We start from the raw sequence: 144,179 nt of genomic DNA on the forward strand, positions 1-144,179 counted from the left end.
GTAAAAGGATAGTCAAAAAGGGATGGGGCATTTAAATATGAAGTGGACCAGCCACATAAATACTGTGGCAACAAGAGTAGGTCAGAGACTTGATATTCTGCAGCGAGTGTCTCACCTCCTGACTCCCCAAAGCCTTTCCATCATCTACAAGGCACAAGTAAGGAGTGTGATGGAATACTCTCCACTTGCCTGGATGAGTGCAGCTCCAACACTCAAGAAGCTCGATACCATCCAGGACAAAGCAGCCCGCTTGTTGGCACCACCTTAAACATTCACTCCCTCCACCACCGGTGTACTATGGGTGCAGTGTATACCACCTACAAGATGCACTGCAGCAACTTGCCAAAGCTTCTTCGGCAGCACCTCCCAAATCCGCGACCTCTTTCACCTAGAAGGACAAGGGTAGCAGGCGCATGGGAACACCACCACCTCCAAGTTCCCCTCCAAGTCACACACTATCCTGACTTAGAAGGATATCGCCGATCCTTCCTCGTCGCTGGGTCAAAATCCTGGAACTCCCTACCTAACAGCACTATGGGAGAACCTTCACCACACGGACTGCTGCGGTTCAAGAAGGCGGCTCACCACCACCTTCTCAAGGGCAATTAGGGATGGGCAATAAACGCTGGCCTTGCCAGCGATGCCCACATCCCATAAACGAATAAAAAAAAAACTTGGACTTGAGAATGAGGGAATCATGGAGATGCTGAATAAGTACTTTACATCAATTTTAGAGAGCAAAGTAAAAATAGGATGGTAGGAGTACCTAGTGAGGATGTGGAAGAGAGACTGCTGGAGATAAGAGTTCAAAAGAACTCAGTAATAAAAAAGTTAATGGGACTAAAAATGTAAATGTCAGCAGGCCCAGATGGTATGCAATCTAGAAACTGTGCTAAACGATTAGCGGTTGAAAAATGTTACACCCCTGTCCAAGAAAGGGAAGAGGGATAAACCAGGAAATTATAGGCCATTAGTCTTAGTTTGGTTGTGTGCAAACTTCTATATTCCATAATATGGGATGAAATTAGTGAATCCTTAGAAAGGCATGGGCTAAGCAGAAACAGTCAGCATGGATTTGCAAAAGGCAAGTTGTGCTTGACTAATTTAATTGAATTTTTTGGAGAAAGGCAAAGAGTGTATTGATAAAATATGATGGATGTTGTACATTTGCATTTTCAGAAAATGTTTGATAAGATAGCACATTATGAAAATGAAGGCACGTGGTGTTAAAGGGAATGTAGCCACATGGATAGAGGGATGCCTAGGGGACAAAGACAAAGAGTAGGGGTAAATGGGTGTTTTTTGGATTGGTGGGATGTGGATAGTAGTGTGCCCCAGGGACTTGTACTGGGGCCTCTCTTCTTTTCATTCATATAAATGATTTGTACATAGGCACAAGAGGAACAATATTAAAATTTGCTGATAATACAAAAATGAAGGGTTATGGCTAACTGTGAAGAAGAATGCAAGAGAGTTCAGAAAGACATATTTGCAAAATACTGCGGATGCTGGAAATCTGAAATTTCCGTTCAGTCCGTACGGGTGACCCTGAGCTTCCGGTCGCCTGTCACTTTAATTCACCGCTTCACTCCCACTCTGATCTCTCTGTCCTCGGGCTATTGCATTGTTCCAATGAAGCTCAACGTAAGCTCGAGGAACAGCACCTCATCTTTCGATTGGGCACTTTGCAGCCTGCCGGACTCAACACTGAGTTCAACAATTTCAGATAATTATCCCTGCCCCCATTTTTCATGCAGTATGATTTTTGCCATTCCCATTTGCAACATTTTATCTTTCCTGCCTCTTACAAAAGTACAGGATGTTCTTTCTATTTCTTCCTCCCCTCCTAACCACCCACCCCCCACTGTCTCTGCACCTGCTTAATATCTGTTACATCTCCAGCTTTTTCCAGTTCTGATGAAGGGTCCCAGACCTGAAATGTTAACTCTGTTTCTCTCTCCACGGATGCTGCCTGGCCTGCTGAGTATTTCCAGCATTTTCTGTTGTTATTTCAGAAAGACATAGATTGGTGGAGTGGGCAGACAAGTGGCAGATGCAGTTCAATGCAGCAGTATATTTTGGGGGGAAAAGAATAATGAAAGGAAGTATATACTAAAGGGTAAGACTTTGAATAGAATGGAAGAACAGAGAGATCTAATGGTGCAGATGTATAGATGTTTAAAGGTGGAAAAAATCAAATGGGATGCTGGATTTCACACATTGATCTTAAAAACAGGGAAATTATATTCAATTTGTTTTGAGACATTATTTGACAGTTAGGGTATTGCATGCAGTTCTGGCCATTCCATTATAAGAAAGATATTAGAGCCAGGGAAAGGGCACAGTGAAGATTGATTAGAATGATATCAAGAATGAGAGGTTATAATTATGAAGAAAGGATTGATAATGATTAAAGGTTTTTTCCAATGGAAAAGAGTAACTAAGAGGGGTGAAAGGTTTGAATGAAATTGTTTCCACTAGTTGACGAATCAGTAGCAAATCGACATGGGCTGACAATTTTCACGAAAAGAATGAAGGGGATGTTGTAAAAAAAAATTCACACGGGTTATTAGAACATGGAATGCTTTATCACACGGCTATTGAGACAGAGGCTATGATCTCATTTAAAAAGGAATTGGAAAGTACTTGAAAAGGAATAAGATAAAAGGATACAACAAAGAGGTAGGGAAATGTGATTAAAGTAGACAGCTCCAACTGAAAAGCTAGCATCAGGGATGGATGAATGGCATGTTTCTATGCTGTAAATTCTATGATAGTGACATGATTGCCCTGAATCTAGCTTGTAGTGGTTGCAATACATCAATGGCTTACAATCTACATATGGCAAAATGCCGTGCAGCTGACAGAGATACCATTTTACAGCGATACAACCATAGATTGTGATATCTAAACCCTATGATAATCATGCAGCCTTTGGTCCCAAAATAATAATTGTGAACTATAGTATAATCATGATAGTTGAACAGAAAAGGATATAGAGATGACTATAACAAGGTTTTTTTCATTTAAAGAAAGAAAATATATTACCAGGAAAGTTTAACAGAATTAATAACACTAAGAATTAATAATACAACTTGATAACTTTTTAAAACATAATTATAGTAACAATTTATATTGCATATTCCTACTAGCAGTTAACCACTGGAACCAGTTTTATCTACATTTACAGGCAATGGCAGTTTATCTAACCACAAACTACAATTTGCATATCAGAGGAGAAGGCTTACAAAATGTCAGAGATAACACCTGGGCTATTTCATCATATTACATGAAGATATTATAACGTCTAGAAGGACTTGGCAGATCATTTATCTGCAATAAAATCAACTTAATTTATTCATAGGGACCACCTGCCTATGAGATTAATTTCTAAGTAGTGTCTTTGGTGATTAATACACAGAAACACATTTACACCAGATTCTTGTCTCTTTGGATATTGCACTAATTGACTGTTTTTTATTTACTGGCATAATCTGTTGTTAACAGTCACTTTGTGATTTCTGCTACATGATAACGTGTTTGCCAAGTCAAATAACGTGGCCTAGTAACAATCAACTGACTCCATTACCACATTCAAATTCATTAACATTTATAACTGACGCTGCTGTATAAGAAATTAGATAGAGGGAAGTGGCAATGAATAATGATATTGAATATCATTTTACAGTAGTTTGTTTGTTTTAGTTCAATTATTCTGTTTGAAAATCATTATATTCATTTCTATATATTTATTAACAGCATGTTCTTGATAAACCGGGTTCATGCATTTATGACACTATGCATCACAATCTGTTGTTCCAGATCATGTGATGTGAAATTCTTTGAAAAGATCATACCAGGGATTTGTGGGGGAAACTAGACAAATATAGTGATGGAATATAATGGGCCGGATTTAGCTGTAGCAGGGTATCTAATGATGTCAGTCATTAGTTAGACTTGCTCTTGCGCATTTAGGTTTTTAAATTTTTTGCATGGCAGGTTGCCGAAAGTATGAACTGATAATATTGCAGGAGGGAAACGGGGCATCTCGGGCTTGAGTGAACAGGGCAAGCAACTGTGTATCTCATTACCAATCAGATTGAAGAATTGAAAAATAAACAGTGCAAGGACTGAGAAGGAAGTGTGAATTAGAGTGGGTGAATTCAATGTCAAAGCTGGTACACAAAGAGAAGTAAAGAGAAGGAAAGGAAGATTGGATTGAGAGAGAAAAAAAGAGACAGAAAGGAATAGTAAAAAAAATGTAATTTAAAATCTCCAACAACAATTAATACCAGAAGGAATGAGACGCCACACCTGGAATAGTTAATTTACAGTGCCAGAGAGGTTGACTGGTAATTAATCATGTCGTTAAAAGGGTACTTACACTTGAAATAACTAGACTTAACTTTCTGTGGTGAGTTTAGTTCGTATCTACCGCGCAAATACACCAACTTCATGCCATTCAATGCATTTCAATGGTGAGTTAGACAGCGAGATGCCGTTTTCGCAAAGCTAACAGTGGAACTGCGCAACTCAGATAGCATTTAACCGCACATCTACCCCTTGCCTGAAATTGCTATACCATTTGCGCATAAATAACGGCGAGCGCCATTAGCCTCACTGTTATTCTGACAGCAAATTCTAACCCAATTATAATGCTTCCCTTCATTCTCATCTATTTAGCAGTGTTGTAATGTTATGGCCAAGTTTGAAAAATATATTATGGAATTTTTGTTTGATTATCTTTGTGGATCAGGGAGAGCTTATGCAGCACATTCCCTCATGAGATTAAATAAGTAGTGTGGAGACCATGATAGGGTAGATTATAAAAGACAAAATACGGCAAATCTTGGAAATCGAAAATAAAAACAGAAAATGCTAGAAGCACTCAGCAGGTGAGGCAGCATCTGTGGAGACAGGAAGGTAGAGTTAACGTTTCAGGTTGATGAAATTTCTGCGAGAGGTCATCAACGTGAAATTTTAACCCTACCTGCCTCTCTCCACAGATGCTGCCTGATCTGCTGAGTTTTTCCAGCATTTTCTGTTTTTATTATAAGGAAGATTAAACAAAGTTTGGTGGACTCAAACAGTTTGATTTCATATTTAGACAGCACAGAACTCTGCTCAATTTTTGTGCTACCTGCATCATTGATGTATGTTAAAATAACATTTCAAAGTAGTTGGTTCAGTAATTTGAATTTTGGTACTTCACTTCTAAGAAATGGGTTCAAATACAGCTGATGGATTGAAATTCTCCTGTTTTTGATGGCTGTAGAAGTACTGCATGAAATAGTTTCAACCCAGGTCACAGTGGGTATGAGTCTACACTAATATGCTGCCCATAATTTGGCAGTAAATTGGAAGTCCAGCTCAGAGAAGTCACAAGGATAGCTAGGATGATATGGGCAATTAGGGATGGGCAATAAATGCTGGCCTTGCCAGCGACACCCACATCCCATCAATGAATAAAAAAATACATTAAAAAAAAATGAGAAAGGAAAAATCACACTAGTACATTTGTGGGTGTTCTTCTCAGGTTGAGTTTGAAACCCAATGCTGGGCCAGAGTACAAAGAGTTTTACTCTATATCTAATCCATGTTATTTCCTAACTTGGGAGAGTTTGACGTGGGGGCTGAGTATGTAAAATATAAAAGTGTTCCATTCCTGATTGTGATAAGCAGAAAATTCATTGCTCCCTTCAAAAATCTCTCAGTTCCATCTAGTTAAACATTGCAGGACTGATTTTAGTCTCTGGTGTCTCATGCAGAGTTGGTCAGGATGCCTAAAAAGCAAACCACATAAATGCTAATAGCATTGTTCCAAAGACCTGTTCAATAATCTTATCAGGTACGCCAAGGTAGGAAACCCCACCTTTATTGAGCTACAAAGGACGTGACCTGTATCCTTGCCTCCACATAATCTAACAGTATCTTGAAGTCTTCTAACTTTGCTGCACTTTCCTTTTGCATTAAAGGATCTTCTCCTGACACTGCTGACCCTTCTGACAATTTAACAGCATTATACTTATTCCTGTAATCATATAATCTGTGGGCAACAGGCAGACACGTGGAGATGGTTAAGCATCCCCTTACCAAAGTCAATAATTCAATTTCTTGCAGGAGGAGACTGCTCATGATAAGGGGCAGACAAGTTGCACAGGAGGAGGACCCTCAACCTCCATCCTTTGACAGAGAGCTTTTGGAAGCAGCAGGAAATGGGGAAGCAGAAGGCCTAGTCCCAATTGATAGATTGTGCACAACTATTCTTGTTCTTTCTTTACTTAGTCATTCATTCAGTGCATCATTCATCAAACCAGAAAATTAAGATCAATTCCTTCTCAGTCATTGTGTGGAAAGAAAAGTTGCCATAAAACCTCTAGCCTAATTATTTCTCTAGGTATGTCACATGAATCGGCATGTCATTCATTTTAACCCTGTCAAGCACCAGCTATTCACCCCGCTAAAGCTAAACAATGAGTTTGATGGGAATGCACTAAGCACAAGTGAGTAGAAGTAGGCAATAGTGGCACAGAAAAAAAAGGAGCCAGCTGGCTGGAGGAGTGCCTCAGGTCCATTCTCTGTAAAGAGGATATGGATGCAAACCTCAAGAGTCAAGCTTTTGAACATGAAAGATTGCTGCAAGCATTGGAGAGTTTGCCTATGAACTTTCAGCAGATGGCAGATAGTGGGGGTGGGGCGATGTGGTTCCACAATTCGAGTATACGGGGTTCTGATGCACAGGATGGTAGTCCATCATTGAGTATACGGGAACTCCAGGGCCATTTGCAGCAGAGTCTCCCATTACAGAGCATTTAATGCCAGTCTTAACATCGCTCAGGAATTCTTATACTGTTGCCATGCAAACCTTGGGCTCTGCTGTCTCCTCCTCCTTTGATAGGTTAAGAGATTGTATTGATAGGGGCTTCAGAAATCTCAATGCGCTCATTGGGTCTGCTCACATGCAGATCAGTGATCATGCTAAGACAACAGCAAGGGGAGAGAATGGGCATGGATGATGCCGCTGTCTCTCTGGATGACAACATCTCTATATTCTTCTGCTTCCCCCCTCATTCAATGACTACACATGCCAGAAAATGTATAGTGCTAGGTTGGCTCCTGCCTGCAGTTGGATTGCCTCCTCTTTTAACTTAATGAAATATTTAGTTTTGTTTTTTGTTTACAGTATCTCATCTCTTCCAATATGCATATACATGTTTTAGCCCTTATTGCTACCCCTCCACTATGGTTCATTCTTAACAAGTAGAATGAGATGTAATCAACTCCAGTCGTCCCCACAGATGCCAGCAATGATGCTTAAAAAAATTGATTGATATAACACCAATATTGTATCAAGTGATTAGGAGCCCAGCATTTTACTGCTGGAAATACTTGATGATCCCAGAATAGTTTTTAGTTTTCTTTATAGAAAATCATTCTGAAAATAATGTTCAATTGTCATGATGCACTACTAACTTACATGTGTCTTTTATAAATACAGTGTAGCAGATAATTAGGATTTGATGATACAGTGATAAAGCGTCAGTAGATTATGTTATCTAAAGCTTTTTTTCCTCTGAATAATAATTGTGAACTGTGATAAAATCATGATAGATGATCAGGAAAGGACTTAAGACTTGCCATAACTAATCATTCGCCACAAAGACAAATAAGGTTATATTTTGAGGGGAAAGGTGTGAATGAATGATATTCAGCAATATCATGATTAACAATATGACTTGGTAACTTATATAATGATTATATCCAAATTTGATATTGTGACACTCTATTAGCAGTTAACCACAGTGCCCAGACCTTTATCAGAATTTAGAAGCAGTTATTTCTTATCTAACCACGAAACATTTTGCATATCAAATGATAACGTTTATGAAATATCAATGATATCTTTTGATCCAAACACCAGGGACTATGTCATCATCCTTGGTAGAGCTCTTATAATGTTTACCAGCACTATGCAAATTACTTATAAACAATAAAATGAATTCCTAGGCCTAATGTTTGTTTGTATGAATCAGTCTTGTGTGTTAGATTTGTTATCAAGTTTATTGCATTTGTGGAAGACACCTTGTCATCTAGTATATTGTTTTTTATATTTACCACATAACCTGGCTTTAACGGTCATCTTGCGATTTCTGTAATCAGATAACATTTTTGTCGTAATATGTGTTATTACACTAATCAACCAATCCCATTTCCACATTTAAAGACACAAACTTTGGCAAATGAAACTTACAAGAAATGACTCAGTAACTTGGAAATTTTACATTATTAAGGTATTTGTTAATTTTAGATGTGTTTAATCATAAATTTAAAATTAAATAATTTGTGACAAAGGTGGCACAGCACAGAACTTACAACTAAGAAGGTTCTAATACACCCAGTGTCCAAGTTTAATTTGGTCATTCTGGTCCTACGTATCACAAACTTTAAAGCTCCCAAGTCCTTGCTGGTTAACCAATTTGAGACAGGGTGGCAGTGGAGATGCTAAAATATGCTTTAACAACCGCAAGCTAGGAATGGGGAATAATTGTCCATGTACCCTCTTCTTAACCACCTTAGTTTCCAGCAACACCAACTGGAAGTGTGTATGTGTATTTATATGTTTGGTAAGTGCCCCATAGTCAAACTGCTGACATTCAGAGGGCTGGATTTTAACTCAGGTGCGGGCTGTTGTCGTGTTATCCGAATTTTGTGTTTCCCACACGAATCTAAATGGATGTGGGAGATTGATGCAATTTTAACTCAATTGGCCAATTGATTTCCAACGTGTGGGAAGCCTTTGCAAATGGGTTTTTCATGACTGAAAATCCCCTCCGATGACGTCATCATTGCTGCTGCATTTAAGGTCCACAGCAAGCCTTGCTTCTTCTGCAGGCTTCCAAGCCTTCTCCATTTGGTGTCAGAGGGACCTGCAGGAAAGATGACAAGCAGGAGGGCAAGATCAGCTCCTCGCTTTGACGAGGTGGCACTGCAAGCATTAGTCGATGGGGCTAGGGTCAACGGGGAGGTGCTGTTCCCTTCATCAGGGAGGAAGAGGCCTCCCACTCAGATCAAGGCAGTGTGGATGCAGGTGGCTGAGGAGGTCAACTCCTTGGGAGTCACCTGCAGAACCTGGATACAGTGCAGGAAAAGATTTCATGACCTTCAGTGCACTGGAAAAGTGAGTATGAATTTCCCATCACCCTCAATCTGATCCCCATTGCCTTTCCTCACCAGCACTCAGCTTTAGCAATCTCTTCCTCCACATCGACATCCATGCACCCTTACCCATTCCCTCTCTCTCTAGGCTCACATTCACAGAACTATGCCACCATGCAGCCCTCACGCTCTCTATCACTCTGATGCTTTGAACACAACTGACAACACACAGGGAGGGCCCTTGGTCTTGCAACCTCACTCCATCTTTGTCTCCTTCTAAGTATCTATGCTATGCAATCTCTACACTCACTCCTTTATTCTCACTCAACCTCCACTTGTCTCCCTCATTGCAGGAAAAGAGAGCTCACAAAAGAGGGCGAGCCAGGACAGGAGGAGGGACAGCCTCATTAGCCCACCTGACCCCCTGGGAGGAGGCCGTCCTGGAAATCATGGGCATTGAGGATGATTCGTGCGTGGGGGACGGACAGACGGGTGCAACACAGCAAGCTGGTGGCAGAAAAGTTTTCCATCTCTCTCTTTGACATTGCATGAATCGCTGATAATGATTGTGAAGCTGTAACAGATGGACTTATGAGTATCTGCAAAAAGCTATGTGCATGTAGCCTTTGCATCACATCTCTGACTCTTTCCTTTACTCCCCCACAGGACCATCACAAGCATCCGTCCCCCCTAGCCAGGAAGAAGCTGAGCAGCCAGACTCCTCAGAGGAAGGTGCAACCTCTGAGGGCGCAGCGTCACCAGAATTCAGCGCACCCAGCACTAGCGCAGACACTCACACCTCGGTGGGACCTTCGGGACATAGAGTAGTGTTGTCACCTGATGTATCATAGCTCATAAGTGAGCATCAGCAGATTGTGAAGACAGGGACAGCAGTGGAGAGTCCTAGTCGGAGGGCGCAGGACTCTGCCAGCTCGGCTCAGCAGCATGTCGACCCTCTGCCTCTGGGTCCGTCCATAAGATCAGAGGTGATGGAACTCCAGGCACAGATGCAGGAGTCTCTGGCAGGTTTTGTCTCTAGGGTCGCTGTGTGTGTGGAGCGAATGGAGGAGTCCATAGCGAATATGAGCAGAGCCTTTGTGGAGTCATTGGCGCATGAACGCATCACCACGGAAAGGATTGCTACCTCCGTGGTAAGGCTGGCTACCGTACAGGAGAGGATGGCTACGGTAGAGGAGAGGAGGGCTACGGCCATGGAGGAGCTTAGTCGTCAGAGTATGGAAAACATAGTCATTGTTCAGAATCTATTGAGGAGCGATGGGCATCTATTGAACAGAGAAACCAGACCTTCATGGAAGTCCTTCTGATTAGGACTGCCATTGCAGATATGGGTCCCCATGCCCCCCCTGATGTGCAGCAAGGTGCTCTCCAGCCACTTGCAGGCACTGAGGGGGACCTGACCCATGAGAGGGAGGTTGGTGGCATACCTCAAGGAAGTGTGGGCTCCTCTCCAAGCGCTCACACTTCCATGCCACTGCAGAGCCCTCGGTCAGAGCCCCACCAGAGTCCACACCCAAGTGAGATAGACGTCTCAACCCCTGCACAGCCGCAGGAGCAGCAGACTGTTGACGAGCCCTCACAGGCTCGCAACCCCAGAGGACGCCCGCCAAAGGTGTCGAGACAGGAGCAGCAAGAAAGTGAGCAAGGGGCCTCCACATCTGCTGAAGCCACAGGGGAAGCACTACGTAGGAGCAGGCGTAAGAGGAAGATAAAGCCCAAGTAGTCACAAGGGTAGTCACTTGGGTGGAATTTTGTGTTTAGTGTAAAAATGCCATCACATCGTAATTGTACAAAAAAATTCTGATGGCAAATGTTGCAGTTGTGGCGTCTGTCATTTTACTATTGGGACTTCCACATTGAGGCCTTAGGAATACTTGCAACTGTCAGTATGGTGGTCGGAGTGCTAGGAATCCTCTGGTACTTGGCCATTGTCAATGCTCTGGTAAGAAGCTGCGAGGCAAAAGTGTTTGATTGACTAGGCTAAGCAAATCTTGCCAGGATGAGTGCATTCCTTGCATCCCGGGCAGCAATGTTCTCACGTAATGCTGCTGCTGGTTGATGGGCCTCTGCAGGATGTTCGTTTTAGCCCCCCTCCTCCTCCTCCTCCTCCTCATCTGAGGAGGATATGTGAGGAGCCACTTAGTCCTCAGGAATCTGCAAGCCACGATGCTGTGCCATGTTGTGAAGTGCACAGCAAACCACGACGATTCTGGAGACCCTGGCTGCTGAGTGCTGCAGGGCTCCACCTGATCTATCCAGGCATCTGAAGCGCATCTTCAGCAAACCGATGGTTTGCTCGGTTATGGCTCTGGTGGACATGTGGCTGGAGTTGTAGCTCTCCTCAGCTTCGTTGGATGGTCTCCTCAATGGCGTCATCAGCCATGTCCTCAGGGGATAGCCCTTGTCTCCAAGTAGTTATCCGTTAAGTTGGTCTGGCAGACTGAATAGTGGAGGCACACTGGACTGGCGCAGTATGAAGGAGTCATGGCAACTGCCAGGGTACATGGCACAAACATGCAAAATTTCCTTCTTGTGGTCACACACCAGCTGAACGTTAAGGGAGTGGAAGCCCTTGCGGTTGACAAAAATACCTGGATTGCGATGGGGTGCCGTAAGGGCCACATGTGTGCAGTCAACGACGCCCTGCCAGATGAGCTAATGCAACCACTCGCGCCGTGACACTTGCTCGATCCTTGGTGAAATGGATGTGATTGTGCGCGAGGGCAAAGAGGGCATCGGTTACCTGCGTGATACAAGTGTGTGCGGCCGCCTGGGAGATGCCACTGATCCTTGGAATGAGCCTGAGGCAAAAAAGTTGAGTGCAGTGGTGACTTTGACGGCCACTGGTAATGCTTGTCCCCCTGGTCCTCTGGGCAGCAGGTCTTGCTGTAGCATTGTGCAGATGTCAGTCACTACCTCTCGCGAAAGTCAGAGCCGCCTTTGGCACTGCTGCTCAGACATGTTGAGATAGGTGACCCTGCGTCTGTAGGCCCTGTTTGGGGGGTATCTCCTGCGCCGACGGGCTTCCAGGCGCTGGCCCCTTCTGGCCTGTGCAGCCTCAGGTGGGTGAGCAGCAGCCTGGCGCTCCTGCTGCTGCTGCTGTTGTTCCTGGTTCTGCTGGTGCCGCGGCTGGTGCTCGAGCTCCTCTAATGCCCAGATGGAAGGAAATAAATGGCTCCCATGCTTCTGGTATATGCCTCCGTTGAGGAAGCGCTGAGTGAAGGTGGCGAGAGGCGTTTCCCAGGAGGCCACACTGGAGATGGGTGTGAGGCTCCAACCTTCCACAGGTGTGGTTAAGCCTTCTAAAAGTTGCCCCAGGACTGAGACCACTATGTCCTGCCACCTGCAAATGATGGCTGATCAAATCTCTTTAATGGTTCACCTGCAGTTGATAGTCAGCAATCCAATAGTGCTCCCGCCAGGTTTCACATTTGAGTTTCCCACCATGCGTGTTTTACGTGGGAAAAGGGTTACATTTGCAAGGGCCTGTTAAAATAGGATTATAGAGGCCATTTAGTGGTTATTAAGGGCCTTAAAGACCAGTCCTGCCTGTTGGATGCGGGACGTAGTCGGGACCATCAGACATGCCTGAGTTAAAATTGCTCGGAGTTGGGAACCAGGCTGGGGGGGGGGTCCCGCCCGCCAGATTTTGCAATTTTAACCCCCCGCACGCCTCCAAGCCCGACTCCACGGCTCAATGAAAACGAGCCCTCAGTGTCTATGCTCACATTTGAAGAACAGTTACTTGAATTAGGAACCAGAGGATTGTCACCAGCCATAGAACTGTATAAAGGCATAGGCCACTGACTTCAGAAGAGTTGTAAATGGAGAAAATTGGAGATAAAATGATTGCTATTGCCTAATACTAAGGACACCTTTGGGGTTTTAGGAAATATCTTTCTCTCTCTCTTAAAGTAACTGGAGGCCTACCTTTCCAGAGCGGTTGCTCCTTCCTTGCATAAATACTTATTATTTGCTTAATCTAAGAAATAAATCTAAATCACTCTAAAAACTCAAAATACATTCAAAAAGTAGAATATTTTAAAAACAGCCACAACTTACTCAAGAGAATGCTTAAACTAATACGTAAAGAAAAGAACAGTTGAATTTATATACCAGCTTATCACATCTCTCAGAAACATCTGAAAATGCTTCACATAGAAGGAATTACTTTGAAATGCAGTAACTGTTTCTAAATAGGCAAATATGGCAGCCATTTTGCACACTAAAAGATTCCACAAGTAGCAATGCGATGAATGATTAGTTAACCTGTTTTTGGTGGTGTTGGCTGAGGGAGGTAATGTTGGCCAAGACATGAAGGGAACTCCTTGCTGTTTTTCAAATAATGCTGAGATCTTGAACATCTACGTGAATCGCTGAAACAGTAAACATGGCCCTGAAATGATGGCACCAATGACTATGCAGTACTCCCTCAATGCGAGACTGGAGGGGCAGCCTAGATTAAGTGCTCAAGTCATGGAGTGGGCTGAAACCCACAGATTTCTGATTTAGAGACAAGAGTGCTACCAGTTCAACTAAGTTGGCAAAATGCATTCCTATCTTAAATGAAATATTTTGAGGCCTTTTCTGTTCGTTCATTATAGACAGCTGGATTCTACATTGTAAGCCAGGTCCCACAAAGACAAAAGCACTTCCCTTCTTCTAATCAACTGCAATAACTTCCAGAATGATTTGGTCTCTACCTGTGTCACGGAGGTCATGAATTAATACTCTGACTTCTACAGCAAATAGATCTTCCTTTTCCCCATCCCAAAAATGTATAAATATTAATTTTGCATGTTTTTATATTATATAAATATCCACCTAAGTTCTACAAATGTTATTTCCATTTGTGAATTTATCACTCTTCAGTTGTACAGTTAGCTTCACTCTTGGATACAAAGACCATAAACCACAATAATAGCAACTTGCTTTCATACAGCATTCTTAATGTATAAAAATGTCGCAAGGTGCTTCAGAGGGGTAAACAGACAAAAATGAACGCCAAGCCAAAGAAGGAGATATTAGGACGGGTGACTGATAGCTTGATCAAAGAAGTGAATTTTAAGCAGGGGTTTAAAGAAGTAGAGGGAGGTGGAGGGGCGGATAGGTTTAGGGAGGAAATTGCAGAGCGTAGTGCCTAGACATAGGAACAGTGGTAGACCATTCAGCCCCTCAAGCCTATTCCTCCATTCTATTAGATCATAGCTGATCTGTACCTCAACTCCATTTACTCACCGTTGCTCCGTATCGCTTGATACCCTTACTTAACAAAGATCTATCAATCTCAGTCTTGAAATTTCAATTGACCCAGCATCTACAGTCATTTGAGGGAGTGAGTTCCACATTGCCACTACCTTTTGTGTGAAAAAGTGCTTCCTGATTTCACTCCTGAATGGCCTAGCTCTAATTATAATTTTTTCCCCCCATGTTCTGGATTCCCCCACCAGAGGAAATAGTTTCATAGAATGATATAGCACAGGAGGCCGCCATTTGGCCCATTGTGCCTGTACCAGCTCTTTGAAAGAGCTATCCAATTATTCCCACTCCCCTGCCATTTCCCCATAGCCCTGCTGCAATTTTTTACCCTTCAAGTATTTAGCCAATTCCTTTTTGAATGTTATTATTAAATCTGCTTCCACCACCCTTTCAGGCAGTGCATTCAGATCAACTTGTTGCGTAAAAAAAATTCTCCTCATCTCGCCTCTGGTTCCTTTACCGATTACCTTGAATCTATGTCCTCTAGTTACTGACCCTTCTACTATTGGAAACAGTTTGTCCTTATTTACTCTATCAAAACCCCACACGATTTTGAACACCTCTATTAAATCTCCCCTTAACTTTCTCTGCTCTAAGGAGAACAACCCCAGCTTCTCTAGTCTCTCCACGTAACTGAAGTCTCGCATCTGTGGTACCATTCTAGTAAATCTCCTCTGCACCCTCTCTAAGGCTTTGATATCCTTCCTAAAGTGTGGTGCCCAGAATTGGACACAATAGTCCAGCTGGGGCCCAACCAGTGATTTATAAAGTTTAGCATAACTTCCTTGCTTTTGTATTCTATGCCTCTGTTTATAAATCCAAGGATCCCAAATGCTTTTTTAATAGTCTTTTCAACTTGTCCTGCCACCTTCAAAGATTTGTGTATGTACACCCGCAGGTCTCTCTGTTCCTGCACCACCTTTAAAATTGTACCATTTATTTTATATTGCCTCTTCCCATTCTTCCTATCAAAATGCATCACTTCTCTAACGTTAAATTTTATCTGCCTGTGCCTGTCCATTTCACCAGTCTGTCTATGTCCTCCTGAAGTCTGTCACTATCCTCCTCACTGTTTCCGAGTTTTGTGTCACCTGCAAACTTTGAAATTATGGGGGCGATTTTCCCAGCCCTGAAGAGGCGGGTTTGGAGGCGGGATAGTTGCCAAAAATCACAAAAAGTGAGGGCGGGTTCGGAACCCGCCTCCGCGCAATTTTACCGGAGGCAGGTTTCATGGGTGTGATTCGGTCCCACTTCCATCAGTTGGGAGAGGTAGTTAAGACCCTTAAATAGTCGTTAAGGGCCTCTATAATCCTATTTTGACAGCCCTTTGTTATTTTGCCACATTTTGTGCATGTTGCACGACCCTCCTAAACCACGCCAGCTAATCCTGGCGGGTTGACGAGTGGGTGGCCTCCTCACAGCTGCAGCTCCACCATTAAAACGGAGCTTTCATCAGGGAGCAGTTGCAGGTGTCAGAACTTTTGTTCCACAGGTCTTTCAGCACTTTTAGCAGGCCTACAGAAGTCTGAGGTGCTGCAGCTTCTATCTCTCAACTGTGGGACTTCCTTGGAAGACCCTCTCCCCGCTTAGACTGAGCGCTTCCCCAACGGAGGTATCTGCCAGCAGAATGGGAACCATTTATTTCCTTTCATCATGGATTCGGATGAGGAGCAGCCACAGCAGCAGCAGAACCAGGCAGCTCAGCAGCAAAAGCGCCAACCTCCTGCTTACCCACCTGATGCTGCACAGGGCAGAAGGCTTCAACGCATGGAAGCACGTCACCGCAGGAGATACCCACCTCTCAGGGTTTATAGACAAGAGGATGAGCTACCTCAACATGACTGAGCAGCAGTGCCAAAGGAGGCTGAGACTTTCGCGAGAGGTTGTCGGAGACATCTGCGCACTGCTGCACCAACACCTGGAGCCCAGAGGAGCAGGTGGACACCCCTTACCAGTGGCTGTCAAAGTCACCACCGCACTCAACTTTTTTGCCTCAGGCTCCTTCCAGGGATCATCAGCAGACATCAGCTGCATCTCCCAGTCGGCCGCCCACAGTTGCATCATGCAGGTTACTGATGCCCTTTTCACAAAGGCGCACAATTACATCCACTTCTCAAGGGATCAAGCAAGTATAACCGCACGTTCAGTTGGCTTTGCAAATATGGCAGGCTTGCCAATGGTGCAGGGCGCCATAGATTGCACACATGTGGCCCTTAGGGCACCTCATCACAACCCAACTATCTTTGTCAACCGCAAGGGCTTCCAGTCCTTCAACGTACAGCTGGTGTGTAACCACAAGAAGGAGATTTTGCATGTTTGCGCCAAGTTCTGTGGTAGTTGCCATTACTCGTTCATCCTGCGGATCTCTAGTGTTCCTCCGCTCTTCAATCTGCCACCCAACTTAACGGATGGCTCCTTGGTGACAAGGGCTACCCCCTGAAGAAGTGGCTAATGACGCCGGTCAGGAGGCCAGCTAACGAGGCTGAGGAGCGCTACAACGCCAGCCACATTTCGACCAGGTCCATCATCGAGCAAACCATTGGCTTGCTGAAGATGCGATTCCGATGCCTTGACAGATCAGGTGGAGTCCTGCAGTATTCAGCAGCCAGGGTCTCCAGAATGGTCCTGGTCTGCTGTGCACTGCACAACATGGCACAGCGCCGTGGCTTGCAGCTTCCTGATGAGCAAGTGGCTCAGTTCATAGCCTCCTCAGATGAGGAAGAGGAGGAGGAGGAGGAGGAGGAGGAGGTGGACCGAGTGGCAGCATATCTACCAGCGGCAGCACGTGAGCACATGGCTGCCCGTGATGCAAGGGATGCACTCATCCTGGTCAGATTTGCATAGGTTGCCCATTGTGCCACATGTGCTTGGCTCCTTCTTAACACATGATAGACAATGGACATGACTCTCTGGCCTCCTTTCACTCCGACCACCAACCTGACCATGCAAGTGTCGCGGATCCCGCAATGTGGAGATGCCTAAGCCGAAATAACAGATGTCATCACGCCAACAGTTTGCCATCACCTAATTTTTAAACATTCACACAGGGATGGCATTTCATCGATAAACAGAAACAATCACCCAATCTGCACACAGATCTGGAGTTTATATCCCTTGCCAGCTGGGCCCACACTGCCTTGGTTTCTTTGGGAGGCCTCTTCCTTCCAGATGAGGGGAAGAGCACCTCCCTGCGAGCTCTCGCCCCCTCAACCAGCACACCCAGCGCCACATCCGAGAACCTCGGGGAGGCCCTTGCCTTGGAGCTGGCCATTCTTCAAGGAGATAAAAGTTTGGAGGTGGTGCACCATCGATCAAAAACCAGTGGAATGAGCCAAGGCAGCAAGCAGCCCTTAAATGAAGCTGGATAAGTGACGTCAGCAGAGGCGAATTTCAGTTCCAAAAGACTAATTGGCCCAGGGGAACCCACACCTCTGAAATTAACTGGCCAATTAGGGGAAAATCACAAATTTTTCCCACCTGACAGTGGAGGCAGGTTTGGAACTCACCCAAACCGAAACCCGCCTCCAATGGGAAAATCGCGCCCTATGTCTTGTATACCCAAGTCCAGATCATTAATATATACCAAAAAGAACAGTGGTCCTAATACTGACCCCTGGGGGACACCACTGTATGCTTCCCTCCAGTCTGAAAAACACCCGTTCATTACTACACTCTGCTTTCTGTTCCTTAGCCAATTTCATATCCATGCTGCCACTGCCCCTTTAATCCCATGGGCTTCAATTTTGCTAATATGTGTATTATGTGATACTTTATCAAATGCCCTTTGAAAGTCCATATCCACAACATCAACCGCACTACCTTCATCAATCCTCTCTGTTACTTCATCAAAGAACTCTGTATCTACCCTATCAAATCCTTTTATTATTTTTAACACCTCGATTAGATCACATCTCAACCTTCTAAATTCAAGTGAATACAAACCAATTTTATGCAACCTGTCCTCATTATTTACTGCTTTAAGCTATGGTATCATTATGGTGATCCTGTGCTGTACCTGCTCCAAGGCCAATATATTGTTCTTGAGGTTGGGAGCCCAAAACTGAGCACTAAGCTCTGAACAACTGAAGCATCACTTCCTCACTTATGTATTGCAATCCACTTATGATAAAGGCCGGGGATCTGTACTGGGGTCTCATCTTTTCACCATTTATATCAATGACTGGATTAAGGAATAGAATTGCATATCCAACTTTGCAGATGACACTATTAACAGACACAGCCGAATGGCCTACTCCTGCTCCTATTTCTTATGTTCTTATTTCTTCTGTATAGATGGAAGCAGGAAGTTACAAAGGGACAGAGACAAGCTAAGTGATTGGGCAAAACTACGGCAGATAGAGTTCAATGTGGGGAAGTGTGAGGTCATCCACTTTCTATCAGCCTTTTCTGATTATTTTTTGTGCCTGTGCACTAGCTTTTAATGATTTGTGTACATGGACACCCAAATCCCTTTGCTCCTCCACAGTTTCTAGTCTCTCACCATTAAGTAAATATTCCAATTTGTCTTTCTCAAACCCAAAGTAAATGACTTCACGCTTCCCCACATTGAACTCCATCTACCATAGGATATAAAAAGAGATAAATTAAATAATAGTGATTAGAGGCTGCCTTACCCAAGATTCACAAGCTTGGACCTTTTAGGAGGAGTAGATTGTTTTTCTTGGTGGCTTGTATGTCTACATACATATATAGAAACTATATTAAAAATCAGATGTTTGTGTGTGCTTACTGTCAACTTTTTCCATTATAAATTTCAATATCTGCATTAATAATGGAAACTTCCAATGCGCACTTGTCATGCTGTAATTACACCCTCTCCCTCTTCTCGAAGTGTAGCAGCACCACCATTGACAGGAGCTTATATTTACAGTGTGAGAGTTTACATTAGCAGCTTCCAATATAAATGTGGAAATAGCAATTTATCATGCAAATACAAAATTAAGGACAAAATGTACAAATTACGGCTGCACATCCTGGTCCAAATCTCCCCGGGCCTATAACCCCGCTTCACCTGAAGAATACACTGGGTCTTGTGTATGTATCTATATATAGTAACTCAGAGTTTATATGGAAAGTCTTTTAAACCACAATTTGTTAAGATAACTATCCAGGAGTAATTGGAGATAATGTGCTTAAAATGCAAATGAAGATTGCAACATGTCAGCACCTGAGCAAACACTATAATAACTCTGCTGAACAAATACTAGAACTCTTTTTAAAAGCAAAGTGATGTTATACATTGCTGAATCGTAACTATGCAACACTATGCTAATATAAAAAGTTCCACTTTGGCTATCTACGGAAATTAGTCCCTGTAATACTGTATTTTAATTATAGCTAACTATTAAGAAAGTCTGTGTTATTGTCACATGTCAAAATGTTACTTTAATATTTGATTTAATCGAACTTAATAGGCAATTCTATCTTCAAAGGGAAAAGCATCATTAAAGCAGAACTGCGTCTACAGTTCTTTTCTGAGTGTGTTGGAAGAGCTCTATAATGAAAGTCTATGTTATGTATATTACACAAGGGAGATCTCAATAATCCAAAAGACATTGTTGATTTTGAGTTTATTGGATTGTTTGTCTCATTAAACTACAGAAGAGTGTTTCAACTGAAGGAAAAGTGGTCATTGCAGATTGATGCTTAAATGAACTACATTTATATTATGCTGTGTTTTAGTATTGCATAGTTACTATTGATTTTTGTGTAAATAAATACTACAGTGATTTTGGCCTGTAATAGTTGGTCCAGAGTGTGATTTTTCTGCAATCGAATTGATAGGCGATGTGATTTGGACCTTTGTAAATTTCAATGCAGAGTGTTATTGAAAATAGGGTAATTGTAAACCCTAAACTATGCAACCTAAATTGTGCACTTCAACATTACAAGGGGTGTGCTTCACTTGTGGGATGTTTGTACAACTGTTGAAAGACAAACAATATTTTAAAAGTCTGAACTATAGCAGAAGGGAAGAACGAGGGACACAACTTCCGGAATTCCATGACCTGTGAAAGAATGACATAGAATAGAGGATAGTAGTAGTGTGATGGTGGTATAATCTTGAGTTCAACTCAGTGAAGATCCTTTCTATAACTTTCCTTCAGACTACCATAATGTTAAGTAAGAGTCAACAATTATCGGACATAAAATTAGGCCACACTTTATTTTTTTTACCCCCTTTCAATAGTCTCTCCTCTCTTGAAGGTACTAATTCATGTTGTGGTGTGGTTGTCAAGTGTTGGCTACCCTCCAGTACTTCTCCAAATTGACCATTCTTGAAGTGTGAAGCTAGACAGTGAGTTTTAGAGGCATTACAGCTGAGGTTGTGTCCTCATCTAATGTCCACACATGTGCAACTCACAGTACATCACTAGATAGCACTGATTACTACCCCCAACACCCTCCTTTAACCCAGGTGCACTGAGGTCATTTGTAGCATCTCAGTTGCTGTCCTGGCTGAGATTAAATGTAGTCTACTTATCAATTCAAAGTCGCTTAATTTGAACTTTATAATAATTCAATGTTTTAAGCACTTAATACCCACTTGCTGTGTTATTTACGTTGCTTAATATGAATTGTTGGATAATTTATCGTTTAATGCAAAAAATGACTTTGAATTATCATGAGTAGACTTCACTTAGCACAGACCAGGTTTGGGGTAGATGGATGCCTGTGATTCCCCGCAGAGTGAATTCCTATTCTCAGTCAGGAACAGATACCACAGGGAGGGAGAAATAAAAGCAGAAGGCAACTCACTCTGGGTCACTTTCTTGCAACTTCTACTAGGTAGTTCTATAGGGGCATTTGTTGAAGACTGGGAGCAATTTGGCAGCCTGCTCTCTTGAGACCTAAAGAGGGAAGGTGGAAACAATACAAAAAGCACTTTAACAAAAAAGAAATGTTAATGAACATTTAGTCATTGAGTGAATATTATATTTGGCTTCTGCCTCACCTTATTTTTTTCCTCTTTAATTCCTGTCCTGCACCTTTATCTAGGAAGACAGAACCATCTTGGTCATTCAATAATTCTGTCTATCAGTCACAAAGGGATATATCTTAGCACAATGCAGTGTCTTTCACTTATTCAGATTACAGTGCTCTGCTGCTGCGCAGGGTGCCACCTAGTGACCTAGCTAAGAATTATTGACATTTTCCCAACAGGGGCCAGTCATTAGAATGAAGCTTGTGACTCTCTGGCTGCCAGTTCTATAGCCTTAAACATTGACATAGAAAGAGTTAATCTAATGATTATTTCCTTGATGTTCCAACATTTAAAAGAAAGACTTGCATTTAGCTTAATACTTCAAGTTATTAACTTTCTGTTGATAACTACATTGCTTCAGGAAAGGTAGAAACAACAACAACTTGTATTCGAAAGTAAGGATCTGGTAATTATTGATAATTCTTTCAGTTAATTCTTCTACAATTTTACAGTACCAATGAAATTGTAGGTTTTATTCTGCCATAATATGTCTGATGCAAAGTTGACAGTTAATGATTATTTTGCAGAACATGAGACAATGTTTTAGCTTTTTTTCCTCCTCCAATATTTTTCCCTCCTCTCCTGAAGGTGCTGACTGATCCTGGGGTATGGTTCTATTGGTGTTGATTGCCTTCTGATACTTCATCCAAGTGCCCATTCTTCATGTGAAACCTGACAGTGGGTTTTGGCAAGGTATTTGATTGTGGGAAGAGTCACAGTTGAGATGCGAAAGGGTTTAAACAGACTTATACGTTAGCAATGCAGGGTTTATGGGAAATAAATAACTCAATTGTCCCTCAAAGTGTTCCCAGAGACTTAAACCCTATAATCAAGGCTGACACATCTGGCAAAGTACTGAGGGAGTGCTGCACAGTTGAAGATGCTGTCCTTCAGATGAGATGTTAATCCAAGGCCCTGCCTGCCTCTCAGGTGGACGTGAAAGAGGGCTTTGTGGGAAGGCTCAGTTCTTTGAAAAGGCTAGAATGCCCAAAACATTATATGCTGTTTATGCTGCTATTTGGACTGCTGGAAAGTTGATTCTATTTGCTATAGTGGGAGACTTTTCTGTGCTGTGCTTTTTTTCATCTGCACTTTTTGTTTTTTTTAACCCTAACAAACTTTATGTGTGAATTGGGAGTATGGTGTCATTTTGCACTTGGTGACATAATTGCATAGAGTATTGATAAACTTTAAAAGTGTATTGCTACTATTTTAAATGAGACAATTATACTCCTTTAATATATTATCTTCTCATGTTACACACATTTATGGAAGGCTAGAGTTGAGAAAAATGGGGTTGAAATGTTTGTAACAAAGATTTGTCATGTTGATTCATACTTAATATGCTCAGTGTTCCTCAGTAGTTGATTTTCTATAAACTACTATTTTCAATGGGTAGCTTATTTATAAACTGTCAGGTTCATTCATATTTCATGTGCATGGATCAAAAATTATCGACTAACTCCTTGGAGAAACAGATAACTTTTGACACTTTAGATTGATCATTGCTTTTAAATGAGATAGCACAACCATACTACTGAGGAAGAAAGCATTTAGCTTTTCCTGATGACTTAGTTGCCGAGTATAGATTAGTTCAGTTTAGGTTTGATTTCCAATCTGTGCTGAGTTAACTGATCTCACATAAGGTGCCAGTGCGGCTCAAAATTGACTTTACTGGTCCTGGGCTAGTCCCCATTGTTTTTGATCCTGAATGCTCTCTAATGACCGCCTCCCTAGGAAAGTGTGTGTTTGGGGGTGCCAGCTGAGGACAAAATCGGGTTCAGCTGTAATTCCTCCACGCTCCAACACGCAATGGGTGGAAATAAGTCTTTGTAGCGTGAAAACGGGCGATAGCGAATCGGCAGCCCATTTTGCACTGTACCCGAAAATCAGACATGCTGGAAAATGGGCTGCCGATTCGCTATCGCCTGCTTCCACACTACTGGCAAATACCAATTTTATTCCCAATGTCTTGCTCCATATATGAAGAATGACCATTTGGGCAGAGTACTAGATGGTGCCTATAGAACTGTTCACTGCTCCAGCAAGAATCAGCACCTTCAGTAGAAGGGGAAATGGCCAAAAAAGAGAAATTGTAAGCTTAAAATGTGACAATTACTATTTTTTTCTGGAGTAAAAACAGAAAATGCTAGAAATATGTAATCGTTGGGCATCCAAAAAGAGAAGACATGTTATTTGTCTTCCTTTCCTTGTTCTGATAAAGAAACTCTACTTGAAACATTAACTTGTCTTTTATGTTGACAGACATGCTGTGTATTCCCTACACTTCTGTTTTAATTTTATATTTTCACCAGTTGCAGTTTTTTTTTCTTATTTCTTTTTCTGGTGTGTATAATTTGTGTTGTTTACGGCATCCAGGGTTATGTGGTACAGGCAATCATTTCAAGAAGCAGAATATAATTATATACCTTTCCCCATGAGATTTTAAAAATTCCCTGCCACTCAGCCATTTATAAAAATCAGTTAACATTTATCTCTACCAAGGATGTGAAATGTTGTCTTACAACGGCTAACGGCTTTTTTCCGCCTCAGGGACAGTCGAACACCTGAATGCCAATCAATATGAAAAGTTGCGGAATCTCTCTACCTCTCCTCCCACCCCTTCCAGTTGTTTAGACTCTTAAGTAGTTTCTGAGTCTCTCTACCAGTCAGTCACCCCCGCCCGTTGATTATTGCTCCTTATCAACAGCACCCCCTCGCAAACTCCGCCTGACGGAGCGAAAGCAAGGACACTTACTAGCGGCCAGAGAGAGAGAGGGCTAGGGACTGAGGAAGCCATGAAGTTGCAGGCGGTGATGGAAAACCTGCAGAGGCAGCAGCGTGCGCGGCTTGAGCTCGAGGCCCGGCAGCAGCAGATGGAGCAGCACGAGCAGCAGCAGCAGCATCACCCCCAACAGCAGCAGTCATCGCGCGCGCGGCTCCAGCTCCAGGCCAGGCAACAGCAGCAAATTCAAATGGAGCCGCGCGAGCCCCGAAGGCCAACGGCCGAGGCTTCCAACGACAACAAGGTCCTCCTCGCAAATACGCAGCAGCAGATCGCTGCACAACAAACCGCAGCACTGGCCGCCATGAGAGCAGCGGCGGCGGCCGCCGGGGCTGACGCTTCGGCCCAGCGTGGCGACGAAGAGGAACTGGGCATGGAACGAGGCGACAGCCCCAGGCTTTCCGAGAGCAGTGAGGCCCTGTCCGGGGGAGAAGAGATGGAGGGGGGAGAGGAGGAGGAGGAGACGGTGGCGGAGCAGCGTTATGCAGACCCTCTAGGGTCCGAGGAAGACATGGCTGCCGAGGAAGAGGAGGAGGGAGAAGAGGAGGAATTCGAGGACGAGATGGCCGAGGAAGGGAGCAGCGGAGTAAAGGAGGAGCGGGGGATGCACCACTGCAGTGAGGTGCATCGCCCGCCCGGGCAGCGGCGCCCTGTGACCGGGCTCCCCTACCAGCCACACCCGCAGATGCAGCAAGTCCAGGATCAGGCCGAGTGGACGTACGAGGAGCAGTTTAAACAGGTGTTTACAAGATTAATAAAATATGCATATATTTTAAAAATTGTGTTTTCATAGGTTGCATCATGCCGATTAAAGTATTAATTGTACGTGTGTATTTATAAAGCGAATGCAATGAATGTCATCACTTTGATTATTAAAACTAGATTTTTGCATTGATAAAATGATCTAAAGATTGGTTTAATTTTGAATGTAACCATATAAATATTTGTGGATCTTTAAACGTTGAGAGCGGGGGGAAGGGAGACGAGAAAGGAGGAGTTGGTAATTGACGTACGTCCCCAGATCCCGTGTATGTTAAGCCTGTGCAATAAATACATACACGTCTACATCCAGTATGTAATCCCTAGATGCCATTAGTTAATATGCTGGATGGTAAATGCTTTCTTCCCCTCCTTTGTGTGAAAGATATTCGGTACAAATAATCATAGAATAATACAGCGCAGAAGGAGGCCATTGGTCCCATCAAGTCAGTGCCGGCTCTTTTTTGAAGAACAATTCTAGTCGTCAAGTATTTATCCAATTCCTTTTGAATCGCAATCCACCACCCTATCAGGCAGTGCATTCCAAATCCTAACCACTCATTGCGTAAAAAAGTTTTTCCTCATGTCGCCTCTGGTTCTTTTGCCAATCACCTTAAATCTGTGCCCTCTGGTTATCGACCCTTCAGACACTGGAAACGGTTTCTCTTTATTTACTCTAAAATCTTCATGATTTTAAACACCTCTATAAAATCTCCATTTGACCTTCTCTGCTCTAAGGAGAACAACCCCAGCTTCTCCAGTCTATCCACATAACTAATCCATCATCCCTGGAACCATTCTAGTAAACCTTCTATACTCTCTCCAAAGCCTTCACATCCTTCCTAAAGTGTGGTGCCTAGAATTGGACACACTACTCTAGTGCAATAAATATAAATGCACAATAAATCAGCACAAAGGATTTGATTTGCAGAATCTTGTGATAAATAATATTTGTTCTGAGTTGCTGAGGTGAAAGTTGATATCTTTCCATATAATTCTGTTTTTAATGCTTGTCAGACAGGTGTTTAATATGGGAGAAAATTATGTTTTTGTGAAAATTAGCAGATACTCGCACATAATTACCACCACTCTTTAAAAATGTTTCCCTGTGTTTTTCCCAGTTTTACAAACTGAAGATTTATTTCTAAGTTCCAATGTCTTGGTTATGTAACTTAGGTGATTTAATTAATATATTCCACTTTTGATTTGCCAAACCTGCAGTTATCCTCTTAACTAAACCAAAACAAATCTTAATGAGCTGTAACTCTAACTGAGAAGTGCTTGTATATTGGTCAGTTTTGTCCTGGTTAAAAACCCATTTATTTTTAATATGAGAGTTGGGAAAATTGTACCACTTAGGTAATTAAAAACATATTGAAACATAATGTAATTTTAGCCTCTGCATACTGTGGGAAATTTCAAAAGCAGTAGGTTTTTGGCAAAAGATTAAAAATTTAGTTTTCCAGGCTTTTTTGGAAACGGTCCAAACCATTTAGTGGTTTATATATTTGGCAGCATTTAAGCAAACGTTACAGAATAAATTTGTTACGGTTTAGGAGATTATGTTAATAGCTGCAACAAGAATGTAAATACAGGGTGGACCCTTGCCAAATATTCAAGACTGTTTGCACTGTTCTATAGCTAAAGTCATAAACCCAATGTAGCTGAACCTTTTAAGCTGAAAGATCTCTGAGTGATTCTGGTATGGTTTCAACAAGAGCTTCCTGTGGATTTTAAGTTAAAGTGTTATGTTTTCTATGTGTAATTCTGGGTAAACCTTGCTAACTTAGGCAGTTAGCAGATTTGTACTGTGGTGTATCTTATGGCATGTTTTGTAATGTATACTTTTTCATATAATTACTGTGATAATTAGGAATGGAGATTAGAATCTTGGTCAAAAGTACTGATAGGTTGAGATTTAAAAAAAATCATAATTCATACATTTATTGGCAAAATAAATTCTAATACATTAAAATAATTGAAGTAGTGATTCAAACTTGAAATCTTAACATTATCACCAGGAATTTAAACTTTTGATTACATTTACCCACTCACCAATTTGTTTCTAGTTATTTCAGTCTTGTGTCAGGACAGTGTAAATGAAGATCAACAGGAGTATCCAGTTAAATTGTGATAATGTCAATATGGCAGTATTGGGGAATGTTTGTGTGTTTTTCCCTTCCTAACTAATTTTCAGGCAGGCTTAGCAATTTGTTGCCTGTCACTCCATTATTTAAGACCGGAGGGAGGAAGAAACCAGGAAACTACAGACCTGTCTGTTTACCGTCAGTTGTAGGGAAATTACTTGAATCTATCATCAGGGACTGAGCATTTGAACAAGTATGAGCTGATCAAAGAGAATCAGCATGGATTTGTAACAGGTAGGTCAGATCTGACTAATCTAATTGAATTTTTTGAGGAGGTCACTAACAAAGTGGACGGGGGAGTGTCTATGGATGTTGTCTGTGGACTTCCAGAAGACATTTGATAAGGTTCCATACTACAGATTAGAATCATAGAAATTAACGGCACAGAAGGAGGCCATTCGACCCATTGTGTCTGTGCCAGCCAAAAAAGAGCTATCCAGCCTAATCCCACTTTCCAGCTCTTGGTCCATAGTAGGTTACGGCACTTCAAGTGTATATCCAAGTACTTTTTAAATGCAATGAGCATTTCTGCCTCTACCACCCTTTCAATAAGTGAGTTCCAGACCCCCCACCACCCTCTGGGTGAAAAAAGTTCTCCTTATAGCCCCTCTAATCCTTCTACCAATTACTTTAAATCTATGCCCCCTGGTTATTGACCTCTCTGCTAGGGGAAATAGGTCCTTCCTATTCACTCTATCGAGGCCCCTCATAATTTTATACACCTCAATCAAGTCTCCTGTCAGCCTCCTCTGTTCCAAAGAAAATAACCCCAGCTTATCCAATCTTTCCTCATAGCTAAAATTCTCCAGTCCTGGCAACATCCTTGTAAATCTCCTCTGTACCCTCATGAGTGTAATCACATCTTTCCTGTAATGTAGTGACCAGAACTGTACGCAGTACTCTAGCTGTGGCCTAACTAGTGTTTTATACAGTTCAAGCATAACCTCCCTGCTCTTGTATTCTATGTCTCGGCTAATAAAAGAAAATATCCTGTAAGCCTTCTTAACCACCTTATCGACCTGACCTGTTACCTTCAGAGATCTGTGGACATACACTCCAAAATCCCTCTGTTCCTTTACACTTTTCAGTATCCTACCATTTATTGTGTATTGCCTTGCCTTGTTAGCCCTCCCCAAATGCATTACCTCACACTTCTCCAGATTGAATTCCATTTTCCATTTTTCTGCCCACCTGACCAGTCCATTGATATCTTCCTGCAGTCTACAGCTTTCTTCCTCACTATCAACCACGGCCAATTTTTGTATCATCTGCAAACTTCTTAATCGTGCCCCCTACATTGAAGTCTAAATCATTGATGTATACCACAAAAAGCAAGGGACCTCGTACTAAGCCCTGCAGAACCCCATTGGAAACAGCCTTCCAGTCACAAAAACATCTGTCGACCATTACCCTTTGCTTCCTGTCACTGAGCCAATTTTGGATCCAACTTGCCACTTTCCCTTGGATCCCATGGGCTTTTACTTTTCTGACCAGTCTGCCAACGTGGGACCTTGTCAAAAGCCTTGCTAAAATCCATGTAGACTACATCAAACGCTCTACCCTCATCAACCTTCCTTGTTACCTCATCAAAATTCAGTCAAGTTAGTCAGACACTACCTTCCCTTAACAAATCCATGCTGACTGTCCTTGATTAATCCGTGCCTTTCTAAATAATGATTAATACTGTCCCTCAGAATTTTTTCCAACAATTTGCCCACCATCGAGGTCAAGCTGACTGACCTGCAATTATTCGGTCTATCCCTTTTTAAAGATTATTAGCAAAAATAAGAGTGCATGGAATTAGAGGTAAGGTTAATTTCTAAGTGCTGAGAGACTAGAAACTGTGAAGGAGCAAATTGATTTGGATGTCCAAATATGCAAATCAACTAAAAGCTAGTGCACAGGTATAAAAAGTTATCAAAAATGCTAATTGAATGTTGGCCTTTATATCCGAGAGTTGGAATACAAAGGTGAGGAAATTATGCTTGAGTTGTACAGAGCCTTGGTCAGTCCCCATCTGGAGTATTGAGTTCAGTTCTGGACACTGGACTGTCCGGGAAGGATATATTGGCCTTCAAGGGGATGCAGCACAGATTTACCAAAATAATTTCAAGACTTAAAGGGTTACGTTATGAGGACAGGCTACTTAAACTTGTGTTATATTCCTTTTAGTTTAGAAGGTTGAGGGTTGATCTGATTGAGGCGTTAAAAATAATGAAAGGATCTGATAGAGTAGATACAAAGCAGCTATTTCCTCTGGTGGGGGAATCCAGAACAAGGGGGCACAATCAAAATTAGAAATAGTCCATTGAGGCGTGACATCACCTTTTCACACACGGTAGTAGAAATGTGGAATTTTCTCCTCCAAAAGGCTATGGATGCTGGATCAATTTAAACTTTAAAGACTGAGATCGAAGATTTTTATTAGATAAAGGTATCAAGGGATATGGATCAAAGGTGGGTAAATGGATTTGAGGTACGGATCAGCCATGATCTAATTAAATGGCGGAACAGACCCGAGGGGCTAAATGGCCTACTCCTGTTCGTATATTCCTTGAGATTGGCTGGCCTGATTTTAAAATAGACTTAAGAGCACATCTATAAGAAAAATAAAACAGTAATTTGGACAGTTTTCAGGTAAATAACTTTTTAAAGTTAGATATAAGGCAGTGTGGGATGTTGTTGATGCTCTGTGGCCACTGTTCACAGTATCACGTATTTAAGAGTGAGGATGGCCATTCAGCCCATCTTAATTAATTAATTAATCCAGAAAGACATTACAGTTCCCCCGTTACCACATCTAATTGTTTCTTAATTGATTCCAGGGCTTTTGCTTCCACTACTTTATTTAGCGTCTGTTCAAAATGTTGATCATGCTTTGTGTGAAGAATGTCTTAATATTAGTCCTAGATTTACTTATTGATAGTTTGAACCTATGTCCACTTGTCCTACTCTCAATTTAATTTGTAGTATTTTGCTTTAACTTTTCCATTCCTTTAACTATCTTATACACCTCTAAAGTCACCTCTCTGGTGACTATTTTCCAGGCTGGAAAGCCCAAGTCTCTCCAGTTTTTCCTCCTAGCTCAAACCCCTGACACTAGGGATTATCTCTTCTCTACACTGCCTCTATTTCTTGAATGACTCCCTTGTTTCTCAGTGATCAGAGCTGGACACAATACTCAAGGTGTGATCTGACCAGTTTGATCATAACTTCCTCTGACTTGTATTCTATTGTTATAACTATGTAGCTCCGATTCTATTAGCTTTGCAGATTATCCATAGTTATTTCAGCACTATTTATGAGTTGCTATTTTCCTTCCTATGCGTAGTTCTTTACATTTGTTTTCATTACATTTAATTTGCATTGTTCTACCCACTCACATTTTGTTTTAACTTATTTCATTGATTCCATTACCCCTCCTATTTGGTGTCATTTGCAAATTTGACCACTTTACATTGAGTTTCTGAGTCCAAGTCAACAATGTAAATTAAAAATAGTAATGGTCCCAACACAGCCCTGGCGCATCCTGCTCAGTACTCTCACTCCCAGTTCACCATTCCTTCTCTTTGCAAGTTTGTTTGTGAGCACCCTATTCCTAAGAAAGATGATCCTCTTACACTTCCAACTACTGTCCTATTGGATTTACATCAATATTTCCTAAAGTTATGGAAGATGGGAACTCTCAAATTATTCATTGCTTTGAAAGTTATGGCTTAACTTATGATTGCCAGTATGGTTTGGGGTATAGTTGTTCCACTGGCGATCTTATTATCTATGTTACTATGCTCTTGACTATTTCAGGGCATTATCTCCAATCACCGTGGATATTTTCAAAAAATCTCTGACAGAGTATGGCACTGTGTATTTCTAAACAAATTGCCATTGTTAACTAGTTGACTTAAGACAATATGTTCACAAGCAAAGTTCCATTTATTCAAAGTATGATACCTTAAACAAAGTAAAGTACTTACAACCAAGCAAGCTTAGTCAGGGAAACAATATCTTTTGTTGCAATTCTTCCCGGGTTGAATCCAAATTCCCATTACAATACGCTGATTGTTGCGTACAAGTTTCTTATGACAATGCCCTTTTATGGCATGACAATGCCCTTTTATGGCATGTCCAGCATGACCACATCATGCCTGGTGCACATGTAACTTTAAATTTTTTTGCTACAATGTTCCTATTGAAATGGTTGAAGCTGACTCAACCTTCAATCATCCAGTTATCCACTATTCAACTTGCTAAAATAAGAAAGTTCTTATCTTTCCTTTTCTGAGGTCGCCAGACCATTCTTTAATTACGAGGTTAGTAACATGCAGTACCATATATTGATGTTTTCAAAGTTCAAAGAATAAAGTGGAATTTGCCGTTCCAGGTTGATAATTAGAATCATAGAATAGAATGGTTACAGGACAGAAGGCGGCTTTTTGGCCCGTTGAGCCCGTGCCAGTTTCAGCTAGTCCCACGCCCTCTCCCTGTAGCCCTACAATTTTTTTTTTCCTTTAGGTATTTATCCAGTTCCCTTCTGAGAGCCACGATTGAATCTGCCTCCACCACCCTTTCAGGCAGTGCATTCCAGATCCTAACCACGCGCTGCGTAAAAAAAGTATTTCCTCATGTTGCCTTTGGTTCTTCTGCCAATCACCTTAAATCTGTGTCCTCTGGTTCTCGACCCATCCGCCAATGGGAACAGTTTCTCTTTATCTTCTCAGTCTAGACCCCTCATGATTTTGATCACCTCTATCAAATCTCCTATCAACCTTCTCTGCTCTAAGGAGAACAACCCCAGCTTCTCCAGTCTATCCACATAACTGAAGTTCCTTATCCCTTGAACCATTCTTGTAAATCTTTTCTGCACCCTCTCTAAGGCCGTCACATCCTTCCTAAAGTGCGGTGCCCAGAATTGGACACAATACTCCAGTTGAGGCCGAACCAGTGTTTTATAAAGGTTCATCATAACTTCCTTGCTTTTGTACTCGATGCCTCTTTTTTTATGAAGCCCAGAATCCCTTCTGCTTTTTTAACTGCTTTCTCAACCTACCCTGCCACCTTCAATGATTTGAGCACATACCCCCAGTTCTGTCTGTTCATGCACCCCCTTTAGTTTATATTACCTCCTTGTTCTTCCTACCAAAATGTATCACTTCGCACTTTTCTGCATTAAATTTCATCTGCCACGTGTCCTCCCATTCCATCAGCAGAGAATTGAATCTTCTGTCTACATTTGTGCGCTGTTTCTTTATTTTATTGGAGTCAGCATTCTACATTTTAACTCTGTTCACCCATGTCATCTAACACCATCATGTGGCTTCCTACTAAAGTTATATTCATGGCTTTGTAAATTTCTCTCAAATTGTTCTATTTGTGCTACAATTTAGGCTAGTCCTTTGATTCTTTCCATTTACTTGAGCAATGTTTTCTCTCACTCTTCCTTTTTCAAATCAGTGACTTCCTCCACTCCTCATTCAACCCAACCCACTCTTTCTGGTATTGATTCCACTCTTCATTCATCAACTTCCTTCAGGTTGCTCCTCAATGCTCAAAAATAGACCTTTCAAAGTGCAGTGGATGAATCTTTACCTTTTTGAATCTCTCCATTGCTTTTAATGGGGCAGTGAAAATCTTGTCCCTCTCAGTTGTTCAAAGATACAATTTCTGAATTTCTCTTGCAAATCTGACCAAGAGCTACCACTTCTTACCTTTGATTCTACCCTTTGTACTCCTTCATCTGTCAAAATCCTTGGCCTTACTATCTCCTCTGACATATGGAACTCGCTCAGCTCCTTGAACCATAAAAGCTGCTGCCAATTAGCTTGGTTTGCTCTTTTGTGCAACAACTCTTAAATCTCTCCTAAATCCGAAGTCTGTCCATTTAAATATTCTCATATCTGGGACCTGTCTTCTATTCCTGGCATGGATTAAATTTTTAAAAAATCTAATTAAACTACCCCTCTCTTATATATTCATTTCATGGTTTTACTCATGGTGTTGGATAATGCTCTATTCTGTAAGGGTAGGGCGTAGTGTGGTGTTCTGTTGCTAAGGAGAACTGTTTCCCTTTCAGATCACAAATAAACACTGAGTGAGGTTATCAGTTGCATTGCTCTTCAGGTTGTAGGTTAGAACCCAGGTGTGATTGCGAAGATTGATTAAGAAGCTGCAAACATTTTGACTGCCAATAAGGTGTTTTCTGTTCCCAGGGAATTTGTCAAGACATTACAAATTTTTGGCTGTTCCCCCCCCCCCCCCCCCCCACCCCCAAAGTGTGATACTTTAGGTGCCATATATGCAAATTTGTATGACTGACACACATGCATGGTTTTTATTGTATACTAATGAATTTCCAGTGGTACTGGTCATCGTAAGTCTTAGGGTGCACTGTTGTAAGGACAGGAATATTATACTGTATAAAACAAAATATATTATTTTGCTAAATTGTAGGTGTGTATTCCTTTAAGGCTGCAAAGCCTAATTGCTATTACATAAACACTGGATGAGTTTATACAGATATCAGTAAGAGAATGCAGACATCCTATCCTGGCTTGGGTATTTTGAGTTCCTGGCGAGTTCCTTTATTTCTTTATACTTTTCTTTGTGTGACACAAATTTAAGTGTGATGGATAGGAAATATGTGCCAACATTTTTTTAATATAATGATTAGAGAGAGATGTAGCTTTATCTTGTTTAAAAAAGTCTGTACCTCTATGGTTACTAGTTACTACTCCTCTGAAATTTCCTTTATTTTTCTTCTGAGTTTGAAATTTCCTGTCTTGCATCCTTTCCCTCCTCATTGCATAACCCTATATTAAAATCAAGATGTGTATCTCATTCTTTCCCAGAACCTGTGTAATTTCTTACCACACTCTCAGTATTTCCTTATTCCACTCTTTATTAATAACTGTTGGGCATTGCTGATGATTGATTTCATGGATAGCTTGCCTTGCCCAAAGACCTCACAGATCCTACTTTGCCTCAAACCAGTACATTAGTTAAAATCACCTTTAAATCGATTTCAAGATCATACCAGCAATCTTCAGTGATGCTTCTGGCCATTCTCTCAGTGCTTTTCCACTAGATGATTTGTGGGCATACCTCAAAAGTATGTAAATAATACTTCAATGATGAAGAATGTTCTTTTTCTTCATTGATGAACAAAGAGGGGGAAAAACGCCCTTCTACTGACCTGAAAATTATGTTGTGTTGAGCCTCGATAACATTTAAATGGTCTGTTTGGCAGAATTCATTATGTATGTGCTGTTAATTATTATATCAGGATATGCTCTATCTGATGTTTACAAAAAATATACTGGTAACCTCTCAGCAACTTACAAAATTGTAATTAATTGATGACAATAGCAGTGAATCTTACTGTGAACTGGAAATAATGACCTGAGGACTACCATGTAAAAAGAAAGACTTGCAATATATAGTGCCTTTTAAATGGGATTAGAGAGAACCACGTGATTTCAGAGAATATAAAACTCCTGAGAAACGCTTGCTTAGCTGCTTTCCTCCAATTAAGTGGGGTGATATCTCTTGGCTGTTGAAGTTAAACAAATGAACAATATTAATTATAATTGCACAGAAGAAAAAAGCTTTAGACTGTCCATTTAGTTATGACATTCAAATTCAAATTAAGTACAATAATTAAAAATGACAACCCAATGAATTTACATTACCACCATGTATTATCATTTACAAACTATTAATCAGTAGTTTTTAAAGTGTGAAGTGTTCTATGAACAGATGGTAGGTGGCGATACCATTACTGTATTACTATAATTTTCCTCATTTTTAAACACAGTTTTCAGCTGGTTGTTACAATAAAGTACTCAATATCTGGCTTTTTGCCAGCATTACTATGCCCAGAGCCTTTTGAACATTTGCCAAATCTAACACTGTGTAATTCCAGAAATGTTCATTACTCTATTTGCATACAGTGGATAAGTTAATACATCTCTGTACATTGAAACACGTGCAAGCCTTGACTCAATCGCTGGTCATTTATTCTGCCCAGTCAAAATGGAGAAAATAGAACTAATCTTACTCTAGACAAATGTATCTGCACAACATGTATGCACATGTTTAAAGACTTGAGACCTACTCACTGGTGACCTCAAGCAAGCTTTTATAATACAAAGTGAGCATAAATCAACTTCCAGGTGAAGTTGATAAATCTTGACCAGGTGAATGCATGTATTTGAACTTTTTTTTGTCTTTCTGGGGCACTTGGTGCATGCCATGGAACCTAGAGCACCACATATAGCAAGTTTAAATTAGTGTTCCTATTAATTTTCATATATTTCAAATGGTGTCTACTAACTAGTCTTGATATTCTAATATCGGATTCATTCCCTAATGAGGCAACAGAATCAAGAACAACTGTTTCTAAACCTTCAGGCTTCTGAAAATCAAACGTGACAAACCAGCGAATAAGAAGTATAAGCAGAAATTGAACTGAGTTGCTTGGTCTTTGTGGACTAGATTGTCAGAGTTTTAGGGCTAAGAATTGCTAACGGACTGTAGTTTAAACACCCCTACTTACTCACCTAGCAGTGTTTTTTGAACTGTATTGGTTATGACAAATCAACTACTGTCGAGCAAAATAAGATACAGGGCCAAGACACATAATAGAGGACACTAGTAAAAGATAAATTAGGAAATAGTGATTAGGTGATACTGTGTTTGGGTTTCAAAAGCTTGAAGATTGTTGAAAGAAGGAATGACTAGAGATATTTACATTTTGTTGTAGATATTTTGGGTTTTCTTTTGAGTGCACAGTCGTCAGCAAACAGAAATTTGCAAATGAGCTTCTCTCAGACCATGGTTGAACTATGCAGCCTGTTCAATTTGAAGAGCTTCCCAGATGTACCAAATCTAATGGGAACCTTCGCATTCCAATCTTTTGTAACAACATCTATTACTGCTGAAAGGTTTGTTGCAAGAACACAGTTCTGCTTGATCCCATTGGAGATATTAAATTCTTTGAAAAGGGCAGCATCTGCACATTCTGTCCAAATGTTCATGGGTCTACAAGTCCACTGCCAGGATAAGGGAGATGGACTTGATAGTGTAAAGGCCCACAGATGGCTCACTGGTGACTGTCTCCCAGATTCTGAACTAAAACAATTCAGAAATATTAAATATTAAGGCGGTTTCACTGTGTTGTACAAGTATATGGCAAAACATTAAAGTACTTTGGTTTAAGTTTTATTTCTACTGTGTATTGGTAGAAATATCCTAAATAAGCCTAGTGACAACACTGATCAATAAAAGATTGACGGGGGAACTTGGGTTTTGTGATATGGTGTGTCTTTGTGTCTGAGAGTTTTTGGTTTTATGGCAATCGAGAAGTAGCTTTTTTCTTTAGCATGTTCATATAAACAGTATATATGGATATAAATCGACCTTTATTTAAACTTTTATATTTGTGACCTAATGAATATTATTGGGACACTCGAGAAAATGCTGCAAGCTGTGAAGAGTCTATTTTTATGACTGGATTGGCCGAGCAAGAAAACAGCTGGTACCTTCTGCGGAAGTCAGCAGAGAAAGTTGACATGTATAATTTAGTGCATGGATAGACAGAAGCTGCATAGATAGACAGAAGCATGTTAAAGCAGGGGGATTATGTTTCCAGAGTTCACAGTACTTGTTTGTGAGAGCACTTGGAGAAAATCTGCCTTTGTTCTCTACCAACGTGCAAACATGCTTAATTTCCTCTCCTCAAAGAATTACAATGATGGCTTAGCTGTAAAGGAGGATGATTGACTTTCTCCAGCCTCATCATCCTCAGTAAAATTAAATGGGGAAATTCACTGCTGGCTAGTTTAAAATAAAAAGATAATTTTATTATACATGTATAAAAGCTTTTCCAGAGCTCAAATATGTGGAATTATTATTTGAACAATATGACAGTGTAGCTGTACAGTAAGGTTTCTTTTGGTTCATAAATGTTGAAGCAAAGATCATATGTTGTAGGTTAAAGGTTTGCTTCCCTGCCCCATTAGTATTTTAGGTGACCAATTTGAAGAAAGGAACAAGCAAGATGGCAGAGAATGTTGCATGGAAGTTGCATAATTTGAGGATGCTATATTGGAGACAGAGTCTCCATCAGTAAACTGAGCTGGCTAATTTATTTAGATCTTTAGTATTGTGAATGGAAATATTTTTTTACCTTTTTTCATGCTGCAGGAGAATATATAGCAGGACTAATCATGTAGGTAGGGAATCGGTGTTCTGGGAAGCAAAGCTTGAAAGGCCTGGTCAGACTAAAGTCAATAGATCTTACTTAGTTATTGAGAAAACACAGTGGGGATCTGAAGCAGCAGAATAAGTGCTGATATTGGCGTTATTGTGGTGAATTGAGGATTAATTCAGGATTAGTCAGACCACGTTATGCACTGAGGGTGGTAGTGAGGGTTTGAAGGTCCAGCGTGCTGTTTTGAAAATTGCTGTTACAGGGCATGTGTAAATATAAATCTAGTTACCTGAATAATTCACTAAAATAATGTAAAATTATTTGATAATCTGTATTTTGTCACTAATTACATATTCTTGTGTCTGGTGAGGTCACTGTTGCTCCTCCCTTGCAAAAATATATATTTTTCATAGCGGTTTGCTATAACTGAGTGGCTTGCTAGGCCATTATATAGGGCAGTTAAAAGTCAACCACGTTTTGGTGCGGGACTGGAGTCACATATAAGCCAGACTATGTAAGGACACAAATTTCCTTCCCTAAAGGATATTCGTGAACCAGTTTGGTTTTTACGACAATCCAACAGCTTTATTTCACTATAAATTTAGTATTTTTCTTCTGTGGAACAGTTTGTGGAATTTTACTGTTTGTCTTTCAGTGGAAGCTGCATATTATAATGCACTAAAATTTGGTTAAAGTTAAATTGTAATTTTTCATATCAGTATATAAATCTATTCATAATCAAACTTTTCTCCTGAAGTTCTTCAGTTCTTCAAAATTCATGTTTGATCTATTGGGATTTAGTAAACGTTCACTAAACTTCACAGACCTTAAAGGAAAGGTAAATCATCCTAAGCCGCATGATATTTGAAATTAGATAGTGTACTGGGGTAAAACACCCTCTTGTATAAGATTGTTTTAATTACATTTAATCAAGAAAAGTAATATACCTTGTTGTAAAAAGGACATTCATGTGTACTAAAATATTAGCTTTTCGATTAGTCTATTAAGTTTCTGCTACAGGCGCTATTACCTATTTTTGTATTTTTTCTTGCAATCGTAAAGGGAGGGGCAGCTGACGGGGGAGGATAATTGTGGGTCAGGATAGGTTAAATGCAAACTAATTCTTCCATTGATTTCTGTCTCTTGTGCTGTGCATTAGCATCATCATTACAGCATAGGTGTTTAGGTTGTGTTTACAACATTATAGAAAAAGGAATTCCTGCTTTAATTTAAGTTCCACCTTCATGCTGTTCTACCAGTAATGTTTTTCCTACACAACTGCGCAGTAAGTAGAATATAGTAAAATGCTGACCATTGCTGTGGCCTTAGTAGACCACACACCAACTGGAGTCAGTGACGCACTTGGCTAGTTTCTAGGATGTGCATGAGAGCAAGTAGCAATAAGTTGACCTCTGATTACCCCAACTGTATGCTGGTTTGAATTGATGCTCCAATGCACAGTGCCAAATACAGTTTCAAATAACCCATCCATGTTGTGAAATGGCTGATTCTTTAAGGGTACTTGCCATGTATTCTAATAAATCTAAAATATTCACTTTTAGCAGAAAAAATACTTAACTTGAAATCTGTCAACCATGAAAAATCACAAAGTAGGTGTTCTGGGTGCCCTTTGCCTATGTAACCATCAGTCATATATCACTCACTATAAACATTTACATTGCTTAAGTAAGCCTTAGTATAAATTCCTACTAAAGGCAATAAAGTACAAATATGAAGGGCAAAACTTGCCTTTTGTAAGCACAGAATTGCTTGTAGAGTTTTTTGTTTGTTGTTAAGAGTTATCTAGAACTTAGTGTTGAGAATACAGTTCCAGTTTTAGAACACTTAAATTGTATATGATGGTTTTCAAGGTTCACCATATGGAGAACTATGTTTTAATCCTATATATACACTTTCAAAGCTGTATTGCATAAGATTTCCCCCAACTTTCCAGTACAATTATTGTTTTGTGAAACTAAAGAGAGTGGACACCAAATTGCACGTGCTGACTTAATTACGTTCCACTCAAAATGTTTCCAAGGTGAGGTTACTAATGTGCTAAATGCATCTTGTATACATTTAAAAATCTAAATATATTAAATGAACTGGACTTATTTCAACTTCTCAGGGCAATATAGATTCTGTAATGCAACTGTGTCCTTAACTAATTAAAAAGTTGATTAATCCTATATATGGCTTCCAGTCTTTCAAACTGAAACTTGATGAAACCATGTGACTAGATCTAGACAAAAAAGAACCTCCCTGCAGACCATTTTAATGGGGTATTTGTATAATGTAAAAGCAAAGATTCTATTTATGGATTTGTGACTGATTTTATAGAAACTGAAATATGATACTGCACAGCTACTGAATTGATATTTTAAAAAATCTAATCCAGAAGATTGAAGTTGTATGACATTCTGATATTATAGTTGACTGGTGCCTGATTACTTCAGTGTGATTTAGGCCACAAATCCCACTTCATTTGCAGAGAGAGTATGCTAGGAGGTAGTGGCAAGTCTTTTTTTGTTTTGGTATGCTTTCTAATTACAGTTTCATCCCATGTTTCCTTCTGCTGGGAGAAGGGTTGACTGATGTCTTGAGTTAGAATTCTCTGTGGCTGCTATGAGTGGTTACTTTACTATGAGTGTTTTACAATGGCCCAGAACTTGGTGTCGGGGGCTTGCCGCGCGTGCAAGCCCCCGATGTGCGTTCACCCTGCGCGCCGACATCTGAAACCTGGCCCGCAGTGGATTTCCTTTCAGTGGTCAGGTTCTGATGTCGGCGCGCTGTGCTAACCTGACCCAGCGGCGTAGTTAGTGCGATGTGCCGGCTGGGATCAGGTGAGCACTGTTCAGCCAATCAGGGGAGGGGAAACTTCATTCATAAGTTTGAGAGTAAGAACTGTCAAACTCATGAAGTACTGCACCCCAAAACACTACTTAAACTTTAAATAAAATTTTAAAAAACATCCCAATCATTAAATTAAGTATAAATAAGTTTTTTTTAAAAATTTAAACAATTTTTTTTTTTTTTTTGAAAAAAATAAATGTTTAATAAAAAGGGTCTAAAACTAAACTTACCTTATTGTAGATTCTTTAAAATAATAAACCTGTGGGGGGAAAAAATTTCTAAATTGCACTAAAACACCACTTACCTGTAAAAATAAATACTTACGTGTGCTTTTTACAAGCGTAAAGACCGGAGGCCTTTAGACATGCGCAAATCCCCCAAAACCGAGGAAATCCAAGACGCACGCGCTGCCCCCTACAGCGCATGCGCTAGCCTCTTCAACTCTTGGGTGAGAGGACAGGAAATGCCGGTTTTCAGCGCATGCGCTGTGCATGCTGAAAACCGGCATTTCCTCCGGCCAGACGCGTGAGTACCCCTTCCATACTCGCGCGTTTGGGGAGGAATTTCTGCCCCAATGAGTGTGCTTTTGGTGAGATTGGTTGTACAATCATATTTTCCATCCTTCATGGTTTTTTAAAAAACAAATCTTCCTTTTTTTAAACCCTTTTTCTTCCCCTCCAGCCTGTTCCGCCATTCTGCGAGATCATGGCTAATCTGTATTTTAACTCCATCCACCCGCCTTGGCTCCATATCCTTCTACAGGTATACCCTTGTCTAGCAAAAATCTATCGATTTCCGATTTAAAATTATTAATTGAGCTAGCATCTACTGCTTTTTGTGGGAGAGAGTTCCACATTTCTACCACCCTTTGAAGAAGTCTTTCCTAACTTCTCACCTGAATGGCCTGGCTCTGATTTTAAGGTTTTGTCCCCTTGTCCAGCTTAGGAAATGGAGGCCCTGCTTTACCAGCCCACTAGTGGAAAAAGTCTCTCTCTACCCTAAGAATTCATTTCAAAATCCTAAAACTTCAGTCAATTCACCCTTTAACTTTCTATGTTCCAGGGAATACAGGCCAAGTTTATTTAATCTCTCATAACCTAATCCTTGGAGCCCTGGTAACATTCTGGTGAATCTACGCTGCACTCTATCCAAGGCCAATATATCTTTTCTAAGGTACGGTGCCCAGAACTGTACATAATACTCCAGATGTAGTCTAACCAGGGCTTTGTATAGCTGTAGCAAAACTTCCTCACCTTTTATATTTTGGCCCTATAATTATAAAGGCCATCATTAGCCTTTTTGTTTAATTTTGTACCTGACTACTATATTTTAATGACCCCATAATCTCTTCGGACCTCCACTGTTCCTCGCTTTTCACCATTTAAATAATACTCTTATCTATCCTATTTTGGTCCAAAATGGATGACCTCACACTTGTCTGTGTTGAAATCTATCTGCTACAGTTCCACCCACTCACTTAATTTATCAATGTCTCTTTGTAATTTTATGCTTCCGTCTACATACCACCAATCTTTATCAGCAAACTTGGATATATGGCTCTCTATTGTGTTATCTAAGTCATTAATAAATATAGCGAATAGTTGAGGCCCCAGCACAGATCCTTATGTGACACCACTAGTCACTTCCTTCCAATTCGAGTATATACTCATTTCCCCTGCGCTCTATCTTCTACCTAAATAGGTCAATAATTTGCCTTCAATTCCATGAGCTTTAATTTTAGCTAACAGTCTTTTATGTAGAAAGCCTTCAGGAAGTCCATATAAACTACATCCATAGACATTCCCCTGTCTACTACTTTAGTTACTTCCTCAAAAAATTAATTAGGTTCGTTAAACATGATCTACCCTTTAGAGAACCATGTTGGCTGTCTCTAATCAGTTCAAATTATTCTAAGTGCTCAGTCACTGTCATTAATTATAGATTCCAATAACTTCCCCACACCAGATGGTAGACTAACAGGTCTGTAATTTCCTGGTTTCTCTCTCTCACCTTTCTTAAATACTGGAGTTACATTTGCTTCGTAGAATGAAGTTGCACTTGATTTCAGGTTAAGCCTGTGATTTAGTGTTGTTCGTTGAACTATCCTGATTAGCCTGTTTTTAACCTTTTCCTTGGTCTGTTTTTACTTCAGTTGAAGTTGGTGAAGATAGAATGTTATTGAGCCTTACAGACCTCTTACCAGGTCTCTGGTTCGATTCCCAATCTGCGCTAAGTTAGCCAACCTCAGTTAGTGCAGCATTTGAGCTCCTGCAATTGGCCTCCGTGCCCCAGGGTTAAGAAGGGAAAAATCAACCACCGCTCCCATACTCTAAAATGTGTAACCAAGTCTAGAGAGAGGCAAGGCAGAAATATTTGGTCCTGTCAACCATTGATTTCTGATGCAACATGCTGGGGAAAATACTAGAGAAAATATTCTTAATTGGATTTAGTCCTATGTGAACCTGAGATGATATCCGATCTCCATCTGGGCAATAGTGATCATTGTATCATCAGATTTCAGTTGGTTAGGTAAATTGCTGCTGCAGATAATTTAATGTTAGTACCAGATTTCAGGTAGACTCAATTTTCAAATGTAAGGGAAGATTTGGGGAAGGTAAATTGGGGTATGCTGCTAGGTGGAAGTAACTAGAGTACAAGGGGATAAAATTGAGAATATTTAAATCTATATGAGCAGAGAAATCATGTATATTCCTCTGGGGGGGGAAAAAAGTAATTTACATGGTAAAGTGAAACCTGAATGCCTTAACAGGGATGTTTGTAGTGAAATGAAGAAATATTTCACCACGTACATTCCGAATAACCATTGAGAGAGTTGGGACGAGTGTAAGGTAAACTTGAGGATGCCTAAAACCACTATTAGAAATGGCATAAAGGCTAGAAAAAAATGATTGTGGACATGGGTGGTAGTACTGTAATGCTAAAGCCTTTTTCCCCCCAGTTATGTCAAAAGTCAGAAATTGATTAAGGACTGGAGTGGGCCTTTTGAGAGTTTTAATAAGCCAGGTTAGCTTTGAGGACCAGAATATTGCTGAATTGCTATCTGTTTTCACATTTAAAGATGATGATTTGCTAGTGGTGCTGGGATAAGGGTGCCCCAAAAATGGATTTTATGGAAATAAATGTGGAAGTGATCCTAGCTAGCATTAAAGGAGTCTAATCTGATTGGATATTTTTGGACATTTTCCATTTCCCCCGAATTGTATTATGCAAGCCATAGGCTTATGTTTAATAGTTGTTTGAGGTCTGCACCAGTTCCAGTAGACTGGAGGGAAGTTCACGTGAGTCCACAATTTAAGAAAAGGAAGAAATTGGACCTGGAGAAAAGGCCTGTTAATTTGACGTTGGTTGTAGGGAAGGTGCTGGAAGGCATTTTAAGGCATGTGACTTGTCACCTGGAACGGTCAGTAGTTATTCGAGAATCCCAGCTTAGGAAATGGAGGCCCCGCTTTGCCAACCCGATTGAGTTCTTTAAAGAAGTGCCCAAATTAGTGGGAGACAGCTGTCCACTAGATGTCTAGTACCTTGATTTCCAGAAAGCCATTGATAAAGTGCCGTGTCTTTATCAAATCTTGGGTAAGATATCGTGTGGGATTGGTGGTCAGATATTATACTGGATTGGAAATTGTTTACAATATGGTAAGCAGAAGGTTGTCACTAATAGGAGTAGATCTCCATGGAGAAGGTTATAAGTGAAGTCTTACAAGGTTTCATTTTGCTATTTATGAAAAATAATTTTAATGAGTGGATTAATGGAACCATTTACAAGTTTGCATATGGTGCAAAAATATGCAAATAGGTTACAGTTTGATTTTAGGTAAATTAGGGTAATGGTCCCTTTTATGGCAAATGCCCTTCAATGTCTAAGTGCAGTGTTAGGCATTTTGAGTCTAGGAAACTCCAAACTGTATATACAATATAAAAGGTACTAGCTAATAGTTACAGAGCAGAAGAGGAACCTGGGGTCATAGTTGATAAAAAAATTGACTGTCCATAAGCAGTGTTGTGATGCCATTGGAAAGGTATATAGGGTTTTAAATCATATTACTAGGACAGTACAATATAAAATTAAGAGTACTGTACTTAGTCTGTATGAGGCTTTGCATATTGTGTCTAGATTTAATTCCCATACATGGTAGGTGATAGAGGCCTTGGAGAAAGTAGAGAGGTTGGTAACCAAAATTATACCCATTCTTAGTTATGAGGGTAGGTTTGATGAGTTAGCTATTTTCATTGGAGAAACATGGCTTAGAGGGGATATGATTGAGGTTTTTAAAATGATGAAGGGGCTAGATTCTGTTGAGTTGGGATAGGTTATTTGAGATGGCTAGGGATCTGAGAATTATGAGGCATGTGTATAAAACAATAGATCAATGAATTTGATATCAATGGTGGGAAGTCAATGCGAAGTGTTGTTAGGGATGCTTTTGTGATCATTCAGGACATGTAGGGTGGGGGAATATCCAATACAACTTCCAAAAACAGAGGTCATGTTTGACAAACGTGATCCAGTTTGTTTTGAAGAAGTCACTAGAATGGTGGATATGGGAAATCCAGTAGACATCTATTTGGATTTCCAAAAAGTCTTTACACAACACCAGGTTATAGTCCAACAGTTTTATTTGAAATCACAAGCTCCGAAAGCTTGTGATTTCAAATAAAACTGTTGGACTATAACCTGGTGTTGTGTGACTTCTTACATTTGTCCACCCCAGTCCAACACTGGCATCTCCACACCAAAAAGTCTTTGATCAGGGACTCTGTGCTAAATTTAGATCCAATGATGTGAAGGGTGAGATGGCAAGCTGGATCACAAATTGGCTAATTGATGTAATCGGAGGGTGATTTTAAAATTATTAAGGGCATTGATAACATGTAAATAGATAGATTGTTTTGAGGTGTTGGGTCTGGGTAGAACTAGGGGTCATCCATTTAAACAGAGAAAGCTGGGAGTGAGATTGGATGTTCAGATGTTTTACTTAAGCTGATTGACCTGTGAAATAGGATTTTGGAGCTGGTAGTGAGGACTGAATCTTTATAATTCTTCAAGAAGGTGTTAGACATATTTTTGAAAATGATGTGATCATGGCAGAAGGAGGGTAAAACTGATTATTCTAGGAAATATCTAACTGGTTTGGGTCCTCCAGGGGCTTGTGTGATGGAGGGGTCAGAGAGAAATGTTTGACAAGAGATTTCATGAGGAGGTGGGGTGGAGAAGAGCAGATACATAAGGATGATTCCAACAAAAAAAGAATAAATAGATATGGGCCTGATGGTCTTTTCTCATCCTAGATATATATAATATTACATAACATAACAAAATTTGTAAGCAGAGTTAGGTTAGTCATTAGGAAGTGTTGGTCATTATTAAGTATTTCTTTTCACAGAGGCATTGTCCTCTGCAACAGATAAGAGAAGCATACAGGTTCTCTGCAGTCCTTGAAAAGTTCCTGACAGAAGAGTATCAGTTATAAAAGATCTTTTTATGGAGTAGTTGAGAGTTACGTCTCCGGAAGCTTGTTTAATTTGTCTTTAGTGGTCATAGAGGGTTTTTCCGAGTGGCAGGTTTTTTTTCTTCTCTTTCTCTGCAGTGTGTGGCTGACAGTGGTGACAATAGAATGAGATGGAGGCAGGGTGGGACCAACAGTCTATTTTACAGCTAAGTATTTACTCCGCAAACAGTCTATTTAAACAGTGCACTACAGCAAACCGTCTATTTAAAAAGAGTCTCCACGAACTACAGCAAACAGAACTCATGACTGAAACTGCAGCAAAGTCGCCTGATAAAAGCAAGGTTATTTCTCCAACAAAATGCAGTGAGTTGAGGATAGTTACATAATACAAATTGATTATTTATCCAGCAAAATGCATTGCATGGAGGATAGTTGCATACAAATTATGTGCGTAAAATCAATCTCGGTCACTTACAGCAGTGCAATCTCCAGGCGGGGGAATTAACCAATCATCTCCATTCTGGCTGAGAATAGTGGTATTTTATGCAGCTTTGATTTTTGCCTCCCAGTTGTATTCCAGTGCTAAGACGGGGGCGTTGATGGTATACAAGGTTGCACCGTGTCTGGATCGGATGGGATTGATGGACCCGATGGTCTTTTTCTGTCATTCTTTTTCACGTATGCTTGTCTGTGAATGTAAGGTGAGGAGGGGTTTGGACATGGCTGTGATGTCTAATTGGGAGAATAGCTTGTCGACACTCATTGCCTTGACTTACAGCTCACTTGTATGTTGTGAAACTACCACAACAACTACCCCAACATAAAATCATGAATTAATTTATTTCATTTTGTCCATCTGCCTAAAGTTTTTTTTTAATTCATTCACAGGATATGGGCATCGCTGTCAAGGATACCATTTATTGCACATCCCTAGTTGCCCTTGAGAAGGTGGTGGTGAGCCGCCTACTTGAACTGATGCAGTCTGTGTAGTGAAGGTGCTCTTAATGCTGTTAGGTAGGGAGTTCCAGGATTTTGACCCAGTGACAATGAAGGAATGGCGATATATTTCCAAGTTAGGATGGTATGTGACTTGGAGGGGAACTTGGAGGTGCTAGTGTTCCTACATGTCTGCTGCCCTTATCTTTCTAGGTGGTAGCGGTCATGGGTTTGGGATGTGCTGTCGAAGAAGCCTTAAAAGGTTGCTGCAGTGCATCTTGTAGATGGTACACATTGCAGCCACGTTGTGCTGGTGGTGGAGGGAGTAAATGTTTAAGGTGTTTGATGGGGTGCTAACCAAGCGGGCTGTTTTGTCCTGGATGGTGTCGGACTTCTTGAGTGTTTTTTGAACTGCACTCATCCAGGCAAGTGGAGAGTGTTCCATCACACTCCTGACTTGTGCCTTGTTAGGTGGTAGAAAGGCTTTGGGGAGTCAGGAGGTGAGTCACTCGCTGCAGAATACCCAGCCTCTGACCTGCTCTTGTAGCCACAGTATTTATGAGGCTGGTCCAGTTAAGTTTCTGGTCAATGGTGACTCCCAGGATGTTGATGGTGGGGGATTCTACAATGGTAATGTCATTGAATGTCAAGGGTAGGTGATTCGACTTGCTTGTTGAAGATGGTCATTGCCTGGTACTTTTGTGGCACGAATGTTACTTCCAACTTATTGGCCCAAGCCTGGATGTTGTCCCGGTCTTGCTGCATGTGGGCACGGACTACTTCATTATCTGAGAATTGTGAATGGAACATCAGTGAACATCCCCACTTTTGACCTTGTGCTGGAGGGAAGGTCATTGATGGAGCAGCTGAAGATAGTTTTACAGGAAACTTTGTGCTATCCGGCACTGACGGGACCGAGCTGCTGCTGTTCCCTCAAAACTGCCGTACACTCCAGAGCTAATGTTGAAACATACGGAGATTTTCATTTCCGTATGAATCAACAAACCCTGTTGCTTAGCAACAGCCTCTAAACAGTCGGCAAGCGTCTCTGTAGCGTCTCTAGCTGAAGCTGTTGCTTAGCTACAGACGTTGCCGAGCTTGACTGTTCAAAAAAAAGCAAAGAAAAGAAACTAAAAGAATAAAAAACGGCTCCTGATTTTTGTCGGTGGCTCCAGCTTGCCGGACGGTTCGCCTCCGGATAACACAAAGTTTCCTGTACTATGTTTGATGTGGAGATAAAAGGTTGCTTGTATCAAATGTAAAATTTTTATTGTGATATAAGCCGTATCTTTAGCATGTGGAAATATACATTTACTGCTTTGAAATCCTTACACTTGTTTGTCTAATTTGATATGTTTCCGCAGCTTTTCTGAATAAGTGCACATTACTGATCCTGCTCAAGTGAATATGCCCTGTATTGTGTTGCACAGCTGAAGTGAATGAGAGTAAAGTGGAGTTGCTGTATTTCTAAAAAAAAACATTTTTTCCCTCCTGTACCGAGATGTCAGACTTTCTTATGGAAAGACACTAAATTTAAAAAAGCAGGAATGTTTGACATGGGGAGGTTACTCTAGCTGTTCTTGCACACCTTTAGTAATGGTAATATAGAATTATTAGTAGAGGCACAGAACAGGTTGCTGCCCGATCTCTTAGCTGTAGATAGTATCGATAGACTGTTATGGGCGAAGGGAGAAAATTATGCCTTGAGAGAGAATGAGATCAACTTCAGTTCTTTTTGATTTGTGCCTCATAATTTATATGCTAATAATTTCATTTTGGTTTCTGATGTAAATACTATTAGAAGGCGACATCTGTTGGGTATTTTTAGAACTAAAATTTTTATCTTTTGAACTATGATATTATCTGCTCGGGGGGTTTTGGGCAGTACAAAAATAGCAAAAAAAATACTGATTTTAAGATTTTGTTTTTTTTACAAAATGTCTATCATACTGTGGATAATCACTGGAGTGTGCCTGGTGTTTTTTGCAACTGAGTAATTTGTTTTTTTTAGTTTTTATGTTTGTATCTAGACATATTTGTAAGTTGACTTATAAAAGTTGAACTTAATTAATGAACCTTATCCTACAGTAAGCTTAGTATAAACCAGCATTCAGATTTTTTTGGGAAGATATTAAAAAAAAAATTAAAAAAAATTAAAAAAAATTATTCTGTTGTAGAGCACAAGTTTAGTTTAAAAAAAGATGTACCTAAAATGTGTAACCACGTTGCAAATTGTTGATATTCTCCAAAATGAAGTTGAACTGGCAGGGAACATTGCCAGATCACGTGTTCCCTGCTTTTTCTTGTTACACAAGGTGCCAATTCCTCTGAATCTACAAACATATGTTGGTAATCTGGAAATTTATCAAACACCTTTTTGTATAATGGTCACTTGATTAGGGGGGGGGTGGGGGTGGAGGGGAAGGAAATGATGAGGGACAGTGGGGTAGACTGTCCACAGATATGTCGATATTTTGCTGTGAATGCATATAATAGGACATCTGTCGTACATATGAAAATATTGTACTGTACAAGATGCCACATCCTTGGAGACTTTTGGAATAAAAATAGAAAATGCTGGAAATACTCAGCAGGTCAGGCAGCATCTGTGGAGAGAGAAACAGTTAACTGGCCTGAATTTGCAGTTGGAGGTTTCCCGCGGGCGGATACCTCCAAACAGCAATAAATCTACGAACGTACCTGATGATCCTGGATCCACCGAGACACGCACACCTGGGCCACTACGTGGAGGCCTGCGTAGAGCCCCACTTATCCCAGGGGCGCATGCGGTTCACCAATGCCCCTGGGATCATGTGGGCCAGCCCAACCAATCTCAAAGGGATTCTCATTATGCTTAAATTCCATTTACGTACGGAATCCCCATAAGCTTAATAGGAATCGCCCAAAAAAATACATGTACACAACCTTGAAATAAAAAAAATCATTGCATGTTTAAAATTAATTAAAATACAATTACATTAAACATTAAAGCAAAAATTTAATTTTTTGAAAAATAAACAAACATTTTTTAAGGGGTTGAAAATAACACTTATTTACAGGTTTTTGAATGTTAAAATGATTTTAAAAATATTATTTTAATATTTATTTTCACCCATATGCCGGTGAAAGAAAGCCTTATGCCTGCTTTTACCAGGTGTAAGAGTTTCATGGGCATTCGCTGGGCAAGAGTTGGGCCCAACACTCCGCCAGCGATGCCCATTTCCCAGTGATGCGGAGGATCTGTCAAGAAGATTCTTGACAGATTGCAAGTTCCAGGTTTTCGCGCAAGTGCAGTCCATGTGTAAACCTGGAACTTGCGAGGTACTTGTGGTGCATACACAGTCATATGCCATGGAAAATCCAGGCCAACGTTTCCGGTCGATGACCTTTCGTCAAACTTTTCTTGGGATTGGCCAGTAGTTTCTCACAATTGTGCACCATTGCAAGCATGGTGTAGTAATATGACATGATTACCCTTCTAGTTCTCAAAATGCTGAGTACCGAAGAATATAAGAAAAAGGAGTTGGCCGTTCAGCCCTTTGAGGCTGCTCTGTCATTCAATAAGATCATGGCTCATCTTCTACCTCAACTCCACCTTCCTGCACTATCCCCATGTCCCTTGGTTCCCAAAAATCTATCGATCTATGTCTTGAATATACTCAACGACTCAATATCCACAACCTTCTGGGTTAGAGAATTCCAAAGATTCACAACCCTTTAAGTGAAGAATTTTTTTCTCATCTCAGTCCTAAATGGCTGCTCCCTTATTCTGAGACTGTGACCCCTAGTTCTAGACTCCCCATCCAGGGGAAACATGCTTCCAGCATCTACCCTGTCAAACCCCTTAAGAATTTTTAATGTTTCAATGAGGTCACCTCTCATTCTTCTATACTCTTGGGAATATAGGCCTAGTCTACTCAATCTCCTCTCATAGAACAATCCTCCCATTACAGGAATCAAGTCTAGCGAACCTTTGTTATACACAGTACTCCAGGTATGGTTTCACCAAGGCCCTATATAATTGCAGTAAGTACTCTTATACCCAAATCCTTTTGTAATAAAGACCAACATACCATTTGCTTTCCTAATTGCTTGCTGTACCTGTATATTAAATTTCAGCGATTCGTGTACAAGGACATCCAGGTCCCTCTGAACACCAACATTTCCCAATCTCTCACCATTTAAAAAATATTCTGCTTTTCTATTTTTCCTACCAAAGTGGATAACTTCACATTTCTTCACATTATATTCCATCTGCCATGTTCTTGCCCACTCACTTAACCTGTCGATATCCCTTTGCAGCCTCTTTGCGTCCTCCTCACAAGTTACTTTCCCACTTAGCTTTATCATCAGCAAACTTGGATACATTACACTCTGGTCCCTCATCTAAATCATTAATATAGATTGTAAATAGCTGAGGGCCAAGCACTGATTCTTGCTGTACTCCACTAGTTATAGCCTGCCAACCCAAAAATGACCCGTTTATTCCTGCTCTGTTTTCTGTCCGTTCACCAATCCTTAATCCATGCTAATATATTACCCCAAATCCCATGAGTCCTAATTTTGTTTAATAACTGCTTGTGTGGCACCTTATCGAATGATTTTTGAAAATCCAAATACACTACATCCACTGGTACTCCTTTATCTACCCTGCTAGTTACAAACCTAAAAACACTATTTCGATTTCATGAATCCATGTTGCCTCTACCTTATGATTTTCTAAGTGCCCTGTTACCACGTCCCTAATGATAGATTCCTGTTTTCTCTCCCTCCTTTCTTGAATAGCCGGGTTTCATTTGCTACCCTTCAATTCACAGGGACCATTCTAAATCTAGGGAATGCTAGAAGATCAAAACCAATGCATCCACTATCTATGTAGACAACTTTTTTAAAACCCTAGGATGTAGGCGATCAGGTCCAGGGGATTTGTCGGCTTTTAGTCCCATTAATTTCTCCAGAACTCTTACTTTACTAATACTGATTTCTTTAAGTTCCTCATTCTCACCCGACTCTTTATTTCCTACTATTTCCGGATTGTTTTTGGTATCTTCCGTGAAGACAGATATGAAGCATTTGTTTAATGTCTCTGCCATTTCCTTATTCCACATTATAATTTCTCCTGCCTCTGCCTGTAAGGGACCCGTGTTTACTTTCTCCAATCTCTTTCTTTTCACATACCTATAGAAGCTTTTACAATCTGTTTTTATGTCTCTCGCTAGTTTACTCTCGTATTCGCTTTGCTCTCTATCAATTTCTTGGTCATTCTTTGCTGAATTCTAAAATCCTCCCAATCTTCAGGCTTACTACTCTTTTTGGCAACATTATAAACCTCTTCCCTTAATCTAATACTACATTTAACTTCTCTTGTTAGCCACGGCTGGAGCAATTTTCCTGTTGGGTTTTTATTCCTTAAGGGAATGTATATTCATTGTGAATTATGAATTGTTTCTTTAAATGTTTGCCATTGCTTATGTACAGTCATATCTTTTAATTTCGTTTCCCAATCTACCTTAGCCACCTTGACCCTCATACCTACGTAGTTTACTTTGTTCAAATTTAAGACCCTAGTTTCGTACTTAACTAAATTACTCTCAAACTCGATATACAATTCAATCATATTATGATCACTCTTCCACAGAGGCTCCTTTACTGAAAGGTTATTAATTAACCCTGTCTCATTGCACAATACCAGATCTAAAATAACTTGTTCCCTAGTTGGTTCCTCGACATACTGATCTAGAAAATGATCTTGAATGTATTCCATGAACTCGTCCTCCACACTTTTACTGCAAATTTGGTTTGCCTAGCCTATATGAAAATTTAAGACCCCCTTGATTACTGTATTACCCTTGTTACATGCACCTCAAATTTCCTGATTTATACTGTTGGGCTGTATGGGGAGGCATCAAGTGGAGATGGAACAGAAAGTGGGAAGAAAATCGAAGGGGTTAGTCAACCCAAAGCATGTTGCATGTTTCCTACCAATGTCAGCTTTGCTCATTTGGTAGCACTCTTTTCTCTGACTCAGAAGCTTGTGGGATTAAGCCACCTTCCAGGATTTGAGCACATAATCTAAGCTGACACTTAAATGCAGTACTGAGGGAGTGCTGCATTGTTGGAGATGTTGGGCCGGATTTTGCAGTCAGCTGTGGCGCTGTTCATTACACTTACACTTTCCCACAGACTTTGTATGGGATTTTGCACTTGAACTTGCTATGATTAGAAAGCCATTTTGGCACAACGCCCTCCACAGGGGATCTGGGACCTGTGTGAACAGGGCAAGCAACTGTGTACTTCCAATTAGGTTGAAGTATTGTTACTGAGCAGCGCAGAGTCTGAACCAGGAAGTATAAGTTAGAATATTTATTCAATGCGAAATCATGTATGGAAAATGAAATAGAGAGGAAAAGAAAGACTGGATTAAAAGAGACAGAAAGAAAAAGTAAACAATTACATTTTAAAAATTTTTGTATATCTCCAACAATAATTAAAATCTGAAGGAATAAGACTCCACACATATTTCAGTACCGGAGAGGTTGTTTGGCAGTAATTTGGTTGTTAAAAAAATTTACTTACACTGGAATGGACAAGCCCTAACTTTTCTGGCGTGTTTAGTGCATATATATCACATAAGCAGTGTTTCCTGTAAGGTGCGCAGTCGCGCACTGCTCCAAGGATTCCGCACAGCCGGCTTGCTGGCATTTCAATGTAAAAACCGCGCATGTGCGGTATTTTGAATGGCCACGCAGTCCCTTAAAGAGGCCACGCAGGGCCAAAAAAAATTGCAGGGCACGTAAATACAGCAACTTCACGCTGTTCTATGTGTTTCAATGCCGAGTCTCAGCAAAATACCAGTATAGCGAAGCTTCTGGGGGAGCAGAGCAACTCTGACAGTAACTTCCTGATTTCTGCGTTTAACTGCGAATGTGCGGTCACCGGAAGGTACTGTCCGAGTTGCACTTTAATAACGGTGAGCGGATTGCCTTGCCGTTATTTTTACTGCAAAATCCAGATGTTGTCTTTCTGCTGAGATGCTAGACCAAGATCCTAACTGCTTGTTTGAATCAAAAGAGCAGGCAGTTTCTCCTAGTGTCCTGGCCAACGTTACTCCTTCAACTAACACCACCAGAAATATATTCACGAGTTATTCATCTCGCTTACTGTTTGTGGGACTTTTCTATTTGCAGGACTTTTCTGTTTGCAAGTTGGCTGCTGCATTTGCCTACATAACAACAGTACCCTGTACCTGCTCTTCTAAAACAGTTTATTGGTTGTGAACTGTTTTGGGACGTTCTGAGGACATGGTAAAGTGCTATGTGAGTGCAAGTTCTTTCTTTACTGTTGAGATTCAAAGCATTGACAGAAGAGAGACTTGGTTATCTGCACCTCGCTTTGCATGTGGGGAGGGGACAGAAAACTGTAAATTTAAAATTGTCAGATTATAAAAAATTTGACCTTAAAAGATTTTCTTTGTTTCCATGAATTGTGTACAGCACTAACTGCACCCTTAGTCTTTCAAAAGGATCCAAATGCCCAACAAGTAGGTGATTGATGAAAATATTACTTCAGTTTGATAGGTTTAAGTCCACTGATGCAAATGAGAGAGATCTCATTTGCAGTCCTGTTATACTTTTTTTTAGCATTAGCCATACATAAACTATCAAACATTGAAAGCATAGATTCTGCGTTGGAAAGTTTATAGCAAAGAAAGAAATCCAATAGCTATTTTGTTCATAGTGTCTTATCACTGAATATAGCAGTACATATGCACTGGTGGCTTCAAACAATTGTCAGCAATAAATTGCTCATGCAATAAAGCATTCCACAAAACTTTGTCTACAGCAGATGCATAGAGTCATAATGGCACAGAAGGAGGCCATTCGATCCATCAGGTCCGCGCTGGCTCTCTGCAGAGCAATCCAGTCAGTCCCATTCCCCCACTCTATCCCCGTAGCCCTGCAAGTTTATTTCCCTCCAGTGCCTATCCAGTCTCCCCTTGAAAATATTGAGTGTCTCCGCTTCCACCACTTCTGTTGGCAGCGAGTTCCAGGTCCCCACCACTCTGAGTAAAAAAAGTTTTCTTGCCCAAAACCTTACTGATACCTGGGATGGCAGGAATGACTTAGGAGGAGAGATTGGGTTGATTAGGCTTATACTCGCTGGAGTTTAGAAGAATGAGGGGATCTCATTGAAACTTACAAAATTCAAACAGGACTGGACAGACTGGATGCAGGAAGGATGTTCCCGATGGCCGGGGAGTCCAGAACCAGGGGTCACAGTCTAAGGATAAGGGGTAGGCCATTTAGGACAGAGATGAGGAGGAATTTCTTCACCCAGAGAGTGGTGAACCTGTGGAATTCTCTACCACAGAAGGCAGTAGAGGCCAATTCATTAAATATATTCAAGAAGGAGTTGGATATATTTCTTAAGGCTAAAGGGATCAAGGGATATGGGGAGAAGGCAGGGACAGGGTACTGAATTTGGATGATCAGCCATGATCTCATTGAATGGCAGAGCAGGCTCGAGGGGCCGAATGGCCTACTCCTGCTCCTATCTTCTATGTTTATGTTAATTCTGTGTCCCCTAGTCCTTGTACCATTAACTAGTGGGAACAGCCTTTCCCCATCTAGCCTATCCAAACCCGTCATAATCTTGTACACCTCTATCAAATCACCCCTCAACCTCCTTTGCTCTAATGAAAACAAATCCAGCTTCTCCAACCTGTCCTTGTAGCTAAGATCCGCCATCCCCAGAACCACTCTGGTAAATCTCCTCTGCACCCTCTCGAGTACCTTCACAGCCTTCCTAAAGTGTGGTGACCAGAACTGGACGCAATACTCCAGTTGTGGCCTAACCAGCGCTTTATAAAGGTTCAGCATAACTTCTCTACTTTTGTACTCAATACCGCTATTTATGAAGCCCAAGATCCCATATGCTTTGCTAACCACTCTCAGTATGTTCCACCACCTTCAGGGACCTATGCACATTAACTCCCAGGTCCCTCTGACCCTGCACACTCTTTAAAACTGTGCCATTAAGTGTATATTGCCTCTCCCTGTTCCTTCTTCCAAAGTGCATCATCTCACACTTCTCTATTAAATTCCATCTGCCCATTCTGCTAGCCTTTCTATGTCCTGTTGCAGTCGATTGGTATCTTCCTCACTTTGCCACACCCCCAAGTTTGGTGTTATCGGCAAATTTAGAAATTCAACTTGACTGCTGGACTTTTGAGTAACCCGTTACATTTTAAATGCTCGCCGATTTCACTTGTATGTTTTTATCCAAAAACTGATTTCCGGATGACTGTTTTGTCAATTACTGCTTTGAAAAGTGATGATCAGAGCTCTTTCCAAGCTTTTGCAACAAATTCACATCAAGTAAATGTTCTAAGATTTTTATTTGAAATTTCCATATCAACCATGGAACCTATTATTGTGGCTCTCTTCTCCCCTCTCCACCCTCAAAGAAACTACAGTTGGTAAAATTGCAATAGGTTCCATGGATTACACTTCTATTCTCACTGCTTTTGACTGGTCAAAGACATGGGTTAATTAAAGACAGACAGCACAGATTTTTAAAAGGCAAGTTATGCCTGACAAATTTAATAGAGTTTTTTGAGGAAATAATGGAGTGTATTAATAAAGAAAATGTAATGGATGTTGTATATATGGATTTTCAAAAGGCATTTGGTGAGCTGCTGTATAGGAGATTTCTGATATAATTAAGGCACATGATAGAGAATCTGACAGCATATATGTGACACAAACAGAGTAGTAATTAATGGATTTTTTTTAGACAAGAGGGATGTAAACAGAAGTGTTCATAGCTCTTCATCAATAAATATGTGTGCATTTCCTGTCTCAAAAACCTAACTTCCTGTTGTCATAATACTGTCAACATATTTAATGGGGATTCCATGTTATGTATATGCTGTCATGATTCAGACCTCGATCCAGTAACTCTTCTGTCTGTCTGCCAGCAGTTTAAGTTTTAGTATCGACACCTGTGTCTTCTGTAACTTCTTAATTTTTGGAACCATTTTTTCAGTTTTTTGCGACTTTTAATATCATACCTACATTTGTGCCCTTCTATTTTCCCCCTTCATTTTTATATGGGACTCTGATTTTCATCTGGGCCTGCTTCTCAAGTACTGCTAGCAATGCCACAGGAGATTAACGTGTGTGTGTGTACATAATATAAAAATATAATCTGGATGGGTCTAGGAGGCACAATATTATAATTTGCACATAGAAACATAGAAGATAGGAGCAGGAGTAGGCCATTCGGCCCCTCGAGCCTGCTCCGCCATTCAATGAGATCATGGCTGATCATCCAAACTCAGAACCCTCTCCCTGCCTTCTCCCCATATCCCTTGAGCTCTTTAGCCTTAAGAAATATATCTAACTCCTTCTTGAATATATTTAATGAATTGGCCTCAACTGCCTTCTGTGGTAGAGAATTCCACAGGTTCACCACTCGCTGGGTGAAGAAATTCCTCCTCATCTCTGTCCTAAATGGCTTACCCCTTATCTTTAGACTGTGACCCCTGGTTCTGGACTCCCCCGCCATCGGGAACATCCTTCCTGCATCTAGTCTGTCTAGTCCTGTTAGAATTTTATAAGTTTCAATGAGATCCCCTCTCATTCTTCTAAACTCCAGCGAGTATAAGCCCAATCGACCCAATCTCTCTTCATACGTCATTCCTGCCATCCCAGGTATCAGTCTGGTGAATCTTCGCTGCACTCACTCCATGGCAAGAACATCCTTCCTCAGATAAGGCGAGCAAAACTGCACACAATACTCAAGGTGTGGTCTCACCAAGGTCCTGTACAACTGCAGCAAGACATCCTTGTTCCTGTACTCGAATCCTCTCACTACGAAGGCCAACATGCCATTTTTCCTCTTAACCGCCTGCTGCACCTGCATGCTTACCTTCAGCGACTGGTGCACAAGGACACCCAGGTCTCGTTGTACTTCCCCTTCTCCCAATCTATTGCCATTCAGATAATAATCTGCCTTCCTGTTTTTGCCACCAAAGTGGATAACATCACATTATCCACATTATACTGCATCTGCTATGCATCTGCCCAATCACCCAACCTGTCCAAATCATACTGGAGTTTCCCAGCTTTGTGTCGTCTGCAAACTTGGAGATATTACATCTAGTTCCCTCGTCTAGGTCATATCTATATATTGTGAATAGCTGGGGTCCTAGGACCAATCCCTGCGGTACCCCACTAGTCACTGCCTGCCACTCGGAAAAAGAGCCGTTTATTCCAACTCTTTGCTTTCTGTCTGCCAACCAGTTCTCTATCCAAGTCAATACCTTGCCCCCAATCCCATGTGCCTTAACTTTACATGCTAATATCTTATGCGGGACCTTATCGAAAGCCTTTTGAAAGTCCAAATACACCACATCCACTGGTTCTCCCTTATCTATTTTACCAGTTACATCCTCAAAAAATTCCAGTAGATTAGTCGAGCTCGGTTTACCTTTTGTAAATCCATGTTGACTTTGTCTGATCGGTCACTGTTTTCCAAGTGCTCTGCTATTACATCTTTTATAATGGACTCCAGCATTTTCCCCACTACTGATGTCAGGCTTACTGGTCTGTAATTCCCCGTTTTCTCTCTACCACCTTTTTTGAACAGTGGGGTAACAATAGCTACCCGCCAATCCATGGGTACTGTTCCAGAGTCTATCGAATTTTGGAAGATGACCAGCAATGCATCTACTATTTCTAGGGCCACTTCCTTAAGTACCTTAGGATGTAGATTATCAGGCCCTGGGGATTTATTGGCCTTCAATCCCGTCAATTTCTCTAACACCATTTCCCTACAAATACTGATTTCTATCAGTTCCTACCTTTCATTAGACCCTATATTCCCCGACATCTCTGGGAGGTTATTTGTGTCTTCCTTTGTGAAGACAGAACCAAAGTATGTATTTAATTGGTCTGCCATTTCTTTGTTCCCCATTATAAATTTCCCTGATTCTGACTGCAAGGGACCTACGCTTGACTTCACCAATATTTTTCTCTTCACATAGCTATAGAAGCTTTTACAATCAGTTTTTATGTTCCCTGAAAGCTTACTCTCATACTCTATTTTCGCTCTCTTAATTAATCCCTTTGTCCTCCTTTGCTGAATCCTAAACTGCTCCCAATCCTCAGGTTTGCTGCTTTTTCTGGCCAATTTGTATGTCCTCTCCTTGGATCTTATGCTACCCCTAATTTCCCTTGTTAGCCACTGTTGAGTCACCTTTTTTGTTTTATTTTTATGCCAAACAGGGATGAACAAATTCTGTAGTTCATCCATGCAATCTTTAAATGTTTGCCATTGCCTATCCACCGTCAACCCTTTTAAGTAACATTCCCCAATCCATCCTACCCAACTCGCACCTCATACCATCGTAGTTTCCTTTATTTAAATTCAGGACCCTAGTCTCTGAGTCAAATACTTCACACTCCATCTTAATGAAGAATTCGATCATATTATGATCGCTCTGCCCAAGGGGCCTCGCACAACAAGATTGCTAATTAATCCTTTCTCATTACATAATACCCAGTCTAAGATGGCCTGATCTCTAGTTGGTTCCTCGACATATTGGTCCAGGAAACCATCCCGTATACACTCTAGGAATTCCTCCTCCACATTTGGTTAGCCCAATCTATATGTAGATTAAAGTCACCCATGATGACTGCTGTGCCCTTATTGCACGCGTCTCTAATTTTCCGTTTAATGCCATCCCCCACCTCGGCATTACTGTTTGGGGGTCTGTATACAACTCCCACTAACGTTTTCTGCCCCATGGTATTTCTCAGCTCTACCCATACAGATTCCACATCAGAGATAATATCCTTCCTTACTATTGTGTTAATCTCCTCTTTAACCAGCAATGCTACCCCACCTCCTTTTCCTTTTTGCCTGTCTTTCCGAGTTCCCAGCCTTGGTCACCCTGGAGCCATGTTTCCGTAATCCTAATGATATCATATCCATTTACATCTATTTGCGCAGCTAATTCATCCACCTTATTGCGAATGCTCCTCGCATTAAGACACAAAGCTTTCAGGCTTGTTTTTTTAACACTCTTAGAACTTTTAGAACTATTATTTACTGTGGCCATTTTGATTTAAACCCTTGACTTCTCTGCCTGCCACTTTTGCTTTGCTCCTTCCTGTCTTTTGCTTCTATCTTTGTTTCCCATTCCTCTGTCTCCCTGCACAGGTTCCCAACCCCCTGCCATTTTAGTTTAAACCCTCCCCAACAGCACTAGCAAACACTTCCCCCTAGGACATCGGTCCCGGTCCTGTCCAGGTGCATACTATCCAGTTTGTACTGGTCCCACCTCCCCTAGAACCGGTTCCAATGTCCCAGGAATTTGAATCCCTCCCCCTTGCACCATTCCTCTAGCCACGTATTAATCTGAAATATCCTTCTATTTCTACTCTGACTAGCACATGGCACTTGCTACCTTTGAGGTCCTATTTTTTAATTTACCTCCTAACTCCCTATATTCAGCTTTTAGGACCTCGTCCCAGTTTTTACCTATATCGTTGGTTCCTATATGCACCACGACAACTTGCTTCTCGCCCTCCCCCTCCAGAATGCTCTGCAGCCGCTCCGAGACATCCTTGACCCTTGCAGCAGGGAGGCAACACACCATCCTGGAGTCTCGTTTGCAGCTGCAGAAACGCCTATCTATTCCCCTTACAATAGAATCCCCTATTACTATAGCACTTCCACTCTTTTTCCTCCTGTCCTATGCGGCAGAACCACCCACGGTGCCAGGAAGCTGGCTGCTGCTGTCTTCCCCCGATAAGCCATCTCCACCAGCCCCCCCCCCCGCCCCCAAACAATATCCAAAGCAGTATATCTGTTTGAGAGGGGGGTGGCCACAGAGGACCCCTGCACTACTTCCCTGCGCCTACTACTCTGCCTGGCGGTCACCCATTCCCTTCCTGCCTGTGCAGCCTTTACCTGCGGTGTGACCAACTCCCTAAATGTGCTTTCCATGACGTCCTCAGCATCGCGAATGCTCCAGTATGTATCCATTCGCAGCTCCAGCGCCGCAATGCGGTCTGCCAGTAGCTGCAGCTGGATACACTTCCCGCACGCGGTCGTCAGAGACACGGGAAGTGTCCTTGATTTCCCACATAGCGCAGGAGGAGCATACCACGGCGTCGAGCTGTCCTGCCATGACTTACCCTTCAATTAATTTAAATTAACTTAAATCAAATCAATACCATCAATTATACTACAATTAAATGATATACTCAAAAGCCTTTGGTTACTAGCACTAGAAAGTGTAACCACAACAAAATTAAGACCTTCTAAACTTTATAAACTATGAACCTTAACTGTCAAACTATAGAGTAGTATAAATACTCCCTGGCCGTACTCACCCAATCAGCTACTCCCTCCTGCCCACGTCACGTTTTGAATTGTGACGTGACTCTGGATCGCCGCCGCCGGTCTGCGAGATTGGTAAGAAAGCCCGCGAAAGTGAATTTAAATGCTCACTGGGTCTCCGGTCTCACTGCTCCCGACACCAGCCTCTGCAAAGAAAGCCCGCGAAAGTGAGTTTAAATGTTCACTGGGTCTCCGGTCTCACTGCTCCCGACACCAGCCTCTGCAAAGAGAGCCCGCGAAAGATGTCCCAAAAATAGGGAGTTTGGTTAACTGTGAAGAGGACATTGAGTGATTTGAAGAGAAGATACAAGTTAGTAGATTAGGCAGATGGATATCCGATGAAACAATGTGGAGAAATGTGAGGTGATGCATTTTGGGAGGATATGTACAATAAAAGGTAAAGCTTAAGAGGAGTGGAGTAGCAGAGACACTTGAAGGTTCAGGGAAACTTGGGGTTTAGATACACAGATCTTTAAAAATGGGAGGACAAGTTGATAAAGCTGCAACAAACATGAAGGGTGCTAGATTTAATAAATAGGGGCACAGAGTACAAACCAAATAGGTAATGCTAAATCTATATAAACTATTAATTAGGATACGTTTAGAATACTGTATCCAGTTTTGGGTGCCATACTTTCGAAGGGATGTCAAGACCAGAAGAAGTTTACTAAGATGATACCAGGGATGATCAGCTTTAGTTATGAGGAGACACCAGAGAGATGGGGGCTTTTTTCATTAAAGCAAAGAAAGTTAAGAGATCACAGAGTTGCTCAAAATTACGAGGGGTTTTGATCTCTTCCCACCTACATACTCGACTCTTCTGACGCCACTTTTAACAGTTTCCAGTTTCCTGGCCCTAACCATCTCCCTTTCACCATGGATGTCCAATCCCTCTACACCGCCATCCTCCACCAGAACGGCCTGAGTGCCCTTCGCTTCTTTCTTGAACGGTGGCTCACCAGCCTCCACCCTCCTCCGCCTGGCTGATCTTGTTCTCGCATTGAACAACTTCTCCTTTGATTCCACTCACTCCCTCTAAATAAAAGGTGCTGCTGTTGGATCCCATATGGGTTCTAGCTATGCCTGCCTTTTTTGTGGGATATGTGGAACGTTCTATGTTCCAGTCCTATTCAAGGCCCCTACCTCACACCTTTTTCTGGCACATTGATGACTGTATCGGTGCCGTTTCCTGCTCTCGCCCCGAACTGGAAAATTTAATCGACTTTGCTTCCAATTTTCACCCTTCCCTCGCTTTCACATGGTCCATCTCTTAACTCTTCCCTTCCTCAACTCCTCTATCTCCATTTCTGGGGATAGGCTATCGACCAATATCCACTAAGTTCACGGACTCCCACAGCTACCTTGCTTACACTTCCTTCCATCCTGTAAGAAATCTATTTCATTCTCCCAGTTTCTCCATCTCTGTCGCATCTGTACAGATGATGCCACCTTCCATACCAGTGCTTCCAATATGTCTTCCTTTTTCCTTAACCGAGGATTCCCTTCCACCGTAGTTGACCGGGTCCTCGACCATGTTCGTCCCATTTCCTGGGCTTCTGCTCTCAACCCTTCCACCCACCCCCCCCCCCCCCCCCCTCCTAGAACCACGATAGGGTTCCCCTTGTCCTCGCCTTCCACCCCACCAGTCTCCACAGTCAACAGATCATCCTCTACCTTTTCCACCACCTCCAGCGTGATGCCACCACCAAACACATCTTCCCCTCCCCGGTCAGCATTCTCTCCGCGACACCCTGGTCCACTCTTCAATCACCACCTCCCCTTTGCACTGCGCCTATACGTGCAAGCGCAGGAGATGGCATGCCTGCCCTTTTATCTCCTCCTTCCCCCCCCCCCCCCCCCCCCCCCCTCTGTCCAAGGCCCCAAACATTTCTTCCAGGTGAAAGTGATTTACTTGTACTTTCAATTTAGTATACTGTATTCACTGCTCACGATGTGGTCCCCTCTACATTAGGGAGACCAAACGCAGATTGGGTGATTGCTTTGCAGAACACCTCCGTTCAGTTCGCAAGCATGACACCGAGCTTCTGGTCGCTTGTCATTTTAATTCTCCGCCCCACTCCCACTCTGACCTCTCTGTCCTCGGCCTCCTACACTGTTCCAGTGAAGCTCGAGGAACAGCACCACATCTTTCGTTTAGGCAGTTTACAGCCTTCCAGGCTCAACATTGAGTTCAACAATTTCGGATCATAACCACTGCCCCCATTTTTTTCAGAAAGCGACTGTTGGTAATGATTCTGCTATTCCCATTTACACCTCCTCTAGACCCATCTTTTGTTTCTTTACTTGTTCCATTGCCATCCCCTTTTGCTCTGCACCATCATCCCTTTTGTCATTTAATCTCTCTCGCCTTGCACCCTATCACTGCACTTCCCTTCAGTTCTTTCCTCCCCCCTTTCCCTGCCTCTCTACTTGCTTGAAATCTGTTACATATCTAACTTTTTCCAGTTCTGATGATAGTCATCTGTAGTGTATGTACCCTTAAGAGGAACTATGTTTTTGAAGCCCTTGTATACTGTAGTACCAGTAGTGACCACTCGGGTATATAAGCCTGTGTAGCGTCTTGTGTTGTTAGTTCACCTCCAGACTTTGTTCAGTAAACACTTGTTAAATCTACTCCTGCATTCCGTGTCTCCATTAGCACACGGATCTAACAGTGGCGACGAGTTAGAAACGAACATACCTGCAATTTGGCAGCACCTCAAGGGGATCGATTCCTCAAGACGAAGGTCGAAGCCAGAAGCAAGAAAAAAAAAATAACTCAAAGAAACTCAAAAACGAGGGCCAGGCTTGGTCTCCAGTCTGTGGTTTCCCCAGCTAAACGGGCTGGTGGCAGGTAGTGCACTGATCCTTCCTGGGCTGCGGCGGGCTAGAGCTCGATCGGGTGGCTCTGCAACGGGGCCGGGCAGCGAGTCGGGAAGCAGAATCAAAGGGGGAGAGAGAGAGGGTGGAGCACTCAGGGCGCGGCCGGTGCTGCAAAGCAGGTCGGTGTTCGGGCCGAGCAGAGGGAGGGGAAAGTCCCAGAGGGTCCGCTCCACGACGGGAACGGTTCTCCAAGTAACGGAGAAACTACTGAAGCGATATATAAAAGAATATATAGAAATACTGCGAAAAACTGCAGGTCGCAACGGGAACCGCGGAGAACAGCGTTGGCAGCAGCGGCGGGAAAGCACGGAAGGCGCCATCTTAACTCGGCGGGGAAGAAAGAAAAGCGCGGGAAGCGCCATTTTAGATTTTCAAGATGCCGAAGACTGGCAATATTACTGCTTTCGATAGTGATATAGAAGATTGGACCACATATGTGGAAAGAGTGGAGGCATATTGCAAGGCGAATGAAGTAGCGGATGATAAAAAGGCATCGGTACTTCTAAATCTGATGGGCGCAAGGACATACGGGCTGTTACGAAACTTGATCACTCCAGCCAAACCGATGGACAAGAATTTTAAGGAGATTGTTGATACCTTACAGGAGCACTTAAACCCAACACCGCTGCTGATAGCGGAACGATTCAAATTCTTCAGGAATCAGCACAAGAATGAAAGTAACGCTGATTACCTCACCAAATTACGAAAGCTGTCAAAGCACTGCCAATTCGGGGCAGGACTGGCAGATTCTCTACGAGACAAATTCGTCTGTGGTCTCCTAAGCGAAGGAACACAGAAGAGACTACTTTCTGAGAAAGATTTGACACTGGACAAGGCTTTCAGTGTGGCTGTATCATACGAAGCAGCAGCAAGAGGAGCTGCAGAGATACAGCAAAAGCCACAGGACTTCGGCACCCATGAAATGACACGGGGTTTCGAGAGATGTTATCGCTGCGGCAGATCCACCCATGACCAGAAGGACTGCTGGTTCAAGGACAAAGCATGCAGGCAATGCGGAAAGATGGGACACATTGCACGTGTATGCAGATCTGGAAAGAAATCCGCTGACAGTAAAAAGGTCAATAAGGAAAAGTACAGAAAGGTACAAATGATGACGGACAGTAGCTCCGAAGACCAGAAGAGCGATAGCGACTCCGGAAACAAGAGACTAAGCTGTCTCAAATTACATAATGTAATTGCCAAAGAAGATTACCAGACCATTTGGGTTACCCTCACGATAGCGGGGTCCCCAGTTAAAATGGAGCTAGATACAGGATCAGCTCTGACCGTCATAAGTCGACTGGATTACGAGCGGCTATTTCCGCATATACCTTTGAAAGACACATCCATTGTCTTGAAGACATATACGGGGCAGAAAGTATACCCCAGAGGGAAAATAAGGGTGCCTGTTGTATACAACGGCAAGGAAATACAGAAGTTGTATTTATACGTTCTGCAAGATGGTGGTCCGCCGTTGTTGGGACGTGAATGGATCAGAAAGATACGTTTAGACTGGCACTCCATTCAGGCACTGACGGTGACCAGTAAGGAAAAAAACGATGATGACATCATACCTGGACGATTAAAAGAAATCTTGGCTAACGCCAAAGAAGTGTTTCAACAGGAACTAGGAACCCTGAAAGGCGCCACCGCCTCAATAAAAGTGGAAGATGCGGCAATTCCCAAGTTTTTTAAGGCGAGGCCGGTGCCATACGCAATTCGTCCAGCCGTCGAGGCAGAGCTGGAGAATTTGGAAAAAGCAGGCGTGTTATCCAAGGTAGATTGGAGCGAGTGGGCAACATCCATCGTCCCGGTCATGAAGAAAACGTTGAATAATAAATCTGAAGAACAGAGAAAAGTTCGCATCTGTGGGGACTTCAAGGTGACTGTAAACCCGGTTCTTCACACGGTACAGTATCCTCTTCCGAGGATAGAAGATATTTTCGCCTCACTATCCGGAGGGAAACGTTTCACCAAAATTGACTTAGCACAGGCATATCTACAGATGGAGGTTGAGGAGGCCTCTTTATATATAAAAAAAAAAAAAAAAATATCTCACGATAAACACGCACAACGGCCTGTACCAGTACAATCGACTGGTTTTCGGAGTGGCATCAGCTCCGGCTATCTGGCAAAGAGCTATGGAGCAAGTCCTGCAAGGGATTCCGGGGACTCAATGTTACCTAGACGACATCCTTGTAACAGGAGAAAACGACAACGAGCACCTTGCCAACTTGGAGCAGGTGCTCACGAGGCTGAGAACGGGGCCTACGAGCAAATCGCCCCAAATGCGAATTTTTCCAGAAACAAATATCATATTGTGGCCATGTCATTAACGAAGAAGGGTTGCATAAGTCACCTGAAAAAATTGAAGCAGTCGTAAAGGCCCCAGCGCCTGAAAATGTCTCACAATTAAGGTCGTTCCTGGGATTAGTAAATTACTATCATAAATTTTTACCAAACTTGTCGACGGTTCTGCACCCGCTTAACGCACTGCTACAAACGGGAGTAGTTTGGAAATGGAGCGAAGACTGTAAACGTGCCTTCCATAAATGCAAAGGCTTGATCACGTCCAGGGAAGTGTTGGCTCATTACAACCCATCGCTGCCAATCAGACTGGCGTGCGATGCATCCCCTTACGGCGTGGGAGCGGTATTATCGCATAGATTCCCTGATGGCTCGGAGCGGCCGATAGCTTTTGCGTCACGCTCCTTGAACTCAGCTGAGCATAACTATGCCCAGATCGACAGGGAGGCACTCAGCCTGGTGTGGGGGGTAAAGAAATTCAACCATTACCTACACGGACAAAAGTTTACCTTGTTGACTGACCATCAACCCCTCGTCTCCATATTCAACCCTAAAAAGAGCGTTCCCATTATGACAGCGCAAAGGCTACAGAGGTGGTCCCTTTTCCTAGGGGCACACCAATATGACATAGAATACAAAGGATCAAAATGCTGACGGGTTATCGCGCCTACCGTTGCCAACGGTGGAAGAGGCGCCTACAGTGGACCCAGTGGAGATATTCCACTCGACCATAGTGGAATGTCTACCGGTGACAAATTCTACCATTGAAAAGGAAACGCGAAATGACCCGACTCTCACGAGTCTACGATTTAACGGTGAAGGGATGGCCAGCACATGGCGAACCACTGTTGCCAGCATTCTCGCAAAGAAGAGAACAGCTGTCAGTGTGCCGAGGAACCTTGATGTGTGGATCCAGAGTGGCGATTCCACCCAAACTCCAGGATAAAGTGCTAAAGGAGCTTCACGAGGGGCATCTGGGTGGAGTGAAAATGAAGAACTTAGCCAGGGCGTTTGTATGGTGGCCAGGTATCGATGGAGACATCGAAGAAATAACCAAGAGCTGTCTAGGATGCCAGAAGGTCCAAAACGCCCCACCACAAGCCCCTCTACATCCATGGGAGTGGCCCTCATCTCCATGGCAAAGGGTACATATCGACTTTGCTGGTCCATTTATGGACTCGATGTTCTTAATCGCGGTGGATGCACACTCCAAGTGGCCGGAGGTAATAAAGATGTCCTCCACCACCACGGAAAAAACCATCACAGTATTAAGGACCATATTTGCCAGGAATGGGCTGCCTGAACAGATCTGTTCTGATAATGGACCGCAATTTGTATCCGAAGAATTCAGGAAGTTCTTAAAAAAACAATGGGGTTAAGCACTACACGTCCGCCCCATACCATCCCGCTACCAATGGATTGGCTGAAAGGTTTGTCCAGACCTTCAAGAAGGCCATAAAGGCCATGGGTAATGAAGGCATAAATCTACAACATAAGGTAGATAACTTCTTGTTTGCGTACAGGAATGCAACACGTGGTTACAAACCAAACCCCCGCCATGATGTTTTTCAATAGAAGACTAAGATGCCGGCTGGATTTGGTCAAGCCAAACGTCAGAAGGGACGTAGAGAACCGGCAATTTCAAAGCATGAATGAAAGTCCAACTAGAACCTTCCAGATAGGTCAACCAGTTTTGGCCCGGGACTACCGTACCGAGAAATGGCAGCCTGGAACTATTTGCACACGACTAGGACCGCTGATGTATACCGTGGACATTGGAGAAAGCATAATAAGGCGCCATGCTGACCAGATCATAGTCATCCGAAAAAGGACAACCTACACCACAACTCTATACGCCTAGTGATGAAGCAGAGATACCCATAGTATCTACCTCCGATCTGGTGATACTGGAACCAGGTAAACCCGACACTAGCATTGAAGCCGAATCGACCTTGCCAAAAGAACCTACTACACTACCGAGGCGTTATCCGGACCGAATCAGGAAGCCTCCAGAGAGACTGAATTTGTAATTGATTAAATTCAGCAAATGTGTATATTATTGTTCTTGTAAAAATGTTATTTAATGATTACTTAAAATGTTATGTACTATTTATCTAAAAGGGGAGAAATTGTAGTGTATGTACCTTTTTAAGAGGAACTATGTTTTTGAAGCCCCTGTATACTGTAGTACCAGTAGTGACCACTCGGGTATATAAGCCTGTGTAGCGTCTTTTGTTGTTAGTTCACCTCCAGACTTTGTTCAGTAAACACTTGTTAAATCAACTCCTGCATTCCGTGTCTCCATTAACACACGGATCTAACAGTCATCCACCTGAAACGTTAACTTTGTTTCTCTCTCCACAGATGCTGTCTGACCTGCTGAGTATTTCCAGCATTTTTTTGTTTTTATTTCAGATTTCCAGCATCTGCAGTATGTTGTTTTTGTAGCGGAGTGGGAAGTCAGTTGGCAGATGCAGTTCATTACAGGGAACTGTGAAGTGGTACATTTTGAGGAAAAAGAACTTGAAAGGAAGTGAAAGAACAGAGATCGAAGGGTGTAGAATTTATACAGTAGGCTTGTAGATTGGGAGTATGTGCAGTTCTGGGCACTCCCAGTGTAAGGATATTGAGCCTTCTAAACGATAGCAAAAAATCAGTTGAATGATACCTAGAATGAGAGATTATACTGTAATTATAAAGCTCAAAAGTTGGGCCTTTTCACTGAAACAGAAAGGTTAAGGAGGTATCTAAGTAGAGGTATTGAAAATTGAGAGGTTTTGAGAGGATAAATAGTGAAAGATTGTTTTCACTGGTTAACAAATGAGCACTAAGGAGGCATCGGCCTTGATTTTTATGGGGGGGTGGGCACAGGAAGGGTCTGCACCCCGGTAGTGGGTGGTGCACCCGGACAGTTCGGGGAAGCGAAGGACTCATTTAAATAAAAGTTCTCGGAGTCCCAACCGACCTGGTGAGATTCACTACTTGGCTGATGGGCAGGAGGTAGAATTTGGTGACAGGAGGCCGCAATGGGGAATGGTCCCCGAAAGTCAGTGGGAGGTGGATGATCGGGGGAGGGGGGGGGTTCCTGCTTGATCAGAAGGCCGGGGCTGGGGATTCCCTGGAGATTGGGGAGGAGGCCAGAGCTGGGGAGGCCCAAGGACTCTTTGCGGGGCCTAGGAGGGAGCAGTCATGCCCCTCCTGGCCCACAAAGCATTCTAAGAGAAGTAATATTTGCAGACATACTTTGGCCTCTTCTGGCCAGTCAGCACCTCCTGCTGTAGTTCTGCTGCCGGGCTGCAGACAATGCCAGACTTCCCACTGCCTTCAAGTGAAAATTACGTTGCGGTGTCGCTGACGTCATCAGGCTGTGACATTTTTGTATAGGCTTTGACTTTTGTAGGTTCCGCCTGTCTTCAGGGGAAGGCTTATTGATGGCCTAATTCGCTGCCGTTAATATTGCGGCGGCTGGGAATGCGGTGGGTTGGGGACGATATCACCATTTTCAATATTTTACCCCCTCACCCACCCACCCACCTACGGGCAGGAAAGGGTTGGAAGGTAAAATGGAGGCCATAGATTCAGGGTCATCACTAGAAGGATGAAGTGGGAAGTTAGAAGAAATTATTTTCGGAGAGTTATTCGAACGTGGAATGCTTTACCACAAGTGGCTATGGATGAAGAGACTTTTAAGATTGAATTGGATAAGTATTTGAAAAGGAAGAATTTAAAATGTGAGAAAAGGGCAGAGAAATATGGATTACATTGAACAATTGTAGTTGAGTAAGCACCAATATAAGGCACAGTGGTGGAATAACATTCTGACTTGTAAATTTTATGGTTCTATTTTACTGACCAACCCAAGTGAATATCATTGCTTCTAAAGATCAGTATCCATGGTATGTGTGGAAGAATTTCATTTTCTTAATTGAGTCAGTGTATGTGCATGTTACTTTCTGTTGCTCACCAACAAGTCTTTCAAGAGACTGCTGGTTGAGAACAATGAGTATAATTGTGTGTTTTTAAATATCCAAATGCATGCTGGAGGCTATCTTTATTCAACCCGCTAGGACTTGGATCACGAACATGAAGTAACTTGTCTATTTACCATTTTAAAGTATTATTGTGTTTTTTTACAGCTCTATGAGCTAGACAGTGATGTAAGAAGGAAAGAATTTTTGGATGACCTTTTCAGTTTCATGCAGAAGAGAGGTAAAGGTGTCAATTTTTTCCCCATTTTCTCTTCTCTCCTGAAAGCACTGACTCCTACTGGTTGTTGTCAACTCACCAACACCTCACATGATTTTTCCTCATGTGTGAGCTCCTGCACTGTCTGCAGCCACTAAGTGCTGACAGGCTATTCAGCTATAGTGGGCGCGAGATAAAAATTGCAGCCACACAGATCGTGTCTTTACTGAATCAATGTACACACATGCAATTTCAACAAGAATCTCTGCATCTGGGACAATAGTTAATTCATTTTGCGGTTGTTTTCCTGCCCTGAGCCCTGAGAAGCTGAGGCCAATTGTAGTGCCACTTTTGTGGCTGAAATTGAGTCAACCACAAACTAGAGATTGAACCAAGGTGTCAATTTTTTCAGCATAGTTAAATGACATTTTGAAAGATATTTGATAGCTGAAATGTTTAACTTAAAACCTACATGACATACTTCATAAAATGTTTCATCATGTATGAACATAAGAAAATAAGAGCAGGAGTAGGCCATACGGCCCCTCGAGTCTGCTCTACCATTCGATAAGATCGTGGCTGATCGTCGACCTCAGCTCCACTTTCCCGCCCGATCTCCATATCCCTTGATTCCTCTAGAGTCCAAAAATCTATCTAACTCAGCCTTGAATATACTCAAAGACCGCATGCACAGCCCTCTGGCGCAGAGAATTCCAAAGATTCACAACCCTCTGAGTGAAGAAATTCCTCCTCATCTCAGTCTTAAATGGCCTACCCCTTATCCTGAGACTATGCCCCTAGTTCTAGACACTCCAGCCATGGTAAACTACCTCTCAGCATCTACCCTGTCAGTCCCTTTCAGAATCTTGTATGTTTCAGTGAAATCACTTCTCATTCTTCTAAACTCCAGAGAGTATAGGCCCATTCTACACAATCTCTCATCATTGGACAGCCCTCTCATCCCAGGAATCAAACTAATGAACCTTCGTTGCACTGCCTCCAAGGCAAGTATATCCTTCCTTAGATAAGGAGACCAAAACTGTGCACCGTACTCCAGGTGTGGTCTCACCAAGGCCCTGTACAATTGGAGCAAGACTTCCTTACTCTTATACTCCAACCCCCTTGCAATAAAGGCCAACATGCCATTTGCTTTCCTTATTGCTTGCTGTACCTGCATGCTGGCTTTCTGTGTTTCTTGCACAAGGACACCCAAATCTCTCTGAACACCAACATTTGAAAGTTTCTCACCATTTACAAAATATTCTGTTTTTCTATTCTTCCTACCAAAGTGAATAACCTCACATTTCCCTACATTATACTCCATCTGCCACCTTACTGCCCACTCACTTAGTCTATCTATATCCCTTTGCAGACTCTTTGTGTGCTCCTCACAGCTTACTGTCCCACCTATCTTTGTATCGTAAGCAAACTTGGATACATCACACTCGGTCCCTTCATCTAGGTCATTAATATAGATTGTAAATAGCTGAAGCCCCAGCACTGATCCTTGCGGCACCCCACTAGTTACAGCCTCCCAACCTGAAAAAGATCCATTTATCCCTACTCTCTCTGCTTTCTGTCCGTTAACCAATCCTCTACCCATGCTACTATATTACCCCCAACCCCGTGAGCCCTAATCTTGTGTAATAACCTTTTTATGAGGCACCTTATCAAATGCCTTTTGGAAATCCAAATATACTACATCCATTGGTTTCCCTTTATCTACCCTGCTAGTTATATCCCCAAAAAACTCTAATAAATTTGTCAAACACAATTTCCCTTTCATAAAACCATGTTAACTCTGCCTAATCATGTTATGATTTTCTAAGTGCCCTGATACCACTCCCTTGACAATGGATTCCAGCATTTTCCCAATGACTGATGTCAGGCTAACAGGCCTGTAGTTCCCTGTTTTTTCTCTCCCTCCTTTCTTGAATAGCGGTGTTACATTTGCGACCTTCCAATCCGTTGGGACCATTCCAGAATCTAGAATTTTGGAAGATCAAAACCAATGCATCCACTATCTCTTCAGCCACTTCTTTTAGAACCCTAGGATGTAGGCCATCGGGTCATGGGGATTTGTCGGCTTTTAGTCCCATTAGTTTCTCTGGTATTTTATCTCTACTTATATTAATTACGTTAAATTCCTCACCCTCATTAGACCCTTGGTTCCCCACCATTTTTGGTATGCTTTTTGTGTCTTCTACTGTGAAGACAGATACAAAATATTTGTTTAACGTTTCTGCCACTTCCTTATTCCCCATAATAATGTCTCCTGTCTCAGCCTCTAAGGGACCAATGTTTACTTTTGCTACTCTCTTCCTTTTTATATACTTGTAGCAGCTCTTACAATCTGCTTTTATATTTCTTGCTAGTTTTCTCATTCTATTTTAAATTTTTTATCAATTTTTTGGTAAAAACCTTTGCTGGTTTCTGAAACTCTCCCAATCCTCAAGCTTACTATTATTCTTTGCAACATTATAAGCAGCTTCTTTCAACCTAATGCTATCCTTAACTTCTTTAGTTAGCCATGGTTGGATCACTTTACCCATGGAATTTTTGTTTCTCAATGGAATGTATTTTTGCTGAGAATTATGAAATATTTCTTTAAATGCTAGCCACTGCTTATCTACCACCATACTTTTTAATCTATTTTTCCAATCTACCTTAGGCAACTCGCCCCTCATACCTCTGTAATTGCCTTTATTTAAGTTTAAGACTTTAGTTTCAGACTTAGGCAAGCCATTCTCAAAATTAATGTGAAATTCTGTCATATTATGATCACTCTGCCCCAGAGGATCCTTTACTATGAGATTGCTAATTAACCCTGTCTCATTACACAGTACAAGCTCTAAAATAGCCTGTTCCCTGGTTGGTACCATGACACATTGTTCTAGGAAACTGTCCCGAATGTATTCCATGAACTCGTCCTCCAGACTACCTTTGCCAATTTGATTTGTCCAGTCTATATGAAGATTAAAGTCCCCCAAGATTATTGCATTACCTTTGTTACAAGCTCCTACTATTTCTTGATTAATATTCTGTCCAATGGTACAGCTACTGTTAGGGGCCTATATACCAGTGTTTTCTGCCCCTTGTTATTCCTTATCTCCACCCATACTGATTCTACTTCCTGATCTTCCGAGCCGAGATCCTTTCTCTCTACTGTCCTTATGTCATCCTTTATTATCAGGGCTACTCCATCCCTTTTTCCATTCTGCCTGTCTTTTCGAAATGTCAAGTACCCTGGGACATTTAGTTCCCAACCTTGGCCACCTTGCAACCATATCTCTGAAATGGCTATTAGATCAAACGTATGCTTAATCAAGTGATGTGTTAAGAGTCCCCAAATGTTACTGTTGATTTTTTTTTGTCAACTTTCTTTTTGTTTATAAAAAAAAAGGGCATTTGTGGTGATGCTGGTGGTTGTAATAACTGTCTTTAATGCAGGTAACTTACACTATGTAACATGATTGTAGTAGGACCTTTTTTGGATGGAAACCCACCCGCCCCCCCCCCCCCCCCAAATTGATCAATTAAATTAGTTTTATTTTCATCAGGTTGGTTATAAACATGCTAAAAACAGTCTCTTTATAAAGAACAAGGGTACTCTTTACAAGTACCCTTGTTCTGACACTCTGTCCCTTCCCTTTCAAAACTCAGCATCCCAGGCAAAGCTGCTTTTATATTGTTTTCATTTGGATTTAGGGAGCCTAGCATCTGTGAACCAGTTCCTGGTGTTTATTCTATTAAGTCTGTTTATTGTAGCCTGGTGGCAGACTCATTAAACCCAGTTTTACCTGGGTCTATGTGTATGCTAGTATGCTGCAGCAGATGGATTAAACAGCATAAACACCAATAGAAAATTCATGGACATCGGATTCCTGGAATTCAAATTAAAACAATAATATAAAATCGGCTAGAATCTGCTGTAAAAATATTAGACTAAGTGGCAAAATATTAAAATACCTTGAATAGCTTGGTAAGAAGATAGAATCACACAATTTCAAAGTTCTGTTGTAAAATCCTGGCAGATTGCATCTGTCTACTGTTTGTGTTACCAAATGCACTATGTTTCTAGCTTCAGGACTTGACCTTGCACATTTACTGCCCTCTACTCTTTTCATAACTGTTTTTGTTACAAAAATGTTTCTAATCTGTTTACTGTGGTAGGGAAAATTTCTAATCAAGATCTAATTTATTTTGAGATTTTGTGACAGTGGTGAATTGAAAGCATAAGATGCAGCCTTTATAACAGCGCTTGTGATAGGATTTGTTTTAACAGTTGTTAATGTTAGATATTCCTTGTTAGCATCTTATGATGAAATATTTTACTAAAAAATACATCTTGCTTTGCTTGGTTTTAAATTGCCATATGTATATTCTACACCTGCCTACAGCCATTAGAAAATTTGGCTAACAATCTTCAATTGTTAATCCCAAAATGAGCAGTGGAATGTGCTCTCCAGGATTAATGGAAACCTAAAAGAAACTACGAGTATGCTAGTACAGGAAACTTTCTGGTATCCGGCACGGACGGGACCGACGTGTTGCCGGTTCATCATCAATTCCGGATAACCGAACGCTATAGTAAAAGATACGGAGCTCAGAGCTCCGTATAAAGCAACAAACCCAGCTTCAAAACAATCGGCACAAGTTGCAAGTGTCTCTGTAGCTTAGCAACAGCTTCAGCTACACCCTTGCAAAGCAACAAATAGAGTAAAAAAAGTAACTAAAAGTAAAAAAAAAAGTTACCTGAACCGACTCCTGAATTTTGCCGGTGGATAGAGCGTTCTGGTTATTTAGGGGCCGGTTAATCAAAAGTTTCCTGTATGTTGCAGCAGATGGATTAAACAGCATAAACACCAACAGAAAATTCATAGACATTCATAAAAACTAAAGAATTTTAACTTTGCCTACAAACTAATTGAATCTCTTAACTGTAGTTGTCTTATAATTTAAATTTTCCTGACATATACCTGTAGATAGAATCTAAACATAGGCATTTCCCAGGGGAAAATATGTCCCATATGATAACTTTTGGGTAATACAACTTTAAATGTGTGATTGCTGGTGTCCCTGGTAACTGTACTCTTTAGGTTTTACTGTTTGCCACATATTAAGTTTTTAATGCATCTATTAGAAACCAACCCAAAAAGGTGTGGAAAAAAAACAAAATACAACAGAAAATATGGGAAAAACACAATAGGTCAGTAAGAATTTGCAACGAGAAAAGATAGACTATGATGCTTTAAATGTGTGCCCTTCACTGGAACTGAAGACTGAAAGATAAATTAAAAAATCTTTCTTTCATAAGGTGTAGTATTTTCTGGTAATCAGCTGCAGATTGTCATTTGTTAAATCTGCAGTGATTTAAGCCAAGGCTTCTACTCTTGATCAGTGTCCAGTAACTCTTCCTGCCCTGCCACCCCCCCCCCCCCCCCCCCCAATGCTCAAATAGCCTGGCATACTCCAGCAAGATTCAGAACAGAAGAGGAGATGGTGGCCTATGTATTATATTGCTTTTGTTAACATTCAGAGTGTAAGAAACTGATTTTGTAAATATATATTATTGCTATTGTTTTAAATTGTTTCCATTGTTTTGTTAAGCATCATTGAGACATGTAATTGCGTAATATAGCCCTGGAGAGTAATCAAGAAGGGGACATAGAAAGTTGGGACAGCAAATTAAGTTTAATGGGAGTGAAAGATAAACTGAAAATGCAATTTATTTCATTATTAATATTAGAGATAATGAGGACAAAATTCAGATTTTAGTGACCCAATTAGTAGTGAATCCAAGTACAGTCAGAATGGAATAGAGGTCTTCCTATATACACTTCATAAACTGGTAATACACATTCAGACTAGAATGCCTGATGATGTACATGGGTTTGGATGGCACATTTTAATAAATGTAATAATAAATAAACTTGATAAATTAGGAAGACTTTTGATGTGGGTCATGTGATTTTTATTCCATTGAGCTATTATTAAATATGCCTCTTGTTTTTAGGGACTCCAGTCAATCGGATTCCCATAATGGCTAAGCAGGTTCTGGACCTCTATATGCTCTACGTGTTGGTTACTGAGAAAGGGGGCCTAGTGGAAGTCATCAATAAGAAGCTTTGGAGGGAAATTACCAAAGGCCTCAACCTACCCACCTCTATCACAAGTGCTGCCTTTACACTCAGAACTCAGTGAGTTAAAAATGAAGGTTTAAAAGGGTGAAATTTGCTCGAATGGCTGGGTGCAATTTTAAAACTTGGGAAGCAACTGGCTTATGTATATTTGTACATGGAAATGTCTTGTATTGTTTTATCACAGTTCTCAAATAATCAGTCACCTTTACCATACTGGCCAGCTCTCCAACTGCAACAGCAGGCAGGTGACTTGAGCCCAGCCCTCCACCATCTTCCCAATGAGACGTTGAACTGAGGCCTTATTTGCCTCCTCGGGTGGACGTAAAAGTTTCATATCCCTCAAAAGTATATTACTAAAACAGATTACCCTGGTCATTTATCTCATTGCTGTTTGTGGGACCTTTCTGTGCACAAATTGACTGCCACATTTCCCTATATTACAACAGTGACTACACTTCAGAAAATAACTTAATTTGCTGTGAAGTGCTTTGGGATGCCCTCAAGTTGTGAAAGTATTCTAAACGGGAAAGGTAGCACAGTGGTTATGTTACTGGACTAATGATCCAGAGACGTGAGTTTAAATCCCACCACGGCAGCTGGGGAATTTAAATTCAGGAATAAAAAGCGAGTGTCCTTTAGGGAAGGAAATCTACTGTCCTTAACTGGTCTGGCCTATATGTGACTCCAGACCCACAGGTTGACTCTTAACTACCCTCTGAAATGGCCTAGCAAGACACTCCATTGTACACAACCGCTACGAAAAACAGTAGTAAGAATAAATAAAACCGGACAGGCCACCTGGCATCGACTTCGGACACAACAACGGCACACCCAGCCCAGTCAACCCTGCAAAGTCCTCCTCACTAACATCTGAGGACTTGACACAATTGGGAGAGATGTCCCACAGACTAGTCAAGCAATAACCTGACACAATCATATTCACAGAATCATAACTTTCAGTCACAGAATCATAACTTTCAGTCAATGTCCCAGTTTCCTCCATCACCAGGGAATCTGCCCCACCGGCAGATCCGCCCTAACCCTAACCATAAATGCAGTCGGGAGAGAGTGGCCCTGGGCGTCATCAACATTGACTCCGGGCTCTATAAAGTCTCATGGCTTCAGGTCAAGCATGGGCAAGGAAACCTTCTGCTGATTATCACCTACCGCCCTCCCTCAGCTGATGAATCAGTACACCTCCATGTTGAACTCCACTTGGAAGAAGCACTGAGAGTAGCAAGGGCACAGAATGTACTTTGGGTGGGGGACTTCAATGTCCATCACCAAGAGTGGCTCAGTAGGCCCACTACTGACCGAGCTGGCTGAGTCCTAAAGGACATAACTGCCAGACTGGGCCTGTGGCAGGTGGTGAGAGAACCAACACAAGGGGAAAAACCTACTTGCCCTTGTTCTGTCGCAGATTCATCTGTCCATGACCATATTGGTAGCGGTGACCACCGCACCGTCCTTGTGGAGAGGAAATCCCGTCTTCACCCTGAGGACACACTCCATTGTGCTAAATGGGATAGATTCAGAACAGATCTAGCAGCTCAAAACTGGGCATCCATGAGGTACTGTGGGCCATCAGCAGCAGAATTGTATTCCACCACAATTTGTAACCTCATGGCCTGGCATATTCCTCACTCTACCATTACCATCAAGCCAGGGGACCAACCCTGGTTCAATAAGGAGTGTAGAAGAGCATGCCAGGAGCAGCACCACACGTACCTAAAAATGAGGTGCCAACCTGGGGAAGCTGCAACACAGGACTACATGCATGTTAAACAGCGGAAGCAGCATGCTATAGACAGAGCTGAGTGATCCCATAATCAACAGATCCGATCAAGGCTCTGCAGTCCTGCCATGTCCAGTCGTGAATGGTGGTGGACAATTAAACAGCTATGATGACAGAGCCCAGCACGCGAGTGCATAAGACAAGGCTGAAGCATTTTCAACCATCTTCAGCCAGAAGTGCTGAGTGGATGATCCATATTGGCCTCCTCCTGAGGTCCCCACCATCACAGAAGCCAGTCTTCAGCCAATTCGATTAACTCCATGTGATATCAAGAAACGGCTGAGCACACTGGATACAGCAAATGCTATGGGCCTGGACAACATCCTGGCTGTGTGCTGATGACTTGTGCTCCAGAACTAGCTGCCTCTCTAGCCAAGCTGTTCCAGTACAGCTACAACACTGGCACCTACCCAACAATGTGGAAAACTGCCCAGGTATGACCTGTCCACAAAAAGCAGGACAAATTCAGTCCGGCCAATTACTGCCCCATCAGTCTACTCTCAGTCATCAGCAAAGTGATGGAAGCCGTCGTCGACAGTTCTATCAAGCGGCACTTACCAATAACCTGCTCACCGATGCTTAGTTTGGGTTCCGCCAGAACCACTCGGCTCCAGACCTCATTACTGCCTTGGTCCAAACATGGACACAAGTTGAATTCCAGAGGTGAGGTGAGAGTGACTGCCCTTGATATCAAGGCAACATTTGACAGAGTGTGGCATCAAGGAGCCTAGTAAAATTGAAGTCAATGGGAATCGGCGGCGGGGGGGGGCGGAAACTCTACACTGGCACACAGGAGGATGGTTGTAGTTGTTGGAGGTCAATCATCTCAGCCCCTGAAAATCACTGCAGGAGTTCCTTGGGGCAGTGTCCTAGGCCCAGCCATCTTCAGCTGCTTCATCAATGGCCTTCCCTCCATCATAAGGTCAGAAGTGGGGATGTTCACTGATGATTGCACTGTGTTCAGTTCCATTCACAACTCCTCAGATAATGAGCAGTCTATGCCCGAATGCAGAAAGACCTGGATGATATTCAAGCTTGGGCTGATAAGTGGCAAGTAACATTCGCGTCACACAAGTGCCAGGCAATGACTATCTCCAACAAGTGAGAGTCTAACCACCGCCCTTGACATTCAATGGCATTACAGTTGTCGAATCCCCCACCGTCAACATCCTGGAGGGTCACCATTGACCAGAAACTTAACTGGACCAGCCACTTAAATACTGTGGCTGTAAAAGCAGGTCAGAGGCTGGGTATTCTGCAGTGAGTGTCTCACCTCCTGACTCCCCAAAGCCTTGCCACCATCTACAAGGCACAAGTCAGGAGTGTGGTGGAATACTCTCCACTTGCCTGGATGAATGCAGCTCCAACAACATTCAAGAAGCTTGACACCACCCAGGACAAAACAGCCCGCTTGATTTGCACCCCATCCACCACCTTAAACATTCACTCTCTGCACCACCGGCGCACTGTGGCTGCAGTGTGTACCATCTACAAGATGCACTGCAGCACCTCCCAAACCCGCGACCTCTACCACCTAAAAAGACGAGCAGCAGGTGCATGGGAACACCATCACCTGCAAGTTCCCCTCCAAGTTACACACCATCCTGACTTGGGAATATATTGCTGTTCCTTCATTGTCGCTGGGTCAAAATCCTGGAACTCCCTCCCTAACAGCACTGTGGGAGTACATTCACCTCACGGACTGCTCACCACCACCTTCTCAAAGGCAATTTGGGATGGGCAATAAATGCTGGCCTTGCTAGTGATGCCCACATCCCAGGGACGAATATTTTAAAAATGCAAGTTTGTTCGTTCATTATAATTTTGTGTTTTTTAAATATTAAATCAAAATCTTTAAATATTGGTTTAAAAGTGTGTGAATATTGCTTCTAGTTACTTTATTTGATGCTCTGGAGCAGATTGTTCTTTAAGAACACTATTAATGACGACCTAGAATAAGAAAATATTTTTGTGGCTCCTAGCTTGATGTTGATGATGTTTAAAAAGTCCAAATACAGGTTATCCATTAACTAAGTTCCATACAGTAGAAACCCAATTTATCTTCTATAAACTGTCTTGAGAGCTGATCTGGAGCTGTTGGATGCAGGGAAACCACTTATTTGCTGGGTTTTCTATGACCCCCAGAGGTCACAGTTGTACTGTGCATGCATTTGAGGACATAACATCTCTTTGCATTCATTCCCTCACTCAAAATGACATGCACAGGTGATGTAATTATATCTGCCTGTTTGCATTGGTAAAAATCAACCTGCTAGTGCAGCATAATTGGATTACTGGGGCATTGTGTGCCACCCCCACTACAATATCCAGCCATTTATTGAGAGTTCTTTCCTTCTCTCAACCAAGCATGCACCAAGCAGGAGTGATAATCAGTTAAAATTTAAAATATACTGTAAAGCTGGTTACTTTCATTTGGCTTTATTCTCATGAAGTCCACAATAATATTATCTTTCCAGCATGCACATGCTGTGCGTGAAAATTAAAATGTGCAAAATTTCCCCTAAATTGCCCCAGTGAGAATTTTGGCCCCATCTCAATTTATAATAGACTTTAATCTCTGCAACTCATGAAAATAAGCACAGCTCCACGCTTAAATAGGTTTGTAATTGATACAGCCGTTGCTGATTATAAATGCTATTCCTATGATTTGCCTGATATTGATAACTGTGCTCACATTGTTGGCTCTCCCACAACTGTAATTGTAATGTTCAAACATTTTCTTGTTCAGATACAACGGGGTCGATTTTCATTGACCCGTGGAGTCGGGATTGGAGGCATCCCGAATTCGGGGGTCTCGCCCCCAACCCGCCTCCATATAAGTTTCAAAGGAGGCAGGGACCCGCCTACCTGAGGCGGGAAGGGATTAGTGCCAATTAACTGCTTGTTAACGGGTAGTTAACAGGCAGTTTTTAGCCTAATCCCTATTTTAAAGTTGAAGTGTGGGATTCCCGACGGCTCCAAACTACGCCAAGTTAGAGGAGTCGGGCCGTCTGGTTGAAGGACTTGGAGGGGTCGAGATGTCGGTGTTCAGGTGAGTGATGGGTGCATGAGTGCAAAGGTAAGTGTGTTTGGTGTGTCTAAAGCGTGTAAAGAAGTTTAAATTACCTGTACTTACCTTTTTTAGCCTTCCTTCCTCTAGGTTTCGGGAGTCCATCATCTAACCGGCACAGAAAGCAGAATGGCTGCGAACTGTCAAAAGTGACAGCCTGCAGCTTTCTGTGCCAGTGAGATTTCTAACTGAGTCTGTGTAGAAGGACTCGGGTTAGAAGTAAGACCGTCAGTGTTTGACAGCTTCAAACAGCTGTAAAACACTGATATTTCATCTGTCAAAACGCCTTGACAGATGAAATTTCCGTCTGTGACGTCACCTGTTGCTGGGTGGCCCTTTAATTGGCCTGCTGAGCCCGCTGGGTGGGTTCAACAAGGTCAATCAAGTTAAAATTGCGTGGATTGGCCGCATCTCCATGGAGGCGGGACTACAACCCTGAAAGTTGTAGTCCTGCTTCCTTTCCGACTTCTGAATGAAAATCACCCCCAACATAACAACTGCATTTATTTTTGCAGATATATGAAATACCTCTATCCATATGAATGTGAGAAGAGAGGTCTGAGCTCTCCTAATGAACTGCAGGTTGCTATTGATAGCAATCGACGAGAGGGTCGAAGACACAGCTTTGGATCAACTCTTTATAGCTATTCTCCTAGTGGAACGTCTTCAGTGCTATCCTCTCCCAAATTGCAAGTGCCTACACTAAGTCTAGCAACAACTAATGGCAGCCCTATAAGCCAGCTGGTGAAAATAAAGAAAGGTATTAAATTAGATTTTATGTATGACCTACAGCAATTAGCACTTCTAAGATTAAACCCATTGCAAACCTGCCTTTAAATTCGCTTTTGAAAGATACTATTGTACTGATGCACAGCAACTTCATAATTATTACATACATAGAATTGCATAGAATGTACAGGCCATTTGGACCAACATGTCTGTGCTGGTGTTTATGCTCCACATAAGTTTCTGATCGATCAAACTCTGTTTGGATGCATGGAAAACATTCCACCCTTTAGCTGTGAATGGAATTTCCAGTTTCCTTTCAATATATTCAGTTTGATTGCATTTTCCTTCCTCTTATTGTCACTTTTCATCCCTACTCCTCTCCCCTCCCCTTCTCTCCTGTTGACTCCTTACTGAAGTATGTTTCCGCCAGCACTGGTCACTATTTGAAACCTCGCTTGAATGGTCATTTTCTCTGTGTGAGCTCATGATGGCAAGTTCTGCAGGTTTTTTAGCCATAGAGAAAATCACAGTCTAGCCAATTATAACTTCAACTGAGAACACACACATTTCCAGCAGGGAGTCACTAGATAATGGTTAGGAGTGGCAACTTGGGCCAAATCGTTCCGCTCCCTAGCCCAAGGGCATTAGGGCTAATTGTAGCGCCCCTGCTGCCACCCCAACTGAAGCTAGCTAATTCTGTACAACCAGGATCTAACGCTGGGACTTCCTAGTCTGCACAACTGAGATATTTACTAGATAAACTCTGGTCCATCAGGGAGTCCTAATATGGTTAGATTTTAACTAAACTGTAAGTGACTTTTGCTCATCAGACATTGGATTTGTGTTCTTGTTTTTAAAAAAAAAAAATGTTTAAAATCATGTAAAATTTGCATTCTGCTAAATGATGCAGAGTGTTCAGAGCCATTCACAACTCCTCAGATAATGAAGCAGTCCATGCCCGCATGCAACAAGACCTGGACGACGTTCAGGCTTGGGCTGATAAGTGGCAGGTAACATTCACGCCACAGATGTGTCAGGCAATGACTATCTCCAACAAGCGAGTGTCTAGCCACCTCCCCATGACATTCAACAGCATTACCATTGCCGAAACCCCCACCATCAACATCCTGAGGATCACCATTGACCAGAAACTTAACTGGACCAGCCACATAAATACTGTGGCAACAAGAGCAGGTCAGAGGCTAGGTATTCTGCGGTGAGTGTCTCACCTCCTGACTCCCCAAAACCTTTCCACCATCTACAAGGCACAAGTAAGGAGTATGATGGAATACTCTCCACTTGCCTGGATAAGTACAGCTCCAACAACACTCAAGAAGCTCGACTCCATCCAGGACGAAGCAGCCCACTTGATTGGCACCCCCATCCACCACCTTAAACATTCACTCTCTCCACCACCGGCGTACCGTGGCTGCAGTGTGTACCATCTACAAGATGCACTGCAGCAACTCGCCAAGGCTTCTTCTGCAACACCTCCCAAACCTGCGACCTCTTCCACCTAGATGGACAAGGGCAGCAGGCTCATGGGAACACCACCACCAAGTTCCCTTCCAAGTCACACACCATCCTGACTTAGAAGTTTATAGCCGATCCTTCATTGTCGCTGGGTAAAAATCCTGGAACTCGCTCCCTAACAGCACAGCACTGTGGGAGTACCTTCACCACACGGACTGCAGTGGTTCAAGAAGGCAGCTCACCACCACCTTCTCGAGGGCAATTAGGGATGGGCAATAAATGCTGGCCTTGCCAGCGACGCCCACATCCCACAAACGAATAAAAATAAAATTTGCACTGTGGCAAAAATGGTTGACTTTTAGCACTGTGCAAAAAAAAAAAAGTAATGGACACAACAAAAAAAGGCAAATTATTTGAAATAACTTTTTTCTTCTCTTAAAGGCCCCATAAATACTTCTCAATACACTTGTTTTTAATTAATTTCTACACTTTGTTTTACTAACACTTATGGATGTTGTGGTCTAGTTTTGATGTGTACCATTTGTTTTGCAGAGGAAGATTCAATTATTCCACTAACATTGGCGGGTAGACTCCCTATCTCACTGACTGGTCACCAGGTAGCTGCAGTGCAGGCTGCTGCAGCTCAGGCTGCAGTAGCTGCACAAGCTGCGGCATTAGATCAGCTGAGAGAGAAGCTGGAGTCTGGAGAGCCTCCGGAGAAGAAGATGGTAGTTGGGATAGATGAGCAGCAGCGGCTGATGCAGCGTGCTATTCAGCAGAATCTACTTGCCATGACAGCCCAGATACCAATGAACATCAGAATCAACAGCCAAGGTATAATGAGCATTTTGAGGTATTATTGTGACAATGGGAACACTCAAGTGTACAGCTAAGCTTTACTTAAAGGGAAAGAAACTGGGGGAGAGTACTTTATGTTCATAGTACTCTTGTTTTATAGAGAGGAAACAAATCTACTTAACAAATTTAGATTTGTTAATTCATAATGTTCTGAACTGGTCGGAAGCTCTCCCTTCTCGTTAGCCTGTGCCATGATGACACTGATCCCATGCACCTTGGAGCAGCAGCGTTACTTTAATCTAGTCTGAGCTGATCTGGTGATTTGGAGTCTAGAAGCCACAGTGTTGACTGAATTCTGTGCATCCCGAGCTGGTAACAATGGCCCAGAAATTCGGGTCGGGGGCTTCCCGCGGGTGCAAGCCCCCGACCTACACTTAGCGCGTCGGCAGTTCACCTCTTGGCCTGCGTGGAATTCCTCTCCGAGGCCTGTCCCAGAGGCCGGCGCGCTATGCTGGCGTGTCCCAGGGGCGTAGTTAGTGCGAAGCGTCCCCTGGGATCACGTGAGCAACAGGGAATGCTCCATTCATAAGCCTTGACAGATAGACCTGCCAAAACGTATAAATGCTGAGGCTGTAAAACTGCACTTTACCTTCAAATACATTTTTTCTCCGGGCCCTGGAGGGTTCGTGAGAAGAATGCCACAGGTCTCCCCGCCTGATTAAGGGTGGCGGCCAGAGCGAAGTCGGACGCATCGCTTTCCACCTGGAAGGGGATGGATTCGTCCACTGCGTGCATGGTGGCTTTGGCAATGTCTTCCTTGATACGGTGGAAGGCTAAGCGGGCCTCTGCCGTCACGGGAAAAGAGGTGGACTTGATCAGCGGACGGGCTTTGTCTGCATAGTAGGGGACCCACTGAGCGTAGTAGGAAAAAAACCCTAGGCACCTCTTCAGAGCTTTTAGGCAGTGGGGCAGTGGGAGTTCCATAAGGGGACGCATCCGGTCCGGGTCGGGACCGATGACCCCGTGTTCTACAACACAGCCAAGGATGGCGAGGCGGTCTGTGCGGAATATGCACTTCTCCTTGTTATATGTCAGGTTCAGGAGTTGGGCGGTGCGGAGGAATTTCTCGAGGTTTGCGTCATGGTCCTGCAAGTCATGGCCGCAGATGGTCACATTATCTAGGTAAGGGAAAGTGGCCTGGAGCTCGTTTTGATCGACCATCCGGTCCATCTCCCTTTGGAAGACGGAGACCCCGTTGGTAACGCCGAAGGGAACCCTAAGGAAGTGATAGAGGCGGCCGTTTGCCTCAAAAGCAGTATACTGGCGGTCTTCAGGGCTGATGGGGAGCTGGTGGTACGCTGATTTCAGGTCAATGGTCGAAAAGACGCGGTACTGCGCGATCTGGTTGACCATGTCAGCTATGCGGGGGAGTGGGTAGGCGTCCAGCAGGGTGTAGCGGTTTATTGTTTGGCTGTAGTCGATGACCAGGCGTTGTTTCTCGCCGGTCTTAACGACCACAACCTGGGCTCGCCAGGGGCTGGAGCTGCCCTCAATAATCCCCTCCTTCAGGAGCCGTTCCACTTCGGTTTTGATGAAAACCCTGTCCCCGGCACTGTATCGCCTGCTCTTTGTGGCGATGGGCTTACAGTCGGGGGTGAGGTTAGCAAACAGTGGGGGGGGTGGGACTCTGAGTGTGGAGAGGTTGCATCTAGTGCGCGGCGGGCAATTTGGAGGCTGCTGGCTGCGGACTGTGAGTGGGGGGAGGGGGCCACCGTACGCCATCGTAACGCTTTTGAGGTGGCACTGGAAATCCAACCCCAGTAGAACGGCAGCGCAGAGGTCGGGCAGGACCAGGAGTTTAAAATTATTGAACACAGTCCCGTCTACTACTAGTGTCACCACGCAGTAGCCGCCAATGTCCGCTGACTGGGACTCGGAGGCCATAGAAATCCGCTGGTGCGCAGGCAGGACTGGGAGAGAGCAACGCCGCACCGTGTCGGGGTGGATGAAGCTCTCTGTGCTCCCGGAGTCAAAAAGGCAGTTTATTGCATGGCCGTTTACCTTAACGTCCATTTTGGACCGAGCTAGCTGGTGCGGTCTCGTTTGGTCCAGCGTCACAGAGGCCAGCGTAGGGGTCGGTGTGTCGCTGCGAGTATCAGATGGGGGGGGGTTGGCGGTCTGCTGCGTCCCGGCTGGTGTCCAAGATGGCGGCGCCCATGATTCCCATGTGGCTGGAGTCGTCCAAGATGGCTGCTGCTGCGGTGGTTCGCACATGGCTGGGGAGGCCCAAGATGGCGGCTCGCACGGCCCACACGCGGCGCTGCTGGCGTTCGGGGTGGCTTTGGCCTTGCAGACGCTGGCGTAGTGTCCCTTTTTCCCGCAGCCCGAGCAGGTTGCATTCTTCGCCGGGCAGCGCGCTCTGGGGTGTTTGGCCTGGCCACAGAAGTAGCATTTCTGGCCTTGGGATACTGCTGTCTGGCTTTGGGACACTGCTGCGGTAGTTGGGCCGTTGTTGGGCTGTGGCTGGGGTGGCACGGTGCTATGGGGCTGTCCTACCGTGTCCCAGGTTGTCGTTCCCCGCGGCGTCCACGGTGCAGAGGAGTAGGCATCCATGCCCCGGAAGGCTGCGTCCAGCGTTAGTGCGATGTCGGAGGCTTTGTCGAGGGTGAGGTCACTCTGCTCCAGCAGTCGCTGTCTGGTGTAGTTGGACCTGTGGCCCGCTACGAAGGCATCCCGGATCAGTTCCTCCGTGTACTTAGTGGGCGTTACCGCCTTACACCCACAGGCCCGGCCAAGCACGGACAGTGCTTGGAGGTATTCCTCTGTCGATTCCCCAGGTTGTTGCTTGCGACTCCCCAGAAGGTGCCTAGCGTATACTTCATTCACAGGGCGCGTGTACTGGGTCTTGAGGAGCTGGAGGGCGGCTGTGTACGAGGTCGCATCCCGGATGACTGAGTACACTCGGTGGTTCACCTTGGAGAACAGGACAGACAGTTTGTCCGCATCCGTTTCGACCGCAGTGGAGGCAGTCAGGAATGTCTCGAAGCACGTGAGCCAGTGAGCAAACTTGGTGGAAGCGTCCGCTTCCCGACTGTCCAGGTCCAGGCATGCTGGTGTGAGGATCTTCTCCATTATAAAAAATTTAGTTAATAAAATTGATGCGCCATCAATTACTCAAAAGACTGAAGTTGAGCGAGTAACAATCAGGCTTTTATTAACTAAAGAATGAAGGTCTTGTCTCGAGTGGTCGACCCGTCCAGAATACTAAGGGACTGGGAGGTAGTCACTTATATACCTGGAATAGTGGGAGGAGTCAGCCGAGGCATGTCCAGACCTGTACCTAGTGGAATACACATACAGACACAGACAGGTATGACAGTGGTTTACCACACCTTCAAATACATTTTTTTTTTTAAATCACACTTTGTAAATAAACTATAAATGACATTAAATAACTATTAAACAAAAATTTAATTTTGAAAAAAATAATTTTATAAAAAAAACAGGGCTAAAAATAAACTTACCTTGCTTTAAAGTATTTAAAAGTAAAAAACCTGTGGAAAAAATGTTTTAATTTTAAATAATTGACCACTTACCTTTGAAAATGAAGTCCTTACGGCTGCTTTTTACATTTCTAAAATGTACAGACTTACCCGCATGTTAAAACCTGGGAAAAGAAGGAAGTTCAATGCGCACGCACAGACTCCCGCGCGCACGTGTTCGACCTCTGAACCCCTTGGTTCAGAGGATTGGAAGTGCCGGTTTCCCGCGCATGCGTAGTGCATGCAAGATTCCGGCACTTCCATCAGGTCCACGCGTGAGTACTCCGTCCATACTCACGCGTTGGGACCCGAATTTCTGGGCCATTGTTTTCTGGGGTGAGATGCCTCTGGATCAGCACTTGGGGTGGCCAAAAATCACAGCCCTTGTTGTTTCCAGTGGAAACATTCTAGGATGCAAGGGGACACTTTCTGTTGGGGATGTTGCTGAGAAGCCTAGTGGGGGAGGAGACTTTACTGGCATGTCTCCCATTAGTTCAGAAAATTGACGTTTTTAAAATGTGGAGTTTTTGGCAGGAACCAAATGGGAAGGTTTCATTATTTTTAATGTGTTGAATTAAGTTTTTGCTTATCCAGAAATTAATGTCATTTATGAAATTTTACATCACGGTGGTGATTGAGGAGTCAAGGGTAATGGCAGAGAAGCTAGAGCTAGGTAGTGTTCTGAAAGATGACTCCTGCATATGAATGAAGTTACTGAGGGTCAATGGAGTGGCACGAAAAGAGGATCCCCAAGAATGGAGACTTGGTTACATCTTAGGTAACTCTGAGGGGAAGGAGGAGAAGCCATTGAAGGAGATGCTATAGCTTTGTTGGAACAGGTAGGAGTGGAATCAAACACAGTTGATCACTCCAATAATGGCAGTACCAGGGGAAGTGGATTACAAAGGAGAAGACAGTAAATGAGGTTGGAATGATTGACTGTTGAACACTGAGGAGCTATCCAGGAGAACAGAGGGGTATCACATCATAGTCACTAAAAGGAAGAACTGGCATTTATATAGCATCTTTCATGTCATTAGGACATTCCAAAGCACTTCACAACTAATGGTTTACTTTTTGAAGTGTAGTCGTTCTTTTGTGGGGAAATTTGTGTACAACAAGGTCCCACAAACAGTATATGAGATAAATAATGAGTTAATCTGTTTTTGGCGGTGTTGGTTGAGGGATAAATATTGGCCAGGACACTGCGAGAACGACACTGCGAGAACTCCACTGCTCTTCGAATAGTGCTGCTGCATCTTTTATGTCCACCTGAACAAGCACATGGGACCTCTGTTTAATGTTTCATCTGAAAGACAGCACCTCTAACAATGCAGCACTCCTTTTGTGCTGCATTGAAAGTGTCCACCTAGATTTTGTGCTGGAGTCCTGTAGTGGGACATTAATGATTTTGACCAGCATAGTCTTAAGTTATTTCAGGTCATTGTTTGTATCCATTTTTTATGGTGAATTATTAACATTGCTCTGTTTGTTTCCCAGCAGACCGCCAGGAATCAGCATTGAACCTTACCACAAATGGCATGAGCAGTATCAGTATGTCAGTGGAGATCAATGGGGTTGTTTACACAGGTGAATCTGAAATTTCATGTAGAACAAATGGGGCACTTTAAGGATAGTTTGTGATATATAGTGTAGAAAAAGCATCTTTTTGATCTCTCTCTGTTAAATAGGAAGCTGGATTTTCTTTTCTATTTCATACAAAATCTGATAATATATATTTCAGAGTATCCCAATATGAGCTGTAGATTAGTTCTCGATAACGTTGACGCAAAGTATCTTCTCGGGGAATGAAAATTGAAGATAAATCAACCAGTGTCCTCTACGTTTCCTGACTGTCAAGGACAGAGTTCTGGGTCCTGATAACTTAACTGATCTTTGACTTGAGAATAGTGCAGGATGACTTGCTCACAGAAATACTATGTCATAGTTGTTGAATGTAATTTTCACAATTGTTAACTCCCAAAGAATTCCGAATGGTTTTGGTGCTGAACATTCTTGTATTACTCAGAAAAGTTTTGTCTCTACTTGGGTCAAGTAATCCTTGGTGTCATTATAACTATTGAGTTCAGCAACACTTATTTGGGATAGGAATTAGTTTGAGCTGTGGTGAGTCATAAGATGTTAAAATTCCATCAGTTGTTTTGTTCCTTGCTTTTCTAAGGCTGTTACATAGAATTACATTGAGCTGACAGCACAGAAACTGGGCATTTGGCCCAACACCTGTGTGTTTATGCTCCACACGAGCCCCCTCCCACTTTATTTACTTCATTTCACCCTATCGACATATCCTTCTATTACTTTCTCCCTTGTACTTATCTAGCTTCCCCTTAAATGTGTCTATGCTATTCGCCTCAACCACTCCATAATGTAGTGAGTTCCACATTCTCACCACTCTGAGTAAAGAAGTTTCTCCAGAATCCCTTATTGGATTTATGTTACTATCTTATGTTTATGGCCCCTAGGTTTGGACACCCTCACAAGTGGAAACATCTTCTCTATCGAACCCCTTCATCATTTTAAAAATCTCTATCAGGTCACCTCTCCGCATTCTCTTTTCTGGAGAAAAGAGCACCAGCTTGTTCAGCCTTTCCTAGTCGTTGTACCCTCTCAGTTTTGGTATCATCATTTGTAAAAAAAAAAAAAAAAAATTTAAATTGCACTTTCTCCAGTGCTTCTATATCCTTTTTGTAAGACCAGAACTGCACACACTACTCTTAAGTATGGTCTAACCAAGGTTCTATATAATTATAACATAACCTCTCTGCTTTTGAATTCTATTCCTCTAGAAATGAACCCAGTGCTTTGCTTGCACATTTTATAGCTTTGTTGACCTGCTTTGCCACTTTTAATGATTTGTGTATCTGTACCCCTAGATCCCTTTGCGTCTCTACCCCATTTAGATTCTTATTTTCCAAGAAGTAGGTGGCCTCCTTATTCCTACCAAAACGCACTGACTCACACTTATCTACATTGAAATTAATTTGCCATTTACACATCCATTCAGCAGATTTGTTAGCGTTGTCTTGTACTTTGTCGCAGTCCTCCTCAATATGAACTGTGCCCCCCAATTTAGTGTCATCCACAAATGTTGATACAGGTATTGTACTTCTGATTCCAGAGTCCAAAACATTTATGTTAATGAAGAACAACAGTGGTCCCAGCACCAATCCCTGTGGAACACCACTTCGCACCTTCTGTTACTCTGAGTAATTAACTCTAACCCCTACTCTCAGTTTTCTGTTGTATAGCCAGTTAGCCATCCATTCTGCTACTTGTCCCCTGACCGTAGTCATGAGTCTACCTTATCAAAGGCTTTTTGAAAGTCTGAAATAAAAACAGAAAGTGCTGGAAATACTCAGCAGGTCAGGCAGCATCTGCAGAGAGAGAAACAGAGTTAACGTTTCAGGTCAATGACCCTTCGTCAGAACTGGAAAAAGTTGGCGATGTAAAAGATTTTTAAGCAAGTGTAGGGGCAGGGAGAGGGGGGAGGAGAGGAAAGAACAAAAGGGAAGGTCTATGATAGGATGGAAGGCAGGAGAGATTGAGACACAAAAAGGATGATGGTGCAAGGCAAAAGGAGATGGTAATGGGACAAGTTAAGAAACAAAAGATGAGTCTAGATGAAGTGTAAATGGCAATGGCAGAATCATCAACAGCTGCCATGTGGAAAAAAAAAAAATAGGGGCAGAGTTTATGGTCTGAAATTGTTGAACTCGATATTGAGTCCAGAAGGCTGTAAAGTGCCAAATCGAAAGACGTGGTGCTGTTCCTCGGGCTTACATTGAACTTCATTGGAACAGTGTAAGAGGCCAAGGACGGAGAGCTCAATGTGGGAGTGGAGCGGAGAATTAAAGTGACAGGCGACCAGAAGCTCGAGGTCACCCTTACGGACTGAAGAGGTGTTCCACAAAGCGGTCACCCAATCTGCATTTGGTCTCCCCAATGTAGAGGAGACCGCATCGTGAGCAGCGAATACAGTATACCAGGCCCTGACCACCTCCTTTTCACGATGGATGTCCAATCCCTCTACACTTCCATCCCCCACCAGGATGGCCTGAGGGCGCTCCACTTCTTCCTTGAACAGAGGCCCAACCAGTCCCCTTCCACCACCACCCTCCTTTGCCTGGCTGAACTTGTTCTCACATTGAACAACTTCTCCTTTGACTCCACTCACTTCCTCCAAATTAAAGGTGTTGCTAAGGGAACCCGCATGGGTCCTAGCTATGCCTTCCTTTTCGTGGTATATGTGGAACATACTTTGTTCCAGTCCTACTCGGGTCCCCTCCCTCACCTCTCTTTCCAGTACATTGATGACTGTATCGGTGCCGTTTCCTGCTCTCGCCCTGAACTAGAAAATTTCATTCACTCTGCTTCCAATTTCCACCCTTCCCTCACCTTCACATGGTTCATCTCCGACTCTTCCCTTCCCTTCCTCAATTTCTCTGTCTCCATCTCTGGGGATAGGCTATTGACAAACATTCACTATAAGCCCACTGACTCCCACAGCTACCTGGACTACAGTTCCTCCCACCCCGCTTCTTGTAAGGACTCTATTCCATTTTCCGTTTCTCCACCTCAGCCGCATCTGCTCTGATGATGCCACCTTCCATACCAGTGCTTCCGACATGTCTTCCTTTTTCCTCAACCGAGGATTCCCCTCTACCGTGGTTGACACTGCCCTTGACCGTGTCCGTTCTATTTCCCTCACTTCTGCTCTCACCCCTTCCCCTCCCTCCTGGAACTACAATAGGGTTCCCCTTGTCCTCACCTTTCACCCCATCAGCCTCCACATTCAACGGATCATTCTCTGCCATTTCTGCCACCTCCAGCATGATCCCACCACCAAACACATCTTCCCCTCACCTCCCCTTTCAGCATTCTGAAGGGACCGCTCCTTCCGCGACACCCTGGTCCACTCCTCTATCACCCCCAACACCGCTTCCCCTTCGCCCGGCACCTTCCCGTGTAAGTGCAGGAGATGCAACACCTGCCCTTTTACCTCCTCCCTTCCCACTGTCCAGGGCCCCAAACACTCCTTCCAGGTGAAACAGCTATTTACTTGTACTACTTAGTGGTTAGCATAGTGGTTAGCACTGTTGCCTCACAGCGCCAGGGACCCGGGTTCGAATCCGGCCTCGGGTGACTGTCTGTGGAGTTTGCACATTCTCCGTGGGTTTCCTCCGGGTGCTCCGGTTTCCTCCCACAGTCCAAAGATGTGCGGGTTAGGTTGATTGGCTATGATAAATTGACCCTTAGTGTTAGGGGGATTAAATACGTGGGGTTACGGGGATAGGGTGGGATATGTGTTGGTGTAGGGGTTACGGGGATCGGGTGGGATATGTGTCGGTGCAGGCTCGATGGGCCGAAATGGCCTCTATCTGCACTGTGGGGTTTCTGTGATTCTGTGATTTCTGTGATACTTGCAATTTATTATACTGTATTCGCTGCTCACGATGCGGTCTCCTCTACATTGGGGAGACCAAATGCAGATTGGGTGACCGCTTTGTGGAATACCTCTGTTCAGTTCAGCTTCTGGTCGCCTGTCACTTTAATTCTCTGCTCCACTCCCACTCTGTCCCCTCTGTCCTTGGCCTCTTACAATGAAGCTCAATGTAAGCTCGAGGAACGGCACCTCATTTTTCGATTAGGCACTTTACAGCCTTCTGGACTCAACAGCGAGTTCAACAATTTCAGACCATAACCTCTGCCCCTATTTTTTTTCACATGGCAGCTGTTGATGTACCATTTACACTTCATCTAGACTCATCATTTGTTTCTTAACTTGTCCAATTACCATCTCCTTTTGCCTTGCACCATCATCCCTTTTGTCTCTTAATCTCTCCTGCCTTCCATCCTATCACAGACCTTCCCTTTTGTTATTTCCTCTCCTCCCCTCTCTCCCTGCCCCTACACTTGCTTAAAAACCTTTTACATCTCCAACTTTTTCCAGTTCTGATGAAGGGTCATCAACCTGAAACGTTAACTCTGTTTTTCTCTCTACAGGTGCTGCCTGACTTGAGTATTTCCAGCATTTTCTGTTTTTATTTCAGATTTCCAGCACCCGCAGTATTTTGCTTTTGCCTTTTGAAAGTGCATGTATATTACATCCACTGCATTACCCTTGTCTACTCTTTCAGTTACTTCTTCTAAGAATTTGTTCTGTAACTGCCAAAGAAATTACATGCTTGTCACTTAGTTTTTTTTTAATGAATACATTTTATCTGCCAAACATTGATTTTTTTTTTTTAAAGCAAAGTATTTTATAAAGTATATCAGCCATTACAGCTATGTTTCTCATGATACTGGAACTTCTCCCCTTTCCTGAACTTCTTGTAGCCAGACTAGTTGTACCTGCTCCAAAGCCCTCTTCAGTGGTGTTGAGACAGCTAATAGAATGTGTGCACGGCTGACCTGGCGATGATTGTACATATGACGTGCTTATTTTACCTGACTGAAATGTTCATTGCAACCGAGTCACAAACATGTCGACAATCTCCAGTATTTTAAAATGGCATGTTTAGTTATGCAAGTTAAAGGATGTTTTACATTTTTTTTTAATAGGTGTTCTGTTTGGTCAAGGACCTGGAGTATCTGGTGTATCCAGCACTAAAGGAAATAGCAGCAAAAATAACAGTTCCCAAGGCACACCTGGTCTGTCTGTACCTCGTACACCTACCTCCTCATCATCACATACTTCGAACAACTCTTCACCGTGAGGCTGCAGCTATAACAATGCCAACTTCTTGAGCACAGTGCATCACCGCCAAACACTTTAAAAGGAGTTCTCAGGCTTTTAACTCTCAAGGAAAAATAAGTTTTAATCATCAGAGGTTTCATTAGAGTGGCTAAAACTGAGGGCCAACAGTTAAGCATAATCCAACTCTGCTTAAAAACTTTCTTGGGTTACTGATTGAGATCCAGGAGCAGCTATATACTACTAATACCTCAAGCATCTACTTAATCTTTAATCAAGAAGACTGATTTATCATTGGTTACGTTTTTCCTTTCAGCCAAATTCAGCATTTAAAGAATATATATGTATTTCCATGATGTGCTATTTTAATTGAGATTTATAAGTGAATATTGATATTTTTTGAAGGAAAAGAAAATTTCAACTACATCTACGATATTGCGTATTACTTTTTGGTATATTCAGTTACTGCCGAACAAGAAAGGGATAAGCTATTTCAATGTTTATCCATTTATATAGATCATTCTTATACATGTAGCAATATACAGACTTTTACAGCCATTCAACATATTTATTATATACATTACTTTTTTAATATATATTTTACTTAGTTTCATGACACAGGACCCTAATACAGTGGAGCTATCTTCAGATCAACTTTTTTTCTGGCAAATATAAATCGATCTTAAAGGAGCATTCCATTCTAATCAAAGTCTGGACCATTGTAAATATGGAAAAAAAAACAATTTTAGCAGTGCTGCTCTTGTAGTGTCTCCTTTAGTTCTGATGGTATACGTTTGTACAAATCTCCAAAGTGCTACATTTCTCTCTCTCAAATGCACCATTTTGAGTACTAGTGCAGCAGTGCTGGGACTGCAATTTGCTTCATGTTATGTGCTAAGAATTGGTGCGCTACCCACTAAATTTCCTTGAAATGACAAAGAACTAATCTCACATTTTTGGCTTGACATCTTTCATAAATATTGGTATCAGTTTTTAAAATTGCATTTTGATGAAGCCAGGCTGGAATTCTGCTAAATAATCTCCCTAAAGTTTTGCTATGACAATGAAGGGGAAAACTCATTCAGAGTCTACTGTCTGCCACTAAATATATTTGGTTTTATTTTGTAAATGCAATATTGTAGACTATTTTCAAAGTGTGCTAAGGACATTTTGCATAAGGTACGAGTAACAGCATTGTTGGTTATCAAATCACCTTGTTGATTGCGAGACGTACCTCAGCTGAAGCATTTGCAGAGCAATAAACATCCATTTTCCTTATAACTTTAGAAGTGTATGAAGACTTGTAGCCACAAAAGCTTTGTGCAGATATTGACTTTACAAGTTAGATCTTAAGTGTTCATGAGTGGGATTGGATTTGCTTGGCATTGATCTTTAGTGAGCTCCACTGCATTTACTGTAGTATTTAATGTGGCATTTGAAGTAAAATATTTTATACAGAGTCAGCTTTGTTGTGTTCATACTGTGAAAATATACATTTTTAGAGTGTAAGCCAGTACATCATCATTTGAAGCAGATATTATATAGAAAAAACTATTCTGCTTGAAGATTTAGCTGAGGTTAGATTTTGAAGACCTGCCTTATGCAAGTGCTTTATGTTCTTAGAGGATGCAGTTAGCAAGTTCAGTATTGTATTTGTAGATTTTCAACCAAGTACTTTTCTTCCACTCCCTCAAAGCAAGTATTTGTTGAACAGCAAGTTTTCCTTTTTCCATCTATTTACACTTACACTACAGTTTATTCCTATCAGTAGTCAAATGTGATGCTGTACTGCCTGCATCATGTCTTTAGCATGTTGGACATAGCATGCCAACATGCTGAAATTAATTTTGTACCATCGCACTGAAATGAATGAAAAGCAAAGATTGCTATATATTTACTTCTGTTACAGGTTATTAGGTTTTACTGGATGTACTTGGTGGGTGGGTGGGGGGGGTGGTGTGAAGTCATAATCTGGAATTATTGAAAGCTGGTATCGGCTGCTTAAAGAAACCATTCCCATTCAAATAAATAGAAAAGCAGGCAATGAGTTATAACATGCTAAAAAGCTGTTATAAGCAATGCTGATAGCCTGCTCTATTAAAATGTGCTTTATTACTCATATGGTTTCCTACAGTTTACAAAGGCAGTATTCCATTGTCTTGTCCTACCTCTGACTATTAGAAGTCAAATATAATTAACTTTTCTAAAATGTAATGCAAGTAAGGTTTTTTTTAAGTCATTGATGATGGTTGTATTGTGCAAATACTTTAAATCAATTAGGTTTCAAGTACAACAATTTAAAGATTGGAAAGGGAGAAATAATATACAATGGCTTTACAATAAGGCTGGCTGTTTGTTTTGAGTGCATAATGTAGAAATACTTAGACAATCATATCACCTGAGGAAATTTATAGTGCTAAGTATAACTAATCCTACACATGGAGTGTGTTTATAAAAAAAAAAAAAAAAAAAATTTTTTTTTTACCTCTTTCTGCCAATTTTCTTCCCTACCCTCCCTTTCCTCTTCTGAAGGCAATGTCTCCTTGCTTGGATATGGTTTGATAGGTAACCATTGCCCTGAGGCACCATACCCAGCCAGTATTGGCAGGCTTTTGGACTGTAGAGGACATCATAGCCAAGCTCAACCCAATCCTTACCCAATCCAATCTGCACACATGAACTTCCAGCAGGAGTTGCTGGCTAGTGATCAGTAATGCAAATGCTGGCCAACCCTAACCTAGAGCACTAAGGCCAGTTGTAGCTCCCCTTGAGATCCAGCTGTAATTGACCAGGTTGTGACAGTATTTTCTTAAGTTTTACTTTGAGTTTAAAAAAAAAGACTAATGCCTCTTAATGTGTTCACAAGACTGGGACCTGCTCAGTAAAGAAGGAACTTGCATATTTATAACACGTTTCACATCCTCAGACTGTTCCCAAGCACTTCATTGTCAGTGAATTATTTTTGAAATTTAGACACTTATATAGTCAAATGCGGCAGCTAATTTATGTATATTAAGGTCCTACAAACAGCAAATGAGATGAATGATCAGTTGATCTCTTTTTGGTGGTGGTATTTGAAGGAAGAATGTTGGCCAGAACACTGGGAGAACTCCTTGCTGTTGAAATAGTGCTATGGGATTTTTAAATTTTCATGTGAACAAGCGGACAGGGCCTCAGTTTAATATTGCACTGATAAACGGCACCTCTGACAATGCAGCACTCCTTGAGTACTGCACTGAAATGTCAGTTAAATTGTGTGCTCAAGTCCTAAAATGGGGTTTGGACCAAGCTCCTTCTGATTATTCAACTATTCAGTATTTCAGTCAACACTTGTTTATTTCTAGGTACCCATTTTGCAGCTAGAGTAATGCCAGATGCTTGTGAAATAAGGAAATGCTGAACATTGGTCATAATGATGATGGCTCAGATTCGTGTGTGTTCTTAAGGCAGTTGGCTAATTTTCTTTATCATAAATGTTTCCAACATTCAGTATGAACACATTTAAAGCAGGTTGTAATACACAATAAAAGTGTTAGATTATTTTACTTCCTGTAATATTTTCTCCAGGTTAACATAATTGAAGTAATAATGTAGCTGAATTTATTGATAATACTGTTGATTCTGAGATGTATAGAGATATGTAGCTTCATAAATTCTGTCTTTTTACTCTGGCACTAAAATTAGATACAGATAACTACCTCCTCATCCTTCTAAGATTATCAAATTCTATTTGGGAGTAGACAAAATTCACTGAATGCATTACCAGCTTGCCAGGAAGGATGAGCCTGGGCAATTGTTTTGCCCCAGTGGAGCTGCTTTTGGGTTTATTGGGGTGGGGGAGCTCGGGGGAGGGGGTAAAGGATTGCAATGAGGCCAGGACCTTGTCTGCCCTTGGGATCTTGACCTTTTATATTGCAACAAGATAGCAGTAGGAAATAATCTATTAAATATGCAATTTCCTGTCCCTCATAATAAAGCTTTGCTACTCTTTGCTTTCATTGCTGTGATAAAATGATAATTTATGTTCAGAGATAATAGTGCAGGGAGGTTATATTGGCTTTAAAAAAAAAAAAAAAAAAAAATCGATACGTTGTAGTTGACCCAGTGACCCAAGTCTTTTGGGGGATGGGATGGATCCTCAGTTGTTGCTGGCAAATGTGGCTCTTGCTTTTGTATGGCGACAAGCTGTGCGAGATTGATTTTTTTTTAATGTGATCTAATGCTTGTACAGCACATCAGAAATAGTGATAAATTAGTAATCTGAATGATCTCTCTTTGCCTAGTTGGTATGTGTAGTGAGCTTCACTTTTGGCTTTACTTCTTTATTTTTAGACACGATTCTGTTATTGAGTTTAATAAGTTTATATTGGTTTAGGTCAACCATTCCAGGGAACAGAACTTAATTCAACGCATATCTACTTGCTAGTTGATGGCTATTTTTCAATATTTGCCCCAACATTTTTTTAATAAGACGACATTTCTTATCTCTTTATGCTGGGTTATATTTACTTCTTCCATAGTTTTAACTTTCCTGAAAATGAAAAAGTACTGTCTTCAACAGCAGATACTGGGGAAGGTTTGTTGTGGTTCCTGTGTGTTAGTGACATTGTAAATGTAATGGGAAAATTTCTTCTGATTGCTATATCTGATGAAATGTTTCACTTTTGATTTTGCTAGAAATAGTAGTTATAAGGTTGTTAAGTGATTAGAGGAAATCTTTCCTTTTGCTATCAGAAACTAGCTGCTTGTAGACCATATAACCGATGACTAAAAAGAGTGAAAAACATATAAGGGACTCCGTGCCTTACACAAAATATACCCGCACCCTTTCTTCATGAACATTACCATTTAAATACTGCGATGCAGATAAGCATGAGCACACTTCAGATTTCGGAGTTGATGCCGTTAAGAATTAAAGGTCAAAATTAGCCTTTGAAACATGATTGCAGTTAATAGCTGTCAATCTTACAAGTCCAAAAGCAATAGCTGCTACTTTGTCAAGAGCTTTAAACATCACTGGATTAAATAGCGAGCTGTATTGTGTTACAAAACTGTCTCCACTGTATTCAGTTAATGCAAAACAAATGATACAATTGTCACAAATGTGCAAGTTTAGATAAACTGATCTTAATAAAAATGTAAAGACATATACTGCAAAAACAAAATGTGGAGAGTTGACTTCTGAATAATGGGTCATTCTAAAATGAGGGTAGATTTCATGTAGTTCCTTTTAGTGAAAATATGGTTGCTGCAAAAGGTTACAACCATTTTTAATAACTACATACTATAAGCACTTTTCAGCTCTACCCTTTTGCTTTTGATATTTCCCTTTGTTCAAATGTGCCCTGCGCTGTGTGTTCACAGCATGGAATTTATACTCTGTTTACACATTCAAGAGTATAATATGGTATTAGAACTATATTACTGAGACTCCTTGATGGGAAGGTTGTGGTACCAAGCCATACAGACCAGAAGGTTAGCTCTGCTAGGGTGACATTTGGGGCACTACATTTGGCCTTGGTGCCCATGGATTAGCGATGGGAGAAAATCAGCAAATATTGTTGCTGAAATGGGGAGGGTGGGGGGGGGGGGGTTGATTTTTAGAAACTTGGTATATTTACTCTCTAGAGTAAAACACAGTAAATTGCTAATCAGATACCACTTAAATTACTCTGCAACATGGACCCAGTACTCAACATAAACCTTGTGACTTCAAAAGTGGAAGTATTGTCCATATGCAAAATCCTACCAGTTTCTAGAGCTGCCTGGTTAAAATCCATAAATATGAATGGGATGAGCAAATCTGAACTTCAAGAAACAGTGTCAGTTTGGGTGAGTAATGTAAATGGGTATTAGCAGGGCAGTTTAGACCAGAAAGATTTTAGTACAATTTTTGAACCATCGTTAGTAATGTCTTTCGATTAGCTCCTCTGAGGAATTAGTCTAATAGTTAAGGGCACCATCCAGTTATTACACTAGGCCATAAAGACCATTACATCCATGTTAGTGCTATGTTGCCTGACCTCATTTGGCACAGAATGGGGGTGCTTCAGTTGGCATGAACACCCTAGTGTTAGAAAAAATCAGCCAAGATTTCTGCTTCTGATTGTGTTTGGTGATTTCTGTTGGAAAATGCATGTATTTTTACATTAGGTGAGGATGAGATTGGGGTACCAAAGGGCTGCCAATGCCTGTGAAACCATATCCCAGCGAGAGAGGTTGTGAGAAAAATAGTGCGGGAGAAAAGAAGGTCCTTTGTTAGCTACTGCATTTTTTTCCTATAACTTGCATTTTTATTTGTAGTTGATCTCTTTAGACTTGAGAATGATTGGCCACTAGTGTGCAGCTGATTTAAACCATATGACTTGGAGCTCTATAAATCAATCATAAGCCACTGCTTATTAGAATACACCCAAGTATAAAATTGTTTATGTAAAGAGCTGTCAGATGGGAAAAGCATTGGTCATTTCTGTAAACCAATTCACATTACAGATCTACTGCATTCCACATTAACTTTCAGAGTAGATTATATTAGTTAAAATTATACTTTTAAATAGATTTTAGGCTTCTCCAGACACTCCTTTAGTTTGCCCTATTGGGGTTCACAAGCATTTTAGCATAGAAACCATAATCTGATTAAATAAAGTTTTCATAACACATTTAAGGAACTCTTTACTGGACGTACTTTTAAAATTATTTTATTGGAAGCCCTTTTCTGCTTTCAAAATATGAACCACCTATCCCTTAACTTTTTTTAATCGATTTTTCTAAATTAAATTCCTTTTGCAAATGATAAACTTGGGCAAAGCCAACAGCCACAGCAAATTCTCAAAACTATAGTGTAAGTAAACTACATTAAAAAAAAACTCATGGTTCAGGTGTGCAATTGGCTTGTACATGGTCTTACAAAACAATTGTCTGTGTACATTAATATGCCAGTAGTTAGAGATCCCTACTCCTAAGAGTTGGCAACAGGAACAGCTTATTTATTTATGTATTTTTATTTAAGTGACCTTAAAGCCTAGTGCATTTGGATCCTGAATCTTGCACATTGTTGGCTTCAGTGGCAGTAAAAGGTTCATTGTTGAAGTGCGCGTGGGGGAATTTACTGTATCAGAGTTCCTTTTACCATTAGCACACCATATTCTGTGGATGTCAGCTGATTTTAAACGGACACATTAAAAAAATGACATGGCAGTTTTGGAATCCACAATTAATGTGAATGGAAGTATGAACAATATCTGCCTTACAGATTGAAGTTTGCAGTTGATTTATTTACATTTAATCTTTGCACAGTAATGGGTGAATTAAAAGTCTTCTGAATGCAGACCACTGCAATCTTAGAGGATGATGATGCTGGACTGGGTGACTCTTTTGGCTTTTAAAGGAACATTGGACTGGGACAGCTTAAACATGGATTTGCACTTCCAGTCTTTTATGAGCATTTGGTAGTGAAATTATGCTCTGACTAACATTTGTTTGCCTAAAACTGGTAATCTGTAATCAGGTGATCCATTATAGGTCAAAAGATTGAGATTGGAGTCTATAGTCAATTTGTTTAGATCAGTAAATTTGGAACCTACAAATGTTTGGTTAGCAGATTGATTTATAACCCTGTAATGCATGACTACTGTAGTGACCTGAAGCAGGTACCAATAAAAAATATGTTGTAATTTAGGCTAATTGTAGCCTGAATCACACTGGCAGTACATGGAGAATTAAGTTGCTTAGTGAGCTAGGGCCTCAAAGTCCAAATCACTGGGCCAGGCAGCCTAACTTTTTCTTGTTTTGTTTATAAAGCTTTATTGAATGTTGTTACAAACCTCTGAAAATATGATATGAATCATTTTTTTGTACGAAATGTATTTTTAATATTGAGTTACAGGTACTGTTTAACATACCTCACCGATAAAGTGATCAATATGTTCTTGCCAAACAGTAGCAGTTACTTTTCCTTTATATACTTGTCCATTATGTGAATGATTGGCTGTAACATCTTTGCTCAATAATCCTTCAGATTCACTTACTTTGGATATAATTATGGTTCCTAAGGACTTCCAACATTGGCAACGAATTGTGGAAAATTGTTATGGGGTTCTACTGGAGGTAGTAAATGGACAGAAAGGGAAAAATCAGTTTAGTTTCATTTGGCATTAAAAATTCCTGATGACAGGAACTAGTTTTAGAAGATGTAGTTACAGGTGCAAAACTGGATTTACATTCACTGCATTAGGCTTTTGGCTTCAAACCGAAATTATTAATGTAAACTAATTTGCAGTGATTTGTGTCCAGTCTTATAAGTGGACTTAAACTTGATTTTTGAACATACGTTTAACTTTTTTTTAGAAATTCTTTTCATTTTAAACCATTTGGCAGTAGCTACTACCCATTAATGAGAATTATAAAGATAAAAAGAAAAAAACTACAAATACTATAAATCTGAAATAAAACATAAAATACTAGAAATACAAGAGGTCCATCAAAGACAGGCTAATATGTTTGGTGCAGGCCCTATATCTGAATGAAGTCTGATAAAGGATCTAACATTAGTATAAATATATTTTTTCTCTTTACAGATGCTGCATATTGCCAGCATTTTCTGAAATGTAAATGTCCTCCTTTTCTATCCATTTACATAGGTTGGACATGTAAGGCCTTCAGATGTACAGTGGGGACTGTGTATAATAAGTTGACACAAGTCCTCATATAATGACTATATTCAACTCCAAACAACAAAATAGTAAAAGCCCACCTGTCTCTAAAGATTACCTTAGGCCAATCCCCAAAGCTCGTCATCATAGACTTGCTTTATGGGGATCTGGATACATCTTGATGAACTCTGTTGGTAGAACTGCCATCAAACTATGCTTGAAATTTTTACCTGTACTGTATTAAGCAGTTTTGCATCTTTGAACTATAGTATAAGTGAATCATGTGAGTTATTTTTAATTGCTATCAAAATATAAACCCAGTTGCTTGAATGGTTTCTTGCACTGTGTGAAGAAATGCCATTACTCCAATTTGAATGGTTTCTCAAAAGTTTTTATTATTTTGATCATTGGGTTCAAATATTGAAAATGTAGTTTTTGATTTTTATAATTTCTTCATTGTTTGTAGCGTTTTATGAAAAATTCTATCATCTGCTATGAGTTTCTTTAAGGATGACAATTGCTGTATACCAAAGACATAAATGAACACACACTTTAAAGAAAGCAAAAGCACTATGGAACGTACAGCTTTGATATTGTCCACTTGTGTATAGGCTAATTAACGCTATGCTGATAGAATTAGAATGAATAATGACTAATAAATATATACTTTTGTGTCAATGTGCTGTTTACAATCTAGTACTGTCTATTAGAGGCTAGATTGTGATTCTCAGGGGTTTTTGAAAACATTAACTGCTGTATATCTTCCAATGATTGTAGAAATCAAAATATTTACTCTAACTTGTAACTATTGTGCAAACCTATCTTACCTCGTGCCCTTTTTTCCCCATTTTTATTCATATTTTGTCCTATTTGTGGGAGTCTATTTTAATTTAAACAATTGACTAGGAAAATGAGAAATGCCAGTACTTGAGTTAAAGTTAACTGGCAGCTTTAAACTGGTATGGAAGAGGATTTCGAGTAGACAACTCCGTTAATGAGCTAGTACTGTCACACACATGCGGTTGAATAGCCTCCTGTGCTGTAAATTCTATGAAAACAAAAAGGCATTAAAGGATGAGCATAAACATAGTGTAAAGATGCCTTTTATTGACTGGTTTAGAAATGTTCTATCCCAGGTGAGATACCATATGCCTATGATGGGATTATTGAAAAAGTTGTCATAGTAGTCTGATGAGTAAGATAATTCAGAATATAACTAGAGCTTGAGAGAGTTGTATTCAAGTAATACAAGCAGGATCTGTTCCATGTTACAAATGTAAATTGAGGAATTATGAAAAATAAGTGTACAGTAATAAAGGAGGCATATTAATGTGGATGTTTTATTCCCTGTGATGAAAATGTGAAGACAGTTAGAAATTAAAAATAAGCTCCCACAAATAAATCTTCCAGTTTTTCTTTGTCCTGTGATGGTTTCTTTGGTTTTTATTTTAAATGTTGATATACTGAATATTATGTATCTGTTTTAAAATGTCACTTATTCTAACGGGTTAGAACAGGAAAATATATTTCCCAACTCAGGAAAACCACCACTTCAACTTATGCAAAGCTTAAACCATAAAATGTGATTTATCCCTTCCCTCCACCGCCTTGTTTTGCATTCACATTTCTCAATTGTACCGGTGTTATGTGACTGATCACTAGTGGTTTACATTTTATAATAACTACAACTTGTATTTAACCCTATGGATATTTAAAAGGATAAAAATGAAAATGTAAAATTTGACACAATATTGATAATAAACTAAAAGTTCTGACTTTTCCTGTTTTCATCATCTGCCTATTGGTGCAAATTGTGTCCTGTTGCAGCATAATGAAGCATAGTCTGAGATGTTGACAATAATTTGAAGTACCTGGTCTCTGTATTCAATTATTAATGAAAACTGTAAATGTGTTCTAGACCATGCACCCAGTTTTATTTTACCACAGCAATTTTTTGATTTTATGCTCTTTTTATACAAGTGACATAGCCATAAAATTCATACAATAACATTATTGTGATGTTTTTGTGAGGCTATTTTTGACCATCACCATATGACCAGGTATCTTGCTACTGCTTTTACTCTTCGTTCAAATCGCCTGACTAAATATGGGCAAAAATACTTTTTAAAAGAAACACAACACATCAAAATGAAGTGAAACATTTTCTCCCTCTTTTGGGTTATGTTTCAAGCTTTTTTTCCCCTTTCTAGTTTCTGTTAATTTTCTCCTTTCCTCTCTTGAAGTTGCTGACTCCTAATGTGGTTGGTTCTATGGATGCCAGGTGATCTCGCTTGTGCCCATTCTTCTGTAAGTGCTTGCAAGCTACTTACCAGTGGGCAAGCCTGAGCCTGCTGTCGAGCAACGTCAAGCTGGGGTCGCTAGATAGTGATACGGAGTTGGAATCCTGGCTTATTTTCTCTTCGTTGTAATCTGGGGGTACTGAGACCAATTGTACCACTTCTACTGCTAAGACTGAGATCATGCCAAGTCAGCATTGACGAGGAGGGGAACCTGGGACCCAATTGACTTAACCAACTGAGCCAAAGCTGGAGCTCATTTTTAAGAAATGTTTTGTACTTTTATTGTAGTGCATATTGTAATTGTAGATAAATATATTTTTCCTCTTCAATTCTCTTTCCACCCCCTCCGGAGAAGGTGGTTTGTGCTGAGTTAGTTTTGTGGGCTATGATAACTTATCCAGATGGGTATGCTTAATGTAATGGGTCTGGACAATGAGTGTCCATGGTTCACAGCCGAGCATAGGCTCACCTATCCTCGCCTTGCATTCCAATACCGTCCCTTCCAGCAATAATTGCTCGATTCCCCATTAGCCAGCGAAGCGGAAACCATTCTACCAGTAGGGGGCCTCACAAGCCAACAGCGCAGATTGGAAATTTGGGAACATGCGCACAATTTTCTGACCTTTTAATTGGAACATCATGGTTAGCCTGTGCCTGCATTTCTGATATATGCTGCTGTTGGGCAAAGCTCTTTCTTGGCAGTATAAACTTGTAAATTTACACTCTAGATCAACTGACTCGGCACATGAAGTACCGAGATGAGGTAATAAACTGGGAATGTCTTGGTGCATTTACTCAGTGAGCCATCTGCGGGTGTTATTAATATATTTTATTAGCTTGCAGCTGGAGTAGGGAAAGATTTATGTATACATTGTTGTATATATTATAAAAGGACAGAATACTTTGTATTAGCCTAAATTATTTACAAAAAATGTCAGGATAAAATCATGTATGACAGTAAAATAAGGCATTCAGGTATGATGGCCCTTTTAATTCATACATTTGTGGTGAAATATGATATGAATTATTTGGGACTGCACACTCAAGTGCGCAGTTTGGGGAAACTTGTGATGTATAAAATAACAGGTGCAATAAACCGCCCAATTGGCGGTTTCAAAACTGATTTTCGTTTCACAGTTATACATGAATATAAAACCATTGGGTATTATTAGGATGGGAGAATTTAGATTTGTAGTTTTATGTTTAAAATAATTCTAAGTTAATTGGGCATATGCTCTCCCGAGAAGGGTTAGAGTTCAATCTTCAATTACTATGGTCATTTTAAAATGCATGATGACTTTATATGGTTGTGTGCTTCAGGCTTCGATTATACATAGATACATAGAGATAGGAACAGGAGTAGGCCATTCGGCCCTTCGAGCCTGCTCCGCCATTCAATGAGATCATGGCTGATCTTCGTCTGAGATCATAGCTGATCTTACCAGTTCAGTACCCCGTCCCCGCCTTTTCTCCGTAACCCTTAATCCCCTTAGCCTTCAGAAATATATCCAATTCTCTCTTGAAAATATTTATTGAATTAGCCTTCACAGCCCTCTGTGGCAGGGAATTCCACAGGCTCACCACTCTTTGAGTGAAGAAATTCTTCCTCATCTCTGTTTTAAATGATTTGCCCGCTATTTTTAGACTGTGGCCCCTGGTTCTGTGCTCCCCGGCCATTGGAAACATTCTCTCTGAATTCAGCCTGTCCAGCGCAGATTGGAAATTTGGGAACATGCGCACAACCCCAGTCCCTGCAAAAAGAAATCTGTCCAAATGAGCCAACATCTCAGTTTTATTTAATTTTCCAATGTTCTCTCCTTCTGAACTACAGTTCCACGAGTGATCGATGCCTTCTGGAACTTGGATGAATTGGCAGCTCACGAGTCCTGAGCATAAGCAGTCTATTTGACTGGAGAGCATACAGCTGAGCCTGATCCTGCCCGCATTCTACCTCTACACTTATGTACTTTGCAGTACGTGTTACTGGATAGTGACGGAGCAGGAACCGTGTCTAATTTCCCCACACCCCACTACTTTCTCTCGCCCCCCACCCCCCACCGAGGAGCACTGGGACCAATTATAGTGACCCAGCTAATGCAGCACAGACCGGGTATTAACATGACTTTCCTTCAGTATCACGATATAGTGAATTTACCCACTAAGCCATTAGGGGAGGGGAAAGGGAAATAGTTTTTATTTAATCAGTTCAGGTATTTGTTTACACTGGGCATAACACAAGAGACTACAAGTAGAGGAAAAGCTGAAGAAAGGGAGTGAAATTCAGAGGAATGGGTTGTATAAAGGAAAATAAAATCCCAGCGCAGCAATGTGCTTTGATTATTAAAAAAATGATGGACCTTGGAGATATGATACAGCTTCCCCCCACAACACATCAGTGTGATAGGTTAGTGAACAGGAAATAGCTGTAAATATTCAGCTGCTGTCTACCTTATAAATAACATCATCAAGCCAAGCATTACTGGTGATCCTGGTTGACCAGTTTGGTGTTGGCATTAGACTTTTTTTTTCTCCTCATGGAATTGACTGTCTTGCAAAACAGAAATGGGAGGAGTGGCTTAAAATGAAATTTTGAACAAATGATTAATTCACATTTTCCAGAGCTGCTACTTATAAGTAAACCCTCCAGAAATGTGCTTTGTTTGTACAACCTTGTACTTTAACAATAGATTCTGACTCCCTATATATAGAGCTCAAGTTCTTCCTCATGCACAAAGTACAGATGCTTTGTATATGACGTCCATTAGCAAGTGCAAAAATAACTGTCCTTCTTTCTGCTCAATTCTCAATTTTCTTCAACGGTAGTTATATCTACCTAATTAAAACACGAATTGAAGAGGTGAACAGTAATTTCTCCCCTCCCTCCCCCCAACCCCAGTCCCTGCAAAAAGAAATCTGTCCAAATGAGCCAACATCTCAGTTTTATTTAATTTTCCAATGTTCTCTCCTTCTGAACTACAGTTCCACGAGTGATCGATGCCTTCTGGAACTTGGATGAATTGGCAGCTCACGAGTCCTGAGCATAAGCAGTCTATTTGACTGGAGAGCATACAGCTGAGCCTGATCCTGCCCGCATTCTACCTCTACACTTATGTACTTTGCAGTACGTGTTACTGGATAGTGACGGAGCAGGAACCGTGTCTAATTTCCCCACACCCCACTACTTTCTCTCGCCCCCCACCCCCCACCGAGGAGCACTGGGACCAATTATAGTGACCCAGCTAATGCAGCACAGACCGGGTATTAACATGACTTTCCTTCAGTATCACGATATAGTGAATTTACCCACTAAGCCATTAGGGGAGGGGAAAGGGAAATAGTTTTTATTTAATCAGTTCAGGTATTTGTTTACACTGGGCATAACACAAGAGACTACAAGTAGAGGAAAAGCTGAAGAAAGGGAGTGAAATTCAGAGGAATGGGTTGTATAAAGGAAAATAAAATCCCAGCGCAGCAATGTGCTTTGATTATTAAAAAAATGATGGACCTTGGAGATATGATACAGCTTCCCCCCACAACACATCAGTGTGATAGGTTAGTGAACAGGAAATAGCTGTAAATATTCAGCTGCTGTCTACCTCTGAACAAATACTTGGTTATAGAGGGGTGGGTCCATTAAAAGACTAGTTTGCCTTCATTCCTCAGCTGAGCATGCCTGAGTCCATTGTGTTATAATACCCAAAGGTTAAGGGTGGCTGACCCATGACCTTAGAAACAGGAAAGGTGAGATTAGCCTGCAAAACAGTCCTGCTGACAGAAACAGATTGACTAAAATTTTGATTTTGTTTGTGATGGTAAGACTTGGTGTAATCAAGAGGACCAAAAACAGTACCCAGTACTCACTGCAAGTGCAAACTCGCTAAACATAATACTGATGTAAAATCTCTTTAGTTCTTTGATACCTAGTAATGCCCTTTTATTGAATGTATTTAAACAAAAAATCATTACATGGTTAAACATGATTCTGTGCTACGGCCACCGATACTTGAATCTAGGGACTGGCCCCTTTGCATTCACTAAACCCTTGCAAAAAGTACTGACTGAATTAAATCATGACTTAATATTCTTCCATTTCTAAGTGAATTTCCAGGTCATTGTGTATAAGAGCTGTATCTTCTTGATGAAAGATATCTACTAGTTTGAACAGCCATTAACATTAATCATATGTGTGATATAAATGTGCTTTGAAGGCCAACAATCATTTAATTGCTACTAAAAATAAATTACGGTGACTGACTATTGAATATACATTAAAGCTGCTGTCAACTGCAGGTTATGTTTACAACTACTGTATGTCACAAAGAAAGAAACTGAGGCTATTACTGAGTCAAAAGCGCCGAAGGGGTTAATTTAACTACTGAACGTAAAAGAAAGCAAAGAAACTTCAACTGCAGCATTGTGTGACAGTCAGGACCTGGGTTAGGAGCTTTCCAGAGAAGGATAACATTGTAATGCTTCTGTGAAAATAGAAGCATGATCCTGGGCATATACGTTAGTTAGCGTGACATCTATAGTGGTAAATTCACCAGCATGATTTATAAAGAAATCAATTCAGAAGCATCCAGTGAGAGTAAAGGCAATGAATCAAATCCAACATGGGTTCAGAAAAGGCAGGTCATTACTAGCTTGTTTAAAAAAAAAACTTTGAGGATATAATTGAGTTTACGGGTGAGTGTCATTATAACAAATCTAGATCATCAGCCAGATTTATAGTTCGGGACCCCTGGTGGTTCAGTAGGCTATTGCACAACCCAGTGTTATATTGAGCCCCACATACCAAGAAGGCCCCGCATACTACATCTTGTTCTACATTCTACATATTCTTCTTCCTCCCTCCATCCTCGCAATTAAAATTGAGACTCCTCAGTCTCTTAATTGGATTCTTTCCGAGTCAAAACTGAGTTACTCCGCCTCAGCCAGGGTGATAATGGGAGAGCTAAAGTGCATGGAGAACATCTCAAGTAATAGATGGTAGGTGGGTTAACTGGGATGTGCAATAATAGTCACCATGGTCTCCGAGATTTTGCTTGTGAGAATGTTGTTCATTGATTATAGTTCAGCATTCAATACCATTATCCCCTCCAAGCTTGTCAACAAGCTCAGTGAGCTAGGACTTAACACCTCCCTATGCAACTGGATCCTGGACTTCCTGACGGGCAGACCCCAGGTGGTGAAAATAGGCAGTAACACCTCCTCAACACTGATCCTGAACACGGGAGCTCCCCAGGGTTGTGTGCTCAGCCCCTTCTATACTCCCTGTTTACTCACGATTGCGTGGTCACGCACAACTCCAACTCCATCATCAAGTTTGCTGATGTCACTACCGTTGTAGGCCTGATCACAGATGGCGACGAGACAGGCTACAGGGAGGAGGTAAAAGCTCTAGCAGAATGGTGCAAGTACAACAACCTCTCCCTCAACATCAGCAAAACAAAGGAGATGATCGTGGACTACAGGAAGCGGCAGGGGGAGGGACACACCCCAATCTACATCAAGGGGGCTGAGGTGGAGAGGGTCAGCAGCTTCAAATTCCTGGGTGTATTCATTACGGAGGACTTAACGTGGTCACATCACATCGACGTCGTAACGAAGAAGGCATACCAATGCCTGTTCTTCCTCAGGAGATTGAAGAAATTTGGAATGGCCCCCCAGGTTCTCACCAACTTCTACCGGTGCACCATCGAGAGTATCCTGTCCGGCTGCATCACTACCTGGTATGGCAACTGCACTGCCACAGACCGCAAGGCTCTACAGATGGTGGTGAAAGCTGCACAATATACTATAGGAATTAAACTACCTGCTGTCCAGGATATCTACCCCGAGAGGTGCCGGGGGAAGGCCCTGAGAATCATTAAAGACACGAGCCACCCCAGCCACAACCTCTTCGCCCTGCTCCCGTCTGGTAAGAGATACCGAAGCATATGGTCTCGTACCAGCAGGTTTCGAAACAGCTTCTACTCCCAGGCCATACGACTCATGAACGTATAATTTATTATTATTGTTCTGCCCTCGCAACGCGTTTCTATGCAGAGCTAGACAGATAGCGAACAACTCGATATCTTCCAATAAAATCACAAGGCTTGACTTTTCTTGTAACGCTTTACTGAACGATTCTAATTGTAAAACTGAAATACAACACAGAAATGGAAGCACACATTAGTATACAGGCGCATAACTGATATGTATACACAGATTTAGATACGCCTGAGCAACACAGTACATTTAGTAAACTGGGAGGCATTCTCTTTAAATTAGCCCTGTACATAGTGTATGAAAATACAGCTACTAGTTAATCAGCTAGGCAGAGAAAAGTTACAACTAAACATTTTCTACAACATACAGTGCACATTAATCATCCATAGCATTCTAAAATACTTACAGACAAACAATTTCCAAGACTCAAGCATGGGGACAATACAACTGCCCGGAGCCTGTGCTGCTGTAGGAGCACCGTGGTGTAGGTCTGTGTCCCAGCGAGGACTCCACGAGGACTACGTAGCAGTCCTGTGGGGAGCGTGATGACCTCATCACGCTCGGTAGCGTTGTCCGCGCTTGGGGCGTCACGTGATGCGCGTGGTCGCGTTTCTGGCCGTGGAGGCCGAAGTCGGGAGCGGGAGCTGGAGGCCAGGCTGAGCCGATGCTTGCCGCGGGAGCGGAAGATCGCGTCGCTCCCGGCGGCTGGTAGATGCGGCCAAAGACGCTAGGCCGGGCTGTGCCGGCAGCCTTTCTGGAAGGCCGAGTCGGGCCGGCAGCCGCCTCACGCACGTCACGTCGTACGTGCCGTGACGTCAGCACGCTACGTTGTACGTGACGTGACGTCAGCACGCTAAGGCGCGTCTTAAAGGGGCAATGGCCCTAAAAGGTAAGTTAAAGGGGCAACGGCCCCAACAGGTAGGTTATACATATATAAGTAAGTTAAATACAAACAGTGAGGTTAAGTTAGAGGGAGAGGCAGCACACTCCCCGCTTGGTACAATTCCATTGTACCACTACAGATACAAAATAAACCTGAAGAAAACGTCCTTTGGCTGCAACATACTCAGATTTCGTTCTCTAGGTTACTTCAGAAAGGAGGATCTCTGAGACTGGCCTCAGAAACACTTTGATAGGCCCCTCCTTGACAATCTTCACCTCCACCTTGCGGACCCTCTTGTCCCTGGTCGGCAGAGTTTTGACAACCAGGCCCACTGGCCATTCATTTCTGCGTGCTTGGCTGTCTTTCAGCAAGACAACGTCTCTCACTTTGACGTTTGGCTTGTCTTCTGTCCATTTCCTACGGCTCTGTAGGGTGGACAAATACTCTCCTCTTTGCTTGGGGAATGTCTGTCCCTCTTCAAGACATTTGAATTCCTCCTTGAAGACATCATGCTGGACAGAGCGAATGATCACACCTTTGGCTTGTGATGGCTCACTTGTGCTGGATACTTCTTTAGAACATTTCCATCCTTTGCGTTCTATGTTGTCCGAATTCCCCTTGAAGGATGCTGCTACATGAATGAGTCGGGCTGTGGTTCGGCAGAGTGTTCTCCAGCTTGAGAATCGCTCGAAGCTTTGTGAGCCCAACTGAGATTCTGAGGCTTTGGTGACCAGGGTCGTAACTTCAGGCCGAATCTCGGTATCAGCTTCAGGCTCCACAAGGGTGAAGGGATTGGACTCAGGAGTCTCCTCTGTGTTGACATTAGACAGGAAAGAGGGGCCCGAGAACCAACTGCTTTGCTGTAGGTGTGCTGCTGGTATAGACCTGGTAGCATGGTCTGCAGGGTTCAGGTCCGTGGGGACATAGCACCACTGGTCAGGGTGAGTGGATCGTCTGATACGAGTCACCCAGTTGGAAACATACACGTAAAACCTTCTTGTGGAGTTGTGGATGTAACCAAGTACAATCTTGCTGTCCGTGAAGAACTTGACGGCGCCCACATCGATGTCAATCTTGTCTCTGATCAACTGTAGGTTCCATTTTGCTTCTTTTTCAGGGAGGAGTGGAGCATCCCACTCACTCTGATCCGATGAGAGTTCCCGTACAAATGCTTTTCCTTGCATTGTTATGGGAGCTACGAACCCCAAAGGGTCGTACAAACTGTTGACTGTGGACAGGATGTCTCTCCGTGTGAATGGCCTTTCTTCACGGGACACCAGGAATGTGACGCTGTCTGTTTCCAGGTTCCAGGAGAGCCCCAGGCTCCGTTGAAGGGGGGGAGGATCCACTCCAAGGTGCAAATCCTTCAGATCCTTGGCACGGTCCTCTGCAGGGAAGGCTTCCATCACCTGTCCACTGTTCGATGCTACCTTGTGTAGTCTCAGGTTGGGCTCTTTCCATGACCAACAACTTTCAGGACGGCCATCTAACTCCAGAAGGCCCGAACTCAACAACTCTCGGCGGATAAGGCACCCAGCGAGGTCCTGTGTACCCTGTGGCTCGGGTGAGGACTGCTTGGCTGGATTGGCCGAGTGCTGTGGAGGTCTCTGTAGGTAAGTCTTGCTTGTTTCTTCTCCTTTAAGCTCAGTGTCTCCAAAAACAGGCTGTTTGCTACTGTGTTGAGTAGCTGGTTCTGCGTTGAGATAGTTGGATGTTTCCTTGGAGAACAATTTGGAGTGTTGTTGGACACACTCACTTGTACGTTGCACTGGACTGAGGGGCTGTCCCAGAACATATGTTTCCTGGCTGGGCTCCCCGCCTTCGTTCTCCTCACCTTCTTCATAAGCTGCGGCTTTAGCTTTAGCGGCAGCTCTCTGGCTTTGGAGAATGTGGAGACTGGCAGCGAGGTCAGCTCTCTGCTTCATAACCCTAGCTTCTTTTTCAGCAAGGGCCAATTGAGCCTGGGCAGCTTTTGCCTTGGCACGTGCTTTAGCGGCTGCAGAAGCTGTCGATGACGACGGTCTGCTGGACTGCCGAGATGATCTAGTGGATACTTTAGAGGACTGTGCTGTCTGCTTCATCACACTAGCGTCGAGGTCAGCTCTCTGCTTCATCACACTAGCGTCGAGGTCGGCTCTCTGCTTCATAAGGTCAGCTTTCTGCTTCATCATACTAGCTTCGAGGTCGGCTCTCTGCTTCATAAGGTCAGCTTCTTTTTCAGCGAAGGACAATTGAGCCTGGGCAGCTTTTGCCTTGGCACGTGCTTTGGCGGCTGCAGAAGCTGTCGATGACGACGGTCTGCTGGACCGCCGAGATGACCTAGGGGATACTTTAGAGGGCTGTGACTTGGCATCGTTTGCTAGGAGAGGCTCATGCTTCTCGCTTGACTGGTCGACGTCCTCTAGGGTATATTGTTTTCCTGAGCGTAGACTCATGGTAGCTGAGTGGTATCTTCCTGCGCTTGAGCCCGCTGTGCTGTTGTCTTTTTACTGTTCTGCCCTCGCAACGCGTTTCTATGCAGAGCTAGACAGATAGCGAACAACTCGATATCTTCCAATAAAATCACAAGGCTTGACTTTTCTTGTAACGCTTTACTGAACGATTCTAATTGTAAAACTGAAATACAACACAGAAATGGAAGCACACATTAGTATACAGGCGCATAACTGATATGTATACACAGATTTAGGTACGCCTGAGCAACACAGTACATTTAGTAAACTGGGAGGCATTCTCTTTAAATTAGCCCTGTACATAGTGTATGAAAATACAGCTACTAGTTAATCAGCTAGGCAGAGAAAAGTTACAACTAAACATTTTCTACAACATACAGTGCACATTAATCATCCATAGCATTCTAAAATACTTACAGACAAACAATTTCCAAGACTCAAGCATGGGGACAATACAACTGCCCGGAGCCTGTGCTGCTGTAGGAGCACCGTGGTGTAGGTCTGTGTCCCAGCGAGGACTCCACGAGGACTACGTAGCAGTCCTGTGGGGAGCGTGATGACCTCATCACGCTCGGTAGCGTTGTCCGCGCTTGGGGCGTCACGTGATGCGCGTGGTCGCGTTTCTGGCCGTGGAGGCCGAAGTCGGGAGCGGGAGCTGGAGGCCAGGCTGAGCCGATGCTTGCCGCGGGAGCGGAAGATCGCGTCGCTCCCGGCGGCTGGTAGATGCGGCCAAAGACGCTAGGCCGGGCTGTGCCGGCAGCCTTTCTGGAAGGCCGAGTCGGGCCGGCAGCCGCCTCACGCACGTCACGTCGTACGTGCCGTGACGTCAGCACGCTACGTTGTACGTGACGTGACGTCAGCACGCTAAGGCGCGTCTTAAAGGGGCAATGGCCCTAAAAGGTAAGTTAAAGGGGCAACGGCCCCAACAGGTAGGTTATACATATATAAGTAAGTTAAATACAAACAGTGAGGTTAAGTTAGAGGGAGAGGCAGCACAATTATTTATTACTGTTTTATTTATTATTACTGTATTTCTATTAGTATTTTTATCATTGTTATGCCATATTCATTCCAATGTTGGGAGGACTCATAAAAATCAACATTTCATTGTGCAGTATACACGTCTGCTGCATAAATGACAAATAAAAATTGAATTGAATTGAATTGAATGCCTTCGGGGATCAGAGAGGAATTTCCCAGTGTTTTTTTTCTAAATTGGCTGAAGTTTGTTTCTCCCTTTCTTGTGCCTCTCCCAGGAGATTTTGTGACTGCAGGGAAGGGAGTCAGGGTTGATGGTGCATGTAGGTTGCACCAGGTTGGGATGAGACAGGCTTGATGGACCAGCTGGTATTTTCCTGTCCTTTTTCTTACATTTGGAATTAGCTTCAATGGGCCTGGGCTAGGTAGGAATGGGGTTCTGCCAGGGTTACAGCTTCTGATCATAATCCATTGAATCCTGCTGGCAGTACATGTGTATGGATGAAGAATGAGAACAGAATTGAACTAATTGAAAGTATAGAGGTCAAGAGAGATGTTGGAGAGGTAGAGCTGGGTGTCGTTAGTGAACATGTGGAAGCTGACCCCATTTCTGTGGATGATGCCACCAAAGGACAGCATATAAATGTAGAACAGGGGTTGCTTGGTTAAGGATAGATCTTTGAGTGAGTCTGTAGGTTTGGGAGGAGAAGCTATTGCTGGAGATGCTCTAGCTATGATCCTATTAGTAAGAGTGGAACCAAGCGAATGCAGTCCCAATCAGGTGGACAACAGAGGAGGCGTTAGCGGAGGGTGGTGTGATGAACCATGTTAAAGGCTGCAGAGGAGGTTACACTCACAGAGGATGTAATTTGTGACTTTGGTTAGGGCCATTTTGGAGCTGTGATGGGGCAGAAATCCGATTACAGAGATTCAAATAGAGAGTTGTGCGAAAGATGGGCTTAGAATTGGCAGGGAACAACATGTTCAAGGACTTTGCGAACAAAGGGAGATTGGAGCTGGACCGGTAGTGTGCAAAGACAGAGGTCTTGAGAGTGGGTATTTTGAGATAGTGATGACATCGGTTTTAAAAGGGAGGGGAACTATTTGCAATGATTTAAAGTTGGGGCCTTATGATGCAGCCACCAGTAGTATAAAGCAGCTTTGTTTCATTGCAGAATCTCTCAGATTTTTTGATAACGCTTCTGTGAAGTGCCTTGGGACGTTTTATTACATTAAATGCACTATATAAATATAAATTGTTGTCGAGAGCACAGATAACGTCAGTTAACATAACTAATTTGACTGAGTTAATTAAAAAATACATTATTTGATTTGCCTGTTTTGTGGTTGAATTTGAAACAAAGGCAGAACTAGGGACAGTTCTGTAGCTGAGCTGCAGCGGATGTGGCTGCTCGTAAAGTCTGTACTTATTGTGGGGGTAGACTAGGGCTTTGGACCCTGCATTCTTGCTCAAAATAATCTCCATAGCTGAAACCTCTTTCTGGTTTTCAACAGGGACACGGTGTTGATAAAAGGCCCAATATTGCCACATTCTGGAAGCACCAATAACTTGTTAATGCAGAATAGGCCGTGAATTGGCAGAGAGGGTAGCAATGGTAGTGAATGGCTGAATGTCGATTGGGAGCAAAATGAGGAGACTGGGCCGCTGAACAGTCGACTGACAGGGAGTAAACAACAGCGGCCATCGAAGCATCGGTTCAAAAGGAGCAGCGGCAACTATAAAATAATGGGCTTAAGTGTGTTGTGGCACGTGCGCTGTAGTACTCCCTGCAGTTGGATGAAAGAGTGCGAGGGCCTCGCTCACTACTGGTGTAAAAGAGTGGGGGGAGACGGCCAAACTGTCCGACACCTTGTCCTCCACAGCAACTTAAAAATAAACAGCAAGTCAAGTCAGCCATGAGTCTCTCAGCAAGTTATCAACAACAACAGCAGCTTGAATTTATATAGCGCCTTTAACGTAGTAAAACATCCCAAGGCGCTTCACAGAACCGTTATCAAGCAAAATGTGATACCAGGTAACATGAGATATTAAGACTGGTGACCAAAAGCTTGGTCAAAGAGGTAGGTTTTAAAGAGCGTGTTAAAGGAGGAGAGAGAGGCGGAGAAGCTTAGGGAGGTAATTCCAGAGCCTAGGGCCCAGGCAGCTGAAGGCAGGGCTGCCAATGGTGGAGCGATTAAAATCGGGAATGCGCAAGGGGCCAGCATTGGAGGAGAGCAGCGATCTCAGAGGATTGTAGGGCTGGAGGAGGTTACAGAGATAGGGAGGGGTGAAAGTTCAGGCCAACGTTATTAAAAGTTAATAAGTTAAAAAAATAAAAAGCTACAACGAAATAATTTAAAAACCCTCAACTTACCTTTACCAAGATGGAGGACAAAGGACTAAAACAGTGCTCTTCAGCGGCACCCGGTGCTCGGAGCACCAAACTGCATGAATGCTGAGAGGTTTATTTCACCGTATAAAGAGCTAGGGTTCTGAAATAAAGTCAGCTACCACTTAACATTGAAAACCTCTATAATAGCACCACCTACAGGTGTAACAGGTATATCATGGAATGTTGTTACTCAAGTAACAAATTTAATATATTACCCTTGTCCAGTCTCTTCCCACCTACATCCGCGACTCTTCTGACGCCCTCCGCCACTTTAACAGTTTCCAGTTTCCTGGCCCCACCCGCCTACTTTTCACCATGGACGTACAATCCCTCTACACCTCCATCCCCCACCAGGATGGCCTGAGGGCGTCCGCTTCTTCCTTGAACAGAGGCCCAACCAGTCCCCATCCACCACCACCCTCCTCCTCCTGGCTGAACTTGTTCTCACATTGAACAACTTCTCCTTTGACTTCACTCATTTCCTCCAAATTAAAGGTGTTGCTATTGGTACCCGCATGGGTCCTAGCTATGCCTGCCTTTTCGCGGGATATGTGGAACACTCTTTGATCCAGTCCTACTCGGGTCCCCTCCCTCACCTCTTTTTCCGGTACATTGATGACTGTATCGGTGCTGTTTCCTGCTCTCACCCTGAACTAGACAATTTCATTCACTTTGCCTCCAATTTCCACCCTTCCCTCACCTTCACATAATCCATCTCCGACTCTTCCCTTCCCTTCTTCGACTTCTCCATCTCTGGGGATAGGTTATTGACCAACATTCACTACAAGTCCACTGACTCCCACCCCGCCTCCTGTAAGGACTCTATTCCATTCTCCCAGTTTCTCCGTCTCCGCCGCATCTGCGCCGATGATGCCACCTTCCACACCAGTGCTTCCGACATGTCTTCCTTTTTCCTCAACCGAGGATTCCCCTCTACCGTGGTTAACAGAGCCCTCGACCGTGTCCGTTCTATCTCCCGCACTTCTGCCCTCACCCCTGCCCCTCCCTCCCGGAACCACGGTAGGGTTCCCCTTGTCCTCACCTTTCTCCACACCAGTCTCCACATTCAATGGATCATCCTCCGCCATTTCCGCCACCTCCAATGTGATCCCACCACCAAACGCATCATCCCCTCCCCTTTCAGCATTCCGTAGGGACCGCTCCCTCTGACACACCCTAGTCCACTCCTCTATCACCCCAGCACCCCTTGCCCTTCGCCCGGCACCTTCCCGTGCAAGCGCAGGAGATGCAACACCTGCCCTTATACCTCCCCCCTTCCCACTGTCCAGGGCCCCTGTAATGTCCGAGTATAAATAATACTCAGACTGCAGGAGAACAATAAAATAGGTATTTACTGAACAGAGAGTAATTCAAGACTGACGTACAGAAGCCTGCTATGGCTTTATATACAGGGGTGGTCACTGCCGGTACTGCAGTATAGAATCAATTCTTCTCTTAAAGGTACATACACAACAATTCCTCCCCTTTTAGATAAACAGTACATAACATTCATTTAACAACTAAATAATAACTAATTACAATTACAATTTTCTCTGTACTATATACATCAACTGAAATAATCATTTATAAGTTCAGTCTTTGAGGAGGCTTCCTGATCCTGACTGGATAGTGCCTTTCTCGAGTATCCTGTTCTTGCGGCGGAGTTGATTCTGGTTCATTGTCATTGGTTGGTTGTCAGCTTCCAATACCACTGCTTCCGAGGTAGACGCAATCTGTACTTCGGGTTGATTACCAGGTGCCCCTGCTCGTGGTATGGGTTTGGCTTGTTCCTGTGATTCTAGAATCTGCTCAGCATGGCGTCTCACGATGCTCTCTCCAACGTCCACTGTGTACATTAGTGGTCCCTGCTGTGTGCATATCGTTCCTGGCTGCCATTTTTCTGTTCGGTAGTCGCGGGCCAAGACTGGTTGCCCTATCTTGAAGCTCCTGGTTGGCTTCTCATTTATGTGCTGGAATTGCTTATCCTCAACATCTCATCTTATGTTTGGTTTGAGCAAATCCAGGCGACATCTTAGCCTTCGGTTGAAGAACATTATGGCTGGAGCTTGGTTGGTGACTGCATGTGTCGCATTCCGGTAAGCAAACAAGAAATTATCCACCTTGTGTTGTAGTGGTATGTCGTCATTATGCATTGCCTTTATTGCCTTTTTAAAGGTCTGAACAAACCTCTCAGCCAATCCATTTGTGGCTGGATGATATGGGGCAGATGTGTAATGCTTCACCCCATTATTCCTCAGAAACCTCCGGAAATCCTCTGACACAAACTGTGGCCCATTGTCGGAGCAAATCTGTTCTGGCAAGCCATTCCTGGTGAAGATGGTCCGTAGGACTGCAATAGTTTTCTCTGTGGTGGTGGAGGACATTTTGATGACCTCTGGCCATTTCGAATGGGCGTCCACAGCGATTAGGAACATTGAGTCCATAAATGGACCAGCAAAATCAATGTGTACCCGTTGCCATGGAGATGAGGGCCACTCCCATGGATGTAGCGGGGCCTGTGGTGGAGCGTTTTGGACCTTCTGGCATCCTGTGCATCTCTTGGTCATATCCTCGATTTCTTTATCGATTCCCGGCCACCACACAAACGCCCTGGCTAGGCTTTTCATTTTTACCCCTCCCAGATGACCCTCATGAAGCTCATTGAGCACTCTATCTCTCAACTTGGGTGGAATTACCACTCGGGATCCACGCATCAAGGTCCCCTGGCACACTGACAGCTGTTCTCTCCTTGGCGAGAATGCTGGCAACAGTGAGTCGCCATGTGCTGGCCATCCCTTCACCATCAAATCATAGACCCGAGAGAGTGTCGGGTCATTTCGGGTTTCCTTCTCTATACTTGAGTTTGTAACAGGTAGACATTCGACTATGGTCGCATGGAATATCTCAACAGGGTCCACTGCAGGTGCTTCCTCTACCGTAGGCAACGGTAGGCGCGACAGCCCATCAGCGTTTCCATGCTGTTTCGTACCCTTGTACTCTATGTCGTACTGATGTGCCCCTAGAAAAAGTGACCATCTTTGCAGCCGTTGCGCCGTCATCACCGGAACGCCCTTCTTTGGGTTAAAAATGGAGACCAGGGGCTGATGATCAGTCAGTAGGGTGAATTTCTGCCCGTGCAGATAGTGATTGAACTTCTTCACCCCCCACACCAGGCTGAGGGCCTCCCTGTCAATCTGGGCGTAGTTATGCTCGGCTGAGGTTAACGAGCGCGACGCAAAGGCTATTGGCCTCTCTGAACCGTCAAGGAATTTGTGTGACAGCACCGCTCCGATGCCATAGGGAGACGCATCACATGCTAACTGAATCGGTAGTGTTGGATTGTAGTGGGCCAATACTTCTTTTGAAGTGATTAGGCATTTACATTTCTGAAAGGCATGCTTACACACATCACTCCATTTCCATGTTACTCCAGTTTGCAGCAGGGCGTTCAGTGGGTGCAGAATTGTAGATAAATTCGGCAAGAACTTATGGTAGTAGTTCACCAACCCGAGGAACGACCTCAGTTGCGACACATTTTCCGGTGCTGGAGCCTTGACTACAGCCTCAATCTTGTCCGGCGACTTATGCAACCCTTCCTCATCAATCATGTGGCCACAATACGAGATTTGTCTCCTGAAGAACTCACATTTGGGGCGGTTGGCTTGTAGCCCATATTCCTGTAATCTCGTGAGCACCTGCTCCAGGTTGGCAAGGTGTTCACTGTCATTTTCGCCCGTAACCAGGATGTCGTCCAAATAACACTGGGTCCCCGGGATCCCTTGCAGGACTTGTTCCATCACCCTCTGCCAAATAGCCGGGGCTGATGCTACCCTGAATACCAGTCGATTGTACTGGTAAAGGCCTTTGTGAGTGTTTATCGTGAGGTATTTCCTAGATGCTTCTTCCTCCTCCATTTGTAGATACGCTTGGGCCAGATCAATCTTTGTAAAGCGTTTCCCTCCAGATAGTGAGGCGAAAATATCTTCTATCCGTGGAAGTGGATATTGTACTGTGTGCAGGACTGGGTTCACAGTTACCTTGAAGTCCCCACAGATGCGAACCTTCTTCGGTTCCCCAGGCGTGCTGCTCAATGATTTCTTCAATACAGGAACGATGGGTGTGGCCCACTCGCTCCAGTCCACCTTGGACAGCACACCCGAATGCTCCAGACTCTCCAGCTCTGCTTCAACGGCTGGGCGTATCGCGTAAGGTGGCCTTAAAAAATTTTGGGTTTGCGTTATCTTCGATTTTTATCGTTGCCGTTACTCCTTTTAGAGTCCCAAGTCCTTGTTGGAACACCTCTTTCGCGTCAGTTAGAATCTTTGACAGTCGTCCAGGTGTGACGTCATCATCCTTTTTATCAGTCACAGTTAGCGCCTGAATGGAATGCCAATCCAATTGTATTTTTTGGATCCATTCACGTCCCAATAAAGGTGGTCCTCCATCTGGTAGTATATATAGATACAGTTTCTGTGTTTCCTTGCCATTGTATTCAACTGGCACCCTTATTTTTCCTCTGGGGTAGACTTTTTGCCTCGTGTATGTCTTCAATACAATGGACGTGTCCTTCAAGGGTATGTGTGGGAATAGCCGCTCATAGTCTCGTCGATTCATGACAGTTAGGGCTGATCCTGTATCCAATTCCATCTTTACTTGGGACCCTGCTATCATGAGGGTGACCCAAATGGTTCGGTGATCCTCCTTTGCAATCACGTTGTGTAACTTTAGACAACTTAGTCTCCTGCTCCCGGAGTCATTATCACTCTCCTGATCTTCCGAACTACTGTCTGTCATTTTTTTTACTTTCTTGCACTTTTCCTTAGTAGTTCTTGTAGTGTTGGTTTTCTTTCCCGACCTGCAGACTCTTGCTATATGTCCCATTTTCCCGCATTGCCTGCATACTTTGTCCTTAAACCAGCAGTCCTTCTGATCATGGGTTGTTCTGCCGCAGCGATAGCACTTTTCTGCTCCATATGCCATTTCGTTAGCTCTGTATTCTGGTGGTTTCTGTTGTATTTCCACAGCTCCCCGTGCTGCTGCTTCGTAGGATACTGCCACGCTGAAAGCCTGTTCTAGCGTCAGGTCCTTTTCCGAAAATAGTCATTTCTGGGTTCCTTCACTCTGGAGCCCGCAGACAAACTTATCCCGTAAGGTGTCTGCCAGTCCTGCTCCGAACTGGCAGTGCTTCGATAACTTGCGTAGTTCCGTAAGATAGTCAGCATTGTTCTCATCTTTGTGCTGGTTTCTTTTATGGAACTTGAATCTTTCTGCTATCAGCAGCGGTGTAGGGTTTAGGTGTTCCTGTAAGATATTAACAATCTCTTCAAAACTTTTCTCCATTGGTTTAGCTGGGGTAATTAAATTCCGCAATAGGCCGTACGTTCTCGCGCCCATCAAATTTAATAATACTGACACCTTCTTTCCATTGGCCACCTCATTGGCATTGCAGTACACTTCAATTCTTTCCACATACGTGGTCCAGTCTTCTACCTCGTTGTCGAAAGCAGTGATACTGCCACTCTTCGGCATCTTGGGTGATTTAAAATGGCGCCTCCCGCGCTTTTTCTTCTTCCCCAATGTAATAAAATGGCGCCTCCTGCGCTTTTCCTTCTTCCCCAATGGAATAAAATGGCGCCTCCCGTGTTTTTCCTTCTTCCCCTTGCTGCCACGCTGCTCCTAGCGTTCTACAGGGTAATGGCGGCGACCCGCGGCTTCGGCGCGTCTCACTTTTCCTTCCCCGCGTTCTATCCTCTCCACGCTGCCCGGTTCTTGAGCACCGACCGCGCCCTGTGCGCTCCACCCTCTCTCTCTCTCTTCCTCCCGACGACGCTGCACGGCTCCTTTGCAGAGCCGCTCGATTGAGCCCGAGCCCGCCGCAGTCCGGAAGGGTCAGCGCACTACCTGCTACCAGCACGACTTGCTGGAACACCTCGACTGGGGAGCCAGGCCCAGCTCTCCATAGCCTCCCCTGCACTCTCCGATGGATCCCTGGGCGGTTGCCCGCGGTCGACGCCCGCCGTTCTGACTTCGACCTCCAAGAAGCTTCTCTTCAGGGAAAAGATCCCCATGAGGTGATGCAGTACTGCAGGTGAGTTCACACCTGCCCGTCGCCAGTGTAATGTCCGAGTATAAATAATACTCAGACTGCAGGAGAACAATAAAACAGGTATTTACTGAACAGAGAGTAATTCAAGACTGACGTACAGAAGCCTGCTATGGCTTTATATACAGGGGTGGTCACTGCCGGTACTGCAGTATAGAATCAGTTCTTCTCTTAAAGGTACATACACAACAGCCCCAAACACCCCTTCCAGGTGAAACAGGAATTTACTTGTACTTCTTGCAATCTAGTATACTGTATTCGCTGCTCACGATGTGGTCTCCTCTGGGGAGACCAAACGCAGATTGGGTGACCGCTTTGCAGAACACCTCCGTTCAGTCTGTAAGAGTGAGCCCGAGCTTCCGGTCGCCTGTCATTTCAATTCACCGCTCCATTCCCACTCAGACCTCACCGTCCACGGCCTCTTGCATTGTTCCACGGAAGCTCAGCGTAAGCTCGAGGAACAGCACCCCATCTTCCGATTAGGCACTTTACAGCCTTCCGGACTCAATATCGAGTTCAACAATTTCAGATCATAACCTCGGCCCCTATTATATTTTTATATATTTTTATTTCCACACTTTTGGTTTGTGCCTTTTCCCTTTTTTTTTTCTCTCCCACATGGCAGCTGTCTTTCATTCTGCCAGCGCATTTCACACTTCATCTAGAGCCATCCTTTGTCTCTTTACCTGTCCTATTACATAGAAACATAGAAGATAGGAGCAGGAGTAGGCCATTCGGCCCCTCGAGCCTGCTCCGCCATTCAATGAGATCATGGCTGATCATCCAAACTCAGTACCCTGTCCCTGCCTTCTCCCCATATCCCTTGATCCCTTTAGCCTTAAGAAATATATCTAACTCCTTCTTGAATATATTCAATGAATTGGCCTCAACTGCCTTCTGTGGTAGAGAATTCCACAGGTTCACCACTCGCTGAGTGAAGAAATTCCTCCTCATCTCTGTCCTAAATGGCTTACCCCTTATCTTTAGATTGTGACCCCTGGTTCTGGACTCCCCCGCCATCGGGAACATCCTTCCTGCATCTAGTCTGTCTAGTTCTGTTAGAATTTTATAAGTTTCAATGAGATCCCCTCTCATTCTTCTAAACTCCAGCGAGTATAAGCCCAATCGACCCAGTCTCTCCTCATACATCATTCCTGCCATCCCAGGAATCAGTCTGGTGAATCTTCGCTGCACTCCCTCCATGGCAAGAACATCCTTCCTCAGATAAGGTGACCAAAACTGCACACAATACTCAAGGTGTGGTCTCACCAAGGCCCTGTACAACTGCAGCAAGACATCCTTGTTCCTGTACTCAAACCCTCTCGCTATGAAGGCCAACATATCTTTTGCCTTCTTAACCGCCTGCTGCACCTGCATGCTTACCTTCAGCGACTGGTGCACAAGGACACCCAGGTCTCGTTGCACTTCCCCTTCTCCCAATCTATTGCCATTCAGATAATAATCTGCCTTCCTGTTTTTGCTACCAAAGTGGATAACCTCGCATTTATCCACATTATACTGCATCTGCCATGCTTCTGCCCAATCACCCAACCTGTCCAGATCATACTGGAGTTTCTCGGCATCCTCCTCACAGCACACACGCCCACCCAGCTTTGTGTCATCTGCAAACTTGGAGATATTACATCTAGTTCCCTCGTCTAGATCATTAATATATATTGTGAATAGCTGGGGTCCTAGGACCGATCCCTGCGGTACCCCACTAGTCACTGCCTGCCACTCAGAAAAGGACCCGTTTATTCCAACTCTTTGCTTTCTGTCTGCCAACCAGTTCTCTATCCAAGTCAATACCTTGCCCCCAATCCTATGTGCCTTAACTTTACACGCTAATCTCTTATGCGGGACCTTATCAAAAGCCTTCTGAAAGTCCAAATACACCACATCCACTGGTTCTCCTTTATCTATTCTACCAGTTACATCCTCAAAAAATTCCAGTAGCTTAGTCAAGCACGATTTACCTTTTGTAAATCCATGTTGACTTTGTCCGAGCCTGTCACTGTTTTCCAAGTGCTCTGCTATTACATCTTTTATAATGGACTCTAGCATTTTCCCCACTACCGATGTCACGTTTACCGGTCTATAATTCCCCGTTTTCTCTCTACCACCTTTTTTGAACAGTGGGGTAACATTAGCTACCCTCCAATCCATGAGAACTGTTCCAGAGTCTATAGAATTTTGGAAGATGACCAGCAATGCATCTACTATTTCTAGGGCCACTTCCTTAAGTACCTAGGATGTAGATTATCAGGCCCTGGGGATTTATCGGCATTCAATCCCGTCAATTTCCCTAACACCATTTCCCTACAAATACTGATTTCATTCAGTTCCTCCCTCTCATTAGACCCTATGTTCCCCGACATCTCTGGGAGGTTATTTGTATCCTCCTTTGTGAAGACAGAACCAAAGTATGTATTTAATTGGTCTGCCATTTCTTTGTTCCCCATTATAAATTCCCCTGATTCTGACTGCAAGGGACCGACGCTTGACTTCACCAATCATTTTCTCTTCGCATATCTATAAAAGCTTTTACAGTCAGTTTTTATGTTCCCTGAAAGCTTACTCTCATACTCTATTTTCACTCTCTTAATTAATCCCTTTATCCTGCTTTGCTGAATGTTATACTGCTCCCAATCCTCAGGTTTACTGCTTTTTCTGGCCAATTTATATTTCCTCTCCTTGGATCTTATGCTATCCCTAATTTCCCTTGTTAGCCATGGTTGAGTCACCTTTTTTGTTTTATTTTTATGCCAAACAGGGATGAACAAATTCTGTAGTTCATCCATGCAATCTTTGAATGTTTGCAATTGCCTATCCACCGTCAACCCTTTGAGTAACATTCCCCAATCAATCCTACCCAACTCGTGCCTCATACCATCGTAGTTTTCTTTATTTAAATTCAGGACCCTAGTCTCTGAGTCAACTACTTCACTCTCCATCTTAATGAAGAATTCGATCATATTATGATCGCTCCGCCCCAAGTGGCCTCGCACAACAAGATTGCTAACTAATCCTTTCTCATTACATAATACCTAGTCTAAGATGGCCTGGTCTCTAGTTGGTTCCTCGACATATTGGTCCAGGAAACCATTCCGTATACACTCCAGGAATTCCTCCTCCACAGTATTATTACTAATTTGGTTAGCCCAATCTATATGTAGATTAAAGTCACCCACGATAACTGCTGTGCCCTTATTGCACGCATCTCTAATTTCCCATTTAATGCCATCCCCAACCTCTGTATTACTGTTTCGGGGTCTGTATATCACTCCCACTAACATTTTCTGCCCCTTGGTATTTCTCAGTTCTACCCATACAGATTCCACATCATCAGAGCTAATATCCTTCCTTACAATTGTGTTGATCCCCTCTTTAACCGGCAATGCTACCCCACCTCCTTTTCCTTTTTGCCTGTCTTTCCTGAATATTGAATACCCCTGGATGTTGAGTTCCCAGCCTTGGTCACCCTGGAGCCCTGTTTCCATAATCCCAATCATATCATATCCGTTTACCTCTATTTGTGCAGCTAATTCATCCACCTCATTACGAATGCTCCTCGCATTAAGACACAAAGCCTTCAGGCTTGTTTTTTTAACGCTCTTAGACCTATTAGAATTATTATTTACTGTGGCCATGTTTGATTTGAACCCTTGATTTATCTGACTGCCACCTTTGCTTTTCTCCTTCCTGTCTTTTGCTTCTATCCTTGTTTCCCTTTCCTCTGTCTCCCTGCTGAGGTTCCCAACCCCCTGCCATTTTAGTTTAAACCCGCCCCCAGAGCACTAGCAAACACTCCCCCTAGGACATCGGTCCCGGTCCTGCCCAGGTGCAAACCATCCAGTTTGTACTCGTCCCACCTCCCCCAGAACAGGTTCCAATGTCCCAGGAATTTGAATCCTTCCCCCTTGCACCATTGCTCTAGCCACATATTCATCTGAAATATCCTTCTATTTCTATGGTGTGGAGATGCCGGAGTTGGACTGGGGTGGACAAATGTAAGAAGTCACACAACACCAGGTTATAGTCCAACAGCTTTATTTGAAGTCACAAGCTTTCGGAGCGCTGCTCCTTCATCAGGTGAAGTGGAGAGATGCATAAAGACACAGCTTATATAGTCAGAGAATAATGTCAGATGTTTACAGGTAATCTTTCTAACTGCCATTTATCACACCTCGGCAGAGAGATAATCACAGCAATCAAAGGTGTGAATGGTGTCCAAACAGGTCAGTCAGGAAAACATTACATCAAAGAACAATGAGGTGGGGTCACAAGGGGTCAAATGTTGCAGATGCTGGGGTCTGTGTGAAAAACAAAAAAACAGACAAAAAACATTTTTTTTTTGCTGGAAATCACAGCAGGTCCGGCCGCATCCGTGTAGAGAGAACAAGCCAATGACGACTCGAGTCTGGATGACCCTACGTCAGGTGGGGTTACATGTAGCATGACATGAACCCAAGATCCCGGTTCAGGCCGTCCTCATGGGTGCGGAACTTGGCTATCAGTTTCTGCTCGACGATTTTGTGTTGTCATGTGTCTCGAAGGCCGCCTTGGAGAATGCTTACCCGAAGATCGGAGGCTGAATGTCCTTGACTGCTGAAGTGTTCCCCGACTGGGAGGGAGCACTCCTGCCTGGCGATTGTTGCGCGGTGTCCGTTCATCCGTTGTCGCAGTGTCTGCATGGTCTCGCCGATGTACCATGCTCCAGGGCATCCTTTCCTGCAACGTATGAGGTAGACAACGTTGGCCGAGTCACATGAGTATGTACCATGTACCTGGTGGGTGGTGTCCTCACGTGTGATGATGGTATCTGTGTTGATGATCTGGCATGTCTTGCAGAGGTTGCTGTGGCAGGGTTATGTGGTGTCGTGGTCGCTGTTCTCCTGAAAGCTGGGTAATTTGCTGCGAACGATAGTCTGTTTGAGGTTAGGCGGCTGTTTGAAGGCGAGCAGTGGAGGCGTGGGGATGGCCTTAGCGAGGAGTTCGTCGTTCTACTCTGACTAGCACGTGGCATTGGTAGCAATCCTGAGATTACTACCATCTCGTCTCGCCTTGAATATCTTTTCACCTCTCACAGAACTTCCCTTTTGTTCTTTCATCCCCTCCCCCATTTCCCAGCCCCCAAACTTGCTTTTTAATCTGTTTCATTTCCTGTTTTTTTCTCAGTTCTGAAGAAGGGTTTTGACCTGAAACGTTAACTCTGTTTTTCTGTCCACGGATGTTGCCTGGCCTGCTGAATTTTTCCAGCGTTTTCTGTTGTTATTATTTTAATATATTACTAGTCGATCTTCTGTAGCGTTGCACGGGAATCAAGACCAAAGGCAGTATTCATGACGAGCAGAAAGATAAAGAGTAGAGGTAATTGGAATGAGGAGGCAAAAGGTTTGTGGAAGGGAGAGGTAGTGTGATGAAATAACTGTGTTCTGATATTTGTACTTGCACTTGTAATGTCTGGAATGTTCCACTAGGGGGAACCACTAATGCTCCTCCCTGGCCCCGCCCCTCTTCTGGTATGTTCTACCAAGGGCTCGGTCGATGATGGACTCTGTTAACTCTGCCATGATTCTTATTTAATAAAAGGCTTCAGTCTTAAGCTTTAACTTCGGATTCGGGCAGTTATTTGGCACATCAATTTTATTAAATAACAACTTTTGGAAGATGGATCGATTTTTGAAACCAGAGCATCTGGATATCGATCCCCATTCGGCAGACGCGTCGAAGAAATTTATGCATTGGCTCCGATGTTTTGAACACTTCATCGCATCATCGACCAATCTGACGGTTAACAAATTGGGTCTTCTAACCAACTTGGTAAGTCATCAAACTTACTCGATAATTGAAGATATTACTACATATGAAGAGGCCCTCGCAGCTCTTAAAGCCCAGTACCTTAAGTCGGTTAACGAAGTATACGCCAGGTATCTCCTGTCTACTCGCAGGCAATTACCCGAGGAATCTCTGGACGATTTCCTGCAGGACCTTAAGGCTTTGGCTAAGGGTTGCAACTACAAGGCTGTCTCTGCCATAGTGTATCAGGAAGAAGCCATCCGCGATTCTTTCATATCTGGCCTCCGATCTAATTATATTAGACAGAGACTCCTCGAGAACGACTCGTTAGTTTTAAAAACGGTTGTCGCTGTTGCTCGATCGTTAGATGTAGCCCAGAAGAATTCAGAAGTGTATGCATCAGCCCATGCATCTCTCTCAGCCTCGTGTGTTCCGAGTATGGAGGCATCCATAACACCAATGGAGCCCCCACTTAATCCTATTGTTGCGGCTGTGCCCCATGGGTCTAAGTGTTATTTTTGTGGCCAATCTAAACACCCCAGGCAAAGTTGCCCAGCCAGAGAGGCTACCTGTTTTAAATGTAAGAAACGGGGACATTTTAGTAAAGTGTGTAAGGGTAATCCTGTACCCGATGTCTTCTCTGCTGTCGCCTATCGTTTTACTCTAGCCTCGGCTATGGTTGACCAGACCATACCGTGTTCCTTGTCAAAATCTATGATGGACATTAAGATTAATGGTCGTCCTACTGGGTGTTCGATAGGCTGTGGCAGTACTGAAAGTTTTATACACCCCAACCTTGTTAACTCCTGTTCATTGAAGATGTATCCTACTCGAAGTGAAATTGTGATGGCGTCCAAATCCCTTACTTCGGAGGTAACTGGATGTTGTAAAGTCACATTGACCGTTAAGGATACGGAGTATAAGGATTTTAAACTCCTCATATTACCTCAGTTGTGTGTGAACTTAATATTAGGCTTGGACTTCCAGTGTCAGCATGAGAGCGTTACCCTTAAGTATGGTGGATCCCAGCCTCCGCTCACAGTCTGCGGCCTTTCTACTTTAAACATAAGCCCGCCTTCTTTGTTTGCGAACCTTGCTCCTAATTGTAGACCTATAGCGACTAAGAGTCGACGGTATAGTTCAGAAGATAAAACATTTATAAAAGAGGAAGTGGAAAGGCTTCAACGGGAGGGAATCATCGAACACAGTGATACCCGTGGGGTGCCCAGGTGGTGGTGGTTAAAACTAATGAGAAGAAAAGACTTGTGGCCGATTATAGCCAGACTATAAACTTGTATACCCAATTAGACGCCTATCCTTTGCCTCGTATTTCTGAGATGGTGAACCAGATAGCTCAGTACCGCGTGTTCTCCACCATTGATTTAAAGTCTGCCTACCATCAACTCCCCATCAAAATAGAAGACCGACCTTATACGGCCTTCGAAGCTAATGGGCGCCTGTTCCAATTCCTTCGGGTGCCCTTTGGAGTGACGAATGGGGTATCCGTGTTCCAACGGGAGATGGATCGTATGGTGGATGAATACGCGTTGGAAGCAACATTCCCGTACCTGGACAATGTTACCATCTGTGGACGTGACCAATGGGAGCATGATCAAAATCTCGCGAAGTTCCTAGAGACTGCAAAGAGGTTAAACCTGACCTACAACGAAAGCAAGTGTACCTTCAATACTACACGTTTGTGTATTCTTGGTTGCGTTGTGGAGAATGGGGTAATCGGGCCAGACCCTGAAAGATTACGCCCACTTAAGGAATTACCTTTACCTCACACTGTAAAAGCCTTAAGAAGGTGTCTGGGATTCTTCTCGTACTATGCCCAGTGGGTGGCTAGCTACTCAGATAAAGTCCGACCTCTTATTAAGTCGACGTCTTTTCCGCTATTGGCGGAAGCTCAGGAGGCTTTCCTTAATATCAAACGGGACATTGAGAAGGCAGTGGTATGTGCCGTGGATGAGAAGATCCCATTTCAAGTGGAAAGTGATGCATCTGATTTTGCGTTGGCAGCAACTCTTAACCAAGCTGGTAGACCAGTAGCCTTCTTCTCTCGTACATTGCAAGGACCAGAAGTTCGACATTCTTCAGTGGAAAAGGAGGCACAGGCAATTATTGAAGCAGTCAGGTATTGGAGACATTATCTCGCTGGCCAACGTTTTACGCTCATTACTGACCAGCGATCCGTGGCCTTTATGTTCAACACTAAGCAGAGAGGCAAGATCAAAAATGATAAGATTTTAAGATGGCGAATAGAACTGTCAACATATGACTATGATATTCAGTACAGGCCTGGAGTATTTAATGAGCCATCGGATGCTTTGTCACGAGGAGTATGTGCTAGTCTAGGTACAGATAAGCTTCAAAGTCTCCACGACGCACTCTGCCACCCTGGGGTTACCAGAATGAACCACTTCATTAAGTCCCACAACCTACCCTACTCTATTGAGGAGGTCCGGACAATGACCAGAACCTGTCATGTTTGTGCTGAATGCAAACCCCGCTTCTATAAGCCGTCCGAGCCAGCTCATCTTATTAAAGCAACTCGACCATTTGAGCGTTTGAGTCTCGATTTTAAAGGTCCCCTTCCATCGAGCGACCGTAATGTCTATTTTCTTATTATAGACGAGTACTCTCGGTTCCCTTTTGTTATCCCCTGTCCGGATGTGACTAGTGCTGTTGTAATTAAATGCCTCTGCCAACTGTTTTCCTTGTTCGACATGCCTAACTATATACATAGTGATAGGGGTTCTTCCTTTATGAGCGAAGAATTACGACAGTTTTTGCTATCGAAGGGGATTGCAACGAGTAGAACTACCAGCTATAACCCTCGTGGTAATGGGCAGGTCGAGAAAGAAAATGCGACAGTGTGGAAGGCTATCGTACTGTCTCTGAAGTCACGAGGCCTGCCGACCTCTCGCTGGCAGGATGTCCTGCCAGACGTGCTGCATTCCATAAGGTCTCTTTTGTGTACAGCGACGAATGCCACCCCTCATGAAAGGATGTTTAGTTTTCCAAGAAAAGCTACTAATGGAGTATCGTTACCCACATGGTTGACGACCACGGGCCCTGTGTTGTTGCGCAGACATGTGAGAGGCCACAAGACTGATCCACTGGTGGAGGAAGTACAACTCCTCCATGCTAATCCCCAGTATGCATATATTCAATATTTGGATGGGCGAGAGGATACGGTCTCTATTAAAGATCTTGCACCTGCTGGAGCTCGAAAAGAGTTCGACTCTGAGAGTAGAGTTTTCAATCGTGGTATTGGACCTTCAGAGACACAAACCCTCAGTGTGGAAAATACTGATGATTCTGGGAATTCGAATGAACCGGAGTTAGTACTCCGGGAGGAGCCTCAGCAAGAGTTACGTCATTCCCAGAGGATTATCAGACCACCTGACAGACTGAATCTATAGCAGGGGGTGAATGTGATGAAATAACTGTGTTCTGATATTTGTACTTGCACTTGTAATGTCTGGAATGTTCCACTAGGGGGAACCACTAATGCTCCTCCCTGGCCCCGCCCCTCTTCTGGTATGTTCTACCAAGGGCTCGGTCGATGATGGACTCTGTTAACTCTGCCATGATTCTTATTTAATAAAAGGCTTCAGTCTTAAGCTTTAACTTCGGATTCGGGCAGTTATTTGGCACATCAGGTAGGTAGGATGAAACAAAGGGGGGAGAGAGAACTGAGGAGAAGCGGGGGTGAAGAGGAAGTGGGAGGTGTAGAGGAGGGGAGGTGAGAGGCAGCAATGAGAGGTGAAAGGGAACGACAGGAAGAAGAGGAGGCGAGAGGGGGAGCAGAGTGGAGGTAAGGGGGAAGACAACGTGGGAGGGGGAGAGGACAACGGGAAGAGGATGAGAAGGAGAATGATCGGAAGGAAGGGGAGGAGGTGATGAAGAAAGGGAGGATGAAGATGGAGGAGGGTGTTGGGGTAGAAGCATGGATGAGAGGTGGGAAGGGGGAATGGGACAGATGAGGAGACAGGAGATGTTGTCAGTCAGCGGAAGGGGAATGTGAGGCCAGGAAATTTCAACCAGCGTTCTCAAGGGGATTGAGTCCAAAATTCAGCCATCAGGGATTTTGTAAAATGGGCAATCTCAAATCGGCCGCTTGTTATATACCTCTCACGGTTTTCTATTCCATTGATTTCAATGGAAAAGAAAATCAGGCAGCAGTCTCGATTTAAACTATTGCTGAAAATTTTAATTACTCCTTTTTAACTTCTGTGGTGTCTGGTAAGATGGAGCATAACCCTTCACCTAGGTTTCTTAATCAAAAATAAATTTGGGCACTCGGTAACAGGCTCATTCTTGTCTCCTTGCTCTAAAATATAAAGCGTATAACAAAGTATTTTGATGTATTTTTACACCAACATGGACAATAATATATCAAAACTATGCCAAGACACAGATATATAGATATCGACTGTATGTCGCATCTGCGCCAACAGAACTTAGTCTGTGTTTGGTTGAGGATTTTACATCGTGAGTTTGTGCTGATAGAGTAAACACTTGTACATTTTGTGTCCATCTGGGAAATGGAATGTTTAGGTGTAGCTCTGGACTCCACTACTGCCTGAGGGAATGGGGCACACTGGACATGTTTTGGATGGATTACATACCAAAGGAATTTGCAGTCACAAGAGATTTACTTACTTGGGCATTTATAGATAGTGAATATTTTTTTAAACTTTAAACTTTGGATTGACTAGACAAGTTTTTGAGTTTTTTGCTCAAGAAATGACTGAACATTTGAATCATTAATTGAACACCAGAGATGAGGCTATCAATATTATCTCATAGTGTTTAGAATTTTTGAAAACAAATTTTTCCCTTGATCGTTAACATTTAAAATGGATTCTTCTTCTGTCCCAGGCACAGACTAGGGATCAAACCTGGGACTTTCCTATGTGTGTGGTTCAGCTACTTACTGGAAGTCACATTTTTTTTCTCCTGAGGTTAATTGGAAGCAAATTGTTTCTTAGTAGGTTGATAACTGCTTGTAAATCCCTGGTTGCTCCCCAAGATGAGAAAAAAAACCCAGCAAGAAATTACTATCTTTTCCTCTTTCAATACTTTGAAGTATGATTTCTGAACTGTGACTGATGCCACTGGAGGAGATACGGCAACTTTTCCATTTTAAAATCAATTACAATGGGGATTGTTGCAACATGGAAAGCTTTTGGAGCCGTTTAGTATCAGATCTGAAAACGCAATCTTCTTCCTCTGAGAATTTTTTTAACTAAGTAATTAAGCAGTGTATTCTCTTGTTGCTGCATTAACCATGGCACCTCTGGCCGCCCTGGTAAACTACAACAGACTTTGTCTAATTTCCTGATGGCCTATTACAGGAATATCTTTGGTCTCCCTCTGGATGCTGTGGTGATGAGCCCTGGCCATTGGTTGCTCCGGTTACAAGATATATGGATGAGGAAGACCATTTGGTCTATCTAAGCGTCTCCATCCCTATAGTCTATAGGCCCCCATCACAGCGTCCAAATGTTTCTTGAAATATTCTAGGGTTTTTGCTTCCACTACCGTACCCGGAAGTCTGTACCATGTTTATCACTCTTTGTGCGAAGAACACCCAGACATCAACTTAAAATTTGCCCCCACTACCTACTGCCGCAGTTTATTTGAAATAATGTTCCAAATTTATCTTTTCCATACCATTTAAAACTTTTTAGTATCTCTATCCCTTCTCAGTCTCACCTTTCTTCACGGGTGCATAGCCCAAGACCAGCTCCCTGTCTCTGATTGCCCCAGTGATTATGTCCTGCTCTTTGGTGGTATTTTACATTCCGAAGTCTCACTCATTTTGGTTTTAAAATGAGCTTGTTTTGACATATCTCACTTAAGAACAAGCACAGCTCCATGTGTTTAAATGGCTGTGTGACCAGTCTCAGCCTGGTTGTAACTCTCAGCTCAGCCCTTGCCTCCTCTTCACTGCGGCGTGGTTGCCCTGGCGACAGTCCCGGGCCGCTCTTGCCGCGCTGCTCGTTGGCAGCGGGGAATTGTGGGAAGCCGGGAAGATGGCGGCGGCGCTGGAGGTGGTGCTGAGCTGCGATGCGGGGGGTTCGCTGTGGAACTGCAACGTGTGGGAGCCGCGCTCGGGCACCACGCTGACCAGCTACCGGGGTGGCAACACCTCGGCCCGTGGCCTGTGCACTCTGGGCGGCGAGTACCTGCTGGGAGCGCAGCTCGGCAAGAACTACATCAGCGTGTGGGAGCTACAGCGGAAGGTGAGTGTCCGGGGGGAGGGGCATGTGGTGTCTTCCAACTCCGAGCTAGAGATGCGGCGAGCTCCTACTCCCCCCCACCTACCCACCCAATAGGGACATGTTATGAGATCCCAGGATGGCAGAGTCACTGTTCGAGTTCAACCAGCCAGACATCCTTCAGCACCGAACACGTGTGCTGCTGATCTAGCCGGCAGCACCCATTGGTCCACAGAGTTATCTGAAGTTGAGTGGGAAGGATCTCAAGCTCAGGGACAAAGCCTTGGACCAGCTCCGTGTGACTGCCAGTAGGATGGACTTGATGGATGGTGTGGCCACAGCCAAGATTGTGATGAAACCTGAGCTAAAATTTGCTATGGACTGTTTCACAAAATAGGCCTGAGTCAAGGTAACTGTAAAGAGTTGTTAGGTGAAAGTAGCAAGCCTCTAAAATCGAATCTTCTTTGGAGCAGTCGAGCACACTCACAGAAATGGATCGTGTTGCAGTGCATCCCATGCCCAAAAGGTCTTAAGGAGGTGAAGTGAGATCAGTAATTTGTGTTCTTCAAGGTGCACAGTTTTGAATGTAAGCAATTATCTATTCTGAATTTGCTTCGCAGTATGGCTGGAGTAGTGGTGTTAGCGAGGGAGTTCTGATATACTGTATTATAAATGCAATTAGTAGTAGTTCTGTAAGGTAAATAGGGTATCACATGTTTTGGGATCAGTGTGCTGCAGGTTGGATCTATGGGTGACTGTTGGCCTTGAACTTTGAAAGTTCACCAACGCCTCTGCTGCTCAGAGCTATTTGTCCATTAGCTCATTTATATTGTGGAGCTGGCTACAGGAGAGTGAACCCTAAATGGCATTATCTGTAAATCCTGTGCAGTTGTCCTTACCACTGGCCCATTTTAAAAAGTGCACATACACAGGTGGACTTTTAAAATTGTTCCAAAGCAGGTATTTCCTTTGGTAACTTTCCCTATAGTTGGGGATGCTCCAACCAGGGGACCAGATGCATTTAACCCATTCAGTTTGGCTGCGCATGTTTGTCCCTAGGCACACAGTGTCAGTGCTGCTTACGCTCATTATACAGGACTAATGCTGTTACCATCACCGGTGCATGAGCTTCAGTTGCTTTTAAAGTTGTTTTTACGACTAAGAAATTGCCTGTGTGCAATTTCTGTGATGCTTAGAGCCTCTACATCCACAGCACAGAGTAATCTGGCAAAATTTAGCACAGCAGAAACCAAATCATGGGTCTGACATTTTATACTGGAAGTGGCCTATAGTAAATGGGGTTCAGTGTTTTAAGGGTTCATGCTGCCACAGGATACAGGCTAGTTCCTAGTGACGGTGAGCTCCAGGTACTGTTTCACACTCCTGAAAGCACACCTGGGACTGCCACTGTGGAGAAATCCTCTTGTAATATTGGCTTTGTTGAAAGCAAAAACTCCAAATTCTGTCCAGTGATATTTGAGAATGAATAATGGATGATAATCTGATTGTTGCTTTGGGATTGGGCTGTGCTGTTCCACATAGATAAAGTTCTGCAATGCATCTAAGTAGAGTGCAGAGTCACTAATTAACTGGCATTTTATCTCATCAAACTTATGATATCCTCCATAAAAATTGCATCAATGTTTTGAAATGTATTTACAAACTGAGCTGCTGCAGTTGGTGAGTCTTGTCTGGCTGAGCACTGATGGCACACCATACAGGTTTGATTAGGAGTAAGATTCTATGCTTACACCAATTGATTGTATTTTCAACACTTTCATATAAAAACTGTTTATCTATGGCAGCTCAAATCTCCAAATGTATAGCTACAGTTGTGTTAAGAGTAGGGGCAGTGATAGCAGTTGAGCCCTGTTTCAATAACGTATGATTGGAGAGGACTTTTACCTTTCTTGTTTTAGGATCAGCTGCAGCAGAAGATCATCTGTCCTGGGGTTGTGACCTGTCTTGCAGCTTCACCCAATGGACTTTACGTTACTGCTGGAATTGGAGAGAGCATCTACCTGTGGGAGGTAAGCGCTAAAGTTTCTGTTCATTGTTGAGCACCATAAACTGTAAAGTTTCAATCTAATAATTGCTGACATCACATACGATTATCCAGTATTGGGGTTTGGGCAAAAACACACACACCTGCTGCAGACTTAGTTTGTAGAGATTTCTTGTTAGGTCGAAGACTATAAAACTTTTGAGAACTCAATAGAACTTTGTTTTCTTAACTATGTTTATCCTGAGGGAAATTAATGTTTCAAATCCCATGTTGAAATTAATTGAAAAACTTAATTAACTTGTCATGGAAACACTTTAAACTATGGGGGAAAAATTCGGATGCTTTGTGTCTCCCGTTAGCACCCTAAGAGGGTGTTAATGGGGCACAAAGCAACTCGCGCCCGGGCGTGGCGATGTTTGTGCCACTTGCGAAATTGACCAGACATTTTGCAGCGGCGCTAAACACTACCGCCACAATCTCCTGCGCCCGGAGATCGTGACGTCAGTCGAGCGTGTAGCACCCCGGACCGGATATTGAGTGGCACCCTCCTGCCATTCCGCCTGCTGCTAGCAACGACAGGTTGAGGGGAACGTTTTGCAGTCGGGAAGGGACTGGGGGAGCGCTATTTAAAGGCGACTGCTTCCTGCCTTTTTTTGTCGGTGACATTTTTGCACCACGCATTGAGAGAGAGAGAGAAAGAGATCTCTTCTGGAGAGATTCAACGCTGTGTGAAGGAGTTTTGGGTACTGAGCAGCACTTTGCAGGTTCATTTTGATTTGACCTTGCATCGATTTAGAAGAGACTATGGGGGCTGCACTCTGAGCTCTTTCCCTGGGCCTCTCCATTGTTCCCCTTTAAGATTTGATGTACAGGTCTCTCTAGGCCGAGATTCAAGGCTGCAATGAGCAGGGTGTGGATGGAGAGCAAGATCAACCCTCCCCTTTAAGAACTGGCCGGCGCCAGTGTGTCTGTGTTCCATTGCTGACTGACATCACATGAGCTTCGCCAGCGCTCTGAGGTAGCGCCTCGCTCCTCAGCGTTAGTGCCTTAAGAGAGTTGTGTAGCACCTGATTTAGTGCTCCAATCACCTCCAGGGGCGATAGAAGCCAAGTTTGCAGTCGGAGGCGATAATTAACGCCAGGCACTAAACTTTGTGCCCGGCCGATAATTGCACCCCAAACGGGGCGATACCGAATTTCTCCTCCTAAATGTTTGACCTGCTGGTTTTGTTTTTGAAGTGTCAATGGTCAATTTTGCTATAGAATTTGTAAAAAGCGGTTGCTTATTTAAGTTAAATTGAATGAAATTGCCAGGTTCTGTAACTTGAAGTAGTTCTCTGATATAACCACAATGTGGCACTCTATGCACATTCAAAGCCAGAAAAACCTTGCTGCTGCTTCACATTCTTACTGCGGTTTAATTTTGAATTACCTTCATTGTTTTATGACTGTGACAGTGACATGTGGTACAGTTGAAGACTGTTAAATGGGGCAACTGTAGTGGAACTGAAGCCAGAGGTATCAAAAAGCAAAAAACTACAGATGCTGGCAATCTAAAGCAAAAACAGAAAATGATGAAAACATTCAGCAAGTCAAGCACCCTATGCGGAGAGCAGATTTCCAGCATCTGCAGTATTTTGCCTTTTGTTTGTATTGTTTAATTCTGTTCCTCTTTTTCATAATTTCCATTTGTCTCTTTTATCCCTTTCGCCTTCATTGCTAGCTATTTCCCTTGTTTTTGATCATATCTTTGCTAAGACCCCTCTTTCACACGCATATCTCTTCTCAGCACCTGTCTCCAGCTCCGATTCATTTCACATGGATTTTTGCTCAAATCCTGTTTTGGATCCACCCATGATCAGTGAAACCTCCATGATATTCAATGTTCCTCTAACAACTGTTCTTGCGCATCGTGAATTCCACCCTCTCCACTGTGTGTCACTGAAAGCATGCTCCCGACCCCGCGTTCGCTCACTCTCGCGCGCCTCTGCAGCAGCACCAACTCTATTTCAGAGCTGACCTTGTCCTCAGTTCCATGTCATCCTTTGTCTCATCTCTTGCTCTAAACAAAAGCTTTTGTTCTCCCTTTCAGATAGCAAGGATGTCAAGCTTCAGTAACTCAATAGCAAAATACTGCAGATACTGGAAATCTGAAATAACAACAGAAAATGCTGGAAATACTCAGCAGGTCAGGCAGCATCGAGGCGAGAGAAACAGAGTTAACGTTTCAGGTCGAGGACCCTTCGTCAGAGTTATGTTTCCAGCATTTTCTGTTGTTATTTCAAGCTTCAATAACTGTTCGATGCCAACCTATCTCCTGATCTTTCTTCTGACCCCATCTCCCCTTCGAATGTTACCCATTGCTGTATTTTCGCTGCCTTCTCTGACCTTCCCCTCTCTGACCCTTGAATGATCTGTTCTCATAAGGGCCTCAGCTTCATTCCCCTATGTCCCCACCTCAATGAATTCCAAACGCAACATGATGAGCTCTTCCATTTGCCTCCCTGCCCCCTCCCCCGCACTGCCACACACAAAGTTCTGACCCTTTGTTTTATCTCCAGCCTCCCTAATCCACCTGGATTCCCTCCACCTGACCTCCTATATTCTGTTGATCCTTTTATTGAGAACTGCCAGAATGATATCGGTTGTGTCAATATCGCCACCCCCCTCACTCAGTCTAATCTATCTCTCTCTGAAATTGCAATATCTGTTTTCTCAGGTCCAATTCCAATATTAGAAAGCAAGAGGAAGAGCTTGTATTTATATAGCGCCCTTCATGACCTCAGGATGTCCCAAAGCACTTTACAGCCAATGAAATACTTTTGAAGTCATTGTTGTAATGTAGGAAATGTGGCAGCCAATTTGTGCATAGCAAGGTCCCACATACAGGAATGAGATAATGACCAGATAATCAGTTTTAATGTTAGCTGAGGGATAAATATTGGCCAGGACACCAGGGAGAACTTCCTGCTCTTCTTTGAAATAGTTGTTTTTTTGGATGCGCAGCCCCTTTAACGGGCTGTGTGGCCTATTGAAAATACAGCGCATGCAGGGTTTTTCCCATTTTAAAAGCCGGTGAGCTGGCTGTGCGTGGCTCCAGGGCGCTGCGCGGCCACGCAGCTTAAAGGGAACATTGGTGTCATGGGATCTTTTACATCCACCTGAGAGGATGAGAGTCACCATTGGTAAACTGCCCTGGCGAGAGTCTCTGCTACCGGGAAACAGCCCTGGCGAGGATTACTGCCGGGAAACTGAGAGTTGGGTGTTGGGCAAACACACCCAGGGACCAGTACCCTAGCAAGGGTCAGTGCCTAGGCAACTGTATTCCAGCACAAGTCAGAGACTGGGAAAAATCTTGAATGTTTCTTTCTGGGCAAGAATAAAGTTCAAGAATAGAATCCTGTTCTTGTGCTACCACTTTGCTGATGAACTGGAAACCTCAGTAGGTGGAACCTTGGTGAGCTGATCAGTGGTCTGATACAATCTTTTGGTCCCTCATGAGAGAGACTGACATGACCAGCTCATTTCTGTGGCCCCGTAGTGCTCAGGGTGAGTAAATGGCACCACCCATATGTTACCTTCTCGTTATTGAATGGGATGCTTGTTTTTACGTAAGGTTAGTTTATAATTTGCAAAGAATTGGTAGAAGATGAACTCCTCGCAGATTAATATTTTCACAAGTTAATTTTGCTGGAAGCTTTCTTTGTCACAAACTGATTCAAGTGAATATAACATTTAGAATGAAGATATATAATGATTGTGATAAAAATGATAACTTCCGGGAAGTTATGTCATCACTTCCTGTGAACTATGAACTGTGTACATACCTCACTTCCTGTCATATGTCACTTCCTGTTGGACTGGTATAAATACTGGTCTGTTCAGTATTGTAAGAGGCTTCTACCAGAGGCATGGTAAAGACCTCTCGTGTATATAGTGTGTTTATAAGTTACTTAAAACTTACTTTAAAGTTACTTGATGGTAAGTCTCCTTTTTCTTACATCAATTTAAGTAACTTAATATTTACACTGACAAATACTAGACCTTCAGACAAACTCGGAAGTTAAGGATCCAGGGAACCACCCATCATGGAGAAAATCCTTAGACCTATTCGTCTGGACTTGGACCCGAATACACCAGCAGCTGGCAGGGTATGGAAGCATTGGTATCGTACTTTTGAGAATTTTCTGGATGAATGTAAAGTGGATGCTCCTGCTAAATTGAAGATACTTGTCAATTATGTGACCCCAAAAGTGTTCGAATATGTTGATGAATGGGATAATTACGAAGAGGTGATTCGGGCACTTAAGAAACTGTATGCGAAGACCCCAAATGAGGTCTATGCTAGACATCTACTGGCCACAGCCCGACAAGGGCCAGGGGAATCAATTGACGAATTCCTGCAAGAACTTCGCAGGCTCAGCGTAGATTGTAACTTTCAGGCAGCCTCAGCTGAGCTGTACCGCCAAGAAATGATTCGTGATGCTTTCATCTGCGGGATTGCCTCTCCATTTATACGCCAGCGTCTACTAGAAAGTAAAACACTTGAGCTACAAAAAGCTTTTGACCTAGCTTGTTCACTGGATTTGGCAAAGAGAAATGCAGACCTCTATCAGCTGCCCAGATCTCGATCTGCTGCTGTAGCTGCAACCAGACAATTCAAGCGGTCTCAGGTGAACCCTATCATGGGGGAATCTAATTCTGATAATTCTGATGAAGAAGAGGAGGACGACCCCACTTTAGCAGCCTCTTGGCAATCTAGGAAGGAATGCTTCTTTTGTGGAGATGCTTTTCACCCTAGGAAAACCTGCCCTGCTCGCAATGCAATCTGCAGTTATTGCGGAAAAAAAGGACACTTTGCTAAAGTTTGCCTATCAAGGGCCTCTACGAGGGCCAATCCAGCTAAGGCCTACCGAACTGCCCCAATTAGGGCCTATCAAGATGCTCCAGCTAGGACCTATCAAGCTTCCTCTCGAGCTCTCTCCCGAAGAAGCACACCGAGAGTTTTAGCCACTCTCTGTGCAACGACACCAATTACAGCTGCTTGCCCACAGAATCTGTCTCAGGCAGCCACAAAAATTTCAATTAAAGGGCATACCTTAGATGCCTTAATTGACTCAGGAAGTACTGATAGTTTCATTAAGGAACAGATTGTTGCGAAATTGAAACTACATGTCTTCCCATCGGACCAGGCAATTGCGATGGCCCAGTCATCACTTAATACCAGAATCTCCGGCTTTTGTGTTGTTGATATGACACTTCATGGTCGTATGTATCCCTCCACCCGACTTTCGGTGCTCAAGGACTTATGTAGTGATCTCCTCTTAGGGCTGGACTTCCAAAAACAGCATAAGAAACTCACCATTGAGTTTGGTGGATCCAAACCCGGACTTACTATTTCTAATATACCGTCTAAATTACCATTTTGTGCATTATCAGCAGCTTCACTTGATGAACCCTCATTATTTGCCAGTATTCCGCCTCAATGCAAACCGATAATAACGAAATCGCGGCGCTTTAATCAGGAAGACCAATCTTTTATTGCGGCTGAAATCTCTCGACTTCTAGCAGAGGATCGACTTCTAGCAGAGGATATCATTGAACCATGTTCGTCGCCCTGGCGGGCTCAAGTCGTCATTGTCAAGAACCCTCTAAAACCTCACAAACAGCGACTATGCATCGATTATTCGCAAACCATCAAGCAATATACCGACTTGGACGCCTACCCATTGCCACGCATTG

The 144,179-nt window shown here is 42.9% G+C and overlaps 2 protein-coding genes and 1 long non-coding RNA gene across 6 annotated transcripts in view; 2 read left to right on the forward strand and 1 right to left on the reverse strand.

The window, feature by feature from the left end:
* Positions 1-7,853: 7,853 nt before the first annotated feature.
* LOC147108264 (uncharacterized) lies at positions 7,854-24,287 on the reverse strand. Of its 2 annotated transcripts, none has more exons than XR_015080558.1 (4): positions 24,198-24,287; positions 21,410-21,449; positions 21,214-21,305; positions 7,854-8,150 (listed from the first exon to the last, which is right to left on the reverse strand). It is a non-coding gene; the product is annotated as an uncharacterized LOC147108264 (long non-coding RNA). The 2 variants fall into 2 exon arrangements; XR_015080559.1 differs by lacking the exon at positions 7,854-8,150 and adding an exon at positions 19,068-19,130.
* On the forward strand, positions 24,238-105,091 carry arid3a (AT-rich interactive domain 3A). Of its 2 annotated transcripts, none has more exons than XM_086004815.1 (7): positions 24,238-24,963; positions 70,336-70,408; positions 76,401-76,584; positions 81,908-82,152; positions 84,147-84,428; positions 89,435-89,524; positions 94,517-105,091. In XM_086004815.1, the coding sequence occupies exons 1-7, from the start codon at positions 24,238-24,240 to the stop codon at positions 94,669-94,671; spliced, it is 1,755 nt and encodes a 584-aa protein (XP_085860941.1). In that variant the 3' UTR covers positions 94,672-105,091. The 2 variants fall into 2 exon arrangements, with proteins under 2 accessions (XP_085860941.1, XP_085860943.1); XM_086004817.1 differs by having other exon boundaries at positions 89,438-89,524.
* Positions 105,092-136,127: 31,036 nt separating this feature from the next.
* wdr18 (WD repeat domain 18) overlaps positions 136,128-144,179 on the forward strand; it is a 231,301-nt gene continuing 223,249 nt past the window's right edge. The window contains exons 1-2 of one of the 2 annotated variants that reach the window (XM_086004818.1): positions 136,128-136,457; positions 138,353-138,463. In XM_086004818.1, the coding sequence (XP_085860944.1) occupies positions 136,248-136,457; positions 138,353-138,463 (321 nt within the window). In that variant the 5' untranslated portion in view covers positions 136,128-136,247. The remainder of the gene's footprint in view (positions 136,458-138,352; positions 138,464-144,179) is intronic. The other variant, XM_086004819.1, reaches the window with a different exon arrangement.

This window comes from Somniosus microcephalus, chromosome 13 (genome assembly GCF_052327205.1).
Source record: "Somniosus microcephalus isolate GS21.2 chromosome 13, FLI_Smic_1.0, whole genome shotgun sequence".
Lineage (NCBI taxonomy): Eukaryota > Metazoa > Chordata > Chondrichthyes > Squaliformes > Somniosidae > Somniosus > Somniosus microcephalus.

What these genes read in the sequence shown, in the direction of transcription:
- arid3a (XM_086004815.1), top strand. Translation starts at nt 24,238, where the DNA reads ATGAAGTTGCAGGCGGTGATGGAAAACCTGCAGAGGCAGCAGCGTGCG. An exon ending in CAGTTTCATGCAGAAGAGAG is followed by an intron (nt 70,409 to 76,400) that starts GTAAAGGTGTCA and finishes TCTTGTTTTTAG; the next exon opens with GGACTCCAGTCAATCGGATT. An exon ending in CAATGGGGTTGTTTACACAG is followed by an intron (nt 89,525 to 94,516) that starts GTGAATCTGAAA and finishes TTTTTTTAATAG; the next exon opens with GTGTTCTGTTTGGTCAAGGA.